Source organism: Amia ocellicauda, chromosome 22 (assembly GCF_036373705.1).
Source record: "Amia ocellicauda isolate fAmiCal2 chromosome 22, fAmiCal2.hap1, whole genome shotgun sequence".
Taxonomy (NCBI): domain Eukaryota; kingdom Metazoa; phylum Chordata; class Actinopteri; order Amiiformes; family Amiidae; genus Amia; species Amia ocellicauda.
In genome coordinates this window covers 17,850,188-17,954,598 of record NC_089871.1, presented here as the reverse complement: position 1 = coordinate 17,954,598, position 104,411 = coordinate 17,850,188, and the positions used below count along the sequence as shown (strand labels likewise).

The window sequence follows — 104,411 nt, the reverse complement described above, 5'->3', positions numbered from 1 at the left end:
AGAGTGTTTTTCATTATGTACTGGTTTAGTTTGTTTTGTTTTTGTCCTTGTCTTTTTCACTGAATATATGGAATAATTTTGGTTCAAGAATTTTGACTTGACTTTCTGGACTCCAAAGGCAAAGTAAAATACTTTTTCCATCGGAATGTTGCTGACTCTGTTGCCTCAATTTGTACACCTTTCATGGCCACTTTCTACAATACCTGTGCGAACAGGTTTGGACAGTTATTATATTTAGTGACCATTTTCTATCACCTGGGACCTCACAACCTCCTACAAGACATCCCGGGGAACACGGTCGTATGCCTTCTCCAAGTCCACAAAACACATTTAGACTGGATTAGCATACTACCATGCCCCCTCAAATATCTGTGAGTATATCCAAATATCCGTTGTTCCATGGCCCAGACTGAATCCACATTGTTCCTCCTGAATCTGAGGTTCAACTAATGGACGAAGTCTCTAGCACTCATAGACTTTATCAGAAAGGCTGAGGAGTGTGATCCCTCTATAGCTGGAACACACAATCCAGAGGAACTGTATCTCCCTTACACGCAACATTGAAGAGGTGCATTAGCCATGCCACCCCAACACTGTCCAGCACTTTCAACATCTCCAGATGAATCTCATCTACCCCTGCTGCTTTACCGCCGCAAATACTAATCTAATCGGATTTGAAAATGCATGGAATTTTTTTTATAGTGACTACTAGTGTGTTACCTTTGGAAATGTGACCTTTCCGACTGTTGAAGCTAGACTTCTGGCAGGCAGTAAACAGCCCTGTCAGAGCCTGAAGATATTCAACCTGAAAGATGTAGCAGATTAGACAGGTGTCCCACATTAGTGTTGCAATACATGGGCATCAAAACCTGGGCATCTTTCTGTTTTTCTTTCATTGTTTGTTAGACATTTTAGACCTTTAATCTTCCTTTATGGATTTTTAATTGTTTTATCATACCCCATATTTATAAAACCATTTAGTTGTTTTAGCCCACCTGTTTAGTGTCCTGCAGATCCACTGTGTATCTTTGCCTCAGCTGGGTGGGGTGAGCACTTTTGCACTACGGTTGGATTGGTGATTTAATTGGGTTTATTTAATGCACGTTTTTAAGTTATGCTTCACTTCTACATTGTTTATTTATTTTATTTTATTTTGCTTTAATTAGACTTGGTATTTAGTTTTCATTTTGTCTGCACATTTTATTTGCTGAACGGGGCTGCAGAGTACTTAGATTGACTCAGGTTTTGTTTAATCTGTTGACGATATCTTTGGTATCTAGCGTGACCCTGTGTTTCTTCAAAAATCAATGCTTTGTTCCTATAAAATCACACCTTGCTGGCCATCATAAATTTGAATTGAACTTGCAATCAAAACTACCTCAATTCCCAGGAGCCCCTTTTCTCCTGCATCATACTAGAGGGTGGTGTAGTCAGGCACAACCCATAGGGGGCGATAGAGATAAACAAGGACAAGAATAAGAACAAACTGTTTGAAAGTCAATATCAAAGACCAATCAGGTCTTTAAAAACAGATCTTAATGATTGTTTGATTGACATAATCAAATGTTTCCTTTGACCTTTTTGTCAACAGACATCCCTTAGCCCAAATCAGCAGGCAGAAGATGAGGTGAATTGTTCCACTGTTCTCCACGAGAAACACTGTGTGAAACACTTATTTTGGTTTCAGCAGTTCACTGACGGAGGCACATCAATTCTCAGACACTCTCTAATTTTCTTTAGCAGGAATCTCCATTGGAAGCCCCTGTGGGCTTTTTCTGAACCACTTTGGCTTCTTCAACATCATCTTCCACAAAAATAATGTTTAAATCAGCCTCTATAACAAAACTATTAAATCTGTATTTGTAAAAGGGCTCTAATGTGAACAGCCATCAGCTAATCGGTAGTACAAAAGTACAAAAGTAGTACACCCAGTGGAGATATCAAAATAATTAAAATGGAGGAAAAACTTGTATGTGATTATTTTAATACAATACAATGAAAATCCATTCAGTGATATGGTAATGAGCAGCAGGTAGATCACAGTTTTGAAGTTTGTCTCATTAATAGAAGAGTTCAAGAAACATTTGCTTGATATTATAATGTGAGCAATACATTAAAATTATAACAAGTAGTATGTAGCCGCAAATGTTTTGTCATAAAAGAGACAGAGCTGTGAAATTGTAGACAGCCTTAACTTCAATCATTCCTGGTTGCATTTCGTAGTACATTGCTCTGTGGAAGGTGCATCAGCATTGCTATGATCAAATTAAGCTGTGTGTAGTATCTGATGCATGATGGATAGTCAGATTAAAGCTCAACTAAAATAAAAAGCATAATATTAATGTAGGTCTGTGTATTTATTTTGTTTAAAATAAAGGTGTGTCATTGTAATGTAATTTCATGCTTATTGCTTGGTGATCAAAAGTCATACATACAGCTTTGATTCAACAAGAGCCCGCCCACTGACTGCACTGCCGCATGTGCGCTGTGTCCGGTGTGAAAGCACCGTAATGATGTTGATTTCCAACAGATAGAAGGGCAAAGGCCACCATTTAATTCCCAGCATGTGTAAGGTGCATGTTTACAGGTCTAAAGTAATCCTCTTAATGTCAGGCTTGAGCACACTTAGAAGATCAGAATCTTGATGTAATGATGACCAAGCATAACTTGGTCACCTAAACCAAATTGCTAACTGAAAATCGCAGGGCTTATCAGTCTTTTCTTATAAACTGTTACCTATAATCAGTGCTTAATTTGTAAATGAGGAGGTGCTGGAGCTAAATATGAGTGAGAGAGTGAATGTATGAGGGGTAGTGGAGGAACCGGAGTGCTAATTGTATTGTAACAAGCAAGCAGGGGAGGGGTGGTTGGGTTAGTGTTGGACCGATTAATTGAATTTTTGTATCACGACAATCATTTGAGGAGGTGTCCGAGTGTGGACAGTCTCGAAGTCTGAGGTGCAGGGGAGCTCCAGTGTTATGCAGTGGCCATCACATGTCATGTTCTTCCCAGTCCCCATTAGTTTTCTCCTAACTGCTTTTTCAAACACTAATAGGGCTTTTATATGAGGGTCAGAGGCTAGTGTGGTTATCTATAGTGATGGAACAACTTCCACTTCTGCAGTTCCTTTGAAATGAATTATACTTGCTATCTGGGCAGTGGCATTATAGTCTATATACGTGGGGAATGTTTCAAGTTTTAGTGCCCAGTAGGTGGTACCAACACCACACAAACACAGGAGCAATTAACGCTGGTTGTCAGAAGTGGCTGTCTAACCTGTAAATGGAATGACAACTGAAGGCTGACTTGTTGTATTGATTTACGATCTGTGGTAGACGGTTCAGAATGGAAATAGGACTCATTTTCGAATAATTTTCTGATGAGTGACCTGTTTTATGGTTTTAAATTTCTGTAAAACCTGTCACTATTGAGAAACTAATCTTCAAAACTGTTATTCCCATATTTAGTTGTTTTTAGAAATGAGTTATTTAAGCAGTTGGACCACATGGACTAAACCAGAAGAAAGGCCACAGTGATTTATTTGGGGGAATTCAAATCTTGTCTGTTTAACATAATAAACCTCACCTCACCTACCGCTGTCTGGACCAGACTGCACCGAGTTACCTTCAGACCCTCATCTCTCCATACATCCCCTCCAGAACACTGTGGTCTTCTGGTGCCAGAAGACTAACCCTGTCTCCACTCCCCCTCCTCCAGAGCCGCTCCTTTTCATCCCTGGCCCCTAAGTGGTGGAATGACCTTCCCACTGAAGTCAAAACAGCAGAGTCCTTGACCTCCTTCCGTCACTTACTCAAGACACATCTTTTCAGACAATACTTGTAATTGTCATTTATTCTCCTGTAAAATTGCACTTATATAACATTTTGTCATACTTCTTGCTTTTGCATTACTAGTACTCGTATTGTTTATTTAGAATTCCCCTAAACTTTAACATCTTGTCTGCACTTATCAACTTTTAAAATCTAGGATGTAGGACTTATATATTGTTTACTGTATCCTATACACTTGTGTAAATTGGAATTTGTAAATTGCATTATGCCTTGAACTGTACTGTATTATTGCTCTTTGTATTGCTCTTATACACCGATCAGCCACAACATTATGACCACTGACAGGTGAAGTGAATAACACTGATAATCTCGTTATCATGGCACCTGTCAGTGGGTGGGATATATTAGGCAGCAAGTCAACATTTTGTCCTCAAAGTTGATGTGTTAGAAGCAGGAAAAATGGGCAAGCGTAAGGATCTGAGCGACTTTGACAAGGGCCAAATTGTGATGGCTAAATGACTGGGTCAGAGCATCTCCAAAACTGCAGCTCTTGTGGGGTGTTCCCGGTCTGCAGTGATCAGAACCTATCAAAAGTGGTCAAAGGAAGGAAAAGCGGCGAACCGGCGACATGGTCATGGGCAGCCAAGGCTCAATGATGCACGTGGGGAGCGAAGGCTGGCCCGTGTGGTCTGATCCAACAGACGAGCTACTGTAGCTCACATTGCTGAAAAAGTTAATGCTGGCCTCCAAATTCCCCAGATCTCAATCCAATCGAGCATCTGTGGGATGTGCTGGACAAACAAGTCCGATCCATGGAGGCCCCACCTCGCAACTTACAGGACATAAAGGATCTGCTGCTAACGTCTTGGTGCCAGATACCACAGCACACCTTCAGAGGTCTAGTGGGGTCCATGCCTCGACGGGTCAGGGCTGTTTTGATGGCAAAAGGGTTACCTACACAATATTAGGCAGGTGGTCATAATGTTATGGCTGATCGGTGTATTTCAAGTCACCCTGGACAAAGGCGTCTGCTAGGAAATTAATAATAATAATAAAATAATAATAATAAACCTGTTTGCTAGAGTCAAGTGGACACGTTAGGGTAAGAAGATGAACATAGGGAGATATTAAAGAAAGTTAGGTCCTGTAGAAAAGGAGGGGCTTTTTAATGTAACATCCATACAGGGATGTTAAATTAAAAAGACCCTCCTTTTCTACAGGACCTAACTTTCTGACAATGTGAGAGGCTTTGGAAATAGAGCTGGTGGTGATCTAATTACATTACATTACATTGAATTGTGTCATTTTTATAATTTATACTCTTGCTGACATAACTAATAATTCTTAGCCTGAGGGACAATAGTAATGGCTACATTGAGATAATGAGGTCTTTCCTCAATTTGAACGATTTCAAAACAAAGTTGAATATGAGCAATTGCGAGGCAAATATGCTAGTTAATATACATATTTCTTGTCATCATAATTCCCATAAAAAGATAATTGTATTAACATCTTTATGAACATTAAGGTCTTAGTCCAATAGGATATCCACTTCCAAATATTCCATATAAGATTCCACATATCCAATTCCTCAATATATATAGATCTTATCAATGTGTTCAAGATTTCCATAGCCCCAATATATTTATATAACAAAAGTGAAAACTGTAGATCATACATAGACTTAGAAGAGCTTTTATAAACTTTAATATAAATTTCAGTTGTAATTTTCTGTGAAGGTGGGTCCACACCTGAGCAGATAGATACACAAACTCACTTTCAAAAGTACATTTCCGACAAAATGCAACTCTTCTTGATTTGTACAAGCTGGCATTGTATTTTATGATAATACAGTGTGGCATTTAAATGATCAGTTAACAGACTGGATCCAAAGAATCTCAGCTACATTTGAATCCCAGTGTGGATGTGAACAAAACAAAGTGTTTCAAATATTTATTTTCTGCTTCTTAGCACCTGGAACATGAATTATTATAGAGACTTCACCCATAAAGTCAAACACTCATATATAGAATTCACCAAACACTCTTATACATTTTCAGTATTAACCTGAAATACAAGCTGAGAATATGTGTATCTCAGGTGGATTTATATTATAGAATTCAATCGCATCATTTGATTAACTAGTCTACTGTGGACTTCTTTAACATTATCTTCAAGCAAACTATTGACCTTTATTAAAAAAAACATAGCACCATTTATTTCAATGCACCAAAGTAAATGAGTGATTTTTGTTGTTGTTGGTTTTTTTTTACACTGGAAGGATCAAAGCCATTTCAACCACAAATCAGAATCAATGGCTGGCAGTTCCTTACATGTTTTAAACTGCTGATGGATTTAATGAATGCATGTGTGTGTGTGTGTGTTTCTGTGTCCCGAAGCTAGTTTGTGTCTATGGGAGTTGGAGGGAGATCAGGAACATTAAATGCAAGATGTTCAAAAACATGCATGTTATACATATATATATATATATATATATATATATATATATATATGAAAAATTAGATTGTGGCTCATTGCAGCAGCACAAAATTCAAATTTTACAAGAATTACTATTCTTCTGTGTAGAACTGATTGTGGGGATACTTTGATTAATAAACACATAATATATTTTTTCTATGCACATGTTAAAATATTGCTGTATATTCAATTAACATCTTGTGACTTGAAACACATTCACTGGCTATAAAACATGGAAATACAACCGCATTACCATTCCCTCCAATAATGACAACAAGGAAAGGCTGTGTAAACGTGATGTCCTTTTACAGTCAACACTTCCTAAGATCTGCATCATTTTCTGTAGGACTTTTGAAATTCCTCCATTGTATGCCAACAGTGTCTGTAGGGGAATGTGTAAATATCTCCAGGTATGCTTAATGATTATCTAGGGGAAGAAATATGTGCAATAAACTGAATTAATTGATCACATGGCCATAACTGATTATATATCCCTGCAGATTTCCACAGAAATACATACATCTGTTTATTGGACAGTGAGCATTATCTGCAGAGCAATCTGGAGGAACACAGCAAAAGAGCATACAGAAAATTCAAACTGAAAATCCCAGAGCGACTGTCAGTGCTCACATGATGCTTGCACAAAAAGTGATTGACATAGCGAGCCATTCAACCCCAACCCCCCCCACCCCCCATTTTTAGTGTTCTGAGTCATTGCTTAGTGCAAGATAGAGTTGTTGTATTGCACTTTCTGGCAGTTTGACTATTCCACCCAAATGGTTTGATTAAAAATTGGGCTATGTCAGTCAGTTTCAGCACATACATTAGTAGAACAACTTGCATAAATAGTAGTTAAGTCTCTTCTCTCTTCTTGACCCCCAGCCACCCTGCAGTTTGGCCCGCCAGTCTGCCCTTGTGGAGTGTGCAGCCTGGAGGTCTCAGCTGCGGAGTGGAAGGGGGAGCAATGGGGGTCAATGTCCTTGGCAGGTCTTGCAGCACATCTGCTTGAAGTATGGTCTGCTGCAGAACTTAAACCTGAGCACCAGAGGGCAGTACGCCACTTTGTTCACATCTTTGCATTCTGGAGATAGAAAATAAGTGGAAATCAAATGAGAGAGATGTACAAATTTACGTTCTCTGCCATGTCAATTAGAACTGTATCAGACTGTTTCACCGATGTACAGAATTAAGCCTTGCTGCCTATGTACCTGCACCATACACAGATACCAGAAAATACTTTAAGTAATTTTACAGAAATCAGACATTTCAAAGGGTTTCCACTTGAAACAGAACTGTGAGTCAAGCATTGTAATAATATGACCTACCTAGAAGCTCTCACCAAGGTCACTGAAACAACTCAATCTCACATAGCAATTAAGTATGAAGATGCCACCTTTCACAAAACGATGCTTGCAAGATGTCCAGTGGAGGTGGAGCTTAGTGGAGGTCTTTAGGTTTATAATCTCCTAATTTTATGATTTATTTTGGAATGATTTTAGCCCAAAGCAAGTGGCTTTATTTTCAAGCAGATTATAAAGTCACATGGTACTTCACAGGGGTAATAGGCACATTAAATTCAATCAAATATGATTAACGAAAAATCTAACAGCTAGCAGACACTGCAAAGATTGTCGAGGTTCACATTGTAGGTGTGGGACACAGTCTTTAATCATGGATTCCCTTACAAAAAATAAGTACAGTTAAGTAAAATACACTGTACTATATATCAACATTTGTAACCTGAATTAGCAGTAGTCTACTGACTACTTGAGTAAAGTTTACTTGAGTAAAGTTAGTATACTGCTGCCAATTAAAGATAAAGAACTTTAAATTTAGTAGATTGCAAGTGTACTTTAAGTATTACATAAACTGTACTTTATATACTTGATAAGTTTACTTCTAAAGTTCCTTTTCGTAAAGGGTTACAATTACAGTCAGTTTTATTTGTCGGTACTCTGTCGATTGCTATTTCTGTTCGACCCTTCTCTGTTTATCCAAGCAATGTCAACCACGTGTATAAGCAGTGGTGTGGCATGGGAGGGGAAAAGGGGAGTGCCCGCAACCCCTGACCGGAACAATATGTAATCCAGTCTGAAATAGATCATCTCCATTTTGAAATTCATTTTTTTTCAGCTACCCCCTGTCAGAGAACCCATAATGAAAATCTTACTCTCTGTTATTCTCCCTGTCCCATGTCTGATAATCTCACACACACCACACACGTGTCAGAGAATCTAACCTCCTCACTGCCCTTCTATGATGCTGTTGCTACTAGAACTGGTGAGGTTAACAGTTGGAATTTCTCTAACCCTTGCCCTCTCTAGAAAAAAAGTCAGGCTGTGCCACTGTCTTTTGGTGCTGTGGCAATGGGACAAACTAAGTCACTCCTCTTTTCTCAGTCCAGTCAGCACCATATGCCTGCAGCACAATCACAGTGCACAATCTGCAGGTGGTTCCACTATAACTAAGCTGTATCTTTGCTTCCAGGTGGTGATGTTGGGGTGGTCTCAGTACCTCAGTGACCTTTCCTCTCACCTTCAGGATTGTCTGTGGGGTCCAGTTCACACTTGCTCTCACACTGCTGCATGGCGGCTGGCCGGTGGGACTCTGGACACTCGGTTGAGGGCTGCCCAGTGTGGGTCAGACACTGCACAGAGCGCATCTCCTGCCCCAGACCACAGTGGGCTGAACACTGTAAGAGATATAATGCAACACAGGTTGGCCTAGGGGGGAACCATTCTACCCTGCCCACTCTAACCAAATAGGCCTTAAAGGCTTAGGGTTTTGAGTTGGCACCAAAAGAAAAAACACCACCTATTCTGATATATATATATATATATATTATATATATATATATATATATATATATATATATAAATAAGTAATTGTAACCCAGATGTAGAATATAACTAGGCTCAATGGCTGTGTTTACACACTGACAAAATGTCATGCCTGCAAAGGTGGTGACTTCTTATGAGGTGATGTGATAGAGATGGAATACAAATTTAGAGGGTTTTTGCTTTATTGTATTCCTAGAATAATTCCGGTGGTGTTCATTATTGTTTAATTTGAATTCAAACATAAAGTAAAGCTAATGAAAAATGTAACCAGCCATAACCACATTAAGAACATAAAGTTTACAAATGAGAGGAAGCAATTCGACCCATCGTGCTCGTTTGGTGTCCATTAATAACTAAGTGATCCAATGATCCTATCCAGTCTATTTTTAAATGTTCCCAAATTTTCAGCTTCAACCACATCACTGGGTAGTTTGTTCCAGATTGTGACAACTCTCTGTGTGACGAAAAGCATCTGGATAAGGGCGCCTGCCAAGAAATAATAATAATAATAATAATAATAATAATAATAATAATAAAGTGTCTCCTGTTTTCTGTCTTAAATGCCTTGAAGCCCAATTTCCATTTATGTCCCCGGGTCCGTGTGTCCCTGCTGATATGGAAAAGCTCCTCTGGTTTGATGTGGTCGATGCCTTTCATGATTTTGAAGACTTGAATCAAGTCCCCACAGTCTCCTTTGTTCCAGGGTGAAAAGGTTCAGTTCCCTCAGTCTCTCTAGAGTAGGACATTCCCTTCAAACCTGGAATAAGTTTGGCTGCTCTCCTCTGAACTGCCTCTAGAGTAATGATATAATTCTTGAAGTGTGGAGCCCAGAACTGTACACAATATTCCAGATGAGGTCTAACTAGCACATTGTACAGTCTTAGCATTACATTGTTCTAAATTCTACACTTTTGACAATATACCCTAACATTCTGTTTGCCTTTTTTATTGCTTCCCCACATTGTTTGGATAGAGAAAGTGAGGAGTCCACATAGACTCCTAGGTCTTTCTCATGCGTTACTTCATCTAGTTCTGTTCCTCCCATAGTGTAATTATAGTGGATATTCTTGTTACCTGCATATAATACCTTGCACTTGTCCACATTGAATTTCATCTGCCAGGTGTCGGCTGAATATTATCCAAGTCCCTTTGAATAACCTGTGCTACCAAGATTGTATCTGCTGAGCCACCTATTTTAGTATCATCTGCAAATTTGACAAGTTTGCTAACTATCCCAGAGTCCAGGTCATTAATATAGATTAGAAAAAGCTAAGGCCCTAATACTGATCCCTGTGGAACTCCACTAACAACCTCACTCCAGTTAGAAGCAACCCTCTGTTTCCTATACATTACATTATTTGTCATTTAGCAGATGCTATGATTTCGGTGATGTGGAAAACGTTGACGGAATCGCAGAATTCGGTAATAAAAATGGAATCAACTGTAAAACGTGGAATATTGCAGAATTTCCCATAAGTTGGCTGAAAATGATAAAGAAAATCATAAAAAATAAATAAATCCCCTCTGAGGACGATTTAGGCAGATCCGCCCAAAATTGGGGCATCAATTACAAAGTATTAATTATCTGAGAAACGATTTGAGATAAAGACATGCAGTGTTTTTAGGTGTGTAGCTGAGATTCTGCTGAAAAGAGCCATGTGCCGTTTGTTTACATACTTCTGAATTAAATTATTAATTTTTTTCCAGCAATGGAAAACAGAAGCTAATCCAGTTTAGGCATACACTCAGATTTGCCAGATTTACCCCTGCCAGCCCCACTGGGGTGCAACTGGACAAAACAGACTCACAGTGCACTGGATCACAGGCAGAAGAAGCACACACCTTTGCCAATTGCCCTTCTGGACACACAAACCCTCAATATAGCCCTGCTGATTTGAGCAGAAACTGTGAGCACTGTAAGGTCAGCAGAATATATAACAAGACCCCCTGGCATGCCAGGTGCCCCTCTGCCACTTCCTAGAGAGGCCCAGCTTTGCTCAGTGGTATGTCTGAGGGACCTGAATAACTCATGAAGAGGCTAACAATCATGTACTTCAATGGAGATGTCTGTGATAGATGGAAAACTTACAATGGACAGACATAGGAGCTCATAAGGTAGTTTCATAGGTTTTGCTTATTGCTGCATTATTGCCTAGATTGCATGAATCTTTTTTTTTTCATTTATAATGAAACACATGAATGCAACATTTTGTTTTTTTACATAAGTATAACTCTAGGTTTTGCCTATAGCCTATTTGCCATTGGTTCTCTAACTAGTGTCCCTCTGACTATCTTGGTCATTTGAAAAGATCAAGTCAATGCATGCTCTTTCTCTGGTTGGTTCCCTGACATATTTAGTTAGAAAGCAGTCATTTACCAGCTCAACCATTTCTATTTCTGCTTCTGTAGTCCCAACTGGGCTTTCCCAGTCTATGTCTATGGAAATTGAAATCCCCCATGATAACAGCCACATCCTTGCAACATGCAGTCCTGATTACATTGTACAATGCAACATCTTTCTTAAATATGTCAGGATAATATTTCTGCTCTTCTGGTTTATTTGCCAATATGTGAACGCAGCCCAAGGTGTACACTGAGCATCAAGCTCAAGATATTTGATATGTTCCAAAAAACAAACTCCATAATATAACCCCCCCCAAAAAAAACAACAACAACACAAAACAGAGAATAGTTTTATGTTCGAATGAATGAGAACATGGCAGGCTTCTTAAACACTGTCTTTGTGGATCACTCCTGTCTAGTTTTACAAAATGATTTGAGGTTTAAAAAAAAGTATGAGGTACTTTGTTGCAACAAATCCTTTCACTGTGCCCAGCACTACATGTATCACTTCAAAGAGACAAATCATAGGAAAACCCTGCCCAACTCAAGCACATCGAAACCCAGCTTCATACAGACCTTTATAAAAATACAACATGGCCACCTCAGTATGTATACATCCTAGACTATTGCATTTATAATCACTGTCTTATGTGAAAGGCAAAATAACAAGTGTGAATACAAATACATTAAATACACTTGTTATTTATATTGAGAACACATAGATGGAGGCAATCATTGTACAATATATCAAATCTCAGAAAATAGCATTTGAAATGATCTACCTATACTTATTATATGAAGCATTATCGGGATATGTTTGCAGCAGTGTGGTGTAGTGGTTAGGGCTCTGGACTCTGGAGTGGAGAGACTCAATCCCAGGTGAGGGACACTGCTGTTGTACCCTTGAGCAAGGTACTTTACTCCAGTAAATATCCTGCTGTATAAATGGTTACAGATGTAAAAATAATGTGATGTACTGTAAAAATTGTAAGTCACCTTGGATAAGGGGTATTATGTCTGTATTACCACCCTACTTGTTGAAACTGAAAAGGCCTTCATTGCTGTGACAAAATGGGTCACTAAAGTAAGACGAAAGGGAGTTCAGCCAAATTCCAATCATGGTTTCTTGGAAAAGCCCCACTGCTCTGTAACAGACTGAAAGGGGAAGACAGGAAACCGAACCTGAAATATTTTATTAAGAGAAACTAAGATGGAACATGTCCTTCATACAGAGGTCAGCACCTAGCATAGGATATTACCTTTCAAACAACTAAAGAGGGGCTTTGTTGAGCTTTGTCATGGCTTGAATGAAAGGGCACTCACCTCTCCCCAAGGACCGGCCACCCAGTGCGGCGGTGGGCAACGCTGCAGGTTACAGCGCACCCTGGTGGTAGGCTTGGTGTGTTTGGGGCAGTGCGTATCGGGCAAGGTGGTGCCACTGTCCCCGCTCTTGCAGAGAACAGTGCGGTGACGGAAGCCCGGACCACAGCTGGGGGTGCACTGCCAAAAAACACAAGAGCATAGCCATGTGAGTCTCTCAACAACCTCAGCTGGCGGTTTATAGATATATCCACCTAACATGCTTCGAGACAAAAACCAGGCCAAATGGAATGGAATCTGTTAAGAACTTTGTAATGGCAAATCAGGTGGCATGCTTTTGTGTTCCCAGTCTTATCCTTCCTTCAGCACTCCAATGATTCAGACGAAGCATCTACTAACACTGGGCTTGATTAATCCTAATTGGTAAAACATTTTTTTCATGAACAAGACCAGCAGTTTTAATTCAATGTAGTTTTTCCATCCATTTTGTGTGATTCGATAAGCTGCAAGTATGTTAAGGTATATCTAGATATATTTACAACATGAGTAAAATACTTGACTTTACTAATGCAAAATTTAAATTTAAAATGACAGCTCTGTTGGAATAAAAATCAGCAGGGTAGGTGGTACTCCAGAACCAGGATTGAGAACCACTGGTCTAGGGGTAAGATGTGATTGAAGAATTAAGGAACAGGCAGGAACTGTACAACCTGTTGGACTGGGCTGAGCAATTCTGATGCTTCAGTGCAAGAAGATTGCAGTTGGGTTTCTCAGATGTCTGGTAAATACTGTGTATAGAGTGTTAAGAGAATGTAATTCTTCAGCCTGTAGTTATTACAGCTAATTAAAGGGCTTTGTATAGCACTTATGTTGTAAGTCGCCCTGGATAAGAAATAAAGAAATAATAATAACAATAACAACAACAATAATAATAATAATAATAATAATAATAATAATAATTATTATTATTATTATTATTATTATTATTATTATTACAGCTATTCAGTGCTCTACACAGCCATTACATGAAAAGGTAGCTTCTTTTCAGGTGCTGTTGTTTCCCATGAACTCATTTTCTTTATTTTTATTTTTTATTTTTTATTTATTTTCTCAAAAGCTGGGACGCCCAGTCCTGGGGATTAAGCCAAGAAAGAATCCCATTTTCTTGTCAATCGTTATCCAACCCAATACACAAAACGACATGCCCATACTCTTTAAATTTACCACAGGGCCAAGCAAGCTGGAGCAAGCTCTCTCCATTGTCTCTCCAACACCGGAGGCAACTGAGAGGTAGGGACTAACTCACTGACCCTCATACTCCATACAAGACTGAATACATGTGGTATCTGTCACCACATAGTATGTACAAATACTGTGTTAAACCTGGAAACATATGTTAATAATCTATTGTTTTAAGCATCATTTTTGTAACACATATGAATAACAAATCAGAACTGAAAGGTAATACCACTGTCCTGTTTTGTCTTGGTTAGAATTGAGTAGTTTTAGTATGGGACAATGGAACAGTAAGGATTGGTTTCTGATGCCTTCAGCTTATCATTTCGCCTTGCTTAATGGTCTGGTATGCGCACACACGCACACACACAAGATTCAATTCTATGCAACTTTGACCTGGTTTTCTGTTAGAAATCTGTAACACTACAAACTCAGGCCAAAAGTCCTGTGTCCTGTGTTTTAAAACGAAGTCAGTGATATACATAACTCAAGTGATATGATAATGAAGTATTCATAACAAATGGCTACATTTACTCAACTGCTCAGATATTTTCCTCAGTTTATTAAAGCACATTTTTTGATAGCACTGGGTCTAAATCACATCCATATAGCAGATCTCCTTAATTGGTAATAGAAGTAGTAGTATATTGTTCACAGTATAATGGCAGTGATTTATTCTGGTCTGCTGAAGAATGCAAACCGTGGTTTGCGGGCTGTGGGATTATGACTGTGGTTTGCTCAGTGGAACAATAGGCCCTTCACAATAAATATAATAATGTTGGTTTAAAGTTGTGAAACCAGTTGATCACAGAATAAGAGATTAAAAAAACAAACCACTTTAAAACAAGATGCCCAATTTATAGATGGAGCAACATTTATTTTCATTTTTCCTTAGCAAGCAAATGCTAAATCTACTTTTTGTATGAATGGGTTTATTGAAATGAGAATACAGGAGTTGCAGTATTAGAGTGGAAAAGAACAGTGGTGTATTTCACGATAATGAATTGCTTCATGACCCACCAGGTTAGGCTCTGGCTCACCGCGACCCTGTACTAGATGAAGCAGTTGTTAAAAATGGGTGAATGATAATAAAAAATATGTTTTTATGAAACTCCTACTCAGTGCAGTTCAAAGCGCTTTACATTTACAGATTTACAAAAAAAAACAACAATAACAATAACTCAAGAATAGACAATTGATTGATGTGTGATGTGACGTACCTCAGACCAGTCAAGTGCCAGCCATTCTGGAGGGCAGGAGTCATTGTTGCACGGCTCAGTGATGGGGGGCCTGGGGGAGGGGCAGGCACTGTCATCCAGGGCCTTCTCCTCCACTGATGAGATTTTCCTCTTGCACACAACCTCTCGAGCCCATAGCCCCCCATTACAGCTGCGGCTGCAATCTGACCAGCTCCCCACCGACCATCTGCAGCCCGAGAACACAGAAACAGTCTCACAAACACATTCACGAAAGGGAACTGGTTTAGCCCATGGGAAAATGTGATTATTAACACAGGCAATGTTGAGTTTTTCTATGATGCTCTTCCACTCTGTCTGTTTTTCCATTTCATCTGCATCTCGTCTGCATTAATTTTGTCGTATATTATGTCTCATCTTGTACCTGATTAGAAAATTAATGTAACTTATCATTAAATGTATCAGTCAGTTATAAGGGATAAACAGAGAATAGGTGGATGTGGATTATTCTTTTCACAAATTCAAGAGGCTGTTTTCGCCTCTTAAAATAACCGCTAATTCCTTGCAATAGTAGGTTAGTGTTCTTATATATTTTTAAAATTAAATTTAGTTGTCACTCCTTTGTTATGCTTTCTACAAACTGTTAACATCTAACGGTGTGCTTTACGGGGATTTACTGATGATAATGTTACTCCTATACCTGTGTAGAGAAAAAAAATCGAAGTAAATGATAAACAAATTCTCCTTGTACATTTTTTTCTCTGTAACACCTGACATTATAATAATTGACACTAATAATTAACTTTCTCTGTTTGATAGTAGGAATGTTGTTTTTGTGAATGCAAAGTAGACTGATAAATTGAATCTATCGACAGATCCCAGAATGATATCACAGAAATTTTTCAGAAAACATGGTAAACCACAAACACTGGGGGCCTTAGAAGAGGATTTACTAGTACTGTTTATTCCAGTTAGTGTAACATTCTTTCAAAATGGTCGCAAAAAGCTCCCATAAATAAGCCTAATTTGTAAAAAAACAACAACACAAAATGGAGTTTGAAACTAATGTTTGGGAGGAGTAAAACAACAATCCTGACTTCAGCCTACCCAAGCAAATGAACTGGCAACAAACATGCTAAACCCATCAGCATTTGTTTATGTATCCCTCCACTACCCTAAACCCTCCGATCTTTGCAGCAGCTCCTTGGCTCATTCTATCTATTGTGGTGGGGGGCTTCCAGTGCCCTTTGTCTTTATGGCCAGGTCCCCTCAGCCATAATGGCCAGTCCAGGCCAAAATAAACTCTACAGTTAGGTCCATAAATATATGGACAGTGACACAATTGCCATCATTTTGGCTCTGTACACCACCACAATGGATTTGAAAGGAAACAATCAAGATGTGCTTTAAGTGTGCTTTAATTTGAGTATAGTTACAATCAAGGCCTAGGTGGGTTACAGGACTCACGCAGGTGGGCAGGGCTCCGAGTTGCAGCCCCGTTTCTTGTCCTTGGGCGTAGTCCTCTTGTCACAGTAATGATTGAATACCACTGAGTGATCTGCCTGCCTCTTGCACACCACATGCTGAACCTGGGTTCCTGGAAGAAAATGCGAATAAATTATCACATACACTAATACAGCTTGAGGTTGCACTAATCATGTGCCTCAATGGGCCAATTGTGACCCTTAGACTGAGTCCTTTGTTGTCATTAACACAGTTGTTCAATTTGTTGTTTTAAAGAAAATATATCATTGGCATTTATTTATTTATTTATTAACACTAGAAGCGCCGACATTTCAGACTACCTACAAGCGCCATAGCCGGTCATTGTAGCCGATAGGTCTTCAACAACTGTGATATGATAATCAAAGGCAAACCATCGTATAAAACTCATACGTTTTATTCATGAACATGAAATCCAACATTTACATAGCACAAATGTAGTATTTAAATTGAAATAAAACATTAATATTATTGCTATAAATAACAACACACTTTTTTCTAAACGTGCACACTGCAGTCAAAACATGAATAACTATATAGCCTACAATAAGCAAAAAGCTCAAAAACGGCATACAATAAGATAATGAAACAAGTGTAAATGTAAATATTGGAATAATGCTCAAAAGCAATATTTTATATTGTTCAAAAATAACTATTGCATTTATCAAAACATAATTGTAACATACACGGCTTTTATTCACTGTAGTTTTGTATTTCAATAAACTATCTACTATGTGGTGGAACGACCTGCCCACCGAAGTCAAAACAGCAGAGTCCTTGACCTCATTCCGGCGCTTACTCAAGACGCATCTTTTCCGACAGTACTTGTAATATTAGTCCTCTATCCCTGCTAGATAGCACTTCACAGTTTTTATTATGCTTCTCGCGGTCTTGATTGTTTTCCTTCTTGCTCCCTTTCCCATAGCCCTTGACTGTGACCCTACATCTTGACAGCACTTAGCTTTCACAGTCCAGGATGTAGGACCTCACTTACTGTACTTCTGTAAATTGTAAATTGGAATTTGTAAAATGTATTATTTTGAATTGCTATGTTTTAGCTAAATTGAATTTGTAATGATTGATGCCTTGTACTTAACTGTATTTTTGCACTTATGTTGTAAGTCGCCCTGGATAAGGGCGTCTGCCAAGAAATAAAAATAATAATAATAATAATAATAATATGTATTTAGCCTGCTGCATACCTGACAGCTCAGTACAGTATTACTGTATTGTAATGGGAAGGCAGGATTATGCGTTATATTCGATTTATTATGTATTTAAATGACCGGTGAAAATAACCTGATTTTGGCTATTCTAGGTACATGTGTTTATAACTTATTTATTTTTGTGTTTATGCAGCTATAATGCTGTAGGCATGTTTAATACATATATTTAGGACAAGTCATGAACGGGTATGCGCAGTGTATTTAGGAACACAGAGTAATTGAAATTTTAATAACCAAATTGGTCAAATTGACCAGCTCGGCGTTTCTAGTGTTAAACCATGCACTAGGTCTGTCATCAGCTCATAACATTTTCAAAATCTCTTCTTTCAAATCAGTCCTTTGTAGTACAGAGAAGTACATGAGAACCTCAAACAAATTATACCTGGGGCCTGGCATTAGGGAAGTTGTTCTCTTGCGGACAGAAATTGTCAGTTAAGTGATTCTTTGAAAAAATTATTTGGAACTGAAGTAGCACATAACATGCAATCCAAATACATGCCAGATTGCCCCAACCCTGTATTAGGTTCCCCCTGAACACAGAAAGGAGACACGTTTTAATGTGGAACTGAAATTATGTCATGTTATATAGGATGTGCAGAAAGTAAACACAGTTACAAAAGCTCACGCAGGATTATTTTTTAATAAATTTTTTGGGCAAATTGGGACAATACATTTTAATCAAGCAGTTGACTAAACTGCTTAGACTTGCTTGTTTATGATATAACACACTGGATTTTCAAGTGTTCAGTTCCAGATTAAATCAAAACTTTGGCCCATCCACTAATAGCAAACTACAAAACTACACAGCAGTTACATTTATGAGTAGAAGAAAGTACTATCTTACTAAACATTAAGCCTCAACTGAGTACAATTTTGTAGTTTCTATTAGTGAGTGGGTCAATGTTTAAATTTAACCCCAGCCAGAGTCTGTTTAGAAGTCTGTCATCAGACTACAGATCGTATGGATACAAATCATGTCAAGTATACACCACTTTGTTTCAACAACAAGCACAAATAACTAATGATTAAGCAAAATTGGACAAAATCAGGCTGTCTTAAGAAAAAATATTCATGCTTACCTAGCCTCTTTCAAAATACAAGATAGTAAAACCAACACAAAGTACACCAAGATGTGGAAAGGAAACTGTTCTTGATGCATCTTTTTGAAGGTTAGATAGTAGCATCTGATGACCTTTAAGTCTTGCTTGAAACAGCTATGCTGAAAGTTTATCCAAATCCAGGCATAAAATTCAATACATTATTTCCCTTTTCAATTTAAATATAAGACATTGCAAACTTTGCACCTTCAGTTTATTTTAAACTCTTCCCTTCATACATCTGACTCCCTCAGCTGTGCTCGGGCGGCTTCCCTCTCCTCAGTCCTCATCCTCCTTGATCAGCATTTGACACTGTTGATTACTCCATCCTCCTCTCCTGCCTCGCTGACCTTGGAATCTCTCGGACTGCTCTCTCCTGGTTCTCCTCCTACCTCAACAAGCGGACCTACCAAGTGACATGGTGAGGTTCGTAATCCACTCCACAACCTCTCCTCACAGGCGTACCCCAAGGCTCTGTCCTGGGCCCCCTCCTGTTCTCTCTCTACACTTGCTCCCTGGGCCCCCTCATCGCATCCCATGGTTTCTCTTACCATTTTTATGCAGATGATGCCCAGATCTTCCTGTCTTTTCCCTCTCGCATCTCTTCCTGCTTGTCTGCTATCTCTGTCTGGATGCACTTGCACTACCTCAAGCTCAACATCTCCAAATCGGATCTCCTCTTTTTTCCGCCCTCTTCCTCACCTTCTGCTGAGCTCTCCATCTCAATCCCCTTGGAAACTATGACACTCTCTCCCTCTTCTTCCGCTAAGAACTTAGGAGTCACCATCGATCCTGCGCTCTCCTACACTCAGCACATCACCACGCTGACACGCACCTGCAGATTCTTCCTGAGCAACATACGACAAATCCGACCCTTCCTCACCAGCTGCTCGTCCAGTCACTGGTCCTCTCCTGCCTGGACTACTGCAACTCCTTCCTGGCCAGCCTGCCTGCAACTACTATCCGCCCACTCCAGCTCATCCAGAACTCTGCGGCTCGTCTGGTATTCTCTCTGCCCCAATTCGCACACGCTACTCCACTGCTCTGCTCCCTCCACTGGCTCCCGATACTGGCACGCATTCAGTTCAAGACACTGACCCTCACCTACCGCTGTCTCGACCAGTCTGCACCGAGTTACCTTCAGACCCTTGTCTCCCCATACATCCCCTCCAGACTACTGTGGTCTTCCAGTGCCAGAAGACTAACCCTGCCTCCTCTCCACTCCCCTTCCTTCAGAGCCCTCTCCTTTTTATCCCTGGCCCCTAAGTGGTGGAGTGACATTCCCACTGAAGTCAAAACAGTCTCTGACCTCATTCCTCATTACTCAAAACGCATCTTTTCAGACTGTACTTATAATTTAATCATTTATTCTCCTGTAAGATTGCACTTATACAAAGTTTTGTCATACTACTTGCCTTTGCATTTCTAGCACTTGTATTTTTTATTTTGATTTCCCCTATGCTCCCTTTCCCGTGGCCCTTGACTGTGACTTAACATCTTGTCTGCACTTATCAGCTTTTACAATCTATAGGATGTAAAACCTTTATAATGTTTACTGTATATCTTGTATAATCTTGAATTTTGAAAATGTAAAATGTATTATGCCTTGAACTGTACTGTATTATTGCACTTTGTATTGGTAAGTCAGCATGGACAAGGGTGTCTGCTAAGAAATAAATAATAATAATAATAATAATAATCTGAACCAGGGGTGATTTTAGGATTTTGAAAATGGGGGGGGGGCATAATTATTACAGAGGGGCCGACATCTGCTAAAGGGGTCTGGGGCATGCTCCCCCATGAAGATTTTTTTGTAAAATGTGTTTTAAAAACTCCGTTTGTAAGCTAAGATTGAAGCAAATTACAAGGATATGCTGGGCTATTCATAACAATCCAACAGAAATTTACCACCATATTTGCTACTATTTGCTAGTGACAAAATTATTTTAAAATTGACATTAACACAATAGGCAACAGTGATACCTTATTGCCTTTAACAATAGACAATATAGACAACTTCTCCACTCGCCTCCCAGAAGTGCTGCAATATGGACACATCCCTGAGCATTTGTTCAGTGCAAGAGGGAATGGTATTAGTGAACAAAATAGGGTCCCCTTATAATAAAAAATCAAGAAAATGCCTGATTGGACAGAAGCCCCCCAACATCACTTGAATGCATCTTTAACATTGTACATTAAGAAACCCCAGAGCCAGTACATTAAGATAACCAGAGCCAGCTAGGGTGACCATATCTGAACTTTCAATAAAGAGGACACTCCAAAAGGTGGGGGATTGGAGGTGTAAACAACAAAGTGTTAAGACCTCAAACAAATATTTACACACAAAAAAAAACAATAGCAAACAATACACATGAACAATTAGTATTGATTTTTTCTAAAAAATAATAGCATGTTTGTTTTAGTTAATACATTAATGTATATAAAAAGTATTAACATTGCAGAACAACGCGATTAAATGAAAATACATTTTAACACTATAACAAGGTAATATAGTACAAATATAACTCTGAAGAAACAGTAACAGCTAAACACTAGTGATGTGAGAAGGTGTGAAAATATGTCCAGTCTGTTGTGATCCGCGCCTGTCACTGCTGTCATTGTTTCTTCAAAGAAAATCTCTAAAACGTCCTGTTAATTTTCAATTCATAATCGACTTTTCTCAGCCCTGTCAAACTCTGTCCTCTCACTCACACTCTCCCTTCTCGTCTCAACCTAACTTTCCTTTTGTAGATTGTTAACGCCCCAACGAAATAAAACCTTCCTGATTGGTTGTTGTAGTCTTTACAGACGCCATTTATTAAAAACCAACAGTTGTTCAAAAAGGCTTGATAGAGGCGAACACTATCACCTCACACATCATCATTCATGTCTGATCAAATTGCAGTGCTGCCGGAGCGGAAGGGTTAAACACGCACCCTGTACTGTAGTTCAGTGCTTGAAAAAGGACAAGCAGCCAAATCCCAGACATTTTTAGATCATTAAAAAATCCGACTGGACAGAGATTAAAGGACCGAAGAAGTCTGGTAAAAACTGGATGTATGGTAACCCTAAACTAGTGTAACTTTGCTATCACCATTCATCAAATTGTCAATGTCGTAGCAGAAATAAAATTCAGCACAGCAAGATTATTTAAACTATTAACATACCATGAACTGTCTTGTTGTCTTGAAACTGTTCTGTAGTGTGGCTGTGAGTGGAGAGCAGAGCGCAAACTGCTTTCTCTCACTTGGATTCTTGCCGGCGGTATACACACAAAAATGGCAAAATAAATAACATAAATAGAATAAACTTTGGCAAAACGCACCACATTGTTCAGAATATGGACGCAGAAAACTGACTATGAATTAAACGATTGGCTGGACCAGGTCAGAGACAGGTTAAGCAGCTGGCAGCTGCCAATGTTTTAGAGCAGGGGTTCCCAAACTTTTTGGCCCCTGAGTGTCTGACCGCATTTTTTTTAATTAAAAAAAAAAAAAATGTACTGTATATATTATTTTGATTTTATTTTTGGGGGAGGGATTTTGCCGCAGACCCCCTAGCACCCCCTCGTGGACCCCAGTTTGGGAACCTCTGTTTTAGAGAACACATCTAACAGTCTTTCCAGTAAACAGGGATTTAAAACCCATAAAGAAAATATGGATTATTAATTATAGACTGTGTTTTTGGTTATTCTATTTTAGCACATTTATTTTCAATTGATACAGTTTATCAACATACATTTTTTACCACGCCCCAAGGAGGAGAAATCAGTTGAAATATGTAAGCACTAGTACTTTTTGGGGTTTTAAAATATGAACTATGATTTAAATAAAGATTTGATTTTTTTATTTAGAGCTGTTTTTTAGATCTCTTTGTGGATCAAGAGCACTTGTGTGTGTGTGTGTGTGTGTGTGTGTGTGTGTGTGTGTGTGTGTGTGTGTGTGTGTGTGTGTGTCTGTAGCCGTACCTCCAGCACAGAGGGCCGAGCAGCGGGTCCAGGCTGTATAGTGCCAGGCGTATCCACTCAGCGTGTCCCGGGTCACAGGGGGGTTAAATCGGTACTGGATCCCTGGGTTCTCCTCCCTGACCAGCACCTGCAGAGAAACACACACACGCATATTAATAGTGACAGTGACAGTGGGCGTGTTAAGTAACAGAGTGGCTCTCAAGAGAATGCTCAGAAATCCATTTAAATGGATCCATTTAATGGCTCTGCTGTGTCAGCTTTGAACGCTGCTGCAAAACACCAAGTCGGTGCCTAAAGAGCCTAAAGAATGGGACTAAGCAAGCCATTACCACAAATCTGATCCATTAACTGAGCATCTCTGAGACATTTAGTTACTGTAATGCACCCAGTGTCGCCCCTTGTGTTACCATGACGATGAGGGTGATGTTGGTGGGGCCTAGGGCCTCGAGGGTCTCCGGCTCATCTGCAGGCCGCTGGTAGTGGAAGGTGGTCCCAGCAATGTCGAACCTACGCGGGGTGTCGATGGTCAGCTTCCCATTGATGAAGTACTGGTCCCCCTTGTTCTTTAGCACTGAGCACAGCAAGAACAACACAATAAACAGCCTGACACTCCTGCATACCAGTATGTCTACCTGCAAGCAGTATTACAGCTGAATTCTATGTATTTTGAGTAAGCTATTCCAGTCCATGCTATCCGGACTCATGTGACACAACTACATTAGTGATCCCCTACAACATACACAGTCTGATGAATTTCAAATGAGTAAACACTGGAGCAACATCATCTGATTGAAAACAAGCCATATTCACAGGATTCACAGTGTAAGATTAAGGTTTCACCAAGTATCGTTTCAGCAATGTGTCTGTTCATTCTTTCAGTAAACTTCAAACAGAGCATCAGATCACATGTAAATCTCTGTTAAAACACAGGTAAATAAATAAATAAATAAATAAATATTACCCAGATAGTTGAGGGAAACGTTGAGCTCCTGAATATGAATGTACACTGATCCCTTTGGAATACGCAGAACTTCTTCATAACCTAAGAGCAGATACACATACATCATGTTTTTGCTACCCTCACGTTATGAGACAGTTCAGAAAACATCTAAAAAACAAGACAAATATGACCAGGAGTCAGTCAGTATGAGTCTAGTGCCGATTTCCAATCTGTTGGATTTCAAGTCGGCCCTTTGCCCTGATTTTAATGTGGCCAGATGTCGATTCCAGCTGTTAAATAATAATCCACGTCCAAGTCTTGCTTGCTGCTGAGAAATAGTGACACAGTTACTAGGAATTAACAATTGTGCCCCTGTAATTCTATTAAACAATACCTGGGACAGACCCAGCTTGGCCAGTAATTCACTTCACACAAAGGTATTCTAAGACAGCAAACCAGCAGAACCCTAACTGAGTGTACAGGACACCTGTGTCACAGAAAAGCTGTATGTCCATTCATTATATACTTGTTACAAGAGACTATAAGAAAGAAAAGGCCAATAAAAACATTTTTTATCATTTTTTAGAAAGCTGAACAAATTAAAAGTACTTCTAAGATGTGCTATATAGCATTAATACAAGTAATTAAACATGACAATCTACTTAATACAACTGTAAGCGTGGAGCCTTGTGCCTTATTACTGAAGGGGCAACTGGAGCACAAATGTCAGCAAATCTAAGGTGTTATTTTATGCCAGCAAGACTCAGACTGCACAGGTAAATAGAAACAAAACAAAAAAGGGCAAAAGAAAACAAAAACAAAAATAGTAACTTAACATAACAAAATAAATACACACTCTCAATATACAGAAAGTGGAAACACAAACAAAACAAGCAAACAAGACCCACCCAGAGCCCATCCTCTCACTCTGACTTGTAACACTCCAAAAGAGTTGTATACTTTCACTTGTCATCTTACAAGATTAAAATATGCCCCATCTCATACAGTGAGATCACCCTGTATGTGATGGCTTATATTTCTTCATAAAACCAGGTAAGAACATGTACATGTCTTTTCATTTGCGTTGTAAACAATACATCATATTTTCGTAAATGTAATATAACAAATTTGCATTTGTAACAGACTTATTAGTAGGTAGTTACTGTGAAAAAAGTTGTGCATAGTGCAATAGTCATTTAGTGGACCAGATTTTGGTTGTTTAAAGTGAAGGAGGGGTGCTGTTTAATGGCAAGACAAACCACTGCCATCAGGCAATTTCAGCTCCTTTCACAACAACACTAGAAAAGACTGATCCTTTATTAATCTCTCAATCTTCTCCAGAAATCAAAACCGAAAATTATTCTTTAGGTGAGAATAGGAACCACTTTCACATGCATGCTCTAAATATGATCTAAATTGCAAAACAGAGATTTAGATATAATACAATAGAGATCCATTGAAACCTGGAAGAGAAGGGTTACATCTCTCTTCTAGAAATGTGTTTCTTAAGTAGGCCTCATGAGTGGAGTGTAGATTTCAGTCAGGAAGAGCACAAAAAAAAAAAAAAAAAAAAACTGCATCTTTGCATTGACAGGGTTTAAAGAATCTCAGGGCACCCACAGGGGAGGGGCAAATTGGCACCAGTGCATCCACTGCACTAGGGAGCAGAAAATTGTTGAGAGAGAGAGAGACATCTTGCTGGTTTAAATAGATTAGCCATATCCACCAGTATACCTGGCAAAAAAGCAACACATAAAATCTGGATTTTTTACCACAGTTGCCTATCCATGAAAAGCCGACCGGTGGAATTAGAGGCAAAGAGCCAGGATGCCTGGGAGTCACCAAACAACTAGGTAGCATTGCAAGGACTGAGCAGGGTATAGAACACAGGGGGAACCATCTGCCTAAGAATAGTCTGTTGCGTGTGTGTGAATGCTAGCAGCTTCTTCATCTGAGAAATTGCTTTTTGAAGGATGCTAATTCATAAGTTCCTACAGGTCTTTCTTCAAGGTTGTACTTCTTACACACTTACCCTGTACCCACCACTCCTAAACAATCTACGTTTCTCCAACAAACACCAGTATCCAGCTACAGTGGGTGACATGACAGTCACAATACATTCAGAGTTCCTAGACCTTGATGTGGGCCAACTGACAGTGAAATAACACTGTACACATCAAGCGGGAAAAGAAAATTTAACTTGATGCGCTGGATATGAAACAAAGCCACAGCAACAGACACCAGAAAAATCTATTTCCAAGTAACGTAGAAGTAAACTGAACAATCCTGCATCTGTATGTTCATGTGTTTTACGGTAACGTTACTTTGCAACAGGCTGTGTCCCAGGTACCTATGTCGCCGATCTAGAGCCAGGTGATGCTGCCCTGCCAGTCTGTAACTACTCAGTAAATTCATATTTATTCGAGCCTTCAGTCTGTTGGGAAAGGAGGGATTTATTTGCGGCTCACCCCTGCCCAGAGTGGGAGTTGATATAATTTAGTAAGCAAACATGTGTGGTTTGGCAAACAAAGAAAGCTGCTGTTAACAATCAAGGCCAGTAAGTAAAGTCCTAGGGGAGTGTGGATGCTGAAGGTGAGGATGCCAAAGAACTGCACACCCCTAGCCCTAGCCCTTGAGTGACCCTGAAGCCCAGCCAGCATTGGATACAGAATAAGCAGCCTGTGGGGAAGGGGTGCACTAGGGTCATATTCATAAAGCATTAGGATTTAGTAAGTGGGAAAAGTTCTCAGTTCCAAACATGGGTGCATTACATGACTGGGCCAGCTTTGGAGCTCAATGTCACCATCCCCAGGGGGGTCTCTTTCCGGACCAGCTTGACTCTGAAGGTTGGTCCACTAATATTGCTACTTAATCTGTATCGACAATGTTACGCACACAGCCACTGTCACATCTCTACTGCATTGCCCTGGAAGATTATCTGACAGCCCAGATTAGCATATACATTATAGTGCTTTACTCCAGCACCTTCTCAATAGTCACCTAAAAAGCTCAATGTGGTATTGTAAATGTTTTTAAATAATTACATATATACACTTTTCAAAATGATGTCAGGGATGACTTAATAGATGTTGGTTCAAAGGACGAGCTGGGAGTCATACCACTGTCCCAGTCAAGACACCACTTTTAGAGAAAGAATTAGAAGAGGGAGCTGTTATTCCAGTTCCTAAATCCTCTGAAATATCTTGGGAGCCCAGGGTGTGGCTCTGAGGCTGTTTGAGGGAGTTCCTGGCGAGGAAGGGAACCCGAGAATAGCTCAGCCACATTGAGACATTGGAAGATTCGGTTTCTCCGTGGAGCAGCTCAGTAGCAGAAAGCTACATGTAATTATTTCAAAATTAAAACCGAAATGTCTAGACTCTAGGAATGCTTTGGAATGAACAGTAATTAGCATCTACGGGAATACAAATGACAGTTGGCATGGTGGAGTGCATGCTAAATGTATATTTAAATGGAAAAGTCCATTGGCAATACACGTGACTGAAACGGAGACATAAACATAGGAGTGGAAGAATAGGGCAGTGTTTCATAACTCCAGTCCAGATCTTTAAATGAACCATTACATCTAGTGGATTTAATCTTTTTTTTTTCTGTACTGCTTTAGAAAACGGCACAACATTTTTGTACTTCACGTCATTTTCCAACACACGCTACTGTCCCTAGGTCCTTTACTGAGATAGATGGCTGGTTCTTCGCATGCAGAAACCGCATCTGTACATTTTTGAAGGATCTGACAGTCCCCAGAAATAAACGCCTAATATTAAATGACAGCAAGCGTTGGGTTACAGGCAGCTGGAGCCAGAGAGATCCGCTGTTCAAAAAAGCTTTGGTAGACTTATCATGCGCTCTTATCTCAGCCACATCAGAGTCATCAGCAGCAACCCCGGCTGCTCGACTGCTGCATGAGAAGCGAGAAAGCAGGCTTCTGCAGCTCTGTGTCAGCGGCAGGCGCAGCAGTAGGAGGATAGACAGTGCCACCCCCGCAGCCTGTTCACTTTTGGAAAACGCGGGGCAGAGAAGATTGTGGATTGCAGGTCAAACCAGGTTACGAACAACTGTCTCATTCTAGGGCTAGCTGATCTTCTCTCAATCGTGGCCGGGTGTCTCAAGGGATGTACACATACAAGAAAACAAGACAAAAAAACCTCAGAACAAAGCTGGCCTGATGGGAAGAATACCATCAGAGACTGGCTCAGTTCCATGCATTATGGCATTATGAACTATGGCAAGGGCACACAATGCATATGTGTGTCACCCCCCCCCCCCCTCCCGATGCAAAATGGAATTTTTCCATTAACTATTCATCTAGTTTTGCTACCCTGTGTATGAAGGCAGTAAAGTGATAAAGTGCTGTGTATGAAATCTTAAAAAAATAAACTGATGCAGAGACTGGATTCTTGAACTTGTGACTTGAATCCAGCAATTTTATACTGTCCTGACCTTCCTAATAGACTAAATCAATTTTGTCATCCCAGGTTCAGGAAAATTAGTTTGTCTACCTAGATTACCATCAAAGAGAAACAAAAGCATATGATATGATATACTTGTGACATTCACCTCATAACCACTTCTGAGTTCTGCCACCAGATGTCTCCCTTTCCCTTCTGAAGCCGTGTCCAGATCCCTGCTGCTCAACATTCACTCCTTCTGTCTTAATTGATCAATTTTCTCCACCTGTTCCTTATTGCCCTAGTTTACCCATCACAGTATATATACCCTTTTATTCCATTCCCTCCTTGCAAAGTATTGTCTGCCATTTAGATGCATTACCAAGCCTTAGTCTTTATTGTATCCTGCCTACTCTTGTTTTGACCAAAGCCTGCCTCTTATTTCCTGCCATTTGGATATTCCCAGTATAATCTGTACACCTGATCGATTGACCCTCTGCTTGTGACCCCTACTACGATTACTGTCTTATCCTCTGGTTTTGTTTACCTGCATCCACCTCCTGGAGTCTCCTTTCAAGGATCCCGTGTCCTCACCTGAATCCCCATCCCAGCTTTAATCCATTGTACACCACAGTTACAATACTTAGATTTTCAGAAAACTTTTGATAAGGGTCCATACCAAAGACTTGGAAACTGTAGGTATTCAGGGTAATGTAAGTAGATGGATTATGAACTGGTTGATGTATAGGAAACAGAGGGCGTTGATTAGAGGAGTTGCTTCTAACTGGAGTGAGGTTGTTAGTGGAGTTCCACAGGGATCAGTATAAGGGCCTTTGCTGTTTCTAATCTATATTAATGATCTGGACTCTGGGATAGTTAGCAAACTTGTCAAATTTGCAGATGATACTAAAATAGGTGGCTCAGTAGATACAATCTCGGCAACACAGGTTATTCAAAGGGACTTGGATCTTATTCAGTTTTGGGCCGACACCTGTCAGATGAAATTCAATGTGGACAAGTGCAAGATATTACATGCAGGTAATAAAAATGTCCACTATAATTACACCATGGGAGGAACAGAACTAGAAGAAGTAACGCATGAGAAAGACAGTTTATGTGGACTCCTCACTTTCCTCATCTAAACAATAAAAAAGGCAAACAGAATGTTAGGGTATATTGTCAAAAGTGTAGAATTTATGTTCAGACTGTACAATGCACTAGTTAGAGCTCATCTGGAATACTGTGTACAGTTCAGGGCACCATACTTAAATAAATATATTGCTGCTCTTGAGGCAGTTCAGAGGAGAGCAACCAGACTTATTGTAGGGCTGAAGGGAATGTCCTACTGAGAGACTGAGGGAACTGAACCTTTTCACCGTGGAACAGAGGAGACTACATGGGGTCTTGAATGAAGTCTTCAAAATCATGAAAGGCATCAACCACATCAAACCAGAGGAGCTTTTCCACATCAGCAGGGACACATGGACCCGGGGACACAACTGGAAATTGGGCTTCAAGGCATTCAAAATGGAAACAGGAGACACTTCTTCACACAGAGAGTTGTCACAATCTGGAACAAACTCCCCAGCGATGTGGTTGAAGCTGAAAATTTGTCAGCATTTAAATTCAGACTGGATAGGATCCTTGGATCACTCAGTTATTAATGGACACCAAACGAGCATGATGGGTCGAATGACCTCTTGGCATTTGTAAACTTTCTATTGTTTCTTATGTTTCTTCATTTACATAACCTCACATATGTAATCCTAAAATTTAAAACATAATAGTAATGAAACAGATCAATACATTCAGTCAGGCATAACAGTAAAGTGACAAGGTGCTGGTGACCAAAACATTATGCAACAGACAACCCAGGTTCAATACAAATAATTGGATGTCATGATTCTTTGATGGTCTTTTTCTCAGTGAGAAGAGTCCCATCATGCTCTTGCCTTGACTAAGTTGAGATGATTCAGATGCTTTAGGACTCTCAAATGATCTGCATTCTAGCAGACACATACAGTGGCTCTCAAAAGTATTCAACCCCCTTGGACTTTTTCACAACATGAAATCAGAATGGATTTAATCACACGTTTTGCCACTGATCAACACAGAAAATTTCCATAATGTCAAAGTGAAAAATATAATCTGCAAATTGTTCTACATTAATTACAAATACAAAACAGACAATAATTGAATGCATACATAATTACAACCTTCAGTCAATATTTGGTAGGGGCACATTCTACAGAGTCTACACTACCGGTCAAAAGTTTTAGAACACCCCCATTTTTCCAGTTTTTAGTTAAATTTAAGCAGTTGAAGTCCAGTGAATAACCTGAAACAGTACAAAGGTAAACTGCCAGAGGTAAAAAAAAAAGTTTAGATTACCAAAAACTGAAAAATAATGTACATTTCAGAGTTACATACTGTGTTACTACACCCTCTTAAGCATTATTTGTCAGTGTTAGACACAGCTCCTGTGCATAGAAGTTACACTGTATTCCTACAATGCACACATCGTTTGAAAGCTTATTCTCTCGACTGCCAGCACATTTCTTTCTCAAACACATCCGATTTACAGTTTCAGTGTCGCCCGCCGTCATTCAGAGCCCGGGGGTACACGCGCAGTCAGGGGTGGTCTCATTCAGTCGGTCACAGATTACTCAGTTTCGATCAGATTTCTTTGCAAATAAGCTTGTTTTGTTCAGAACAAGCTAACGGTATATATTATTTGATGTTCTATCAAACACAGTTCAGTTCAGATCCAATCATGTAAAATCATTGTGTATTAGTACACTAAACAGTTTTCCATCTTGACATTTTGAGCTCTCTACGGGTGTTTTCTACCAAAAGGTGGATTGTCTTGTTTTGATCAGTTGACTGGTTCCAGAATATATCATAATTGTCAATATTTTCTGAGATTTTGTATTCCTACAAAATGCAGGGGGAGTATAAAAACATTTTTTTTCACATCAGAAAATGCTTCACATCGTTAGAAAGCTGAGAGTCTCAGCTTTCATGGGATACCAAACACTTGACAACACAGTGAAGAGTACAAATGGGATTAACGGGAAGCACACAGATTTGGTGCCCTTTTAAGGGTACCAGAGGGGTTTGTCAGCTTAAGGGGTTACATTTTGTTAAACAAAACAATTCCATGATTTCTTTTTACCTCCAATTGTTTATTTGTCTATGCTTTAATTTCAGAGTACATTGAGACATTAAACTGTGTACATTTCAATAAAAACTGATACAATTGAGATGTTCTAAAACCTTTGACCAGTAGTGTATGTGGATAAGTCGGGACACAGACATTTTTGCCCATCCTTCTTTGCAAAATTGCTCCATTAAAGTTGGATGGGGACCTCTGGTGAACAGCAAATTTCAACTCATTCCATATATTCTCAATTGGATTGAGGTCCGGACTTTGACTGGGCAACTCCAGGACATTCACCTTTTTGTTTCTAAGCCACTCCAGTGTGGCTTTGGCAATATGTTCTTTGCTGCATCCATTTTGCCCTCTATCTTTACAAGGTTTCCAGGCCCTGATGCAGAAAAGCATCCCCATAGCATGGTGCTGCCACCACCATGCTTCACGGTAGGGATGGTGTTCTCAGGAAGATGTACGTTGTTAGGCTTGCACCAAACGTAGCCCTTAGCATTGAGGCCAAAAAGCTATATTTTGGTCTCATCAGACCACAGAATCTTCCTCCATTTGGTCTCAGGGTCCCATGCCTTCTGGCAAGCTCTAACCAAGATTAGAGGTTTTTTCTCTACCATAAAGGCCATTTTTGTGAAGCACCCGGGCTATTGTTGCAGTCTGCACAGTGTCTCCCAGCTCAGCCGTGGAAGACTAACTACTTTAGAGTTGCTATAGGCCTCTTGGTGGCCTCCCTGACTAGTGCCCTTCTTGCCCAGATAGTTTTTGAGGACAGCCTGATCTAGGCAGATTCACAGTTGTGCCATATTCTCTCAATTTCTTAATAATGGGCTTTACTGTGCTCTGGGGGATATTCAATGCCTTGGAAATATTCTTATATCATACCCCTGATTGGTGCTTTTGAATAAGCATATTCTGGACTTGCATTGAAAGTTCCTTCGTCTTCATGATGTAGTTTTTGTTAGGATTTGTACTCCATTCAGCTAATTATGTGACTTCTAAATACAATTGGTTTCACCACAGCTCAATCAGGTGTGTCATGTCTTCTGCATTCAAGTATTTTTGGTTTTGTATTTGTATTTCATTTAGAACAATTTGCAGATTATATTTTTCACTTTGACATTACGGACATTTTCTGTGTTGATTAGTGGCAAAAACTCCTGATTAAATCCATTCTGATTTCAAGTTGTAACACAGTGAAATGTGGAAAAGTCCAAGGGGGGTGAATACTTTTGAGAGCCACTGTAAGGGGAAAAAACTAACAAACAAACAACAGTGAAAACTAGATACTGAGAAAGCCAATCTTTCACAATTCAAAATCTCTCAGACCAGACAAGCTCACTTTGCATGACTTGTACTTTGTGTGGGCAGGAAAGTATTTTTCAGATTGTTTACTAGAAACAATCAAACAACAACAACATACTCATATGGTTGGAAGACACAGGGCAATAATTAAGATAAAAAAAGGAAATACAGCTTTCAAATTGTATGCAGTTCTATTTTATATGTTTGTATTTGCTTCTTTGTAGATGCAATATTTGAAAAATAAGCAGGAATACAGGAAGCCCAAAAGGATCTGAAGTTTAATTGCAGTTTTCCTGGTTCCTTATGAACAGGCCCCACTGTTCCACTCTGCAGGAACCTAAACCCTCTCTCCCTGGGGGACAGCTCCCAGCCAACACACCGCACACCAGCACGTATGAAGAGCAGATGGAAAGATACAGATCAGCCAATTTTGTCGGGGGGGAAGGGGGGGACACATGTTCTGGTTTATAACGAAAGACTAATCCAAACAGGATAAGACAGAGGACAGGCCCGTGATGTGTGATCGAGTGATATAACTGGAAAAATAGTGTCAAAAGCAAAAATAAATTGAATTGAAAGAACAAAGATAATGTATGCTTTGGTTAAATCTGTATAGGGATACCTTATTTCTGTCAATTGCATTTTTAATGGCACTGCAATGACAGCTGCCAGTGTGGATCTCATTTACACAGAATTATTTACTGATACAGTGTTTAGTGATATACAGTGAAGTATTTTACTAAGGGGTGTTCCCCAACATAAGGTACTGCTAATCAGGAAACACACAGATCCAGGTTTTGGACAACACTGACAATATCTTTTAATTACAAATATCTTTATTAGCTTCAGTCACACGGAGAACTTTGTACAATGAAGGAAGCGTTCAACACAGGTACTATAGCCCTGCTGGCTGTGTGCATTTGGTGTATTTTCATTTTCATTTTCTGTTTGGCATATGTTAAAATAATTAAAAAAAGGCACAAATAACAGGGTTACCTCCTTCTGGCAGGGAGTCGTTGAAGACGCCCTCAATGACCTCGCAGCTGCCGCCGTCGCCCCCACAGATTCGGCAGCGGTCCTCCCTGGTGTCCGAGCCCAGGATGCGGTCACAACCCACATGCTGCCGGGACACAGGGTCGGAGGTCAGGCATTATGTATCACCCTCCCTGGACAAGTTGGTCTAATGCAGTTCTGGCCGTCGAGGACGGATGTTTCCCTCAGAGGAAAAACGTGATGGTGTGTAAATTAAATAGTTGCTTGTCCCGCCTTAGAATATGTACAGCTTGTTTCAAAGCTAGCTGGGTCACAAAGTCCTTAACATCTAAATCAACGTAGGGTGGGAATATGGGGAAGCAGAGGGGAAAAGAATAGGACTGTGCAAAGGAATTACTTTGAGACTTTGAGGTGAACAGTAATTGCATCTTGTATGTCACGATGGACTGATTCATAGGGACAATTGAGTGAAAGCTTCTGAAAAATGAAAATGCAGTCTGCCACTGCTCCAACAACGTGGTTAAAAACACATGCAGTTCTGATGATTGAGCAGACATGGTCAAAAGCCTTTGCCCTCAATGTCGAGCCTTGAAACACCACCCACCAGCTGTCCCACTATGTCTGTTGTGTTTGATTATACCATTCATTTTGGCTCTTGCAGACTTTACTGCAACACACTTCGGTGTTTTCCGCATTTCAGCTCTAACTGACGCCTATTTCCTCCACTTGTCCTGGTGTTGCCAGTTAAAAACAAGTGACAACCAGCAGGAAATAAAGGAAGGGAGTGGGTAATTTCCTTATTTGTTTGCTCTCTGTGCATGTTAAACCCAGCCCGTGTTGGTTTCCCTTGATAATTAGTATCCAATCACTTACAGGGTAAAGAAAAACAAATACATTAAATTGCGGAGTCTTGTCCTGTTCTGCCACAGTGTCTCTATGTTCTTACTTGTGTTTTTTTGTTTTTATCAGCCTGGAATGCATGTGTTTCCAGTCGTTTTCTTTGTAAATGCAATCCTACTGTCCGGACATAACCTTGTGGGCTCCAATGATTCTTTTGATTCTCTTTGCCGTTTGCCCTGCCCCCCTCTACTCACTTTTTATAAGCACCATAAAGTCATAGAGAGAAATCTCCAAGGAAAGCTGCCAGAGAAGGGGCTGGAGAGAGCAGGCAAGAGAGAGAGAAAGCGAGAGAGAGAGAGAGAGAGAGAGAGAGAGAGAGAGAGAGAGAGATAGATAGGCACTTAATCCACTACAGCTGCCCAGAGCCAAACTGCACCACTAGGAGGGTGACCGAGTTCATTCCTCCCAGCTAAAGATAGCAGCTATTGAACATGATAATTCAGTGAGGATGAGCGCTGGTACTTCCTTAAACCCGGCTTGGCATTCTCTGTAAACACAGAGCGATGCGTACCATTTAAGCTGCTAATAAAAGTCTGCTTTTCCTGCGATGGTTGGGGGAAACAAAAATGACAGCAATCAACTGGGATCCATTCCAATGGAAAAAAGCTGCAAATCGAGCCAGATTGGTTCCGGTCCGAGGGGGCATCTATTTGCATAACATCAAGAGCAACACATGCATGAAATGGAGACACAGACCCCCGCCCCGCCCCCTCCCTTGACTCAGAGACCCTCCCCTACCTTGCAGTCCCCATTCACACACACATCCAGAGAGTCTTCACGACAGGGTGTGCCATCCACCACCGCGGGGGCGCGCTCAGTGTAGAAGTTGTAGCCCTCTGCCAGGCAGTTAAGGGAGCAGGACTTCACACCACCTGTGAACAATAACAAATACAGAGACAATTACAAGATACAGGTACTATGTCACCTAGCATGCCCATTAGTAAAAAGAGCTTGGGATTCTTTCTCTACCAAGGTGCATCTGATTGGCCAACTGATTGACTGCCAGTTAATTGCAGTGTGGAGTACTTGTTAAGGTTCTGGACTCTTGAGCGGTGGGTTTTGGGTTCAATCCCAGGTGAGGGACAATGCTGTTGGCCCTTCAGCAATGTAGTAAAAAAGCATGCTCCAAAAAAATTTAAATAAAAGTATAAATGGGTAACTGTATGTAAAAATAATGTGATATTTTGGAACAATTGTAAGCTGCCCTGCATAAAGGTGTTTGCTAAGACATATAATAATAAAAAAGACACCTAGGGCCATGGTTTCTATAGCTTTATTGGTTGAGCAAGAGCCTGCTGTTTGGCTTTAGTTCAGTGCAGAGGCTTTTGGGTTTGGAATACCATTACAGTCCAGACAAAGCTACTTTTGTTTAAGTTTTGCTTGCTTTAAGGGAGAGTGCACTTGTTTTTTCTACAGTCACGTAAGGTCAATGACCTTAAACACCACCCTCTTTTCTCCCAGACCTTTTCTCTTACAGGTCTTACATAAGGAAGAAAAAGAGGGGTCTGACTGGGCCACAGCTCGGCCAGATGGAGAAAGCACCAGTTTGGATTACAGAGTGCAGTGCAGCCCCCCAGCAGTAATGTCTAGGCTAGAGAGTGGAGCTGCCAGTACTTCCTGAACATCAAAAGGCTCTTTCACTGCTGACAAGGGCTGGTCAGCTTCACAACCAGCGGAACTCATGATGGGTGAGGGAGGTGGGGGGAGTCTCCAGAATGTTTCATGCCAGAGGAAAAGCACAGGAACACTCAGCCTCCAGCCCCCTGGAGTCCTGGTAGGATATAGACTAGCATTATGACCTTTAATAGAGTGAAAGTAAGTCGCATACAGATCACTTCCAGTCCCCAAGAACTGCCTCAGAGCGCTGATGCCCCTGCTATACTTTCCGAAGCATCTAGTTGCAAGATAAGGTAAATGGAAAGAAGATATCTACCAAAATATATATTCAGACATTCCAAGGCAGGTTTATGTTCACCCTGTAAGGTAATTGTCTTTTCTTGTGTGAAATACAAATCAAAGCCATTGTTAAATCCAAGTTGGTCCTTAATGGCAGCAATTGTAAGCCCAATAATGTGAAACACACAAAAAAAGTGCAACTTAAGCAGTGCATGTATAGCACTTAGTACTTTAAGCAAACAAAATTACAGTAAAATGTTTCCCTCAATTACAAGGCAGCATCAGTTTAGCAAATCTTTTTGACAGCCACGCAGAAGTTTTTAATGGTGTTCTTTTTATTTGAAAGGCTGCTGCTTTGCTCTCACAGCTGTGAAACAGCTGTGTGCCAAGACAGGGAATGCTGAGGGTCTGGGAGGGGAGAAAGGTTTTGGACGTCTGGCTTCAGGCAGGCAGCTGAAAGTGATTATACCCCCCCGCCAACACACACAGAGACTCCCCTCTACGCCCAGTCACCCAAAAGCCTGGGACTGATCAGTACTTTGGCTTCTAACAGGTTTAAACTTTTGGCAAACTTGCCATCAAGGGTCAATAGATCAAAACAAAAAGGTGGCGGGCATTGTGAAGCCCTCAGCAAGTTCCCAGGGAATCTGGAATGCAGAAATACAACACACTCACAGAGAGAGAGGGAGAGGGAGAGGGAGAGCGAGGAGGAAGGGGAGGAGCGGCGCATTATAACAGCACATGCACAGGTGTCTGTCTGCCTGCCATCATTAATTCCCAGTTTCAACATATCGCAAAGAGGGAGCACCGGAATGTTGGAGCAGTTCTGTTGACTGGAAGGGCCTAATGATTTCTTGAAAAATTGAACTTCATGAATCTAATTTATTTATATTGTTTTTCATGAAAGTGTGGTTTGGAATAAAATGTCATAGCATTGTGAAATAACAAGGCTTTAAAATGTCTTGTTTATCAGCTTCAGTATTGGGCTACCTTTTGCAATATGAATGGATCTACAAATGTATGTCTGTGAGACTATATGTACATCTGTAACAATGTCATAATCTGTGCAGGTCTGTTGAACAAAGGTGCATCACACATTTACTGACATATACTCAGGAGATCTGAACGATTTTATCTGCTTTAGCACCAATTTTAAAAAATAAGAAAATATGCTGCATCATGTAGTTGCTTCCTGTTTATTTCCTACTGAAATTCACATAATATGTTGTCTATAACTATAACTTATTTTACCCCCAAAAGCAACAATATTAAAGCTTTTGAAAAATGATTTAATTATTCCCGGAAAGCTAACAATCCTGTAGGTAACTAAAATGCCTAAAACTCCTAAAATCCATAATTCCTAAAATCACGGTTTTATGCATATGTGTTGTTATGGTGTATAAGTAAGACATGTACTACTCTCCCACATTGCATCAATCATATAGGCAACTTTTAAAAATTTAAAATTTAAAACCAGATGATGGTAGATATCAAATTCCATGCGTGAATGCTCTCTCAGTTCCTGTGGGTTGCCGTGGGGAAAACAAATCTGGTAATACTGTTGATTTTCTTCTATCCAGGAAGTTATGACATGACTAACCCAAACAAACTGAGACAGCATACACACATGGAATTTGAGATCCTGACATTATATGGTAAGTTTTAAATGTTATATTTTTAAAAGTTGCTTATATGATAAGACTCGATCTGGAAGAGTGGTATATATCTTACTTATACATCATAACAACACATAAAGATACATAAAACCATAGTTTTTGGTTAGCATGCACGTTTTGAGGTATTCTCAGATTCATATCAGAAGCGCCGATGAGTAAATAGAACAAACTACAACCTCATGTTATGAATGGTGGTTAAGACCATGAATGGCCATTTCGTATTTTTCTGATGTGGTTATGTCAATATTTAAGCCCATCTGATTGGCCTTTTACTATTTACTGTTTATCAGGCAAACAAGTTGTGCAGATGTTGATTCATACACATTTGTCCCCAATCTAAATTAAAAACTATGTTTAGGCTGCACAACCATCAAATCAGTTCCCACATATCAGCACATGTCCTGTTTGTATGCACAGTGCACGGGATTTATGTAAGCTTAAAACAAAATCACCAAAGACTGAATTTATGAAATTAAAGGACAGAAGTAATTTTCCCCAATCTGAACTACGAGTCCCAGGGTTCTTTGCTCTGACAGGGCGGAGGGAATATTTGCCAATAGAGGGGTGAATGGAGGCCAAGCTGCACAGAATATTGGAAAACACACAACAATTTGAATAGTTCATACCTTAAAAAAAAAAATTGGTAAGAAATGCTGCATGCCTTTTTTATGAACTGTCCTTGGCTGTGCTAGGTGTCTCACCAGAAAGACAGAGAGAAAGAGAGAGGGAGAGAGAGGGAGGGGGGGAGAGAGAGAGAGTGAGAGTGCTGCTTCTGGGATCTGTAATCTGGCCCTAACACATTGCAGACCGTGGCACAGCACATATTTTAACAGCTGTGAGGGATTTCCATTGTAAAATCAGCTGAGTTGATGAAAGGAGCACTTGTTGCCTGCAGTAGAAGGGCCCCTCTGTAAGCCATTATGTTATTGGACTCCCAGATTAAAGGCAATTTTTGTCGTCAAAAGTATTTATCTTTCTCGTCCAGCTCCGCGCTCGCTCATCAAGCACAAGAATTCAAGCCCAGGGTTTTAGCAAAGCTTTCCAGGACAGCATATGGGAGCCAGACTGGAGAAGCTTGCACTTGCAATCCCAGCCGACGATTAACCTAAAAGACGAACTCGGTCCCGACTGATAATCCAAAGGAAGATTACTAGAGCTTTCCTGTTATAACTCCAATTAACATTTTCCGCACTGAGCGCCCAGTTCTTTTCCTGTTTCTTCCTATTTAAAAAAAAAAACTTATCCCACCGCTCTTTGATTGCCACTATCCCCTGCCTTGCCAGATCTCCCTGAACCCATACAAGAGGACAACATATAAGTAGCGCTCTGCTTTGGTTTGCTCTGTGATTGTTAACTCCGCTAACCAGTCCATTGAAGCCCAGACTTGCCTCGGTTACTCCATCGCCTTTAACAGGTGCCTCTGTTTCATGACAGTCCAAGGATCTTCTTTCTGACTCCAACTCAGCCCACCCAGACAGCCAACTCTCATGCCCCCACTTCCCACTTGCAGAATTCAAGTAGAGATCTCCAAGCTGCATGACTCATCGTCAGACTCTGGGTGTAGCCTTTTACTGGACACACTACACAGGAGCTGCACATTTTCCCTTCTTCTAACAGATGGCTTATGGTACTGTGAACCCAGGAGGATCTCTCATCAGAAGAAGTTGCTCAGGAGAATACTATAAAAGGCAAAAGGCTTGCAGGGCCACAGACACAGCTTAGGAATACCCAAGCTTTGCTTCCATCTCTATATATGATTGATTGATGATCAATTGGTATGGTCGGTTTTGATTTCTATTTCCATCACAAGAGATAATTTAAATTCACTCCACTTCTGTGCACTGGTAAGTCAAAATATAAACACACCCTTCACCTGCAAGGATTTGAATACAATTACATGATACCCATGTGGAAAAAACTTTTACTTTTAATAAATGGTAATATTATATATGATCCACTTTTGCCCATTTGTTTCTACATGGGATATATTTTAAATTATTTTAATCTGTAACCCATATATTATAATCACTTCTGTCAACATATTAAATAAATATATACATTACAGACTTATACATACATACAACATATTGTAAATATACAAAAAGCTGCATATTTTAGTATATGTAAAATATAAGGACCATATATCGTCTACCAATATGAATATTTTTTCTGTTAGGGTACAGGGTAAAGTAGGTTGACAATTATCTCTCCATTGTTAGAAAGCTTAGCTTTGATGGGCTGTGCTGCTGAGTGAACCCTATGGCACATAAGTAGTAGATAGCACTCTTCATTGCTAAGGTTATTGAAATTGCCCAAGAAGCCTATAGCTATCAATAGACCCCAAAAACCATACAAAAAAAGGCCACAAATGAAACAAGCTGCAGCACAAATAGGATCTGTACTTTACCTCCCCGGTACGGCTTCCAAGTGTAGTATTTCCCTCGGAAAGGCACGCTGTCAAAGTCTGCGCACTGAATCTCCCGGAAATCTTGCGAACCAGCAGGGCATTCCTAAACAAGAATTAAGATTTAAAATCCAGCCTAAAAAATCTTAAACCTTCCCTTTCTAGCTCCATACCTCTGGGAGATATTTTCTGGCATCAGCAAGGGATACAGTCACAGGGGAACCAACAAGGATATCCACCACAACTTCCCCCCTTTTTCCCCACTGTTGGTGAACTGGTGGGAAATTCCACATCAGTGCAGAACAGAAAGTCCTGATATATGTCACTCTCATCAAGGTATGAGGAGCAGAAAACTGACCAGCAACTGCTTGTTCAAATATACACTCATTTTGTATGGTTGGTTATTACTTGTCATACTTTTCATGAGTTCTATGAGGCAATGGTACAGCAGACCTTGAGTAATACCCGTGGCTGGAGAAAGAACTGCAGCCAATTATGTGTTTTGGGGGCTCAATGGTCCTGCCCTTGTTTACTTCTCAGTTCTCAGAGGATAACCCGGCTATCTACCAGTCAAACCTCTAGACATTCTGTGAGGGCAGCCCTAAGACTTTCAACTGATTTATTGCTGGCTTCTCCAAATAAGGACTAGCCCATCACTCTGAATCCAGTGCCATTTCTCCAGGTGTACCTTCTTCTGCTAGTTCCCAAGTGTGCAAGCTGGGCTTTTTATTTTGCTTTCTTGTAGGCAACCTCAAAAATGAAACTCAAGTTTCATTTCACACAGTTTAAATAAAAATGCTTCTGTATATATTACAATGCTTCTCTGTATTAAAAAAAATTTGGTACAGCTCTTTGAAGGCATAAAAGCCTCAACTGGCAAGCCCATAATATTCACAAATATACAGTTATTATCTACTGAGCAGTGTGCCTACAAAACCATGCTGTGATTTCTATGACTAAAGCGTAGTGTACTTTCTGTTGTCCATTCTTATTTTTCACACAACTCCAAGGACAGAAAGTGTTAAAGCAAGATAGCCCAGCACCATACTTACATCAATATTACAGGATCTGAACCGTTTCCTTTCTCCCAGACAGTACTTTCCACCAATAGTTGGTCTGAAACCAAAAGGCAGATCACATCTGAATACAATTTAATAATAAGTTCCAATCAAACATCTATTCAGACTCAACAATGGCTTTGTTTTTCCATTCTTTTTCTACCAGCCCCCTCCTTTGTATGTCATTAGCGATATGCCAAAATAGATTTCCTTCACTTAAACTTAAGGCGCACTTAAACAGTGGAACGACACCTTACGTCTACATTGTTCCACTGATCTAGCAAATGAAAATGTGCAGATGTTTTGTAGCTATCTTTATGATATTTGGCCACGCCACTGCCTGTTTTTGATCAGAAGTCATTTCTTTGGTTGTTTCTTTTTTTTTTCTCTTTGCTCTAAATAAATATTGAAATGGATGCTGGGAACAATTGCTTTTGGAAAACCGTGAAAGAATCTGGAATGTCAGGAATGTTTTTTTTGTGCCCATTATGCGCGAGCAGAGGCAGCCCATGTAAATATCACTGTACGCTGGCACTTCTGAGTTTAATAGGTGGTAATTAGAGCTCAGCGTTTTTAACGTTCTTTCCTAATGAGTCTACCTTGCTCATGCCTCATGCAGATTCTGTTTTCTTAATTAAACACAAATCTAGGCCATTAACTGTTCTTGGTAATATATATCTTAAGCAGAGGTTTGATTGTTCACAGTCAGTGCTCCAGAAAGCTGTGCCTGTGCAGTGCATTTATTTGCCCATGAGTCAAAGCTAGTGTGTCTGCCACACAGTTTTAGATCTTAGATGTGTATTTAGGCCAGGGATTGTGGTTTTTATTTTGGCTCCTGCTTTTAGGAAGGTTACTGCTAAATATCGGGGTAGAAAATGCAGAAGGAAAAAAAAGGATGTAAGTCAAATACAGTTGTAAAGTTTGCAGGCCCCTGGACTTCACAGCCAGTCAAATATTTGCACACACACAAAACCCCTTGAGGAACACTGCTCCTCATGAATGGGCCTGAAGAATCCAGTAATTGTTTCTATCATTCTGAGTAATTTTTTTTCTAGTTATTTTACTATTTGGTGCTTCTTCTTGTGAAAGATTATTTCTGTTCTTGGTGTCATCTTTCGTGGTCTCTCTGATTATCAGTCCTCAGGGAATTACCTTTCAGGCAGGGAGTTCCCAGAAAGGTCTGCACTCAAGGATAAAGCTACATACATTTAAGGCCGATTTATACTTCTGCATAGGTATGCGTATGCGTCTCTGTGTAGCAACGCAGAGCAGGGGGTTCTGGGTAAGCATAGCCCGCAGAGGCGCCAACGCACACTCTTCCAAAATCTCAACAGCGCGTCGCGCGTCGCTGCGTCCTGTGCATCAGCCAAGCGCTGATTGGTTGAGCAGGAGATTCTGACAGCCATGGCCAATGGCTCAGTGCTGGGGCGACTAGTGTACAATGTCTGGCTGTAGGCACTGCAGCAAGTCAGAGAAGCAATGTGATGACATACGAAAGTATTTAAAATGCATATCTTCATCCACGAAACGCATTTGTGCACATAATGAGTATTCTGTCCCTCGGACTGCACATTTCGTTAATATAAATGCAATTTTGGAGGAATGGTAAAATGTACATTGATTTCGATGGACGGAATGAACAATTAGCATTCATGATCAAACAGGTGACTGATCAAGGCATTGATACAGAGACCTGGGTTTGCAACATGATCAAGATTGAATTCCAAAAGAAAGTTAACTTACTGAGAACTATATCAGGTGCAAATCTAATACAATAAATAATGATAATATCAATATATGATGTGTAGAAAATCACGTGTTTCACCAATCAACATGATTATATATCTTTCACAATTAATAATTTGATTACAAAGCCCATATTGTCGGCTATATTTATTATATTCAGTAGGCTATCACAAACTGTGGTTGGAGAAGAACAAATTTATAGCTCATTAATTTTAAGGAGTTTAACAGCTGAAATGCCATATATGTATTTAATTCAATAAATATTTTGTAACATATAAGAACAGATATGCAGGAGAAATTCACATATGCAGAGATGTGTGTATGTATGTTCTAGTGTTAAGTCTCTAGATAACTATAGCAAGACAATATAGATCTGCACATACAGCATGCAATTTGCATTTGTGTGTGTGTGTGTGTGTGTGTGTGTGTGTGTGTGTAGCTTCTGTAAAATGTCATTAACAGTATGTGTTAATTTACATCCATACAATCATAGGTGCACCATAGAAAATGGGTTTCGTTTTCTGTAGATTGCGATGTGTTAATGCGACACTGCCCCCATCGACGTGTCAACCTTACATGCAAATATGTTGGCAGACACCTATGCGAACATCTGCATACATCGCCTGCGCATGTACGCAGAAATGCAGACACAGAAGTATAATTCAGCATTTAGTGGTAACAAGCCATACATTAACCACAGCAGACCACATGATTATGTGAAACATATAAATATTGTTATAAAACCATCGAAATAAGGCCACCTTACCTGGGACTGTCACAGTGACGGATAGATGAGGAGACTCCACCCCCACAGGTGCGGCTGCACTCTTCCCATGGTGACCAGAGACTCCACCCACCATCGACACCCTCTGGGCGTGTCCCAAAGGGCACGCACTCCCTTTTATAGCACCACTGCAAAGAAAGAACCCACGCTTAAGTCCCTCTTACAGGAGCATGCTCTACCCGGGTTGACCCAGATCAGTTAAGCCACAATGGGCCCAATATTCAAACTTCAATTTCTGTGCAAAATGTGTTCAACTTGGCCAAAAAAGGAGAGATATTCAAACATGGCACAAATCTTTGTGCAACATTGGAATATAGCATTTTTTTCCTGTGTCACGCAATCTTGTTTGTAAAGGTGAATCACGCAAGATATCACATCATAAGAGCTATCTGCGCACAAACTGGAGGGTCCAGTTACAAACTGCTGAAGGGAAAACTAGAGACTAGCTTTGTATTCAAACTGGATTCAGAAGGAAACACTGAAGACAAAGTAAAGGTTTACTTTGCAAGCAATGCTATTCTTTTAAGGGCAATGGTGAGTAGGTTATTTGCTATAGCGATTATAATTCAGTTTGATGATTATAATTATTTAGTTTGCAGTCAATAACTGCCTGAAGTCTGGAACCCATAGACATCACCAGATGCTGGGTTTCTTCTCTGGTGATGCTCTGCCAGGCCTGTACTGCAGCTGTCTTTAGTTCCTGCTTGTTCTTTGGGCGTTTTGCCTTCAGCAAGTGAAATGCATGCTCAATTGAATTCAGGTCAGGTGATTGACTTGGCCATTGCAGAACATTCCACTTCTTCGCCTTAAAAAAGTCTTGGGTTGCTCTTGCAGTATGCTTCGGGTCATTGTCCATCTGCACTGTGAAGCGCAGTCCAATGAGTTTTGAAGCATTTGGCTGAAACTGAGCAGATAATATAGCCCTAAACACTTCAGAATTCATCCTGCTGCTTTTGTCAGCAGTCACATCATCAATAAATACAAGGGAACCAATTCCCTTGGCAGCCATACATGCCCCATAACATGCTTCACAGATGAGGTGGTATGCTTCAGATCATGAGCAGTTCCTTCCCTTCTCCATACTCTTCCCATCATTCTGGTACATGTTGATCTATGTCTCATCTGTCCATAGGACAGAATTGTAGAGTTTTTTGGCAAACTCTAATCTGGTCTTCCTGATTCCTGTTTACATCTTGTGGTAAACCCTCTGTATTTACTCTGGTGAAGTCCTCTCTTGATTGTTGACTTTGACACAGATATGCCTACCTCCTGGAGGGTGTTCTTGATCTGAAACGAAAGCCTAAAGAACTAAAGACAGCTACAGTACAGTCCTGGCAGAGCATCACCAGGGAAGAAATCCAGCATTTGGTGATGTCTATGTGTGTGTGTGTGTATAAATACATATACATATATATACACGTGTATATACAGTACTGTGCAAAAGATTTAGGCAGGTGTGAAAAAATGCTTTAAAGTAAGAATGCTTTCAAAAATAGACATGTTAATAGATTGTATTTATCAATTAACTAAATGCAAAGTGAGTGAAATTAAGAAAAATCTAAATCAAATCAATATTTGGTGTGAACACCCTTTACCATCAAAACAGCATCAATTCTTGTAGGTACACTTGCACACAGTTTTTTAAAGAACACGGCAGGTAGGCTGGCCCAAACATCTTGGAGAACTAACCACAGTTCTTCTGTGGATATAGGCAGCCTCAGTTGCTTCTCTCTCTTCATGTAATCCCAGACAGACTCGATGATGATGAGATCAGGGCTCTGTGGGGGCCATACCATCACTTCCAGGACTCCTTGTTCTTCTTTACGCTGAAGATAGTTCTTAATGACCTTCATTGTATGTTTTGGGTTGTTGTCATGCTGCTGAATAAATTTGGGGCCAATCCCTGATGGTATTGCATGATGAATAAGTATCTGCCTGTACTTCTCAGCATTGAGGAGAACATTTATTCTGACCAAATCCCCAACTCCATTTGCAGAAATGCAGCCCCTAACTTGCAAGGAACCTCCATCATGCTTCACTGTTGCCTGCAGACACTAATTCGTGCACCGCTCTCCAGGCCTTCACTGAACAAACTGCCTTCTGCTACAGCCAGATATTTCAAATTTTGACTCATCAGCCCAGAGCACCTGCTGCCATTTTCTGCACCCCAGTTCCTGTGTTTTCGTGCATAGTTGAGTCACTTGGCCTTGTTGTCACGTCGGAGGTATGTATGGCTTTATGGCTGCAAGTCTTCCATGAAGGCCACTTCTGACCAGACGTCTCCCCGGACAGTAGATGGGTGTACCAGGGTCCCACTGTTTTCTGCCAATTCTGAGCTGATGGCACTGCTGGACATCTTCCAATTGCAAACGGAAGAAAGCATTATGTGTCTTTCATCTGCTGCAGTAAGTTTCCTTGGCCAACCAATTTGCTACAGTCCTCAACTTTGCTTGTTTCTTTGTGCTTCTTCAACAGAGCTTGGACAGCACATCTGCAAACCCCTGTCTGCCTTGAAATTTCTGCCTGAGAGAGACCATGCTGATGCAGTATAATTACCTTGTTTCTTGTTGCTGTGCTCAGTCTTGCCATGGTGTATGACTTTTGACAGTAAACTGTCTTCAGCAACCTTGTTAGCTGAGTTTGGCTGTTCCTCACCCAGTTTTATTCCTAACAGCTGGATCTGTTTCAGTTAATGATTGTGTTTCAACCTACATATTGAATTGATGATCATTAGCACCTGTTTGGTATAATTGTTTAATCATACACCTGACTATATGCCTACAAAATCCCTGACTTTATGCAAGTGTACCTAGAAGAATTGATGCTGTTTTGAAGGCAAAGGGTGGTCACACCAAATATGGATTTGATTTAGATTTTTCTTCTGTTCACTCACTTTGCATTTAGTTAATTGATAAATATAATCTATTAACATGTCTATTTCTGAAAGCATTCTTACTTTACAGCATTTTTTCACACCTGCCTAAAACTTTTGCACAGTACTGTATATATATATATATATATATATATATATATATATATATATATATATATATATATATACACATATACAGACTACTGGTCAAAAGTTTTAGAACAACCCAATTTTTCCACTTTTTATTGAAATTTAAGCAGTTCAATAACCTAAAATGGTACAAAGGTAAATGGTAAACTGCCAGAGGTTAAAAATAAAAGTTTAGGTTACCAAAAACTGAAAAATAATGTACATTATTACACCCTCTTAAGCATTATTTGGCCGTGTTACACGCAGCTCCTGTGCATAGAAGTTACACTGTATTCCTACAATGCACACATCGTTCGAAAGCTCGACATCCAATTTACAGTTTCCGTGTCGCCTGCCATCATTCAGAGCCCGGGGGGTAAACATGCAGTCTGCTCCGGGGTTGGGGGGGGGGGGGGTCTCATTCAGTCGGTCACAGATCAATCAGTTTTGATTGTATTTTTCTTTGCAAATGGGCTTGTTTTGTTCAGAACAACCTAATGGTATATATTATTTGATGTTCTATCAAACACAGAGAAGTTAATAAAAAACATTTTTTTCACAACAGAGAAAGCTGAGAGTCTCAACACTTGGCAAACAACACAACAGTGAAGAGTGCACATGGAATTAAAGCACACGGATTTGGTGCCCTTTTAAGGGTACCAGAGGGGTTTGTCAGCTTAAGGGGTTAAAGTTTGTTAAACAAAATTTATCTCCAATTGTTTATATGTTCTATGCTTTAATTTCAGAGTACATTGAGACATTAAACTGCGTAAATTTAATAAAAACTGGACAAATTGAGATATCAGTAGTGTATCTGTATATGTGTATGTTCTATGGCTCTATGATAAGTGAATGCACGCATGGTTACATATGCTCATGTGGAGAACGTATGAGGGGGCAAATTTTGTCTGTGTGAGGCAGGTACACCCTTCAGCATATCTTCACCTATGTCGGGGTTGCAGTTGCCAGGTGTACAGCGCAGCATTACTGTCCAAATGTCCACGGACATGCTGCATTCTACTAACTACGTTTCCTATGTATGTATATATGTATGTATGTATGTTTATTGCCATTTGTCAAAAAAAAAAGCACACATGCAACTATAAAAACAGACCATTGTTGACTGTGCTTTAGAATGTCACTCTCCAGGAGCTGTCCCCTGAAATAGTAATGTGTGCGGAGTTAACACCACCCTTTTCAGCATGTTATTTTGGGTGTCGCAAACCTGTTCATTGCATGGCGCACAGTTACGAATATATCAGGAATCACGCATAATTTCAGCCACTCCCCCAATTGTGCGCCTTGCACACAATTAAAGAGTGAATGGCATAGAATGGATCGCGCCATGCAAAACAAGGTTTTGAATATGGCAAATAATGCAGATTTATGCCATTTGCGCTGCTCAAACCCCGCTGTGTGGTGTACAAACCCTACGAATATCTAGCCTACTGTCAAAGCACTAAGAAAAAAATAAAAAATGGGTTGATGTGCTCATGTGAAAGGGGCTTTTGAGACTGGATCTCCTTTAATAAAAGAACAAAATATTAAAGTCAGTGGTAAAGACCTCTGCCTAAAGCTAAATGAATTGTAAGATTAAAATTGTATTCATTGTGTGAATACTTTCACCTCCCCATCCTTTGGTCATTATCAGACTCAGTCAATGAAAATACATGCTACCACTGAATCCAATTTAAGAAAGAATGGTTGAGCTCAAATCAATACAGACACCTTTGAAGTCCAAAAGGTCAAGAAAAAATGAGGTCTAGTACATTTTGCACAAAGGGATTTTGTTAATCCTATAAATATAAAGCGAAAAGCTGAAATTATTTATTTAATGTACGCTTCTGATAAACACAAAGCTGGCAGCTTTAATTGGTGTTTACTCTCTACTGCTCAGAATTGGCATAAGCTGCAACTATGTAACTAAATGGGTTATGAGTGATGTTGGTAAACTTTTGACAAACTGCTGTCATTTCTCTTTATCCACGGCATGTATTGGATAATGTCATCAGTTATATGTCATATACACTTAAACTCACCATATTATCTACAATAAACTGAGATATGCAAGGAAAGGAAGGGTGGAGGGTATCAGCACACACTTGTGTTATGTCTGCATTGGTCAGTATAGGACTAATTCATGATATACTTTTTGAAACAAAGTGGCTCTCAAATCCATTAGTAAATGGAGCATTCAAAAGGTTTCATTTATTAGTTTATTTTGGTCCTTCATTATCCAGGCTAGGGGGGGACAACAGTAGCATCCAATTCCCAGCTGGGAGAAGTTGTTGAAGTTGTCCTACTACTTATCTCTTTGCCATTGAAGTTAATCTGTCTCACAGCTCAAACTGGATACCGCCATTGGTTTGCCCCAGTACTCACTCCTTTTTCAATTGTGTTGGTTTGACAGATGGTTCCTTCCGCAGCAGGGATGCTGCTGGTGATACAGCGGTTGCTCTTGCTCATGCACCACAGTTCCGTGCACACCTCCTGCAACATGGACAACACAGCCCCATCAGTCCAACACACTGCACCCACTGGTCCAACACTAACACTGCTCTCTTCGCACAACGCAATACAGCAATATGTGATATTTGTATTGAATTCGCACCGACCTCCCTAACCTTATTACATCCTCAGATTTGACATCTAATATAAAACAATTTTCATAGCTTCTCCATACAACCATGATACTCCTTGTTCATCTAGCTTTAATATTTCCAGCGAACTGTAAGTTAAATGTTGTGCAGTTTGTACAGACACCAACCATTTAATAGCGAATGGTTTCCTGTACTTTAGAGCTATAGAGTTTTGCAGCATAGATTTTCTCATGAATAGTTGTATTTATGTATTTCCCCCAGTTCTGTAGCATTAACAATTAATGTGGCTTTGTCAAGTGCACTGAGATGGTGCTCACCAAGACCAGTGGTTGTGAGTGATGAGTAGAATTATTAGATTTAATGGTGTGACCAGGAATACTAATTCAAGCATAAATCTCAATTGATGGTAAAAGGTAGGCCCAGACACATATAATGCATCTTGGCATTTGCAAATTTAAACGACATAAAAATGTATCTTGCATACTAGAATCTCACCGGCTTCACCAATTTATGCACAAAAACTTTAAGACAGAACAAAGCATTAGCAAAGATACACAGAGAGGAAGAAAGTCATTGTCTCACTCTCTGTCCTGAACCTGTTGTGATTAATCGACCTCTACGTTAATATGAACAGACTTAATTTTCTCTGGGGAGAGCACCACCTAACCAGCATGAAAACAAAACGCACAATATACCTCAGATTAGAACTGAGCAAAATTCACTGCATGGGATTCAGCAGCCAGACACACTAAGATCAGTGCCAAGCAGTTACATCCGAAGGAAAGAAAAATAATCAAATACATAAAAATCAAATGAAAACAATATTGCTGTTTTCCTGGCTTGGCACATGGCAAACAGAAGGAACGAAACAAGGCTTCATCCAGTGAAAGCGGAGAGAAAGGCGAGTACCCCGTATTTACACTGGCGAGATTTGACCCCGTACTGGAAACGGCACTGTTCATCAGCGTCGTAGGCCTGGCCAGGGGCAGTGGTGGGGTACACAAACTCCTGCTTGGTCGGCACATTGTTCAGGCAGGTCCCCATTCCTGAGCTAGTAAAGGGAGGAAGAAAGGCAGTGTGTGAGAGTGGGGTCAGACAGAGGTCAGAGAAAGGTAACACTTTACTTTCTTCTACTCCCAATTTGGAAATTGCCAATTTATCATGCACTATACTCACCTTTAAGAGTCCTGAGCTAGAGGGTTGCTGCCAATGAGCAAGAGAACTTGCAAGAGAACGTGCATCTACCAAGACATCTGCTTCTTTTAACAGATCGAGTTCCACAGTGTAAAAATACAGCATCACGGGGTCTACGATATTTCATCACGGACATTTCTTCAGCTCTTTTCATCATGGACATTTCATCACAGGATGCATTTCATCACTAGTGACAATTCATCACCAATGTCCATATTAATTGTATTGTATTTGTTTCAATACCAAAGAAAACAAATGAAAACCCAATAGTGCAAACAATGCAAATAGATTATGTTTTTTTTTAAATCAAACATTGCCTGTGATTATTAAAGAGTTCAGTACAACATTGTTCATGTTCATATTCTTACATTGTTGTATTAACCTTGTGTTTCTAAGTTTGTATTTTCTATAGGCCTTGTTGTTTTTATAAAGTAAAAAGTAAAAGATGTATTTCAAATTTTGAGTTAAAAAAAATAATATGTATAAACTGTTTTATGTTGTAAAATATAATGCATCAATAATTGTGCTATAGCCCTATTTTAAACACAACCTCCTCCCCATCTCTCTCTCTCTCTATCTCTCTCTCTCTCTCGCACATGAGCGACTAGTTAAAATAAATGCAACATAAACAACAAAAATTACACTGAGTGACCACCCACAACAAATATTAATCTGTTGTACTGCACATTACATTTACATGCTTGTTCATATGTAAGTATGTCTCCCAATATGTATTAGATCATTTAAACAGTTTTCCTTCACACTTACTGCAGAAAGTCTGAGCCTTCATTGATTACATTTATATATTCTGTGCAGAATGAAAGAAGTCTGCATGACGTGAATGCATTATTCTATAAAAAGGGTGAAATGAAAGAGTTGAAAAACATCACAACTAAGGGGTGAAATGAAAGAATTGAAAAACAGACTACAACTGCTGTGGGAAATTGTAGGATTTAATAAAAGTCTGTTTTGGCCAATGCCAATCGTAGGGCATTAAGAAATATTCAATCTAAAAGAGACAGTCCGTATGTAATTTGTAATTGAATATGTAAATTGGGGATGAATATGAAAATTGGTAATTAACTGCTCTGGTGATGAACTGTCCATGATGAAAACTGCGTGATGAGAGAATGGGATCCCCTCAGCCCTCACGGGGTGGACTGAGGCAGTTCTCACTGCCGAGGTCACAGGAACTGGGTAAACTACAGGGGTTGCTGCTATATGACAAAGTGAGGAATCCCTGTCCATCTCAAGCTCCCCTACAACTGAGGGCCCTGTGGGGGACCCTAGTGACAGGTGGTAACGACACAGCCCAGACTGGACCCTGCACTGGCTGGAATATAGGGCCCAACCTGGTTTCTGAGTCGAGGTTTTATCTTGTTGGACCAATCAGAATTCTATTTTGTTAGGTCAATTACAAAGTCAGTGTTTATCCCTAACTCCTTCCTCAGTGCCACTCTTTTCTGCATTTTAGCTGGTGTATTTGTTTCAATATTGCTCTAGGCTGTCGATTAAATTAAACGTTTGAATCAGACACAAATCGAAAACTACAAACCTGCACTTGGTGGCAGCATTATCTGTTGTCAGGTGCATCATTCTTCTACTGGGAAAATAACCACTATCAACTTAATCCAGTCCTTAGAAAACGATTTTAGGCATGAAAAGAACACTCTGTTGACTATCTGTTGAGGCTATCCTCAATGGGAGAGATCACAGACTGGTTTGATTTTAACCACTGTGTACAACACCAGCTTTCTCATCGTATCATAAGTGGCGGGGGGGTGGTCTTACTCTAGGAAGTTGGTGATGTAGTCACGGCTGCAGGCGGACCAGACGAAGGGATTGGTCTTCATGGTGATGTGAGCAGCCATCAATTTTGCCGTCTCCTGGCTGCGGGAGCCACAAGCGTTGCCCACCCCGTCGTGGTTCATCCCAAACCTGTAATGTCAGCACACGGCCCAGCTCAGTGCTCAGCACAGACTGTGTAACCCTGAAAGGACTGCAGTAATTTTGGTGCAAAACCCAGCAGCAATCTAGTCGAAACCCACCTGTTTGTGTTTTACTGATTTAGTTAACTATTAAATATCAGGACACCGTCCAGCAAAGCCTAATGGCAGGATACTGCGTTCTTTCTTTTCCTTGTGTGTTTATGTTCAGAGCTCCATAACATCCTTTTCTCACCCCCACCCGGATTGCAGTCCCATATAGCCCGATGGGAAGCAGCACTCTGAGCCACAACCCGGGCTCCTGGCTGGAGTCCTGTGTGGCCCTCCCAGCCGCAAACAGGAGGCCCTGCCCAACTCACAATGCTGTATAGACAGAGCAGATGCCTGCCCCCACACCCCCTCAGCTTGAAGCCACCTGGACTAGCCATTAAAGACTAGCGCCTATGGCTTTGCCACCAGTGAAAATACCAGAAAGACCAGTACAGATGGGCCCAGGCACACTCAATTAGTTTATAAAAATAGGAGAGACAGGTGTGCTGGAAAGGGAAAAACACAACACTATATCCTTTCAAAGAAACTGATTAAAAATAATTATATGAAAGCTAATTTCAGAATGTATAGCTTTATTTAGGCATACATATGTGTGTGTCCGTTGTGTCTATATAAAATGTATATAGAAGCGATGCAACATGACTGGTGTTGCAGATCAGGTATTCAATCAGGTAAAGCAAAGGGGTTCCATTCATTAAGAATTGCAACACATCATTGCTTGGGCTATGATCCAGTATTACAATTAATAACGACAACCTGATAAAAATAAAAGACTTCAAATATTTGCATAGTATTGATTCCCCTGTAACAGACGCCATTCAGCACAATCTCCTCAGCCCTGAAGTGCTTTCAGGATGAATAGGAGTTGATATTATTAATTGATTGCTGGGAGAGTGCTAAGAAAGGCAGGGAATTGGCGGCCCCTAGTGGGGATAGAGGGGGAGTGCTAGGGGACCATGACAGTACCCCCCCTCCACGCTCGGCGCAGCAGGCACAGAGGTAGTGGCAAAACAGAAGTCCGGAGGTCTGGGAGGCGGCCACAGGACAATGTCGGGAGGTCTGGGAGGCGGCTCCAGGACGGGAGCGCGGTCCAGGGGTCGTGAAGGCAGCCACAGGACAGGGTCGGGGTCAGGCGGAGGAGGTGCTGGAGGAGCGGACAGGGCCGGGAGAGGCTCGGAGGGCGGAGCCGTGGAGGCCTCAGGAGGCGGAGCCGTGGAAGCCTCGGGAGGCGGAGCTGGCAACGCAGGCGCCGGGACGGCCGAGGGGCGGAGCTGGCAATGCAGGTTGCTGGGCAGCGGCGGCGGCGACCGCTGGGCACTCGGGCTGGGCACTCGGGCTGGGCGGCGGCGGCCGGGACCGGGACCGGGACCTCTGGTTCGGCAGCGGCGGAGGCGGTGGCCGGGATCGGGACCTCTGGTTCGCCGGTGGCGAAGGCAGTGGCCGGGATCGGGATCGGGACCTCTGGTTTCGCGGCAGCGGCCGGGATCGGGATCGGGGCAGGGAACTCTGGCTGGGCGGCCGGGAGAGCGGGCTGCTGTACGGGAAGGCGCTCAAGCACCTGGTTCAATTTGGCAATAAGCCCCTGGAGCAGCCACGTATTCTCCCCGATCAAGGCCCCCCAGGTAGAGAAGGCCGTCAGCATCGCTGGGTCCTTTTAGCGGCGAAGTTTTCTGTCACGTTTACCCTCGGGGGTACGGGAACAGGGGACCCAAGTGCAGTGCTGCATCGTGGGATGGTCGGACAGGCGTGGGTCAAGAAACGGCAATGCAGGGCAAACAAGGGCTGGGCGAAGACATGGTCGTGGGAACAGGCGATGGTCAGGCGATCGGGCGAACAGAGCAGGCAAATGCGAGACAGAGTCGTGGTTGTGAAGTCAGGCAGGAGGTCAAGGGAACAAGACAGATACGGGGCTCGAGGGAACAAAGGCTCGGAGGAACAGGGCTCGAAGGAACAAGACTGGAACTGGAACAGGCACAGGGACAAGGCTAGGTATTGCAGATGGAACTGACAAAACTTCGCCCCAACTGAGGGAAGTGAGGGGATTATAAAGGGAACAGAACCTGGGTAGGGAGGTGCAGGGCAAATAGGAGCAGAGTGTGAGAGAACAAGTGCACAAGGGTTGACCGGAATGTTAATAGACTGATTGCTGGAAGAGTGCTAAGAAAGGCAGGGAATTGGCGGCCCCTAGTGGGGATAGAGGGGGAGTGCTAGGGGACCATGACAATAGCCAACATAAGAGCCAGGAGCCAGGAATGTACTCTGAAGCAATTGAATTGAAGCAATTTGTTTGTGGTTTTGAAGGGACACGGTGTGTCCTTTGACCTCTTCAAGAAGAACAAGTGCCAATAAGTGCTTTATGTTATTATTAATGGCAACATCCTGGAGATGGTAACAATACTGGCCCATTATGGCAATGGAAAATCCAAAGTACCTTCAGTACTTTTGATTAATTTGTCCAGAAGGGGTAAATTGGCACACCAGAACAAAATGATGCTGTAAATTAGCGTGATGAGTATATTATTCAATCATAATTCAATGTATTATATTGGTCACACTTTATAAAAATGTCACAAATTCTTAATTAACTGATATATGCCATAGGAATTACACATGGATACCTTGAGTACATCTTCTGAGTTCTGCAGACTAGGTTTGGGGTCAGGGCTTATTATAAGTGTTACCATTATATTATACATGAATGCAATATGTTCTCACTGAGTAGTATGTATGTTTCTGACTTGGTTTCTGAATGTGTATGTGGAAAGAATGATACATTTATTCATACATGAATTCAACTAATTTTCTGAGAACTGATGTGCTCTTGGTTAACAGTTGCTTTTTCTCCTGAGAAACAGTCTGCTTTTGTAAGAAATGTGTCACAGATCTCTGGATTGTCAGAGCCTAGAATGTGTGTCTGGTTAAACTAGTGGACTGTTTCAGCTTTAGAGGGGCAACTTATTTGGAAGAGGTACCAGTCTTTTGTGATGCCTTACACCAATGTACTGTGGCAACAGCAGCTTTGACAGCAGCTTTGGTAGGTTCCACGGTGGGGACTCACGTGTGTCCAATCTCATGGGCGATGGTGAACGCCGTGGCCAAGCCGATGTCTTCATTGATACTGCAGCTCCTTTCTGGTTCACACATCCCCCCCACTGGGGCCAGACCTGCCCGGAGACGAACAATGTCAAAGCCTCACGCAAGCCATGAATTTTACCCATTTTCCCCAAGCTTTGTTTTTCCCCCAAGCTCTTTTTTACACCACCCCCCTTGTTTTCCAACCATTTCTGAAGGAAGCACGTTCATGTGACTAAGAAAAAGACACACATAAGCCGTATATCACTAATTCCATTTCTGTCAGTAGAAGGCTTTCTGTAGACTATTGGTTAGACAGTATTAAACTACAATATCAGTTCAGTGAAGGGTTAAGGCTCACTAGTTCATTTCAGCAGAAGGTCAGGTTTAAAATGTGTCCAGTTTGTAAGGGGTGGTATCCCCTATAGCCCTTTGGTCTTATTGTTATGTTGGAGCTGGTGAAATGACTGAGCAGAAACACAAGTTGTCACTTCATAGAGTATACCAAGTTAAAAGGGGGATTTTGGATTTATCTATCCATTTCTGCTCTGAGCTGTTTCATTTTATTTCAAGTTTAACCCTCAGCTTGTGCCTGTAAACAACATGAGCTATCTGCTCTGGCTGTGCTAAATGTGTACTGGTTTTATTTTCCAAACTGACACCATACATTTGCTTTGCTTTGCTACTATTTCCTACTCTATGCACAATACTCCTCCAAGCCTCTCCATTACTGTGCTGTCCTACTTTTTACTACCCATTTGCCTTGGTATATATTGTTAGATAGGGAGAACATTAAAATGGCAAGCTATAGACTACGTAGTTACAGACAGTACAGTTTGTAGCAGTATGACCTACCAAGTGTTCCACAGGGCTTGTTCTTGTAGATGCAAATGTCATACCTGAAAACCATGGAGGGGGAAACAAAATCAGGGACAGAAAACCCTAGACATAGATTAACCAAAAACATACACATTGTACTCAGTTGTCTGACCTCAAAGCTAAACAGGGCTGGGGGTCAATTCCAGTTTCCAATTTCCATTTCAATTCCATTTGTAATTCCTTTCTCTACATTCAAGTTTCAATTCCAGTAGGGCCTATGTTGGCAGTGGCGAAAATAATTGGATTTGGAATTTGGAATGAGTCTGAAAAAGGGAATCAACCCCAATCCTGAAACGAAACCCCTCAAAATACCAATGCCTTCAAATGGAAAGCTTGCTTATACCTTTTCTGAAGTTGATCTGTCTGGGGGAAAAACCTTGGAGGACTTTTGATAAAACAATTTCTCAGAAAGCCTTTTTTGATTTGCGAACAATAAAAATAACAAAAGTCACTTGGTTTGCCGATGCCCTGGGATAAAGCCTTACCTCTTGTCCTCATAAGTGGACAAGAATATTGCCTGAGCTCTCAGCTGGCTTCATTATCCCCATTTATTCAATCCAGCTGCTTTATTATTTTGTTTATTTGTTTTTTTTCCAGACAACGTCACTAGTGTGTGGAGTTATAATTCTTTCCAAAATACCAGTTCTGGCCTATCAGCATCTGGAGAGCTGTACATGGACGAAAATTCCATTGCATCTCTGAGACATTCTCAGCTGTGTGGAGGCTCAGTTAGACCTAACAGCCTTCATTGGGAAACACAGTAATGCACATTTTGGCCAGAAGATGACAAAAACTAAATCAGCTGAAGGACAGGGCAGAGGGATGATTTATTAAAATGATTTAAGATTTTACAGGCCTGTTGTTTTGTTGTGGTGTACAAAAAATAAACCATACAATTCTCTTTAAGCAGATGCTTTTTATCAACTATACCTACAGGAATTTCAAAATAATCTTTAGTGTTTCTTAACTACTTATCTTAACTAAACTCTGAAAACTGTATACAGTGAGGGAAAAAAATATTTGATCCCCTGCTGATTTTGTACATTTGCCCACTGACAAAGAAATGATCAGTCTATAATTTTAATGGTAGGTGTATTTTAACAGTGAGAGACAGAATAACAACAACAAAATCCAGAAAAATGCATTTCAAAAAAGTTATAAATTGATTTGCATGTTAATGAGGGAAATAAGTATTTGACCCCTTCGACTTAGTACTTGGTGGCAAAACCCTTGTTGGCAATCACAGAGGTCATACGTTTCTTGTAGTTGGCCACCAGGTTTGCAAACATCTCAGGAGGGATTTTGTCCCACTCCTCTTTGCAGATCTTCTCCAAGTCATTAAGGTTTCGAGGCTGACGTTTGGCAACTCGAACCTTCAGCTCCCTCCACAGATTTTCTATGGGATTAAGGTCTGGAGACTGGCTAGGCCACTCCAGGACCTTAATGTGCTTCTTCTTGAGCCACTCCTTTGTTGCCTTGGCTGTGTGTTTTGGGTCATTGTCATGCTGGAATACCCATCCACGACCCATTTCCAATGCCCTGGCTGAGGGAAGGAGGTTCTCACCCAAGATTTGACGGTACATGGCCCCGTCCATCATCCCTTTGATGCGATGCAGTTGTCCTGTCCCCTTAGCAGAAAAACACTCCCAAAGCATAATGTTTCCACCTCCATGTTTGACGGTGGGGATGGTGTTCTTGGGGTCATAGGCAGCATTCCTCCTCCTCCAAACACGGGGAGTTGAGTTGATGCCAAAGAGCTTGATTTTGGTCTCATCTGACCACAACACTTTCACCCAGTTCTCCTCTGAATCATTCAGATGTTCATTGGCAAACTTCAGACGGGCCTGTACAAGTGCTTTCTTGAGCAGGGGGACCTTGCACGCGCTGTAGGATTTCAGTCCTTCACGGCGTAGTGTGTTACCAATTGTTTTCTTGGTGACTATGGTTCCAGCTGCCTTGAGATCATTAACAAGATCCTCCCGTGTAGTTCTGGGCTGATTCCTCACCGTTCTCATGATCATTGAAACTCCACGAGGTGAGATCTTGCATGGAGCCCCAGACCGAGGGAGACTGACAATTATTTTGTGTTTCTTCCACAAATAATAATCCACGAATAATCGCACCAACCGTTGTCACCTTCTCATCAAGCTGCTTGGCGATGGTCTTGTAGCCCATTCCAGCCTTGTGTAGGTCTACAATCTTGTCCCTGACATCCTTGGACAGCTCTTTGGTCTTGGCCATGGTGGAGAATTTGGAATCTGATTGATTGATTGCTTCTGTGGACAAGTGTCTTTTATACAGGTAACGAGCTGAGATTAGGAGCACTCCCTTTAAGAAAGTGCCCCTAATCTCAGCTCGTTACCTGTATAAAAGACACCTGGGAGACAGAAATCTTGCTGATTGATAGGGGATCAAATACTTATTTCACTAATTAACATGCAAATCAATTTATAACTTTTTTGAAATGTGTTTTTCTGGATTTTTTTGTTGTTATTCTGTCTCTCACTGTTAAAATACACCTACCATTAAAATTATAGACTGATCATTTCTTTGTTAGTGGGCAAACGTACAAAATCAGCAGGGGATCAAATACTTTTTTTCCCTCACTGTATGAGTACACTGTCAACAATGCAGACACAGTTTCTCCAGGAATTTCCATCTAGTCCAACTACTAAGACCTGAGGTTGGATGAAAATCCAAAAGACTCTCCATCCCTGCCCCTCAATATGAAAAAGTGACCATGACAACACTGCCCTTGTCAACCAAAAGACTGGTTCCTTAACATGGGCACTTAGTACACTCTACCAAGTTCAGAGAGGGATAACATCACCTCATATGCTATGAGCCCAGTTACTAAAGCAAGCAGTATTCTCGAATACCCAAGGTGGGCTCTATAGGCCTAAACTGACCTTGTGATGAGCACTGCTGTGTCATGGTTAGCTATCCCGTTGTCTGGAATGGCATTTCCATTGCCGTTGCGGTTCAGGATGGATTTCTGCCACTTGCAAAAGCTGTCCAGGGACTTGCCCGCATGATGGTTTATCTCTAATGTTGGCTATCAAGAGAAGAGAGGAACAATGGCAGGTTTAATTATTGTGTAGTCCCCCACCCCCGATTTTATCCATTTAAACTCAATTTATGGTCAGTTTACCTCAGCTATAGCACGAAAGTACAGTTCAAGTCACGTATGACATACTCACTGGATCAGCAGTTTGAATGCACTTTCAAACGAAGGAATAGAATGTAAAGCAGACAATAAAAGATGGCACCTTTCTGCACAGAACGATTGTAATATCTTTATGAAGCTGGTTTGTCCAGAGAAAAGGGAAAGTTCAAGAGTTGGAAAAAACTATGGGCTAGACCAAATCAAAACTTTGACCTACCTGCAAATCGCAAAGTACAACTCTGTCCCCTATCTGGGTTTAATTTATTGTTAGAAGCCACTTTCTACTATTTATAAATGTAAACTTTTGTGATTCACGGGTGGGCCAAAGTTTTGATTTGGTTTTGCCCTAGGTTTTTATTAGGAAGTATTTTTGGAAAGTACATCAGTTATCACCTGCTTCTATAGCTTTCATTTATAGAAAGATTAGACAACAAAATAAGGAGTCATACTGGAACATTGTGTCATTGTAACATTATCCCTCTTGCCTTGAATTCAGTGCTATTTAGAACATAGCAAAGCATCCTCTGGGCCTTTTTGGATTCACTTTCCCACATTGTTGTATGACACTAATGATTCATAATAAACACCAAGATGATGAGACTAATAAAGTGGCAATCCCCAAAAAAACATTCTACATGTGAAACTGGGTCACATTGCATAATTACGTGCTTCAGAAAAGGGTGTGTTTTAGCAAGGCTGCAGCTGCTATTATACCAGTAAATGCTAAATGGACAACGTGATGTAATTTGTCATTATCTCATCCCTCAAGCCAGATGACTTGGTATTGATTCTTATTTTTCAAAGCAGATTTCAGGCCACTTAGGGAAAAATATATCAGACACACCACCTTAAAATAACTGGACAGACCTCTACTACTTTTCTTAGGGGATTTACCTGTTTGGCTTGTTTGTTCTATTGCCGACTGGTAAAGATACTTAAGACTTTGGTATTAACTGCGTCAAAACCACATACAGTTTTAACTTACTTGATGTAAGTGGTTGTTAAAGCAATTTCAAAGTCTAAATGAGACGTCATTGAAGACTGTGGTGTCAGTCTGACCACAGGACAGTCTGAGGTTGATGGAAATCAAGTGGGTAATTTGAACATGATTTTTAGTAACCAGCAGCAGGTAGAAAGCACATATTATAATATTACTAGCGGTATTTAAAAAAAAAAAAACATGTGAAATGTAAGAATCCAAGAGAGTGAGTCTTGCTTATAAAGCAACAATAACTGCTAGAACCCGATTGACCATCCACACAACCTGTAACAGGAATGGCATGAAAGGGGAATGACAAAGGAGGGAGACACCAGCCAGCAGCTTACTAAAATTTGAATCAGTGCAGACAGATCAGATGCTATTCAGCATTGGTCATCAGAGAATACCCTCAGTCTAAACTTATTTATTATGTCCTCAGTGCAGACAGAGCTGTGCAAATTCTGGATAGACAGGCCTTATAAAAGCTCTCCACAGCCAGGTCCCTGTGACAGAGGCCGTAGTGGGGGTACCTGGTCCTCTGTGAGCAGGATGAGTCTTGTCACCACGATGTGCACTGCGTTCCCCAGACTAGAATCCTGGAACAGTTTGGCAACCTGACCTCCAGGAAACAAGAAAAGACCAGTCTTAAAAACAACTCTTAGTAATACTATCAAAAAACATTTTTTTTTTTTTGCAACTTATACTGCTTCTACTTTTTCTTCCAACTTGTTTTCTGTTTTGTGCTATACTTTGTAATTTCAGGAATATGACCAGCAAACAAAAATGTATCCTCTTTCAGGTCCACTGGGGTAAGGTACAGATTTTCATATTGACAGATCTTCCAAAACCCAGTTTCTAAAGCTGAAAAGACGGGGAAGAACCTAGAATGTTAAATACTTGACATGTAACTGATTCTGTTGGAAGTTTCTTAAAAGAGTGGCCACCTTTTATAGTTCAATGCTAATATGACTGCTAATAATGAAAGTAATAATAACTCAAGGCTTATGGGTATAGAACTCAGTTCAAAGGAGAGCGGTTCTGATTTGATATACAACTTACAATATTCATGACGGCAAGGATGTACTGCTCAATGTCCCTGCGACCGTGGTAGCCCACCATCATTTTGTCCGCCACCACCAGCGTCTCCACGTAGCGCTCCCTACTGACAGAGCGCTTCAGGGGCAGCTGGCCACGAGGCATCTGATTGGGTGAGGGCTTCAAGTTCCGCAACCACCAGGGCAGCCCCTTGCCCGGCTTCTCATCTGAAACAAGAAGTTAATGGAACTCAAACACACAAGACAGTGGGAGAGACGCGGCCATTCCTGTCTCTTATTCACATTTCTTGGTTGGTTGATATTATTCAATGTCAACATGTACATTTAAACTTTAAAGGCTGGATTGTATGAAGCACAAAACCTAGTGGACTTTTTATTGGTTTATAGCTGCTTAAAGCATTTACAATCAATTAGTTCTTGCAAATAAGAACTTACAATGGCATTACAATTACAAATAATTTCCCAAAGCTTTTAAATCGAACTATGTCAAAGTCATCCCTCTGATCACTATCCATGAATTCTGCAATTTCTTGTGCTCTTTGATTTATTTTTCAAATCAAGGTTTTCACCTTTGAAAGACAAGAAGAGAGATCAATAATCAACATCCTTACAAAAAGGAATTAATTGCAATCCAAAGATTAAGCTGGCCATTCCAAATGTATTTAAATTATCAGATATCGAGATCCCATTACCGGTTCCATGACATTTAAAAAAAACAAAAACAGGAATGAAATCATTGCGCATCCTATTACAGCTTGGGCAATTATAGCAAATGCCATTAATGGCGAAGTGCCATAACTGCACCAACTATTACATTGTTGACAAAAACAGTGTAGTGCAGTGTTTTTTATGTTTGCAAAAAAAAATCGTATATGTATTTAAAATGCTTCGGTTTCAAAACATGCACAAGCGCGTTGGTTTTATTTGTTAGAATAATTCGCAACGAGATAAAATGAGTTTTTAATATAGCTGTGTTATAAAGCTCTAATTTAATATATGCATATAATAAAGTTTGGACTTCAAGGACCCCTGTGGTGGCTGATCCTGATGTTCCGATAAATTTGATCCGGATCAGAAATGGCAGTGTAAATGCACCTATAAACAGCGCATGTCCTATAAAGAGCATCCCCATCACAGTGTATTAACCCAGTTAAGACCCAACCACTTTATTTACTCTTTATTACTTAATAATAATAATATGCCAGTCAAGCTTGTGTCATGTTAGACACAGTTTGTTTTGTTTAACAGCAGCTACTTTTGACCTGTCAGTTAGTTTCACCTGAACAGTCATTTAACCGATTTGAGGATCACCTAACATTTGCATTTCACTCTGCAAAGACATTAAAAATGCAATCATTTTACCAAAAGAGGCCTTTATTGAAACACTGAATGGAAAAGATTAATTTTCTGATTAAGAAAAAAGTATACCCTAAGGGTTATATATTATTATTATTATTATTCAATAATAAAGAGTAAATAAAGTTGGTGGGTCTTAACAGGGTTAACGTGCTGTGATAGGGATGCTCTTTATAGGACAGGCACTGTTATTCTGGGCACCATTTTGGCACTACGCTGTACATGCCAAGTGCTGTTTTTGTCTGCACTGTAATATTCCGCATGGTGATGACAATGCCCTGTAAATGGTATTTGCTATTATTGTCTGCATGGTAATGTCATTGCAGTTGAAATATCATGATATCCCTATTACTAGCCCTCTAATTCTGCTGGCACTGAATGCAACTGCAGAGTGGGCTGGTGACTCGGAATCATGAACTCTCACTGGCTGATAACTTACCAATCACTCCGCACGATTGGTCCATGTACTGGTGTCGGAGTGACGATCTCTTGTAAACCACATGGGGGCGCCCCTCTCTCTCCTCATAACTGGTGAGATTGTCTGCCAAAGTCAAGGGCTCAATGAAGTACTCCTCATCTCCGGCCACTATCACCCCCTGCTGGGGGAGGAAAGAAAGGTGGATTAATAGGGAGAGTTTAGAGAAAAAATAGCCAAATAGGTAAATACATCACAGTAAAACTCAATTTCTTGAGGAAGCCCATAAGTGTTCAACCTGACTATAACACACGAGAGCTCTCATTCAATGGGAATTTATGGAAATGTTCTCTAGTAGGGAATGGGCCAACTATACAGACTCATCATTCTTAAGAACTCTCTGTACTCTTAAACACAATCCCTTGAATCAGGGGTACCTGAAGACAAGTGTTTATAAACATCCTAGACACAAAATGTGCTTTCCCATCTATGAGTAAGAAAATTATAACTCCAAACAGCATTGGAGATATTACTGCACCAAGATGGTTAAGCTATATCTGTCAGCCTTGCTTTTGCTACATTGTCGTCAATATATCAGCTTGTTTATTCTGTATAGCATCTATCAAAGGCAGATAATCCCATAATGTGTTTAGTAATGCTCTTGTGGACACAATTAATTTCCTGGCAAATTTAGCTATGCCATTATGATCACAAGTAATTATCTACTCCATTTATTAACGCTTTTATGAGCATGTTTAATCCGTTGATGTATTTAATGATGTTTTTATGGGCCAAATTAATTATTTAATGTATTTAGTAATACTATTAAGGCCACAATTAAGTTTGGATTTTGGTGTAGCATCAGGAATACAGCCCACTGTTTTAATTATGAAACATTCAGAAAGTGTAGTGAAGTGCCATTTGGATTTCTAAATATAAGGATACAAGGGTGAGGTCAGAAATTGATCATTATTGTTCTTTCAATGGAAAGGGGAAATATATTGTCTAATTACTATTCAACCTCCGTCACCCACGAAAGTGTGGAAATAAAAAAAACATTGGAAATGGAAAACGATGTACACTGCCTTGAAAAAGTATTCAGACCCTTTAACAGTTTTCACATTTTTAAGCTTGCAGTCATATGACACTATGAAATATGAATGAATGTGTTATATACACAACCTACTCGCCAAATTTAAAGGAAAAACTAAAAGAAAGAAGTAAATAGAGAATTAATATGAAATCAAAATAGAACAGTTATGATTGCATATTCAGACCTTTTGGTGTGGCAAGCCTAAATTAATTCAGGTGCATAAAATGGCATTAACAAACCACACAATTATTTGAATTGCCTTTGTCTGTGTGCAATAATAGTGCTTCTCATGATTTTAGAATACAAACACCTGTCTTTGTAAGGTTCCTTAGTCAGGTAGTGAATTTCAAGCAAAGACTCAACTATGAAGACCAAGGAGTTCTCAAAGCAAGTCAGGGATAAAATAATTGAAAAGCACAGATCAGGAGAAGGGTACAACAAATTCTGAAGACTATGAATATCCCTGTGAGCACCGTCTACTCAATCATCAAGAAATGGACGGTTTATTGTGCCACCCAGACACTTCCTAGATCAGGCCGTTCTTTTTGGTCTAAATGCCAACCATTACGTTTGGTACAGGCCCAACATAGCACATATCATTAGTAAACACCATCCCTACAGTCAAGCATGGTCATGGCAGCATCATGCTATGGAGATGCTTCTCCTCAGCAAGGACTTGCAAGCTGGTTAGGACTGAAGGAAAAATGGATGGAGCAAAGTACCAGCAAATACTAGAGGAACACCTATGTCAGTCCTAAAAACTTAAAACTGGGGTTCACATTCACCTTTCAGTAGGACTCTGATCCAAAGCACAAGGCCAAATCTACACTGGAATGGCTAAGGAATAAGTGAATGTCCTTGAGTGTCCCACTCAAAGTCCTGACTTGAATCCTACAGAATCTGTGGAAAGACTTTAAAACTGCTGTCTATAAGTGATCAAGTGAACTTGAAAGAGCTTTGCTAACACTTACTGTAACTTATCTTACCCTTAAAAGTCTTCCATTTGTTCCATAGGAAGAGCCTGAATAATCTTGTAAGGCACTGTATTTGAATTTCTTTATATTCTACCACTTTCCAGTTGTATTTTGCTTCACAGTTTCAGAATACAGTTTATAACTTTATAGGTTTGTATTTTATGTGTAATGTATGCAATATAAATTCCCCTAACCATATCAGTGTGACTAAAACCTGTTGTATCAGAGACTTGCAGGAAGGTTAGGGGCAGTGTTTTGAAAGTTAAATTGTATGACTTTTAAAAACCCATCTTATTCCCAAGTGCAGATTTGCTTCTGTTTATTTTAATATGGGATATATTCTATTTACGTTTAAAAGCCTCTGCATTGCAAATCAGCAGTGATTAAATAGTGATTAAAATAAATACAACAACACCTAAATAAGGAAATGAAAGGGATGCTGTGACAGAACACATAGGGCAGTATGAGAGCTTGGTGCCTACCAGGCCATTGCAGTTGCTTAGTGCCACCTTGCTGGTGTCCAGTCTGTGCTGGATGTGGCCAACATAGTGGCAGTGTGGGGAGTAGGGGTGTCTCCAGGCCAGCCGCCCCCTCCTCCAGTACTCTACGCTGAAGCGCTCCGACAGCAGCCCTGAGTGCAGCGTCAGGTTGAGCAGAAAGTTGGTGTGTGGGGCAGCCACTTGGTAGAAGAGCTGCCTGTCCGCCAGCTCTGCATCAAAACTGCGCCGCCGCCGCCGCCGCCCCTCTTCCTCCTCCTCCTCCCCACTAAGAGGCCCCCCCCCCGGCCCCACACGCACTGGGATGGAAATTTCATATTCATCCAGGCTGGACAGGAAGGCAGCTGAGGATACACAATACAATACAGTCTCATACCACACTATACAATAAGATACAATACAAAATGATATGATACCATACCAAACGATACAGTGTGATACCCATACAATAAAATACAACACAACTTGCTTTTATATAGCACAACATCCAAAGGGTGCTGGACAATTACATGTTTTTTTTTAAAGTCAAAGAACAATGTGTGTTATCCACTGGACCTCCCTATATGAGTGTGAGTGTGTGTGTGGGGTGGGGGGGATAGTTGCTGTTCTCTTCAATCTTTTTAAATGTATTTTAACAATTGTTAGCTCAGTTGTACTATGACGTATGTGTATTGTATATTGTATTGGGTATTGATTGTGTTTACTGCACTTTGTAATGCTTTGTAATGCTCTTGTGAAAACTGTAAGTTGCCCTTGGTAAGGGCGTATGCTAATAAACAAATAATAATGGGGGCCCCCACCTCGCTGCAAAACATTTTAGTGGTGCCCACCTTTATGGCGGAGAGAAAATGTGTAGGTAAAACTAAGAGAGACACAAACATTTGAATAGTGCACATCCCAGAATATGTATTGCATTTTAACATACACTGAAATAGATTTAGTAATACACACTTAAATAGTACACAGTGCACATTGAAATAACAGCAATAACTAATAAAGAGTTTAGGTAAAAAAACACCCAAGCCATAAATACTCAGTACTGAAAATACTATATTACACATTAAAACACAAAATGTATTTATAAAAATACTATCAAAAATCATTAGCTGACAACCGGCAAACTACTGTAGTAGTTAACTACTAATCATTACCTATCTATCAAAGTGATTACATCACCAACGTTTTCAAAAAAGACTATTAATTAATCTGATTGAGCTGGATTATTGCTTTATATATAATAGTTAATTGCTCACAAAGTTATGACATTTTACAGTCCCACTACTTGGAATATACAAAACAGTTGTTAAAGTTCTGGTGACATTCTCCTCATAATCTCCTCAGCAATATACACTTATATCCATCATATTTATATGAAATGTAGCATACATATCCCTGACACGTGTGTTCTGACCTCACTGGAGACACTATGCTCGAGTCACAGATGAAATGCCCCTCTCCCTCTCGGTTTTACATGGTCTTAGATTATTGCACTAGAGAGGATCTGTCGTTTACCCCCAGCCATGCAAAGGTCAAAGTGAGTGTCTTATGCATTGATTTAATGATCTTACCGAGTGGTTTTTCATGTCACTGACGGAGCTATAGTCGTGAATAGACGTGTTTGATAAAGTTAGAATTACAACACGATGTACATGAACAATGCACAACAGACCCACAATATATAGAGAGCATAATGATAATAGGAATCAAAAGCGTTACACATTGCAACTAACCATGAAACACCCATCAGCACTTTGAAACCAGTGTTGGAGGTAACGCGTTACTAAGTAACGCATTACAGTAATGTAATTACTTTTTGTAGTAACGAGTAATGTAACACGGTATGAAAGGAGTAATAATATTACAGTTACTGATTAAAAGATGTTCTGGTTACTGCATTACATATTGTAATTGTAACCCACATAAACAATCTGGTTACTAAGGAAGTGCTTAATCTATTGAGATGCTGGAAGAAGTTTGTAATTTCCAGGTAGAGGGCGCAGTTTTTTTTAGAGATCACTGAGTTGCTCTCTATTGTGAACACTTCCAGTAAGAAAATCTACTCGGAAAAGAAGAAATTATACAATAATTAATTATAATTTTACATGAATCCCATTTAATTAAGGGTTAATTAAATAGTGTACCTTATTATTGTTTTGAAGAAGCCGTGATTTGTCATTTTTATAATTTTCTTCGAGAGCTCCGGTGAGTTTCATTTTTCTTTTAAGTATGTTTTTAGCTTAGCGTCTGGCTAGCTAACATGAGTAAGTGTATTTTAGTACAAAATTCTAAGACATTTAAGGTTGTATTGTTCCTAAAACCAATCGGAGTAATGCATATAATGCATTGTGAGAGGTATATGTTGTGTGTATTTGATTAATGTAATGTTATTTATGTATTTTAAAATGAAACATTGAAATAATGTTTTTGTGTTATTGGAATATGAATATGAAAGCGCTTTTACATGGTAAAGAAACCTTTCACTGATCGTAAAATTATTGGACAATCCTGTAATTAATCTTAAAAAGGATAAAAACTTAGGTTTCAGTTGAAAAATCAAACTGTAAAGTTAAATCGCATTGCTTGGTCAAATACGCTAATCGCGAATATGTGCACTGTTTATTTTATTTCTGTGGAAATAATTAATGGAGTTTGTTAATAAGCACAGACATTCCAATTATTAAATCAGAATATTTGAATGAGGTCTCATGGTGAAGAGTTTTCACTTATGTCTCCAATGCTATCGCAGATTTTTTTTTATTGGACTTGAGCAAAGTCTGTCCCAGCGCACTCTCACTGAAGGAGCGTTTGGAAATGGCGTGGCTAGCGGTTTCGGATTCCTTCCGTTAGGAGTGAACTGATCTGCCGGATTTGCACCTACTGAACTCAGATAAGAGATCTCTAACATGTTTCTGGTTTATTTGTTATTTTAAACTACCCGGGTAGATTTTTTTATTTTTTTTTCCAAAGAACTGAACTATACTGAATTACACACACACATCTGCATTCAGAATACTTATTTTACTTGCTACTTTGAGGTACCTCCAATAGAATCAAATAGCTCTTTATTGGAATTTACTTTGTTTGTTTCATTTGTTTTGGGAATACAAGGCTGTAAAACCTGTGCAGTTGTGAATAGTGCATAATCTTTAAAACCTGTGCAGTTGTGAATAGTGCATAATCTTGGTAAACTGCACAATAAAGCAGCCAGTTGTTCTATTTTCCACACCCTAAGTAGTGAGTTGATCTTCTCTAACTGCTCAGAAACTAGGTCCTTGATGTATAGCAATCTATTCTAAACCAGAGAAGAGGCACTACATAACGATAAGGGATAAGGGATTTAGTTTGTTCAACTAAATCCCTTACTTTAGAAAGGAGATGTGTAGTTGGACTTGTTCTGGCTCTTGGTGCTAATGTTTAAAAAGATAAGTGGCAATACAACTTTCCTGTGGCGCTTTATTAAAACATCAAAGATAACAGTATGTATATGTCATTATTATACAGTGTTGCTGTAACTTTGTAATTGTTTAGTGAGGTCACACAACATTTGGGGTGTAATGCAAAGTAATCTAAATGTAAAGTAACAAATTAGTTTCCCCAGGCAGTAAGAAGTAAAGTATTTAGTTACTTTTTATATGAGTAAAGAGTACAATGTAATATATTACTTTTTGTGAGAAACGACCTCAACAGTGCTTGAAACCCACAATAAATGGACCAGTTATTGTGCAATTTCAAAATGTAACCATTTCAGGATATATTATTTCAAACAGCAGCGTTTGCACATAAATTGTTTGCTGTGGAAATGGGCGTGTTTCCGACTGTTTTGTGGTGGAGCATCAATTACACACTGTAGCAGCATTTAAAACTAGTCAGCAGGTCATTAATTTTGTCATTGCTTCTTAACATTTGGTTGGCTAGTTATCTGCTTAAATGGTATGTTGTGTTGATTTCAAAGCTAACTACTGATTCTGATTGAAAATTAGTTCAATAATTGTTAGCTTGCTGCATGCATTGAGGTCACACACAAGCATCACTCGACAGGTGAGGTAAAATTATGAATAACGGCTGATACAGTGAAGTTAATGGTAGGTGTATTTTAACAGTGACAGACAGAATAACAACAACAAAATCCAGAAAAACGCATTTCAAAAGTTATATATTGATTTGCATGTTAATGAGGGAAATAAGTATTTGACCCCTTCGACTTATTACTTGGTGGCAAAACCCTTGTTGGCAATCACAGAGGTCAGACGTGTCTTGTAGTTGGCCACCAGGTTTGCAAACATCTCAGGAGGGATTTTGTCCCACTCCTCTTTGCAGATCCTCTCCAAGTCATTAAGGTTTCGAGGCTGACGTTTGGCAACTCGAATCTTCAGCTCCCTCCACAGATTTTCTATGTGATTAAGGTCTGGAGACTGGCTAGGGGATGGTGTTCTTGGGGTCATTCCTCCTCCTCCAAACACGGGGAGTTGAGTTCGATTTTGGTCTCATCTGACCACAACACTTTCACCCAGTTCTCCTCTGAATCATTCAGATGTTCATTGGCAAACTTCAGACGGGCCTGTACATGTGCTTTCTTGAGCAGGGGGACCTTGCGGGTGCTGCAGGATTTCAGTCCTTCACGGCGTAGTGTGTTACCAATTGTTTTCTTGGTGACTATGGTCCCAGCTGCCTTGAGATCATTAACAAGATCCTCCCGTGTAGTTCTGGGCTGATTCCTCACCGTTCTCATGATCACTGAAACTCCACGAGGCGAGATCTTGCATGGAGCCCCAGACTGAGGGAGACTGACAGTTATTTTGTGTTTCTTCCATTTGCGAAAAATCGCACCAACTGTTATCACCTTCTCACCAAGCTGCTTGGCGATGGTCTTGTAGCCCATTCCAGCCTTGTGTAGGTCTACAATCTTGTCCCTGACATCCTTGGACAGCTCTTTGGTCTTGGCCATGGTGGAGAGTTTGGAATCTGATTGATTGATTGCTTCTGTGGACAGGTGTTTTATACAGGTAACGAGCTGAGATTAGCAGCACTCCTTTTAAGAGAGTGCCCCTAATCTCAGCTCGTTACCTGTATAAAAGACACCTGGGAGACAGAAATCTTGCTGATTGATAGGGGATCAAATACTTATTACCCTCATTAACATGCAAATCAATTTATAACTTTTTTGAAATGCGTTTTTCTGGATTTTGTTGTTGTTATTCTGTCTCTCACTGTTAAAATACACCTACCATTAAAATTATAGACTGATCATTTCTTTGTCAGTGGGCAAACGTACAAAATCAGCAGGGGATCAAATACTTTTTTCCCTCACTGTATAAGTGCCTGATTAATCTACCAATTAATCAACTAATGGCCATTGATTAACCGATAATATTTTTAATCGACTGACAGCCCTAATTAATAACAATGAAAGCTAATTATTCCCAGTTGTGGGACTGTATGTTTTCAAAAGCAACTCAATTCAAGTGGTCACTGTGAGAAGTAGCTGACATTACAAATGATCTATGAAATACCACAATGAAAGCCACCTAAGCTTTTTTTTTTTTGTACTCCGCAAATGATGATGACGTAGGTAGGTAGTTTATGAATATACAATGCATTCCCTTGACACAGGCCTCGTCAAAAGATGCTTTTTTACTGTGAATGGAATACAGGGTGCCCCTTGTGCAGCTCCCAGAAATGCAAAAGGCCAGCATTGTCCAAGCAATCTTGTTCGCATTAGGGGAATGCCTTCTCATTCAATCAAGTCATTACCCTCACTCGTGCCATATGCAGAAACCTGAGAGATATGTGCATCCTGTTAAAGGGAGGAAAGCAGCCGAATGCAAGTACTAACACAAAACAAAGTCTCTCCAGCTCCCCAATAAGGAAAGGTTGGGGGAAGGGATTGGAACAAGAAACAGATCAAAAGCTGCTTTCGTTAAAAAAATCTATGTTTAAACATCTCCAGAGCCCATATATCACGAATGATTAATTCTAAGAAAAGGCGTGCTAGAGAATTTGTGTGTTTCTTTGTTTTGAACAGGTTAGTTTTGTGTAAGCAGACTTAAAAAGGCCTAGGGGTCTATTGTCAAAGGTGCAATTATGACTATAATGCACTCTGAGACACTTAGGGGTTTTTGAGTTCAAATTATATTGTAGGCCAGAAGCAGTCTCCATGGCAACATTGAAACCGTATACTTCCTGGCTCAGGCAGCGGGTTCAGAGATTTACTGTCCAAACATCAGGCTCTAAACACTACTTTTACAGGGCAAAGTTCAACGTATATGTGAGCAATTCCTCCTGATGCTTCGTCTTGTTGTTCTTGGAGACAACAGCCCAGGATCACTATTGCTTTATATAAGCTGAAAAAGCAGCACTTTATTTACATCACCGATTCCAGATAAAATAAACATGGTGTTCCCCCCCCAAGGAGGTGTGGTAAACTGTTAACGTTGAAATTTTAATGCCTGTGTATTGCCTGCGTTGTTCACTTTTTTTGTATCATCTGGAAAGGTCTTCTTGCACTATTGAAATAAGGGGTGGAGAAAAAAGCCCTGTCAATGTTGTTAGTAAAGTGGCACCTTTGTATAATCATAACAAGTAGTAGAGGGATGCCTGTGTATAATTTTTTGGAACATTTGGTCCCACTTAGAGATGTAAGGTCCCTTAATATTACCCCCTGCCCCTTCCTCCTGGCCCTTCCCAGCAAACCAAGCCTAATTTCCCTTTAACACTCTGCTGCAATTGTTTTATAACCTGTCAACTGGCCTAATCAGACCTGACAGTGCAACCTGACGCACAATCTGGTTAACAAGGACAGAGGAGTTATGTAGTAATCCATTCTTGTATTTCTACTATGATGGCCACATGTTGCAGTTCAATTGGGGTCTCCTGCAGCTCAGACCTGGGCTGGCAGTGAGCTGAGAGGTACAACAAGGGGAAGCAAGCTCTGATTTTTGCTTTCAAAGACTTTATGTAGGGCAGCAGTGTGATTTTTTTAACCAGGATATCCACACAGTGTCAGTGTACAATATCCAAGTAACTAACTACAGTATGATTAAAAAAATATCATTTTTAAAAAGGTAGAAAAGATTAATTTCTCTTCAACTTCAATCTTAAGTAGAAAGCAATGTGCATTACCCATACGTTGTGCTGGGATTTTCACCACACAACCTAGTCAAGCTTACTGATTCCTTAAGGTGAAAGGGGAGATAGCAGGATCTGGCCTTTTCTGGGGCTGGCTCCCAGTGCACAACAGTGATTTACATACAGGCTGCTTACTGATTTATAATGTTTAACAGCGAGTCTGATGTCGCCTGATTAATGGCAACAACTGGATTTTGTCAAAACCATACAATGGAGCTGTGTGTGAGCAGTTAAGGTATACTGGAAACCCGAGAGGACCCTGCTTAGGGATAGAGTTGACGCTGTGGGTGCCCAGAGGAAGGTAAACCAATCAGCCCCAAATCTTCTACAATAACGCATTACTTTCCTGAAATACGATTTAATTCACAGCTGGTGTTACCTATATACAGTAGTAAGAACATCATGTTGCACTGATCCTGTCCCAAGGACTAAACAGCATCAAGAATAAGTCACATTCCACGGCAAGTCTTTCCCTGAAAGACTGAGGACCCCCGCACTCCAACATAATGTTAATGTTAAACCCCATTCACACTGAAACAATTGCCGGCAATTTGCCCGCATTTTGCTGCCGGCAAGGTCTGTGTGAATGGGTCATTGCTGGCAAATCGTTGCAGGCAATTTTCCAGCAAGGGTCCTAGTCTAATTGCCAGCAATTTGCCGGAAACGGGTCTCTGTGAATGGAGCAGGAAAATGATTGCTGGCAAATTCAGTGTCAAGTCCTTGGGTGTCGACGCAGTGCGTCAGCTAACATGACACCGTTATGCCACCTTTGACCAAGAACTTGTTGAAAATCATATAGTCACAGCAATTCTGAGTGTTATTGATGAACCAACGGGTTGGCATATGTAATACTAACTATTGTCACACATGTGAGAAGTTATGTACCAATAAGTAATACAAAATATATATTCTCTATAGAGGCAAACGTGTAAACCCCTCACACTGGGTTCGTTTAAAACGAAATCGGTTCAGTTCGTTTGCTTTGAAACAATGTATCAGTCAGCACTGCTGTTCACTTGTCTTGTGTACAAACGTGCTCAGTTCGTAACTCAGTTCGTAACAATAACAAATACATATGACTACATTGTATTGTTTACTGTATATTTCCTATACACGTGTGTAAATTTGATTTTGTAAATTGCATTATGCTTTGAACTGTACTGTAGTTTAACAATCTCTGTTTTCTGTGTGAAGGCATCCTTGCCGGCAATTTTCCGGCATTTCAGTGTGAATGGGGCTTTAGTGAGACATCAGTAAAGCCCAACCGATACAGGTTTTTTGGGTCCGATACTGATACCGATAACTGGGAAGCTAAATCTCCCAATTAGCTCCAGACATTTTCATGCATGGATCCCTCAAACCTCTCCGTGTCAGAGAGAAAATGTGTAAAATATGCACTGAAGGCAGGATTTTTATATTTGTACATTTTATATAATAAACTTAACATTAATTTTCATCATAAATAACCACAAATCAAGCATTGTAAAAATAAATTAAATAAGTTAGAATAAGGGATAATGAAGGAAAAATATAAATAATGCATGTTCTATACATTAGAACAAAGGACAAGGTATATGAGCAATTTCACACACAAATAGAAAAATAATATGATTGTGTTAAGTGCTGGTTTGGCTTATATTTGCATTTTACAAGCGTCAGATTCTCTCAGGTTCACAAGTCCTCCTCAGTGCTCAATAGTGCCTATACAACAAGGGCAGGTTAGTGCAGGAAGCACAGCATAGCTGCATTTGTTTTAAAATATGTATTTAAAAATGCCCTCCAAAGTGTAATCTTATTTAAAATTGGTAACTTATTTAAAAGCGATATAATTAACTTTTCAAAAATGCACCTCTATGTAATATACGGTAATCTTCAGTCATGACGAAAATACACAATCAAAACGATAGGTTATTATCATAACCCCGGTTCCCTGAGAAAGAAAGACAGCCATTACCTAATGGGATGAGCCTTCTAACCTGCCAATCATTGAAAGCATGTACCAAAGCTGCCCAATAGGGGCCCTGCTGGCAGGAGGAAGACCCGCACCCAGCATCTGTGAAAAGTCTCCTCCTGACTGCAGCTCACTGCCATTTCTTCATCAGGAAGGTCGTCTGGCTGAGCGACCCCTGAAAAGTAATGGCGGTGTTTCTTTTTCAGGGAACCGCGGTTATGATAATAACCTATCGTTCCCTTTCAAATCGAAAGACAGCCATTACTAAGCCTAAGCCCATAATGACAAGGATACAGTGCATCCGGAAAGTATTCACAGGGCTTCACTTTTTCCCCATTTTGTTATGTTACAGCCTTATAACAAAATGGATTAAATTCATTATTTTCCTCAAAATTCTACAAACAATACCCCATAATGACAATGTGAAAGAAGTTTGTTTGAAATCTTTGCAAATTTATTAAAAATTAAAAACAAAAAAAGCACATGTACATAAGTATTCACAGCCTTTGCTCAATACTTTGTTGAAGCACCTTTGGCACCAATTACAGCCTCAAGTCTTTTTGAGTATGATGCCACAAGCTTGGCACACCTATTTTTGGGCAGTTTCTTCTTCTTTGCAGGACCTCTCAAGCTCCATCAGGTTGGATGGGGAGCGTCGGTGCACAGCCATTTTCAGATCTCTCCAGAGATGTTCAATCGGGTTCAAGTCTGGGCTCTGGCTGGGCCAATCAAGGACATTCACAGAGTTGTCCTGTAGCCACTCCTTTGTTATCTTGGCTGTGTGCTTAGGGTCATTGTCCTGTTGGAAGATGAACCTTCGCCCCAGTCTGAGGTCCAGAGCACTCTGGAGCAGGTTTTCATCAAGGATGTCTCTGTACATTGCTGCATTCATCTTTCCCTCGATCCTGACTAGTCTCCCAGTTCCTGCCGCTGAAAAACATCCCCACAGCATGATGCTGCCACCACCATGATTCACTGTAGGGATGGTATTGGCCAGGTGATGAGTGGTGCCTGGTTTCCTCCAGACATGACGCTTGCCATTCAGTGGAAAAGGTGGCAATGGGGGGAAGGCATATAGCAGTTCCTGCAGCCATGGGTGAGCAATGACATCCACCCCCAGGGGGGCGTCTCCCATCTCCAGGGAAAACCACAGAGGACAGTAGGTCGTCGCCTGTTTAGCGAAGAGGTTGACCCGAGCTCGTCCCAGCCTCTGCCAGATCTGCTCCACCATCTGAGGATTCAGTCTCCACTCTGAGCTGTCCGGAACTCCCCTGGAGAGAATGTCTGCCACTGTATTGGACACACCCGGCAGGTGTATTGCCTGTAGATTGTCTTGCGCCCACAGGAGGAGTCTGCACGCTACACGATGTAGTCTGGAGAATTGTAGGCCTCCCTGGTGGTTGATGTAGGCCACCACTGACGTGTTGTCTGTCCGAACCAAGACGAGTCTGTCTGCCAGACCATGGCGAAAGTGGTGCAGAGCCAGTCGCACCGCTTGCAGCTCCTATACGTTGATGTGTGCGGCTGACCAGGGGCCACTCCACACTCCTTGGACTCCCATCCCTTTCCAGATAGCACCCCAGCCTGTTCCGGAGGCATCTGTGGTGATGACTTCCGGTCTGTGCGGGCATCCGAGGGGGGAGCCAAGGCGCAGATTGTTCCAATATCTCCACCAGGACAGTGCCTGCCAGCACGCTGAGGTCACTGTCAGTGGGTGTTGTTTGGGTCTCACTGGGTGTAGCTTGTCGGCGTTTACCCAGCGATGTAGCGGACGCATTGTCCTGAGTCCGAGAGAAAGGATTTTTAAAGCAGCCACCAACAGTCTCAACAGCTTTTGAAAGTAATTAGCCGGAGAGTCTAGCCTCTTCTGCATTGCATGAGAAAAGACTTCAGTGACTCGATCTTGTCTCTAACAGGAGGACAAGTATTGCATTCCCAAGAACACCACCGAATGCGTGGGTTTGAGAGAGCTCTGCTCCGTGTTAACTGAAAACCAGTGTAGTCACATATTGCATTACCTCTGTCATGTGTTCCTCCGCCTGTATCCTGGAGTCTGTGCAATTGGCCAGTCATCCAGGTTGTTCTAATTCCCTTTGACCTGAGGGGGCCAGGACTGCGTCCAAGCATCCGTGCAGGGCACCAGTGAGAGGCTGAACTGCAGCACGCAGAATTCGTACACTTGGTCCTGAAAGGCGAAGCGTAGATATATCCTATGTATTGGGAGGATGGGGACATGGAAGTAGGTGTCCCTGACATGAACCAGTTGCCCAGTCAGACTGACTGGAGGATACACTGTGCAGTCAACATGCAGAAGTTTCTTCCCTCAGAACATGTTGAGACCCCTCGATTGAGAATGGGTCTTAAGCCTCCATCCTTCTTTGGCACTAGGAAGTACCATGAGCAGAACCCCTCTTGTGAGTTCACTCAGTCCACCTGTCGTACAGCTCATTTCTCTTGCACTACTGCAATCTCCTTAGCCAGAGTTCTTGCCCTTCTGGGCATCTGACAGTAGTGGTCAGCACTCCTCTGAGGAGGGGAGGGCCAGAGTAGAAACGGAGGGCGTATCCATGAGTCATTGTCTTCTGTCTCTGGGGACATTCTCCCTGTGGTTTAGCCAAGAGGGTTGTAAGGCTAGCCTCTCCCCTTAGGCTTCCAGCTGAAAAGTCTATTTTTACCCTTGGCCTGTGTCTGGCCTCTGCTGGTAATTTTTTTTTTTTACCACTGTATGCCCTGAGGGTAGGGCCAGTGGTGTGACATGGGCCTTCTTGGCTGTTGAAGGTCGGCTTACTTTGACGCCGTTTCCTTCGCCCTGGCTGAGTGTTTATGCTCAGGTCGTCAGTGGTCCCAAAAGTTTCACTAGGCGTAATTGATACGTGGGAGGATGGATATCTCCTCCTGTAAGGGCAGCGATGGAGGCCTTCCATCAGCCCAGTTTACTCTCGTTCAGATCGCATTTGGTGCTGGGTGGCCATAGCTGTCCAAACTCTCCCATTTGACATTTGACGCAGCAGTGTTTGAACTCATCCTCCTCCTCCCTCGCCCGAGGGGGTGGAAACCCCCGTCTCCTCCTAGGGGGAGACCAGCGTATATGCCATGGGGGAGTGCGTCTAAGGGAGAAGTAGAGAACGTGAGTGCCTGCTCGCCAGCGATCTCCATCTTGGGGAGAGTCTCTCCGGGGAGCACCTGCATAGAGGGGGGGTGAAGCCAACTGCTCTCTAGCTGGGACGCTGATATCCCAAAAAGGAGCTAAAATCCTGAAACAGGATTGCTTCTCCCAGCTCCTCACCACAGATCCTGGGTCTGTGTGCAGGTTCATATCCACCTCCGGGGGGATATCGATGTGTCGATGTCGAGAATGGAGCTTTCGACGTGAGGTAGGGAGGGAAGCACAATCCACAATCCGATGGATCTCGAGGTCGATATCGATGCATCGACATCGATGGATCTCGAGGGCGATATCGATGCGTCGACGTCGAAAGATTTCGAGGTCGATATCGATGTGTCGACGTCTACAGATGTCGAGGTCGATATCGATGTGTCGACGTCGATAGACGTCGAGTTCGATGTGTCGACGTCGATGGATCTCGAGGTCGATATCGATGAGTCAACGTCGATGGATCTCGAGGTCGATATCGATGCGTCGATGTCGAAAGATTTCGAGGTCGATATCGATGTGTCGACGTCTACAGATGTCGAGGTCGATATCGATGTGTCGACGTCGATCGACGTCGAGTTCGATGTGTCGACGTCGATGGATCTCGAGGTCGATATCGATGAGTCAACGTCGATGGAACTTGAGGTCGATATCGATATGTCGACGTCGAAGAATTTCAAGGTTGATATCGATGTGTCGACGGATGTTGTCCATGTCAAGTGCAGGGATCTGCAGTGTCTGTCCCACAACAGGAACTGCTCAGCCAAGCGACGCTTTCCCATGGAGAACAGCAGCCGCTGAGCTCCAAGACACACTCAAGTTACACACACACACAGCCAAAGCCAGCTCTATATGTGAGAAAATTACTGCACAAAACGTACCTCCGCAGAGAGGATACGCACAGCAGATCTCAATGGAGGGACCGAAGCCGGCTCCTAGCGAGACTCCTGCTGTACACTTACCTCCGAAGAGAAGCAAAGCTCTACGAGAAGACTGAAGTCTCGTGGAGAGCCCACTTCTCCACGTTTAGCACGCACACAGAGCGAACAAAATTAAAGCATGTATCTCTGGCAAGGTGAAAGAAGAAATGGCAGGGAGCTGCAGTCAGATGCCGGGGGCGGGTCTGCCCCTATTGGGCAGCTTTGGTACATGCATTAAATGATTGGCAGGTCAGAAGGCTCTTCCCATTAGGTAATGGCTGTCTTTCGATCTGAAAGGGAACCACAGATGCTCTGTGTCCCAAATCACACACTTGCTCCCTTGTTCCCTTCCCTTGCGGGGCGGAAGTACTACAGTGGCCATCTTAAGGGGTGTCCTAATTCCTTAGGGAGCAAGTGAAGGGAGCCTAATCGAGCTTTTTGTGCCCTTCAATGCTCCCTTCGACGGAGTGTACAAAAGAGCACACTTATGCGGAAGTATTTAAGCGCTGAAGTCCCAGAACTCCCAGAAGTCCCAGTCAGTTGGGAAAATATGGCAGCGGCGGGTGTATATAAATGTAAAGTAATGCTAGCTAGACAGTTGTAGAAATTGTTAAATTATGTATCAAGGAAATTATAATACATAGATCATATAAAATTATTATATAATCATGATATATGATTAGAAAGTTCAGCCAAAAAACGTGTCGGCACATATCAATTAATTAATTACTAAAGTAGTATCCTATAAAACTAGGAGGTGATATTAACTAACAATGTATTTCAAAATTATTACTGATATTATTATATTATTATTATTATGTTAATTAAATACAGAGACAGATGACAAGACTGCATAGGTACTTTTTCGGTCAAAGCTAAAGGCTTGGTTGAATACATGTCCACTCCCCGTGTAATAGCAATTCTAAAAAATTAGCTCAGGTGTAAGCAATCGCCTTAAAAATCACAGACCAAGTTGTCCCAAGCACTACACAAATTTGGCTTGTATGGTACTCAAAAAAAGCCCACCGCGAATCCCATTTGCAGTATGCAAAAACAACACCAATAGATTCTGTAGCCATGTGGCAAAATGTTTTGTGGTCTGAGTTTGGCACAAACCCAACACAGTGTATCACCCAAAGTACACCAACCTTACTGTGAAGCCTGGTGGTGGCAGCATCATGTTATGGGGATGTTTCTCATCGGCAGGGACTGTGGCACTTTTCAGGATAGAAGGGAAAATTAATGGAGCAAAGTATATACATGTTCTTAAGGAAAATCTGCTGCCCTCTGCAAGAAAGCTGAAACCAGGAAGTTCATCTTTCAGCATGACAATGACCCAATGCACACAGCCAAACATCCTTGAGTGGCCCAGCCAGAGCCCCGACCAAATCCAATCCAAATTTGGGTCATGATTTGAAGATTTCTGGGCATCTACACTCCCCGAGGATATTGACTGTGCTTGAACGGTTTTGTAAAGAAGGTGCTTCCACCAAGTATTAACTTAGGGGGGTGGAAACTTCAATTCAATTATGATAGTTTTGTATTTTTAATAATATTGTTTTTCTCAAATAAAACTTTTTCCCCTTCAAAGTTTGGAGTATGGTGTTTAAATAAATTGGGGATGTGCATGACAAACATTTTCACTATCGATAATTCTACAGCTATTGTCAACGACTTTTCAAATGAGACAAAATTAAATGCAAAATAATGCAACGTGACAATTACTGCTATTGCAATAAGTTTGTAACTTATACTTAGCTAACACAACAAGTTTAAAAACTTTGTTAAATAAACATTAATAAACATTAGGCAATGTAAAAAATACCTTCCTATTAGGAGACATACAGAAATAGCAATAACAGCAGCAATAAGCATACCTGTCAACTCTCACGCATCTCTTGTCAGACTCTCATATTTTGCAAGCAGGTGTTATTATTTCCCTGTATTGTCACAACCTTTTCCATTAATTACAATTTCAAACTAGAATGCTAAAGTTCCTGGAGAAACTATGTCTGCATGTGAAAGTATGTTTGAGTATAGCAAGCAGTATGTTTAACTGTACATGTAGTACTGTAGTAAGTACAAGATACTACAGTATACAACAGTGTACTATAGTATATAACAAGTTACAGTATACTATAGTGAAAAAGTGTAATATGGTATAAAACAATGTATTATAGTATTTGTTGTACTATAGTAATAATGATAATACATCACAAAGTAATACAGTATACTATAGTATACAACACTGTACCATAGTATGTGTTGTAGAACTGTAGTATATTACAAGGTACTACAGTATACTGTAGTATAATAATGTATTATGATATAATAAAGTGTATTACAGTATGTGTTGTGCTACTGTAGTAATAACTATAATACATCAGAAGGTAATACAGTATACTATAGTATACAACACTACCATAGTATTTGTTGTAGAACTGTAGTACTGTAGTATTTGTTATACTATACTATAGTACATGACAAGGTATTACAGTATACTATCAGTTAGGGGGTGTTACGATTTCGATTCTAGTTCAAAAATCGAAAATGATTAGGTTCGATTTCAAACAGCGAAATTTAAAAGGAGTTCGCGATTCTGTGATTAGGTGACTGCATGTCATTGATTGTGGCCAGCTGTTACCACCTCCACCATATCCATGCAACTGATCGTGTACGATTCATGTAAAGGAGTTGGCATTAAACTAATTGCACTCACAAAACTGTTAAAAGCAACTATACCACTCTATACCTGCAGGCCTATTATTAATTTAATTTCGGAAGAGTCGTTACTTTTAATAAGCTACTTTTTGTATGCAGTCATTGACAAAATAGATCCGTGCTAACTTGCTACTCCCCCTGCACCCTTCATGCCTTTGTCTAGCGACTAAATCAGGCGCAGTGGGCGCACACATTCACCTTTCTAGAAAATACGATGGCTGCTTCGGGAGCAGGAGGTGAAACTATTGAGCTTCAGATGCCCCCTGTATCTTTGAAATCAGCAGTAACAATGTTCGTGTCATTGATAAGAAAACTACAGTTTGCCGTGTTTGCTACACGCAGGTGTCATACTCCGCCTCCGGTAACACATCAAACATGGCAGGTCATATGCGGAGGCATCACAAAGAAATTTCCACAAAGTGGAAAGAAAACATTCACTCAACCTACTATCCCAGCTACATTTAGAGCCAATCTACCAATAAACTCTACTCGTCCCAAAGAAATAACAAGTGTTCTATTTTTGTGAGTTGTTCAAGTTTGAGTGTTAATTTCAATGTTCAAAATTTTTGTTATTTTTACATTGTATTTACATAAAAGTTGTTTTAATAAAAAGCAAGTGTTTTTAATTTATAAAACAGGGCCAATAGTGTTAACAGCGGTATGATCAACACTGGAAAAAAAAATGTATCAATCAATGAAAATCAATCGTGACCTTAAAATTGAAAGTCAAATCGAATCGAGGATTTGGAGAATCGTTACACCACTACTATCAGTCATATGTTATGATTTTTTTTATTATTTTTGGCGTTATATAAAGTTGTATGATTCATTATTAGTCTGCATGTGAAAACATGCAGAGTACTGTTCTCTTACAAAAGCTTTATTATTATTATTCTGTCTAACAATATCTCCCCGTACAATTCAATTTGAGTCAAATGATTGTGTTTCAAATATACCTAGGAAAAAGTAGCGATTCTTTGATTGAAAATTATTTGACCAATCCTTCTTGTCTTTGTCTGTTTATGCTAAAGGTACAAGAATTGCTACTTTTCAGCAGAAATTAAAGACCAAGTGAAACAGGCGCATTTGGCTATGCTGGAGTGGGAGACCAGACATGCAGTTGATGAACCTGTTGCAGAAGCGTCTGCAATACCTGATCCTGTCACAGAAGCACCTGCAGCCAAAAAGCCATGTAGTCTACTACTTTCAGTACATGATGAAAGACTGAAGGAGAATGCTGAGGTGGAGCAGCTGATGGCCAGCCATTCATCTGTGCAGGTAGAGCTACCTCTCCGAGTTGTCCAGCAGCAGAAGCGAATATGTTGGCAACAAAGAAAAGGTGCCTTGTTATTTAATTATTACCCACTGCACCTATTATTATTTGGAAGAGTATTGTACACTTCAGTTTTGTTCATAGGCTTGTAATCTTTGGACTTTTGTGAGACGAATAAAAAAGAGAAAAAGGTTTTTGTTATATAAAGCAACTCATTTTCAGTTAATTGTTATTTCTACCTCTTTCCAGTCACAGAGCACTTTATTTTGAGAGTTGTTTCAGTGAGAGAAGATCCTGTAACTTATAGCAGTTTGGGGGAAATTGCAATGTTTAATAATGTCTTTTATTACGAAAATAAAATGTTGCATTGAAGAAAAGTAGATTTTTGTTTGTATATGTCAATTATAGTTCTTAGAAAGAAAATCGGAAATTGGCAAAAATCGGTATTGGCAGGTCACACTTACAAAAAAATCGAAAATCGGAATCGGCCAAGAAAATTGCATTCGGTGCATCTCTAATTACAGTCTCATATGTCACTGCTTGTCCACTCACAGCCTGTTCCACCACCTCCCACTCGTCTTCCCTCAAACATGCCACAAGCTGTATCAGCATCATCTTGTCGCTCCAGCCACTTAATTGTGCAATGTGCTCAAAGTCCCTCTTAAAGCTCCACCAGTCCATCTCATCTGCACCACGCGGCTTCTGGGCTTCTCTCTCTGGTGCCCCAGCTGCTTGTCTCAGGGGCTCGTCGCGGCCATCACGCAGCTTCTGGGCCTTCCTCCCGGGTGTGGAAGATGCCTGTCTCACTGGCTCGTCACCGTCGTTCTGCAGTTTCTGGGTCTCTCCCCCCTTGGTGGAAGCTGCCTTTCTCGGGGGTTCGTCACAGCCATCTAACGGTGGCGTAGGTCCCATCCCACTCTTCTGACAGCAGTGTAACGATATGGGCTTTATGTTTGCCTTATCATTGTGGGGAGTTCACCACTAACGGCAGGAATAACGGAAAGGACGCTGGGTTAAACACGAACAACAGGAACTTATCTCAGGCTGGAGCGACCCTCCTCAAGCACGCTACCCTCTCTCACACAACTCCACTCTGAACTGCACTCTATTCCCTCTACTACCAAACTCTTTCGCGTGGGAACCGGGCACCCCTATTTATGCCCTCTGGCCCCGTGACTGGCTCCTCCTATCACGGCACCTCCCGTGTTCCCACACAGGGCTAACCCTTAACCCCAGAACTTCCCCCGCTACACTAACTAGTATGCACATGCACCACCCACGTGAAGCACCAAGCATGCACACAATATATATTGTTGTTCGACTATCCTCTGCTGGATTGTGAAGAAAGGGCTATCTAATGTTATATTTGGTACTATTTTGTGGGAACTTTATTTTAAACTATTATTGTTATATCGTTATTTCCTTTATCTCATGACGTACTTTAAACATACCATTACTATGCGTACATTCACAGTTACAGGCACTTTCTAATACTATGAATAAAGGATGGATATGTTCTGAAAAACTATATGATTACGATCTGTTTATAATCACCTAATATGAATTTAAAAGACATTTATGTACCAGAATACATTCAAAAGAGTAAGCATTTAAAGTTATATTAATCGCATACATGTAATGTTAAGCTCTATTAACACAAAGCGCAATGGGAAATAATAGGGATTAATAGTGTAACAATTTCGTTACTTAGTAGGTTCACAAAGGCACATAGACTCGGGCTGTACTTTTAAACAGCAACGCGCTCACATGTACACTGATAATTGATACTAAAGTCCCGTATATACAAATTTAATGTGGTGGTATTATTATTAGTAACCTAAGTGGAATACATATTAGTATATAAAGCAGTATTAAATTAATGTAATTGAATATATATATATATATATATATATATTAGTAGTAGCAGTGGAATAAATATGAGTATATAACAGTATTAAACGAATATAATGTATATAAACCGATCAGCCATAACACCTGCATAATATTGTGTAGGTCCCCCTTTTGCCGCAAAAACAGCCTTGACCCGTCGAGGCATGGACTCCACTAGACCTCTGAAGGTGTGCTGTGGTGTCTGGCACCAAGACGTTAGCAGCTCCATGGATCGTACTTGTTTGTCCAGCACATCCCACAGATGCTCGATTGGATTGAGATCTGGGCAATTTGGAGGCCAATTCAACACCTTGAACTCGTGATTCATCAGACCAGGCCACCTTCTTCCATTGCTCCGTGGTCCTGTTCTGATGCTCACGTGCCCATTGTAGGCGCTTTTGGCAGTGCACAGGGGTCAGCATGGGCACCCTGACTGGTCTGCGGCTATGCAGCCCCATACGCAACAAACTGCGATACACTGTGTACTGACACCTTTCTATCAGAACCAGCATTCACTTTTTCAGCAATTTGAGCTACAGTAGCTCGTCTGTTGGATCGGACCACACAGGCCAGCCTTCACTCCCCACGTGCATCAATGAGCCTTGGCTGCCCATGACCCTGTCACCAGTTCACTGCTTTTCCTTCCTTGGACCACTTTTGATAGGTACTGACCACTGCAGACCGGGAACACCCCACAAGAGCTGCAGTTTTGGAGATGCTCTGACCCAGCCATCTAGCCATCATAATTGACTTTGGCCCTTGTCAAAGTCGCTCAGATCCTTACGCTTGCCCATTTTTCCTGCTTCTAACACATCAACTTTGAGGACAAAATGTTCATTTGCTGCCTAATATATCCCACCCACTGACAGGTGTCATGATAACGAGTACAGTATTGTATGGGGATATCTTATGGTAAAAACGTATTAAAAGCAAGGTAAAATCATAGAAAACATGCTATATTATAGAGAATCAACTGAGATATGTAAGGTTATTTCTAACCAAGGGCAGGATTAAATAAAAAATGTTCGCAAAGTTCGAGCGTGAAAAGTCACGGAAGAGTCGCAGGAGGGAATCTCGCAGCTCAGCTCCTCGCTGAATTAAATCTACAATGTGAGGAACAAGGAGGAGCGTGTTTTGTCGGCATGGCTTCCAGGATGGGCGGGCAGCGCGAGAGAAACTGCTAGCCAATCAGAATGTCTGAAATTGAAGAGAAACCGGGGGGCGGCAGAGCAGGCCGGGCTGTGAGAAGAGCGATGGGTCAAAAAAGCAGAGAAACAATGGGATTAAATCAAAACTGTGACCCACCCGCTAATAGCAAACTACAGAACTGTACTCAGTTGTGGATTCATTTTCAGTAAGAAGACACTTTCTTCTAATCATAAATGTAACCACTATGATGTTTGTAGTTTGCTATTAGCGGGTGGGTCAAAGTTTTTATTTAATCCGGCCCAACGATGGCTCATGAAGGTACAGAAATTTTACGTTCCGCGCTGTAAATCGTAAGCATTAATGTACCCGCTGAAACACAATTACAAACCTGTACTTTGTAGTGGTTACATATATGAGTAGAAGAAAAAATAATTAAATAATAACAAAAGGCACCATTGATGACAGCTGTGTATTTTCATTTTTTTATGTCTTCACAGAAAACCTTATCCAGGAGTTATCTATTAGCCGGTTGACCAATGCTGATATCTACGGTTATATGTGAATACAAGAACAATGCAAATCTCTTATTCAGGGACTCTTTAAATCAGCGTTTACTTGTCATGTGTTCTTTGCACTTTCTATTGCTCTGTTTCGTAAGACTGCCAATAAATAAATAAACAAATAATATAATAATAAAAATAATAATAATAATAATAATAATAATAATAATAATAATAATAATTGTGTAGTGCACCCACCCCCTAATACAAAACTACAGATAATTTATTCTAATAATGAATGTAACCACTATGATGTTCATTTTGTAGTTTTGTATTAGCCAGTGGCTCAGTTTTTATTGAATGCAACATTCAATAAAAACTGAGCCACTGGCTAATACAAAACATGCTGTGAGGACCGCAGTGGGAAATCATAGGCGCAGAGTATAGCAGAGACAGGGAGGAGGAATCAAACTCTTATTTTCTTAAATGAACTGACGGTGTGAAGCTGGGTGATTTATGCACATGCGGCTGTATTCTTGATGTCAGATGTTTTATTGAGGTAGGAGCAAGCTGAAAATCTAATTAACCGGTACAAGCAGTGAGATTCACGAGCTGTAACTTGCACTGCACCACGTCCAGTTTAAGCAAAGTTCTCAAAGTAACTCGGCTGAATTTACGAGAGATGACCTTTTAAGAGAGAAGAGTGGCGAGCTGACAGAGAGGCATGACGATGGCGAGATTGTGTCTGTGTGGCAGCAGAACTGCAGCAGTCTGTGTAGGCGAGGAGGCGGAGCTCTGTGTGTAGCTGGCCTATCACAGAACGATGTGGACAGACACAGCTAGCAGCTGGTAGTACTACCCAATGAGGATTTGTCTTCATCACGAGTTCGGATATTGACACATTTCACTCGGATGATACTCGTGCTTGTAAGAAGTACATTATCCATACCGGATAATTGTTTCAGCCGAGAACTCGCTCAACCCTAGCATTTAGCACCTAATATTGGCCATTGTTAACGAATAGTCGAATGTTTGACTATTCGGTCTCATCCATAAAAAATACCCTCTACACCCTCCTTGGCTAAAACTCAATATATAAAGAATGCACACATGGTCAAGAGGTTTAGTTGTTGTTCGACCAAACATTAAAATGGTGCGTGATCTAAGTGATTTTGACCGTGGTATTATTGTTGGTGCTGGTGGTGGTTCCAGCATCTCAGAAACAGCTGACCTTCTGCAATTTTCACACACTACAGTCTCAAGTTTATAGAGAATGGTGTGATAAAAAACATTTAGTGAGCGGCAGTTCTGTGGGCAGTAGAGGAGAACTGCCAAACTCGTTCAAGCTGACAGAAAGGCCACACATACTCTTGACAACAGTGGTGTGAAGAAGGGCATCTCTGAATGCACAATGCGTCGAACCCTAAAGCTGATGGGCTACAGCAGTAGAAGACCATGCTGGGTTCTACTACTGTCAGCTAAGAACTGGAAGATGAAGCTACAGTGGGCACATGATTACCAAATCTCACCGATGAAGACTGGAAAAACATCGCCTGGTCTGACAAATCTCGATTTCTGATGCGACATGCAAATGGCAGGGTCAGAATTTGGTGAAAACTGCAGAAATCCATGGATCCATCCTGCCTTGAGTCAATGGTACAGGCTGGTGGTGGTGGTGTAATGGTGTGGGGAATGTTTTCGTGGCACACATTAGACCCATTAATACCAACTCAGTATCATTTGAATGCATACCAATTGTTGCTGACCATGTGCATTCCTTTATGGACACAGGCTACCAATTTTCAAATGGATACTTCCAGCAAGATAATGCGCCATGTCACAAAGCACGCATCATCTCAAGCTGGTTCCACGAACATGACAGTGACTTCAGTTAACTCCAATGGCCTGCACAATCCCCAGATCTCAGTCCAATAGAGCACCGTTGTAATGAGGTGGAGGGAGGTTCACAGTATGAATGTGTGGCCAACAAATCTGCAGGAACTGCATGATGCTATCAAGTCAATATGTACCAAAATCCATAAGGAATGTTTCCAGCACCTTGTTGAATCCAAGAATTCAGGCTGTTCTAGATAGGTGTACCTAATAAAGTGGGCACTGAGTGTATGTGTGTGTATACATATACAGTACTGTGCAAAAGTTTTAGGCAGGTGTGAAAAAATGCTGTAAAGTAAGAATGCTTTCAAAAATAGACATGTTAATATATTATATTTATCAATTAACTAAATGCAAAGTGAGTGAACAGAAGAAAAATCTACATCAAATCAATATTTGGTCTGACCACTCTTTGCAATCAACAGCATCAATTCCTCTAGGTACACTTGCACACAGTCAGTGGTCTGCCAAGGAAACTTACTGCAGCAGCTGAAAGACACATCATGCTTACTTCCCTTCGCAATCGGAAGATGTCCAGCAGTGCCATCAGCTCAGAATTGGCAGAAAACAGTGGGACCCTGGTACATCCATCTAATGTCCGCAGAAGTCTGGTCAGAAGTGGCCTTCATGGAAGACGTTCGGCCATAAAGCCATACCTCTGATGTGGAAACAAGGCCATGCAACTCAACTACGCACAAAAACACAGGAACTGGGGTGCAGAAAAATGGCAACAGGTGCTCTGGACTCATGAGTCAAAATTTGAAATATTTGGCTGTAGCAGAAGGCAGTTTGTTCACCGAAGGGTCTACAGGCAGCAGTGAAGCATGGTGGAGGTTCCTTGCAAGTTTGGGGCTGCATTTCTGCAAATGGAGTTGGGGATTTGGTCAGAATTAATGTTCTCCTCAATGCTGAGAAGTACAGGCAGATACTTATCCATCATGCAATATCATCAGGGAGTCATCTGATTGGTCCCAAATTTATTCTGCAGCATGACAACGAACCCCAAACATACAGCAAAAGTCAGTAAGAACTAACTTCAGTGTAAAGATGAACAAGGAGTTCTGGAAGTGATGGTATGGCCCCCACAGAGCCCTGATCTCAACATCATTGAGTCTGTCTGGGATTACATGAAGAGAGAGAAGTAACTGAGGCTGCCTAAATCCACAGAAGAACTGTGGTTATTTCTTCAAGATGTTTGGGCTAACCTACTTCCAAGTTCCTTCAAAAACTGTGTGCAAGTGTACCTAGAAGAATTGATGCTGTTTTGAAAGCAAAGGGTGGTCACACCAAATATTGATTTGATTTAGGTTGTTCTTCTGTTCACTCACTTTGCATTTAGTTAATTGATCAATATAATCTATTAACATGTCTTACATTACAGCATTTCACACCTGCCTAAAACTTTTGCACAGTACTGTATATTATATATATATATATATATATATATATATATATATATATATACAGCTCTGGAAAAAATTAAGAGACCACTCCAAGTTCAGAAATCAATGTTAAGTGGTCTCTTCATTTTTTCCAGAGCTGTATATATATACATATGTTATTACCTTCAATTGAAGAATCTTATTATTTTGACATTCACTGTGATTTTTCTAAAGAGGACCTGAATCAGTGGTTCCCAAACCTGGTTCTGGAGGTGTCTGCAGGTTTTCAATCCAGCCTGGTTGTCAGCTCCCTACCTGAATGATCTCCTCTTGCTAAAGAGGTGAAAACAACTGACAAGGTTGAAGTGAAACAATCAATAGTTCAGTTACAAGTTAAATTTAGAGCTCCACTGGATGAGCGCCAGCAGACACAGGGGTCCTGTGGAACTGGAGTTGGGAATCACTGACTTAGACATAACCAAAAGGAAATAAATTAATTTAAAGTGTGGGTATTGATACTGCATTTAAAATAAAAACTTTCAAACCATGAAAGTCTGAGTATCACCATGACCCACTATAAACTGGCCCAACACTTCTACTCAGCTGCAAAGTAATTTTAGGCTTTTCTGCAATGCTACTTTATCACTGCACACAGTAAGGCTGTGCCACCCGCCCCCCATACCCATCGACTCAATTCCTCCATTTGAAATTGCTCTGCTCTGTGCCCCTAATCATCACTAATAAGGTGGGATGCATTTGCTGCTTTTCATTTTCCTGGGGAACCCCATTAAAATAAAAAGAAATGCTCACCTCTGGAAAATAAACAAAATCTAGCTCTGGCCTCCCATTCAGTTTGTTTTAGGCAGCAAATGAGAATCAACCCTTAATTAGGCCTCTGAAAATTAGAACAGTGCCCCTTTTACAGTACTCTTCTCAATGCAACTGTACCAGTGGAAACAACCAGCTTCTCTTTCCAGATGTGCAGCAGCTGTCTCTCTTTCCTGTGCCATAGGAATGAAAGAAGCAGAGGCTTCTAAAATACCAGCCTTACAGTCACCAGAACCCTTTCTAAAATGTTCTCTTGCTACAAAGAGTGCCTGTCAAGGACTAGGTGACCTGAGCCTTTTTGGAATTCTCTTCTTGTCCCCGTCATTTTTATCAGTGGTATTCTCCAGTAGTTTAGTTAAAAGACTGAACTGAGCAATCCAGCTTGAGACAAGTTATTTATAAACAGTATGTAGTGATTTAATAACAGCATACATAATTAGATGACTTAATGCAACTAACATGACAGCTTACCTCATTATGCTGTTATTTATATCTTCCTTTCAATTCCAACTAAGGCAGGTTTGTTTTTTTATTTATTTTCTGTTTAAACAAATACAGCAAAGTCAGCCACATATGCTCAGTAACTTTATTGGTGTGACTGCCTGGCAGGAATATTTAAATTGGTCTCTATTTTTCTGTTACTTCCTTTTCTTTTTTTTGCACAAATCACATTACAGAGACTAGACCAACTAGTAAACAGATGATGAAGTATGGAAATGTTGCCTTACACAGCACTTATAGCGGCTAGTCTCTGCTACTGGAAGGGTATGGCAGAATTTATTAAATGGTTAGAAACTAGGCAAATTGAATAAATGATCACTGATAGTCTATAGGTATCTGTATGAGGCAGCTTTTATTGGGTGCTTTTCAGGGTTGAGGATGTGACATGTGCACAAAGGAGTTGGCTAGGCACCATCCTCCATATAAACCAATGGCCCAAATTGGCCCCCAACACCATATTAGGCCAAGGCATCCCAACTTTGCTCTGTCCTGTGCAGTCACCTGATATGAACCCTCTGAGCGCAGGTCCTGCAAAACTGTCCCAGTTAAGCCACTATTCCCTCTACAGCCTAAAACTGCTGATCTAATACCAGTGTGGAAGGGCAACATTCACCAACCATATTTTCCCTGAGCTTGGGATGGTTACCTAATTAAAAAGAGTCTCTTTCCAAACTTGACTGAATGGTTACCCACCATACTTATGAAACTGTCTAAGCAAGGCACATTTGTAGTCAATAGTGCACTGAAACCCATCATTGATGCATTTATGATATGAAACAGGCAACACATTAAATGGTTGATAAATAAAGCTTTGGAGAAATATTTCACAAAATACGTTAAGTGAAATAGATAGCTGGCATTTCAAACACAAATCTATTTAGACATCATGCAAAACACACCATAAAGGATGTGTAATAAGATACCATTAGGGGGTAAAAGAGCCAACAGATAAACTTTTAACCCCTTATATAGACTCACTGTATACCTTTATTCATATGCTAATTTTCCTTCACCACAAAGCTCTGCACAAAAGTGATAAATGCATTAGGTGCGAGTGTTTTTTTAAGGCAAGCAGTGCTGCCCAGTATTCGAAACAGATGACTTAATGTAAAGAGGTTAAAGTATCAGAAATGCACAATCATTGTTTGGTATACAAGTGATACAAGTGTGGTTGGATAGTGAAAGCTTGAATATAATTTTAAAAGCAACCCTTTTAACCCTTTTAATGTTCTTACCAACACACATACATACACCCACAAAAAGATATTAGGCCTTAGCTATTCCTTTCAGGGTAATACATATTACATACAGGACAAATAGTCAAATCGGTGTAATCACAAGATAGAGTACTCAAGGGTGAAATGTCACTGACACTGTCTTTGATACATGTTACTTTAAGGATGATAATGATAATTACACAAAAGCAGATCAGAGACCACCACCTTCACCTCCTGCCCTCTTCCAAAAGACCACCCACTTGCACATCTTACCTTGTGACTGAAATTTTTCAGCAGTTAGACTTTCGGCGACTTCTGTGGCAACCATGGCGATGGCAACAACGCAGGCCAAAGTCCTCCATACCGTTTCCATGGTTACTACTGCTAGCGTCAGTGCTGTCCCAGGCCTTCTGTCCCAACATGTCTTCTGGCCTCTGACGTCTGCTCACGGAGATGACCCAGTGTTCTTCTGTGCCATGACAGTAGACAGTCACTTCCTTTGTCAACAGTCTGTCTATGGGAAGCACCTTTTGCTCTTGCACCGTCTTCTCTTTCTCTCTCTCTGTATATATATATTATATTTACAGAGGGCAACGTGGGTCTAATGTTGTAATAGCTTCAGCATGTGATAATCAGAATCAAACAGGCCTTCCTGCTGAAGAGAAACAGGTTATTGTTAGAAGGTTTGGAAAAAGGAATCCCATTCACAAAAAGGTCAATGCCCCCGAGGTCCCATGTGACGATACCAATAGATTTGTTCTACAGTGGTGCCCATAAATATTTACATCCTGTGGCTTTTTACCTCTGCCGGAATCGGCTCCGGCTTCCCCGCAACCCTCGCCAGGATAAGCGGTTTCGAAAATGGATGGATGGCTTTTTACCTAATCCATCATGCGCTTGTCTGAGAGAAATACTGACCACCAATTAAGAGCCCCCATATGTTCAAGCCCAGCCCGCTTTTAGGTTGTTGTTTTTTTGCCATCTGGTAATGGAAGTTCAGGAGTTAACTAGGAAAGGGAAAGCACTGATCTTGAAACAAGGTTTACAAGTTTTGCCGGATATGAGTGTCAAACAACTCAATTTGAGTTAAACAGCAGGACCTTTGCAACCCAGCAGGCGTAATTGTTTCTCTTGAAACACCTTGCAGCTACAAAACTATTTAAAAAGCACAAACAAATAAATAAATATTTAGAGAAAACAAATGTCATACAAGTTGTACTCATTCTAGAAAATTGCTTAGATGACAATCATGATGACAAAGAAACTCAAAAGTACATTTTAGCGGGCTTTCTTCTAATCAAGCTCTATTAACCGGCACATAGCCTCTCATCTGAATAGCTTTTTCTAATTATCCCGTTTTTAATGACTGAGAAAGAATTAAGTTATGAAGGGGTGGGGTAGTGAAACATTTCTAAATCAGCCAGGTGACATTTTATCAATCTGAGATGAGTAAGTAGTTGACATTTTAAAGTTGAAAGTTTTCAGATATTCCTACAACTGCAAAGAGACTCAGTTATATATTTTTTTTGGATACTTATCCATAAGGTCCCTGCAGTTAAAATGCCCCAAACAAAAAATGTGGTTGGAGTCGTACCTTGTTCTTTTTTCTTTTTTTATCTTTGCATTTTTTTCTCTCACAGTGAAACTTGAAAACTTATTTGCTCTCCCTCAGTTTTCAATGGCTGTGCCTGCACTCGCTGTGCAGTGTAACTTTTCGCAGCGCAAGGTTGAACCAGAAAGCAGAGACGCCACATCGGTCAGCTGCTTGGCGACAGACCAACTGCAGGCAAAGGTAATCGGAAGCAGATGGGAAATGATTTGGCTATGGAGCAAGAGAACAAGTTGCCTCCTACAAAAAGGGGAGTGAGCTCTGGGGGCAGCGACAAGGGATGGTGCTCTTTTTCCCTGCTGCTCAGCTTGGATTTCCATTTCAGAGCAAGCCCACAACAATAAACCAGGAAAAACCTCAAATAACTCCTGTCATTCCTGCAGCAAAGCATCCTGGTAGAAAACTGGAAAGACATAGGTGTTCAGCATTCAGAAATTGACAAATAATTGACACAAAACAAAACAAAAAAATTAAGGAATATAGATTGAAATGAAGAACTGGGATAGCCTACCTACCTGATTTTACAGCTATTTTGTTTTCTCAAGTCACGGAAGCTTTTTTATTTTTTCTATAATAAAAATATTTTAATGTATTGGATCCCCAGGGCGCACCAAATGTAAAATGAATACCACATTCAACTTAGTTAAATACAAAACAATCTTTAAAAAGAAATGCAGTTCTAATTGCCAGCCACATCAGGCAAACAGACACAATATACAAACAAAAGAGCACATCAAGAAAAGTATTCTAAATATGTAGACATCTCAAGCATCAGAATGTAGCAAATTCACATGGTAAATCAAAAGCATGACAATTTTGTAGCTTCTGGGGATAGTTTCTATGATTTAGTTTCAGATATGCAGGTGGCTACACCTTTGAACCCCAGAGATGACTAACTTCAGTGCACAACTGTCAGTTTGTCTGGGGATTTTAATGAGAATTGCTGTGAGATACCTAGCTGTGAAGAAAGATCAAACATTCATGTAAGTTGTTCTTACTGCTTTCTTTAATACTTTGAACCCTGTCCCTGCAGTCCTAGGTGGTCCAGTCTAACTGACAAATTGTTCTGCCAGTGAAGGACCACATTCTTTAAGTCGTGAGGCAAACCAGACCAATGTGTATAATTAAGAAGGCTCCCGAATACTCTGAATAACTTTTATTTTTAAGTTGGAAGTTTAAGCCATTTAAGAAGATCTTGGATCAACTTTGGAATTAGATAAAAGCCTTTTTTTTGCTCTGGTTTTTGAATGTGTTCTTCCATCCATCCTAGAGGAGAAACTATAGACAATTACCAGTTCTTCTAATTAGGTGTGTGAAAGGCAAAGATATTTACCCAACAGCATTCCAATATCAAAGACAGTTGACAGACTGACAGTTGTGGTGCAGCTCATTCAGACCTGAGATGTGATAACACGATACTCAAAGGCCAATATAAATGTATATTTTAGATTTGCCAAGAACGTGCTCAGAGACTGATATGATTTGTGTTAACTGAACACTGGTAGAAAACCAATACAGGCTAACGTGGGAGGATTTATACTAATCATTACAAAAAGGAAGAGTTCTCACTTTTCAGCTGGAGAATCACTATTTTAATCTATAGTCATTCATCTATTTGACCTACCTTTCTACAACATTGGTCCTGATTGGTCCTCAGGTCTAAGGATGCCCTATATTCCTATGGGGAAAATGACATCCTCCAGTTCTGGCTTTTGGAATTCTCCTTCAATTACTCTTGGAGATGCTCCCTACTTTCACCTTGCCAACATCTACACTGATGCATCTCTTCTGGCCTTGGCATCTTTCTCATAACCATTGTTATATTGGTTATCAGACTACAAGCACTGACCTCACTAATCAATAATATAAGGTTTTAGTAAGTGTATAAACTTCCTCTAACCCATATAGATCATACTCCATCATTAATCTCTGGTCTCCTCTGGAAATAGACCCTGCGCCATGCTACAAATAATACAAATAATTTTCTGTACTTTCATTAAATGAGCACAGTTTTAACTAGGAAAGGTGCAGAAGTACACTTGAACTGGTAAGATCAGAGGGCCAACATGAACATGAACTACCTGAATCTTAAGTCAGCTTATAGGTTAAAGTTTCATTTAAGATTTTGCCTTGTTTCACTGGAACAGAAAGTCCTTAGAAGCGCTGATGTTCTCTGTGCTGCTACCTCTTGGAATGGATAAACGTGGACAGGCCCCTCTCAGGCCTCACTGCACCCCCTAAGGCTTTCCTAAGTCATTTCCTGTTGGGACCAAGTTCCTTTTATTTTCATTAGTCTTTGTTAGTGTCTTATATTATTGCACAGCTATTAAAGCAGAAAAAACTATGCTTTTTATCAAGTCTCATAATAATCTAGATTGTTTTTCTTTTGGCCAAATAAAACAGTCGGGCCCACATTATTTAAATAGGGCGTAACACATTTTATGACTGCTGATCATGGAAAGGTGTGTAAAAATGTAGAAGGTTAAGTAACACTGTGATCTTTTATTTCAGTCTTAGGCACACATGTTTTTGGCCAGAACATTCTGGTGTGTCTAACATGTGGTGAAAACTAAAGAATAAAGAACACACTGATTAAAATATTTTTGTTACTCCTCCAATAAAACCATAGTTATATTTTATAGTCTGTTGTGCATATTTATTGTTGTTTTTTTTCGGACCTAAATCTCTAAGAATCCCACATCTAAAAACAGGATCAAACAGGTGAGATTCGTCTGTGCGTTCCATTACAATTACCCACTACAAACTTCGCCTCTTCTACAGCCCAACTGCACTCACCTCATTACCACAATTAAATCGCTAAATGAAAAAATGAATACAATTGTTAAATTGTACACAAGGCAACTCAGAAAAGGGTTTAAACCCTGACCTGTTCTGTGTTGAGTTGTAACAGCTGGGAGATGAAAAACAATCAATTGATCACCAAAAGCAAAACAGACGGCTTAGTCCATAAAAACAATTACCAACCGATGGCAGCATGAGAACAATGTGGCAGACTAATGTAATGATAACTTACCGCTACAATCTCAAATGAAAAAGGGGGAAGGGGGAGTATGGCAGACACTCAGTTCCTAACTCAGGTAGTCAGATTTGATGGTTGCTTGAAACAGATTAAAAAAATACAATTAATCAATGGACTTGTCTTAACTATGTGAACAGTCAATTTAATACACATTATATCACTCAATTGCAACATCACCTGGCCTTCATTTCAAATCCTTTAAGGTTAACTGGCAGATCACACTGAGAGCTTGCCAATAACAGCAGACCAAGAGTACAGTAATATTAGTATAGTATAGTATTTTTCTCGCTTCAGTGTGGTGTTGCCACCAGAGACCAAACAGTTAATTTGTAACTGTGTTTTATAAGGTTGAAGCCAAGTCTCGGGTCAGAAAAATAGCAAGCTGACCAAGAGCTTCAGTGGAAATGGCAGGCAAATGCAGTCTGCGGCTGAGTTTTATAGAGTCCAGAGGTACAAGCAGATTCTTGCTGGAACGCGGTGGCAATGTGAGGCACTATATTTAGGTGTGATTTGCCGTCTCTAGGAGCAATACAGGATACGCAAGGCCGTGCATCACCGCAGGACATCACGCCAGAGAAAGGGAGGCATCCAACACACAAATGTAACAGTTACAGAGTTATTTTGTTTCCCATCAAAATAAACAAGCCCGAATCGAAACACAAACATAAATAAACTGCCTCCTTAAACCAAGGGAGCACATGCTATTGCCGCTTCTAAAGTCATACCCCGTTGTCCTTCAAACAAATCAACAATAATATGCAAACCTCCCATTTTATTTCTTGAATGACTTTCTTTTTAATGTTTTCAACCTCTGGGGCTCTACACACTGATATGAAGTCCAATGTACTTTAGATTTTGCACTAATGCCAAGTTTAGGATATTTTACTATAATCACTAACTGACAGCCATTTCCATTTAATACTTGGTAACCCTGTATTTTAAATCAGGAAATTCAGTGGCAATTAGAGGAACTGTCCGGTATTAAAGAGCCCAGGGCAAAACCACTAACCAACACTGGGAAAGTGTCCAGTGCTCAGCTATCAACATTCAGCACTCAAAGTCAATCATGGCAGCAAATGTATAGAATTCCTATGTTTTTGGAGGGGGGGGGTGTCTTGGGAATTTTTGCTGTTTTCTTATAATGTATACAGTTTACTTTAGTAGTCCAGCTGGTGTGTATTTGGGAAGATGACAGCCTTCTTTCCTCAGAGACTGAAACACTTAGTCTAAGGATAGTACGTATTATTTCTTGAGCAACAGCCTTAATTATATATTGTTTGGAAAAGAATACAATTCTTCAGAGTCAAAATCCCACCAAGTACAGTACTTGTGAGTTATCAAGAGAATTAACTGCTAAAAGCCTCCATGAAGAGCACAGATACATCCCTATAGTCCAGGCAGTGCTGGTTCCAGTCTAAACTGTGTCATAGATGGCTGGGACCAAGTGCACAATTGGTCCATCTCTGCTGGAGTTGGGTGCCTTGGAATGGGGCCCCAGTTTATTTTGCCTGCTTCAGTTTACCAGGTGTCTGAGAGCCTACAGTGTTACAGTGAGAGCTGCATCAGTGCTCCCTACAGTGCTATAGCTCTTAGTTGCCTACAACTGTATTGGTGTGGGAATTGTAACCGAGAGAATTGTCAATTTGAAAACTGGTGATTTAAATAGGGAAGCATAGCATACAAAAATACATAACATTGTACATAACATTGCGAGTACATGGCATGTCTATATTAAAATCACACCCCACCTACTTTTGGAATTCACAAATCTATTTTTTCCTTCTATTCTCCATGCATCTGCTGTCTTGTTTTTGCATGTGCTTTGTGGGATATTCCTGAAGAAACCTATATTTATTAAGGCATTAAGGTTATATTTAAACGTAACTGAAGGCATTCTGTGTAATTATTTGTGAAACTACAGCAATGAAAAACATGTCAGTATTCGGCACAGACGAAATCAAAACAGTGAGGGCATGTTTGGCTAGGCTTTTGCAACAGGTAGAAGGTTGGCTTGATTTCCAAAAGCAATAAATACATTAATACAAATATAATGCTGAGGAGTACCTTAAGAATAATAAACAATTAAAAACTGTTGATGCTGTATGGGCATAGCAGTCTTTCTGTTGCCACCCTGCAGGTCAGCAATCTTTGAGGCTTTCTACCTGCACTCACACAAACAACTGCAGCTATACAGCAAGCACTGAGACTAGCCAACACTCTTCACAGGTCAGTTGAAGTTCAGCTGAAGGAAGTCAGTCAAGATTAGATGAGAATTTCTGAAATGGCTGTAAAGAGGTGCACACTAAGGTTATGTAACTGTTCTTAAACATGTTTATTTACCACCAAATATCCTGTTCCTTTTGATGGACATTAGAGCAGATTATTACCTTAGCTGCCCTCCACATGCAGTTACCAAGACAGAGGACACAAGAAGTAAGCCAAAAACAACAACAAAAAAATATAATGAATAAAAAGAAAATAACAAAGTCTGACCACATGCATCAGTTTATCCACATAGATGGCAGCTTCGTAAGCAGTGTGAATGTTTAATTTTATTGCAGTGTAAAAGTATTAAGCAAGGAGAATTATGAGAACCAGAATTTCTCCAAAACCTTTCCAAGTTCATTCACTGACTGTATGCGATCCAGTGCCACCCTCCTCTTGTATTATCCCCCCTTGAGGTTTAAGTCATACCAATTAAGTCTTAACAAAAGACCACAGGTGTAATCGAACAGGAGGTTTCAAAAAGTTAGTAAGACACTGTGTAGTTGTGATGCTCATGGGCAGCACTCAACAGCCCTGGCGATAAATACAGTATGGATTATATTTGGATCCACTACTCTGTAACTGGGTTATAGTCGCTGAAAGCTGGTGCAGTTTCCAGGCCAGTGCGTTAGCGGTTAATTCCTAACGGTTCCCATGCTGGATCCCTCCCTCCCAGGCTGAGCTTATGAAAAGCACTGGACCGGCGCCATGTGACCCAGACTGCCTGGCCGCGGTCCACAGAAGTCCTCGCAGCGCTGCCTGAATCAATGCGTGCAAATAATGATGCACTGCTAATTAAATTCAGCTTGGTGTGTATGAGTGTGTCTATACGTTTTTTAACAAGTCAATAGAAAGCCACAAGCTCACATGAATGGCACTATTGTGGAAGTCCGCCGCTGCTCTGCGCAATGAATGTGCATCATATTTGCTTTGCCACACATGGATAGGTCATTTTTAATGCACGTCGATTGCAAAGTATGCTGTGCACTTTTTTTTTTTTTTTAATTAATCAGAAGTGTGTCGGTGACATTTCTACAATTCAACGAGATTCAGTGTTGAGTCTGTACACACAGATTCCCTGCCATTTATAAATGTATAACTGAATTATATTTATAAATTAAATATTATATTATTTTACGATTCAAATGTGCGTCTCAAGTGTCATTACTAACATAAAATCTACACACACACTTATAAACACTCATGTTACAGTTTTCATCTGGTGCTCAGATACATATTAAATACATTGTGAATAAATATTATTTAAATAATATTTGTCATTTGTATCGATAATGATTATTGTATTGCTTATGTTACAAGTAGACTACTACCTCAACAACAACAAAAATATGAATAATCAAGTGTAAAACACAAAAGCCATGATATTACGCGGGTCTACATCCGTATAGCTTAGGCAAATACATATTTCTAAATCTGGCGAACTGTCACCAGCTCCAGCACATCCAGATATTTCATAAATACACACGTCTAAATAGTGTTACCCTTGCACTAAAGTAAAAATGAGACTGAAAATAAAGGGGAGCACCTTACTCGTGTCCTGTCCTGTCTGTCCTCGGCAGCAGCAGGTTGTTACAATAAGAAAAAACTGCCGTCTGTTCCCTTCCTGGACGTTTCGCTTAAAAGATCCCTGCTCTCTTGCACATAGTGTTTTCTTTTTTTCACTGGAGCTGAGTCTCAAAGCAGTCACTGCCCGCCTTGCGTTTTGCGCACTTGTGAGCCTGGGCGCAGGAAGTGAGCAGTAATAACAGCAGCGCAGCGTGCACAGAAAGTGCTTCCAAGCTCTCCCTCGCTTTGGGAGTCCTGCCAGGACTGCAAGACACACGGAAAGAAGGCAAACTGAACCAAAATGCATGACATTAGCGTTCAGAAAAATATAGTCCAAATGGGATAGCATTGTGTTCCACTGAAAACATGACACTACTCCCATAGTTCTTAGTTTTTTTTGTTTTTGTTTTTTTAAGTGAGATGTCTACAGAAACTACTTATTTGTTGTTTAAACATCAGTGTGTAGTAAGTAATGCTATTGTAATATGCACAGTATGTTTAGCTTTTAAGTCCTAAAAATAAGCTATTATTTGGCTGGTTATGTCTAAAATGTGATTATACTTGAAGTACTTATCCCATAATCCACTGCACAATGTCTCCCTAATATATTATCATGCCTATATGTTGGGCAGAAATGTTCTGAAAATAAATTATGGATTCATTACTTTAATACAATGTTATACTATTGAACCTTGTACTCACAATCTAGATATATACAGGCTTTTAAAAAACAAAAAAACATAAATAGCTGTGTCTTTCCAATGTACTTTTTTAAAAAACTATGCAAGATATAGACGCCTTGCTGCAGATTGAAAGTGCTGTTTCGTTTCAAAATATGCTTTGAAGCAAATAATATAGACCTGTATCTTCAACTTACAACCTTATTTCAAGCATTTCATTGTTTTAAATAGTGGCAAATATTGCTTGGATTATTAGGGTGACACATTTTTGTATCCGCAAGTAAAATGTTGACACAAAGTCTATTTTTGTGTTATGACATGGTAGACAAAAGACAAGGTAGATTACAGGATATACAAACAAGAAAGAAAACTGGACTAAAGTCAAGTTCAAGAGTTTGGTTAAAACTAGGAAAATGTAAGTAGATCAAAAGGTACTTACAGAAATCAAAAATTATGTCTACCTTGGACAGCATGGAAGTCTGGATATGGGAGAGATAGCACACTATTGAAAGGAAATCTATACATTTGCTAGAAGAGAACAGTAACTGATCGATGCATCTTACCAGTTCTCACTTAATGCTCTAAATCCTGATCACTAATTGCAAAAAAATATAAAGAAAATGGAAACAACAAAGAAGCATGGAGGGATGCATTCTTGGAAAAACAAGAAGCAACAGAAAAACAAATACATGGATCCAAGACCAAACAAAAGTGTGAGAGATCAGTGAAATACTGAAAATGTTAAAATGATAATGGACTGGACACATTGCAAGAAGGACAGACCAAGGATGGACAAAAGAAGCTGTGGAATTGATCCCTAGAGATGAAAGAAGACCTAGAAGAAGACCACATAAAAGATGGGAAGATGAAAAGATTATCTTCCCTGGCAATGACACGGAAGACCTTCCACCTTGTGTGCAGTTCTTCAATGAGGCATTAGTAGGTTTCCAGGTAATTAAATAAGTAACTATTCCCTCCAAGTTGGGTGTTTTATTCTTCTTTCCCTTATTCTGTTAAGCGCTTTGAGACATTTTTACCTTGTATATGAGGCACTGCATAAATATTATTTGATTTACTGATTGAACTAGTGTAGCAAATACTTTAAATGGTTTAAGTATGTAAGTACTGGTAATGGAAATGTCTATATGGTATTCACTGACCCCTGAATGATTAACGAAATGGTGTGACCTAATGTAACAGTTATTCAGATTCAATTAATATATTAAAAGACTTGAATCAGTTCACATGGACAATGGGTCTTATTTCTATTCATTGTACACAGGGTGTGAAAACATTCCTAAGCACCTGATCATTAACTAAACACATTTGTTACAAATAAGATCTTTGTGACTCACTCAAATCAGATTAAGTGCCAGGTTAATAAAGTCCAATGCTTAAACAACTGCACACAAGGTAATGAGTAGGCTTAATAAACATGCCTTCACGGTCATAAAGACACGATAAATATACGCATTACAAATGGAATTTTATATTTTGTTCTAATTCCACTTACACAGGATAAATACTATGAAGACTATATATAAGTTGTGCTTATTGGAGCCAGTTAAAACTTGTAACACATGAGCTAATACACTTGAATCCTTATCTAAATGGTTAATTACCAATGGGTTTCACAAGGTTCATAGTCCTTTATTTTAATTAACTGCTGTTCTGTATTGACAAAACCATTCACAGCCAAGGAGAAAGCATGCCCTATTCGAAATATTGTAAATACTTTAAGCAAGAAGGAGGTATTATAACTAGCCTGTTAGTATTAAACTAGTATTTAAACTAGCAGGTCAAGTTTTATTGAATAGTTTTTACCATAGTTAAATGCAACATTTAAAAGGCATGACAATATAAGAATTAACTTTCATTGTACATTATAAAATAATTACAACCAATAAATCATGTGCCATACTACTGAAGTTTAACCATGACTGGTCCTGTATTATTATCATGTCTCAATGTGAGACTTAAAATTAAAATAATTTACTTAACATTATGAGAATATCAGTTTTGCCTGTAGCTTGTAATGGCACGCCCTCTGCAGTTCATCTGTCTTCATGACATTTAAAAAAATGAAGAAGTCCTTTGTTAGTTACACATTCGATTTGCCAGTTTATTATGTTTTTTCAATGTTTTATTTCAAGACCAGCATTGAAGACAATTGTATATAATGCCAGAACAAGAGATTAGTC

The 104,411-nt window shown here is 40.4% G+C and overlaps 1 protein-coding gene across 2 annotated transcripts; it reads right to left on the bottom strand.

The window, feature by feature from the left end:
* Positions 1 to 5,481: 5,481 nt before the first annotated feature.
* adamts10 (ADAM metallopeptidase with thrombospondin type 1 motif, 10) lies at positions 5,482 to 101,690 on the bottom strand. Of its 2 annotated transcripts, none has more exons than XM_066695623.1 (25): positions 101,511 to 101,690; positions 93,324 to 93,705; positions 66,532 to 66,890; positions 64,007 to 64,166; positions 62,216 to 62,418; positions 61,687 to 61,770; positions 59,921 to 60,066; positions 56,988 to 57,031; positions 56,119 to 56,224; positions 52,855 to 53,001; positions 50,779 to 50,920; positions 49,652 to 49,759; positions 44,251 to 44,396; positions 41,733 to 41,796; positions 40,684 to 40,786; positions 35,443 to 35,576; positions 33,808 to 33,931; positions 23,959 to 24,039; positions 23,405 to 23,568; positions 22,998 to 23,124; positions 16,672 to 16,801; positions 15,229 to 15,433; positions 12,776 to 12,952; positions 8,805 to 8,961; positions 5,482 to 7,350 (listed from the first exon to the last, which is right to left on the bottom strand). In XM_066695623.1, exons 2-25 carry the CDS (start codon positions 93,421 to 93,423, stop codon positions 7,241 to 7,243), a joined length of 3,321 nt encoding a protein of 1,106 aa, XP_066551720.1. In that variant the 5' UTR covers positions 93,424 to 93,705; positions 101,511 to 101,690; the 3' UTR covers positions 5,482 to 7,240. The 2 variants fall into 2 exon arrangements, with proteins under 2 accessions (XP_066551720.1, XP_066551719.1); XM_066695622.1 differs by having other exon boundaries at positions 93,324 to 93,702.
* Between the last annotated feature and the right edge of the window lie 2,721 nt (positions 101,691 to 104,411).

Excerpts from the sequence above, each read along its gene's own strand:
- adamts10 (XM_066695623.1), bottom strand. The coding sequence starts at position 93,423 with ATGGAAACGGTATGGAGGACTTTGGCCTGCGTTGTTGCCATCGCCATG. Across the intron at positions 60,067-61,686 it reads TCCTGCTCACAGAGGACCAG|CCAACATTAGAGATAAACCA; the intron begins GTACCCCCACTA and ends TTCTCTTGATAG. Across the intron at positions 33,932-35,442 it reads GTGTGAATGGGGACTGCAAG|CATGTGGGTTGTGACCGCAT; the intron begins GTAGGGGAGGGT and ends GTGTCCCGGCAG.